Raw genomic sequence first — 135,243 nt, forward strand, 5'->3', positions numbered from 1 at the left:
CACATATTGGCAGATCCCAGACCTCAGACTATATACTGTGTAAGTTTATAAGCCCCTCCAGTGTCAGGAATAGATAGTATGTGACAATACAGTATAATTCTTGTGTTTTTCCCCTATAGGGACTGCCCTAGTTTGGTAATGTAACAGCTGTTAATTAGAAGTGCAGACAAATTGTCCTAGACTAAACTCAGTCTTCAGACGGCCCAATATGTACCACTCAGGGAAAACTTACCTGCTCCAAAGATCATTAGCAGCCTCTAACTAATGGCCATGCTGCGGTCTGTCAGGGAATGAGTGCAATATCGGTATAGAGACTAGGGATATGTGCAATCATAATGTCTGGGAGATCTGTGCCATTATTTAGTATGAATATGGAAATTATCTCTGAAAGGTAAGTGTTCCCTGAGCGGTATATTCGGTATTTTCACATACTATCTATTCCTGACACTGGAGGGGCTTATAAACTTACACAGTATATAGTTTAGATATATATATTGGGGGCGCTAGTACTACAAGAGGAATATCCGCTGCACGACAAACAACACACCACCAAGTTGTTGATTAAAGTGCAAATAAAATTAAAAATGTCTGCGCTGAATAATCCTCACAAATCCAGAAAATACCCTAATTTTAGGGCTATAGAACGACAAAATATAAGAATAGCTTGCAAATAAGTGAGAAAATAATCAATAAATGAGATAAGAAACACAAAAAAAAACAAAAAACCCCTTTTTTGTGTTTCTTATCTCATTTATTGATTATTTTCTCACTTATTTGCAAGCTATTCTTATATTTTGTCGTTCTATAGCCCTAAAATAAGGCCAGGGTCACACTACCCGACGCTAAATACGGTCCGTAGTTTACAGGCATAATACGGATGAATGACCCCTAAATAGTGCTCCGTATGTCATCCGTAAGCAAGGTGTGGTCGCGTATTTTGAGCATGTCAAAATCCGTATGGAATCTGTATGCTGAGATTTTCTCGCAGCCTTGCAAAATGGACATTTAACGGTTTTGAGGCCTGCTAACTATTTAAATCATTAGCCTGCACTCTATTTATTGGCTCAGGAACAGGTGGCAGCCTTCATTCTGTCCATTTGTCACCTTGCCTTCACTAGGTGTGTTGGTGTTGTATGTGCAACATGGCAGACAGTCTGACTTTCTACACAACTGAGCAGGTTCTCTTCAATTGGCTTTTGTCACGCTGCTTTGGTCAACCATACTCTGTGATAGTGGATCCGCGGAGGAGGAGACGCATGTGGGTACATCCCCTTTTGAGGCAACGACTCACAAGAGGTCATTTTCACCGCCTCTATTCTTCTCTGCGGGAGCATCCTATCAAATTCTACCAATACTGTCGCATGAGCCTTGCAACATTTGATCGACTCTTGGAGACAGTGCGCCCTGGGATAACCTTTCAGGACACAAGGATGCGCAAAGCTATATCTGCAGAGGAGCGACTTCTACTCACATTACGGTATGTACTACACAACCATATTCTCTAGGTTCATAATGTGTTGGGCAAAGTTTGAATTTTTGCCTTCTTGTAGTAAGTTTTAGGCCCTCATCTTAGTCCACATATGTTTCAACTTACAGACCTGAATGTTATGTGGAATATGTACTGAATATCACTTACTCATTGTGCAAAGCAAGATGTGTGTGTTATTTGCTCTGAAATCTTAACAAGTTTGGTATGTATGGACCTGTTTGTTTTGTAAATATGTGCATTCGACAATCATCCTTTTCTGTTGTTCTTCAGCTTCCTAGCCACTGGCCTATCTTATGCTGTCCTCCACCATGAGTTTATGATTGGAAGATCAACCATATCTGGCATAGTCAGGTCAACATGTAGTGAAATATGGACAAGACTATATCAAGTCGTCATGCCCAAGGCCAGGATGGAAGACTGGTTGAGGATATCAAGGGACTTTGAGGAGGAATGCCAGTTTCCAAATTGTATTGGGGCCCTTGATGGCAAACATATCCGGGTGCGTAAGCCGCCGAACTCTGGCTCCCAATTCTTCAATTCTAAACAATACTTTTCTGTTGTATTGTTGGCTGTGGCTGACCCTCAATACAAGTTTATAATTGTTGACATTGGGGCCTATGGAAGGACGGGAGACTCTAGAGTCTTCAATACTTCCATTATGGCTCGGCGGCTACGCAACAACCAGTTGGATCTGCCAGCTACCAGGCTCCACTCAAGAATGTGTCCCTTATGTCCTTGTGGCAGATGAGGCATTTCAGTTAACACGCAATGTCATGAGGCCATATCCTCGGCGCAACCTTCACCACAGGCGCAGGATATTTAACTTGCGCCTATCACGTGCTCGGCAACTGGTGGAGTGTTCCTTTGGCATTCTTTGTGCCAAATGGCGGGTACTCCAGTCTGCCATTCAGCTGAGAGAACAAAATGTTAATGAAGTAGTGAAAGCCTGTGTGGTTCTTCATAACTTCACCAGGATACATGATTGTTCCTCCTCTGCTGGTGTGCGTAGGCCGGACAATGTGTGTAGGGTGAGACCACCTATCAACCATCAACGTAGACCGATCTCTGGCCTCAAAGTGCGTGATATTTTCACTAATTACTTTATGGCACTTCAGGGGGAACCTTCTTGGCAAGAGCATGCTGTATCTATGTTGGCAATGTTGGTTTGATGTGTGTCAAAATATATATATTTCTACCCCTTCTGAATCTATGACTGTTGAATTGATTTGGTAAGAGTATTTTGATAGGGGTTTGGACAATTAAGACAGAGACGTAAAGTGTAGTTGCAAAATTTTTACTTTTGCCTTTTTTTTGTTTTTTTAGTTTGTAAGGCAAACATATTCTTGCCCTATGAAAAACTTGGGCAATGGCCCAAATTGGGCTTTTGGCATAATTCAACATTGTTGTTAAAACAAAATTACAAACATATCCAACAACATACATAGTGCAATAACAACATTGCAACATTACACATTTGTAATCCAAAGTAAAAAAGAGGAGTTATCCATCATCAAAATGAGCTACAAAAGATACTAACATTTATTATGAAGGTTTTCAAATCATATTAATAAGCCACCATGACAGGCAAGGCTACCTTACGCGTATCTGACACATATTACATGTCTGTAATAAACACAATATTTCACCGCACTATACTGGGAAAGTCAAAGGATCAAATTAGAAGACTGACTTGATAATACATAGATCGTGATGTTCTTGAGGCTGTTTGCCTTGATTTTGGAATATAGTTAGCTGGCCTAAATTTTACTAAGTGAATATGGACAGCACGCCTTTTCTAGGCATTATCAAGTGAGTAGTCTATTTTGATCCTTTGACTTTGCCAGTATAGCGCTGTGAAATATTGTCTTTTTTACAGACATGTAATATGTCTTAGAAACGCATAAGGTAGCCTTGCCTGTCATGGTGTCTTAATCATATGATTTGAAAACCGTCATAAGAAATGTTAGTATTATCTGTTTTAGCTCATTTTGATGATGTAGAGCACCTCTTTTTTACTTTGGATTGGGATTTTGAGCACCAGTTCAAACACACTGGACATCTCCTCCCATCAGACCGCTTAAGAACACTCATGTACAGTATGGGTTTACAATTTCCATGTTTTTAGCCACTTATATATTGTGGAATGTTGGGGAAGGAGAAGGCGGAGACGCAGCCTGTGGTTGCTGCTGACTACTTTGAGCAACATCGCCCTGTATGCGTGCATACGGTTGCCCATGGTGTTGGTACTGACCTTCCTCCTGTGCTTGTTGGGGGTAGTGGCCATAGTAATACTGCTGAGGGGCATCTTGTTGGGGCGGGTAGGCCCATGTCTCATACCCACCAATATAGCCATGTCATTCCCAACCAGGTTGGGACCAGCCTCCAACACTGGGTGGGAAAAAGTGGCCATATTGGTGGGGTTGGCTAGAGCCAGAAATCTGTTGCTGCTGTTGGGAAGGTTGGGTAGGGGGAGGAAGGGGGTGAGGTGTAGGCCCACGTATTTGAGGATGTTCAGACCCTGCTTGACCAAGCATCTGTGTGGGTGGTCTCATGCGCATTAGATTTCTGGGGGAAAGCTGCCACCTCTCCAGATATTCAAAAAGCTCATATGGGGTATTGGGGGGGGTGCTTGCATCAAGCAGGATCTGAAAACATCCCCGAATACGGAGCCTGACCTCACGGGAAAGGGCACGGAGATAAAGGGCCAGGCTACATGAGTAGGTCTCCTCCCCATCATCTGTAGTGACTCGAGATAAATAATTTAGGACCCCTGTGTCCACATTGGTCCTGCTCTCTTGAACAGCGACCTGGCGCCTTCTTCGGCCTCGCCGGGATGTAACAGCAGCCTGTGGGGAGCCCCGGATCAGGCCATTCTGGCTGCTGCTCAAGTTGCCCTGCTCCTCCAGGATGGGTGATGGGGCAGCAGCAGACGGTCCTGGTGGTGTGGTTTGTTGGGCAGCCAATGGGTTCTCCTGTGATGACTCATCTTCACCCATGCTTCTTGTAGGGGGAGAAGATGGGCCAGCCACCTCATCCCCTACAGGATCAATTATGGGCTATGTCTCTGAGCCCGTTCCTCAATCCGTAAGGTTGGATTGAGTTCTGTTAGGCTCCTTTCACACATCAGGTTTTCGGCGTCAGGCGCGTTCCGGCGTCGTGCCGGAGCGCCGGATCTGGCAAATGTTTAGTAAAACCGGATGTGACGGATCTGGTTTTCTGCCGGATCCGTGTTGCTCTTGACAGCCAAAACCGGATCCGTCTCATCCGGTTCATCCGGTTTTCGATCCGTTTTTCGACGGATTACGCCGAATCCGGTTTTTAATATCGCCCCTTGTGGCCTTCCGAAAGGGATTGGCTACTGAAAAACTATAAATAGCGTGTTCCTACAGCCCTTCTTTGACAGGTTGTAAAGGAGAAAGTGCAGGTTGGAGAGAAGAGCAAGTTACTGGCGAAGATGGATGTTGTGATTGGAAATATTTTGAAGAATTTGGCGGATTTTACAGCGGAGGCGAATCGTTTGAGGGTGATTGTTCTGGAGAAGGAGAGAGCGAGACAGCAGCGCATCAGGCATCGTAGACGACGTTTGTGGATCCACCCCATCACAGCCAAGAGAATGACGCGTGGGGTCTATTCTACACTCTGCATGGACCTTAGATGAAACCCGGATAAATTTTTTGGATATGTTCGGATGAAAATGGAGAATTTTGATAACTTGGTGGAGCGCATTGCACACCTCATAAGAAAATCGGACACCTATTGCCGCTTCTCTGTTTCACCCGCAGAGCGTCTGATGGTGACTTTAAGGTAAGCCACATTTATTGTATATGCCTCGCATCAGAGCACACTTTCACTGCAATCTTGTTGGTGGTAGTTTGTATCTCCAAATGTTATAGCTGACTTTTGGTATGTAATGCTGTGATTTTAAACTAATTGATTGTTTTTTAATTCCCCACAGATTTCTTGCAACTGGAGAATCCCTTTCGTCACTGCATTTCCAGTACAGACTCAGGATTTCCACCATATCTGGAATAGTGAAGTACACATGCCGTGCACTGTGGGACTCCTTAGCTGAAGAGTTTTTACCAGAGCCCACAACAGAGAGGTGGATAGAAATTTCAGAAAAGTTTCAACAGATATGTCAGTTTCCGAACTGCTTGGGCGCTGTGGACGGGAAACATATCCGCATTGTAAAGCCAGCCGGATCGGGATCGGAATATTTCAATTACAAGAAATATTTTTCAATTGTCCTCATGGCCATCGCTGACGCGGAATACAAATTTATTGCTTTTGATATTGGGGCCTATGGCCGCTCCAATGACTCTCAAGTTTTCAAACTGTCTGCCATGGGGCGTAAACTGTATGGAAACACCTTCCAGTTCCCACCACCTAGACCGCTGCCGCAAACATCTGGTCCACCTATGCCATTTGTCTGTGTAGGGGATGAAGCCTTCCAGCTGTCAGAACACCTTTTGAAACCATACGGTAGCAGAGGATTGTCAAGAACAAAATGCATTTTTAATTACCGCCTCACAAGAGCAAGAAGAATGGTTGAATGTACCTTTGGTATTCTGACAGCCAAATGGTGGGTCCTATTGACTGCGATCAACCTCAAGACAGAAACTGTGGACGAGGTGATCAAAGCTTGCGTGGTACTCCACAATTTTGTTATCTGCAAGGAACCCATTTCCATTGAGGACACCTCTGAAGAAACCACCTTGCAAGATTACCATGACATTACCACTAGAAGTTCTGTGATGGTTTCAGTAATGAGGGACAATTTTGCACTATACTTTATGTCACCTCAAGGCAGAGTACACTGGCAGGATGACAGAGTGTGAAAGATTTGTGCCCTTAACCAAACTTGTGTACCTTCTGTACCAACAGTATATACCTTTGCCAACCAAAGTTGGCTATCTTGTCCTGGTCTTACTATTTTTACCTTTAGGCCACAGGTGTGTACCTGGTTGTGTTTTATGCAAAGTATTTCACCTTTTAACAAAAGTTGTGTACATTGTTAGGAAATCACCAACAATAAACACAACTTTTTAGGTGAAATACTTTGCTTCAAACACAACCAGGAACACAACTGTGGCAAAAAGCTAAAATTTACCCACAGTTATATACCTGGTTTTGAATACCTTTTTACCTTTTAAATACCCTGTATTTAACCTTTTTTTAAACATATTTCACCGCCGAAAGAAATGACAGACAACCATTGTGAAACGATAATTTAACTTTTATTTAAAATATTTTTTTTTTGTAAAATGTTTTTAAAGTGCAAAAAACTTTTTTAATAAAGGTTTTAAACCAAATGACCATTTTTATTAAAAAACACATTATAAATCTGTGTAGTGTGGGATGGAAATACTGCTGGAGGGGCTGCGGGACACTTCGACACTGGGAGTGTGGAGAGAGGACTGGGATCGTGGTGGGGAAGGAACAGTTAGAGGTGAAGGTGTGGAAAAAGCTACAGAATGGGTGGACATGTGGGAGGCAGAAGAGGTGGTGGGCGGTGGAGTGGAGGGTTGGGCAGGGACTGTAGGAGCAGATGATGTTGATGGAAAGTTGTATGGGGAAGGAGTTTGGTACGGGGAAGGAGTTTGGTACGGGGCAGGTTGCTGGAAGTGGGGAGATGTCTGGTACTGGGGAGGTTGCTGGTACTGGGGAGGTTGCTGGTACTGGGGAGGTTGCTAGTACTGGGGAGGTGGCTGGTATGTAATAGGAGGGGGAGGATGGAAAGTGGCTGGAGGGGGTGCAGGTGGAGGAACTACTGGGGTGGGAGGAGGAGGTTGGGAGGTAACGTGCTGGAGAGCACCGTGGCATGAATGCATTACATGCATCTGCTGGGTAGGAGAGAGCGTTTCCATGCGCTCCACAACAGACCTGAAAAAGGTGTGGTTTGACGAAGATCTTGCTTCTGAATGCATGGTTTGCAGAAGTGTCTTCACCTCCAGAATGCTGGAGTTGATCTGCTGAAAGCCTGCGGAGATTTGCTCTGACAAGACTTTTAGACAGTTCTGGAAAGATGCATTCAGATGCAAGAACTCTGGCGCATAAGTCTTTTCCTGACCCCTCTGCCGCTGCCGCCCAGTACCCGCAGGTGTACTAGAGGTGGCAGGGGCAGAAGGGTGGGGTAAAGGGAAAGCGATCTCCTCACCAGCAGCTTCATGTAATGTAGGCGGCCACGATGCTCCTGTGCTGGTGGATGGGACAGATGGGTCGAATGTGTGGGAAGGCTGGGAAGGTGCAGATGTACCGGGGCGGTCGAAGTGTCCCTCGGTGCCGGTCTCCTCAGGGATCGCCTCAGAAGGGTCCAATCGTGCAGGCTCCCGAGTGCTGCTCACCGTGCTGTGGAATAAAGAGAAAAAAAAACAATTAATATAGTGACATGGTATGGCCCTGGCTGAAAAAAAATTGTTACATCTAAACATTTTTTTTTCACATGTGGTGTGTAATATTTACCTTCTGGTGACCATTGTATCCCGGAGGAACGACAGGGCTTGTGCGTACTTGTACTTGCTCCTGCGTCCTCCAGATCCACTCGGGGCCCGCATCTCTTTATTGAACTCCTTCTTGAAACGATCCCTCACAGACCGCCACCGCTTCACAATTCTGTCCCCTGAAACGAGAAAGGACAAAGTGGTTAGTATACAACATCAGTGTTTCCCAAACTCCAGTCCTCATGGTCCCCAGGGGTCATGTTTTCAGGATTTCCATAGTAAATAGAAATCCTGAACACATGATCCGTGGGGACCACGAGGACTGGAGTTCGGGAAACACTGGTTTACATCAAGCAACCGGTACTGTATATACTTCTGCTCTTTAATCTGGACCCGAGCATCGAGGTCCTCCCAGCGGGCCACAAGGAGCGAACAGATTTCCTCCCAGAGTCGTCGGGTAACGATCAGGTCAGCATGGCGGCGGTCAGCCATATTCCATAGCGGCTCCCTTTCTCTGACGAGATCGATGAGGTTGTCAACATCAATTCCTCCATCCTCACCGTCTGAGTCGGGAGCACGCTGTGAAGGCTGTTAAAGTAAAAGAGAAAAATAGCAAAATTAGTCACGACACTTAAGACATGAAATAAAAAGTGTACCAAAATTTCACTTAAATATTATACTTACACGCTGATGACCGCCGCGTTGCTGTCGCCGACGACCCTGGGAGGCACTGTGAGGACCTCTTGGCCGAGCACCAGATTGGGAAGACTAGAGAAGAAAAGAAAAAAATTTATGTGTTTGGATGTTGGCATTTGTTTGCTGTGTGTGGTCTGCAGAACATTGTTTTCTATGTGTTGTGTGTAGTGTGATGTTGTGTTTCTGCGTTTGATGCAAAAAACTTACCAATTGTGAGCCCACTACAGGTGTCTGTCCACCCCTTCCTTCTTCTTCTGAGAGCTCCTCTTCAGCTTGTGATTCCTGTTTTGAAATAAAAGGCAATGAATAGACATATATTACAGAGATGATTGATTTTGGAAATAAAAACTTACCGTCAAACGCTGACGATGCGAGGGAGGGCTCCCAGAAGAAGATGTGCTGTCCTCTTGTTGGCCAGACTCCATGGCTGTGGGTGGTGCTGTTGCTGCTGCCAGTGCTGCCACTGCTGCTGCTGCATCTCTTGGGCGGCTGTTGAATAAAGAAAAACAAAGGGCCAATGAATATCTTGATATTCCATGGCCCTAGTTTTGAGGAATGGGGAATTTGATAATTACCGTCTCTCATCTGCTGCTGGACTCCCCTCCCGCTGTTCAGCATGTTCCCTTTGCTGCTCCATTTGGGGTGGTGGTGGTGCTGATGGTGCTGCAGTGGTCTCCTGCCATCTCCTGCGCCTGGTTGCTGTCTTGGGTGGCATGTTGGGTGTGGCTGAGGGTCCCACTGTCATGCTTTTATATATGTGTCTTGTGGGCAGAGCTACTGAGCATGCTCAGACCCAAAAAACCGGATCCGGCGCATTGCGGCGCTCATAGGCTTTCATTGTGTGAAAAAGACAAGAAACGTTACAGTAGCCGTTTTTTACAGACGCCGGATTGCGACACATTGCCGGATCCAGCGAAAACCGGATGAAACGCATGGCCATCCGGCCCGATCCGGCGCTAATGCAAGTCAATGGGGGGAAAACCGGACCCGGCATTGCAGTCAGAAGTAAAATTCCACAGTGCACTTATAATATCTGAGTGCTTACTTTATGATTCATAGCTGTTCATCTGTTCCCCCAACAAATGATTTCAGTGATAAAAACTGACATCCTGCCAAGTTTGAACAAGGTCTACTACTTCCCGGATGCCTCTTCTGCACAGTACAAACATAAGAAAACTTTATAAATGCCTGCCATCACAAGAAAGATTTTGGAGTGGAAGCTGAATTGCCCTTTTTTGCCACAGGTCATGACAAATGTGTATGTGATGATTTAGGATGCCCCGTGAAACGTTTTGTAGCTCGGGCTAGCCACCAGAGGTCATATTCAGACCAAATCTTATCTCCCTTGCAGCTTATCAACTGGAGGGAGAAAATTATTCCTAACATCCAGATCATGTAGTGTACAAACCAGGACTATGAAGAAGAGGAGAGTTTGTTAAAAGATTGATTTCTGTAAGCAGAGCCCATCAGAGAGACCCAGCAATACTGGACTGTCATCCCAGGTAAGTGAAAAAGAAAAAATAACAATGAATTTATCATTCAACAGTGACGTCCATGAAGGGATTGAAGGTGGCTGTCACGGCCCCGGGTTCCACTTACCTTGTTGCACGCGCTTCCTGACATGTCCCCACGCCCGGCCTCCGGCTCCCTCGGCGTCGGGCGCCTGCGCACTGCCTCCCTCCTGGTGCGCAGCCCCCTGGGTAGTATGACACGCTGGCCCCGCCTCCAACATGGCGGCACCCAGTGCTACTTATGCCCGGCGTCTGGACAGGTAAGACGCCTGTTCTACTAATGCGGTGACGCTGTCTCATAGCAGCGTTCTCTGTGTTACAGGCCCCTTCTACCCTGCCTCTGTCTGTGCAGTGTCCCTGGTCTTAAGTACCTCTATTCTTGCCTCTGCCTTCGCTGTGTGCTGTATCTTCAGTTCCCTCTCCCTTTGCCTCCACCTGCGCTGCCTCCGACAGCTCTCCCTCTGCACTCTTGCTATACGGTACCCTCTGTTGGTCCTTACTCCTTCCCTGTCCTGCTCCTTCCATCCTCCCGTTTTGTGTTTTATCAGTACTTCTGCTTTTGCAGCCTCCAGCTATTGCCACCCGCTGCGCTCCGGTCCTGCGCTCTGCCTGTTCTCCACGGCCTCTGTGTTCCCCTGGGCTCCCTGTACGGATTTGCCTGTGCCTCCTCTCCTGTCTAAGCCCAGTCGTCCCTTTGGTTCCGGCTGTCGCGGTTCTATCCCCTGGGGGTCTACCCCTAACACTCCCTGTATAGGGGGTGGTTCTCACCTGGACGCTCGCCCTTAGGGGCTCTGTAGCCGTGACCCAGAGGGTCCACTTCCGGGTTGTCTCTGCATTCCTCTTGCTACAGCAACCGTAACAGGTTGCTGATCCCGCTGGAGCCACGGCTGCCCAAAAAGATTTGGTTTTCCTTCAGGAAAACCAGATGCGTTGATGTCCTTTATGAAAACTATGGACTCGCGTCTTTCCGCTCTCCAATCCTCTGACCATGGTAACGCTGCCCAGTTGGCTGGCTTACAGCAAGAATTGGCGCAGCAGCGTGATACCCAGTCACATATCCTCAGCTATATGGCTTCAGTAGATGGTCGGTTGCTTGCCTTGCAGTCGGCCGCCTCTGCTCCTCCTGCTGCGGGTTCCCATCCTCCTCCGCAGTTGGCCAAACCACCCCGGTATAGCGGTGACGCCAAATTATGCCGGGGTTTTCTAAATCAGTGCAGTCTTCATTTTGAATTACTGCCCCAGCAGTACCCCACAGACCGAGCCAAAGTGGCCTTCATCATCTCTCACCTAGAGGGGGACGCTCTGGCTTGGGTCAATCCCCTCTGGGAGCGTGATGACCCTGTGGTTTCCCAGTTATCTGTATTTATGGACACTTTCCGTCGGGTTTTTGACGAACTGGGTCGATTAGCCTCCACCACTGAGGCTTTGTTTAGCCTCTGCCAAGGTTCCCTAACCGTGGGCCAGTACGCCATACAGTTCAGGACCCTGTCCGCCGACTTAGGTTGGAATAGCGAGGCGTTGGTGGACGCTTTCTGGCGAGGTCTCTCGAGTCATATTAAAGATGAGCTCGCTGGTCGTGATACCCCTACAGCTCTGGAGGATTTGATTTCCCTGGCCACACGGATAGATCTCCAGTTTCAGGAACGGGCCAGGGAGAGAAGGGTTTCTTGTCCTTTATCTTCTCTTTGCAGACCACCCAGTTCCCGACCCAGGATCCTCTTCTCTGCCTCTGCTCCCTAACCTATGCAGGTGGACTGCCTGAAGCTCTCTGACCAGCGTTGTAGGGAGAGAACCCTCCAGGGTCTTTGTTTCTACTGCGGTAGCGGTTCCCATTTGCTCCAAACTTGTCCTGACCGTCCAGAAAACTCCTCCGCCTAGGCCAGGTGAGAGAGGCCTTCCTGGGTGTTTGTGATACCTCTCTACCCCTCACTTTGTCTGTCCTCTTGCATGTTGATGGGAAGCGGGCTTCTCTGGTGGCCTATGTGGACTCGGGTGCCGCCGGAAATTTTATTAGGCTTGAGGAGGTCAACAAATTTTCTGTTCCTGTGAGGCCCTTAAAGAACCCTCAAAGTCTCACTTCCGTAGATGGTCGACCCCTGCTAGAGACAGTTACCCATGTCACTCATGAGGTAGAGTTGCAGGTAGGAGCCCTGCACAAGGAGAAAATTATGTTTTATGTCTTGGCAGGTCTTTCCCATCCAATCCTACTCGGTCTCCCTTGGCTGGGCTCCACGAGCCCACCTTAGATTGGCATAGCGGCAACGTCTTGCGCTGGGGGGGTCTTTTCAGGCTCGGTGCCTGCTGCCGCTGCATCCCGTGGGTACCCCTCTTCCTTCTCCTGTTCTCTTCGGATTACCGTCGGCTTATAGTGCCTTTGTGGATGTTTTTGATAAGAAACATCTAGTCAGTATAGTCTAGATTATAGTCTAGAGATTATACAGTCTAGTGTGCATGGGGAGTGTGTCATCACAGACACTTGGATGAGTAAGCATGGCCAAGGGGGTTACATCTCGCTGACTGGGCACTGGGTGACTCTACTGGCTGTGGGGACAGGTACTGCTCCACAAGTCTTGGAATCCCCAAGGCTTGCAGGACAAACCTCTACATTTAACACTTCCTCCACTGCTTTTGCCTCCTCTATCACTTTTAGGGCCTCCACCTGTGCCCTCAACCTCTGCCTTAATGAGACACGCGTTCCAAGTGCGGAGCAGATCCCCACCACCTCCGTACTGCACAGCCAGGGCTCTCTGCAATCAGGCAGTCTTAAAATTGATATGTCTTGGGAGATTGCAGTCATACAGCTGAAGAGTTGTGGACAGTTCTCCAGGCTCAGTTTGATCAATGGCTGTCTCCGCTGAACCTGCATGCAGGGAAGGTGATAAGGGTGCAAACTTGGTGGCGGCCCTACGGCAAGGCAAGCCCACACACGTGCCTTGCATGGCTCATGTCCTCAACTTGGTGGTATAGCGTATTCTCCACCACTATTCTGGCCTGGGTGAACTGCTCAAGAAGGCACATAAGCTGTGTTCTCATTTCTGCCATTCACACCCCTCTCCTCATCGACTTGCAGTGGAATTCCACTCTGCACGATGGAGCGACTGTGGCAGCAGCAACAAGTCCTGACGCAGTATGTCATGTCATATAGCCTGGGCCAACGCCGTATGGACCTGGCGCATGTCACATTTACAGAGTGCGCACAGATTAATTACTTCTGCACCCTTCTGCACAGTTTAAAAATGGCTACTGAGATAGTTATCACTGATGCCTCCATCATCAGCATCACTATTCTGGTCATCTATATGCTGGAGAAGACATTGAATAGCCTGCGGGAAGAGATGGTGGTCCCAGAAGAAGAGGAGGAAGCAGAGGAGGATGCAGAAGGGATAATACTGTCTCTAAGTTCAAGACTGTCGCAACACAAGTGGGTGCCAAGGGAGGGTGGATTACTGTGATCGAGGGGGGGGTGATAACAGACAAGCTGTTATGGAAGGTGCAAGATCCGAGGAACAAATGGAGGAGAAAGAGGTGATGGGCGAGTAACTGTCAGATGAAGAGGATAATACTCCCCTCTCTGTTATTCGTGGTTGGTGGGATGGGACGGAGGAAACGAGCCTCATTGTTACCCAGTCACCAACACAGCATGGGCTTGGACCTCATGGTAGAGCCCTACATATGAGAGCCTTCTTGCTGCACTATATGCAACATGATGCCTGTATAGTTATGATTAGGAATAATGCTGACTACTGGGTTGCCACTTTATTAGATCCACGTTATAAAACCAAATTTTGCCACATGATCCCTGCCCTAGAAAGGGAACAGCGAATGCTGGAGTATTGAAACACGCTTTTACACAACCTTAAGAGAGCTTTTCCCTAAGACAGCAGTGAAGCACACAGTTCGAATCGCGGTTGTTGACTTCCAACCTCCGGACCATCAATTCTTCAACGCCAAAATATTAGCAGCAGCAGCAGTGGTGGAAGTAGAAGAAGCAATTTTTGTGAGTCCTTTGACACTTTTTTAGGCCAACGCATGACGTGGGTTACTTGCTTACATATTTTGGCCAAAATATTAACTAATACCTCTCATATTTTTTATATGTGTTTTTTGCACTTTATTTTTCAGGGTGCAGTTGGGCCCATTCAGTCTTGTAAACTGTGGTGTCTGTTCACATGGGATGCATTTGGATGGCGCTAGGCAGCCCGCCTGATCTAATAGTATGGGCGTAACTAATAGGCTGTTAGCCTGGATGATGTGCATTACCATTGTGTGAACAGCGCCGCATACAAGTCTTCATTGTGCATTAATATACCAAGCAACCGCCCCTCCACACATTGGTAGGTTGTGAGCGGTTGTCTCATCGGTATTCTTGCACCTGTGTTGCCGCCATCTTAACTATATGGGCCCACTCACCCTGATAGTGCATTTGTTTGGAGGTCTGGGCAGGTCGGCATCTCTGCTTTTTGCTGTTTTTGAACATTTGACATTTGCCTGAATTTTTATATCTACACATGATTTACACAAATTATATTTTCTTGTGGTAACTCTATACTATTTAACATTAGAATCTGTGTATTTCTGTAATTATTTGTATGTATACATGATTGATTACCACTTCTGTCTCTGTAAAAACAATCCCCTTTAACCCCTTTCTGACATCGGGTGTAACTGTATGCTGATGTCGGACTCCCTCCTTTTGATGCGGGATCTGGCGCTGAGCCCACATCTTTTCTCGCACATGATGGGCCAGAAATCCCGCACATCGGTGACCCTGTCACGTGATCACGAGTCACCGATAGGTTGGCATGACAACCAGAGGTCTCCAGCAGACCTCTATGGTTGTCACTGCCGGATCCTATGAGCTCTGCCCAGTGGTTGGCGCTCATAGCAAGTGAGCAACTCTGCTACATGCAGGTGATCTGATCATTGCCTGCATGTAGCAGAGCTGATCGGGTTATAGCAGCTTCTAGCCTCCCATTGAGACTATTGAAGCATGCCTGTGGAGACATGGGGTGGTCAGCGCGCACCCCGGTCCGCTGGCCGAAACAACATGGATCAGGGATCATCCCACCGAACGCAGGCTCTCCCTTTAACATGGGCATAACGCTACTCAGACAACACACACACAGTGAGGGTAATGCAGTGTGGCAATGCTTTATTGTACCACAAAACAGGCAGATAACACATAGAACAGTCCCAGCAAAATACCCAACAGAGTGCACATTGCAGAGTCTCATCCTTCCGCTGATTTGCTCCAGGGGTTGCTACCCCACCTGTGGCACGCACAAAGAGGAGGTAACAACAAGTGTAGGAAGATGACAATCCATTCAGTCCATACAAGCTAAAAAAAAGGCCAGTTGATCCGAGGATCACAACCTGGCTTCTCCAAACGTATCCATGGTTCAGCGATGGTCAGTGGAGCAGCTCTGTATTCTTCCAACCAAGGCTGAAAACCCCTAGGTTGTTTCCTGTAGAATGATAGATCCATGTCCCTCGTGATGTAAAAACTATACGAAGTATAAAGTTTGAAGTCTGGGATCTGCCGATATGTGGCTAGTTTTCTGTTTCAGATAACATGATTTTAATTTTTTTTTGTCCAGTCGCGCTTGAATATAGATCAATATTAAATAGTCACCTGATGACGCCTTTGGTGAGGACAATGAAACCCATAGAAATAAGAGGCTTGGAGAGTGAGTGTGTATACATCACCTCACCCTATATACTGAGATGTTGGGTATATGTTTTTTTCTATTAGTCACCTTCTGACTAACCTGCAGGGGGTGAATTATGGGTATAGTTTTACATTTGGAATTAATAAAGTTTAGTTTTATCCTATTTTCAGCATACAGGAGGAATGACAAGAGACAACCCATTTAAGAAAGTTCAATTTTGGTTAAAACTATTCCAACATTATGAACATAAAAAAGGCTTCTCCCCTATGTGACATCTCTGATGTTTATTAACAGCTGATTTCCAAGTAAAATATTGACTATATTAAGAAAATCAAAAAGGCTTCTCCCCTGTGTAACTGCTCTGATGTCTAACAAGAAGCGCTTTCCGGTTAAAATATTTCTCACATTCTGAACAGGATAAAGGCTTCTCCCCTGTGTAAGTTCTCTGTTGAGGTGGCTCAGTCGCTAGCACTGCAGCCTTGTAGTGCTGTAGTCCTGGGTTCAACTCCCATCTAGGACAACATCTGCAAGGAGTTTGTATGTTCTCCCCGTGTTTGCGTGGGTTTCCTCCCACATTCAAAAGACATACTGATAGGGAATTTACATTGTGAGCCCCATTGGGGCCAGTGATGATAATGTGTGCAAACTGTAAAAGGCTGCGGAATAGGTTAGTGCTATATAAAAAGAAAGATTATTATTAGTAGTAAGATTCCATTTCTGTTAAAACATTTCCCACATTATGAACAGGAAAAATGGCTTCTCTGATGTGATCAAGATTTATTTTCAATTAAACAAGAAAGAAGTTTCTCCCCTGTGTGAGTTATTTGGTGTGGAACAAGACTCCCTTTCTGGTTAAAAATTATTCCACATCCTGAACATGAAAAAGGCTTCTCCCCTGGTGAGTTCTCTGGTGCCTAACACAATCTGATTTATTGCAAAAACATTTCCCACATTCTGAACATGAAAAAGGCTTCTCCCCTGTGTGAGTTCTCTGGTGGGTAACAAAATTTGATTTGTACGGAAAATATTTCCCGCATTCTGAACATGAAAAAGGTTTCTCCCCTGTGTGTGTTCTCTGGTGATTAACAAAATGTGATTTATGTGCAAAATATTTCCCACATTCTGAACAGGAAAAAGGCTTCTCCCCTGTGTGAGTTTTATGGTGATTAACCAAATCTGATTTCTGGTTAAAACATTTCCCACATTCTGAACAGGAAAAAGGCTTCTCCCCTGTGTGAGTTCTCTGGTGAGTAACAAAATGTGACTTATGTGCAAAACATTTCCCACATTCTGAACAGGAAAAAGACTTCTCCCCTGTGTGAGTTTTATGGTGATTAACCAATTCTGATTTATGGTTAAAACATTTCCCACATTCTGAACAGGAAAAAGGATTCTCCCCTGTGTGAGTTCTATGGTGATAAACCAATTGTGATTTCCAGTTAAAACATTTCCCACATTCTGAACAGGAAAAAGGCTTCTCCCCTGTGTGAGTTCTTTGGTGTCTAACAAATTGTGATTTAAGTGCAAAACATTTCCCACATTCTGAACAGGAAAAAGGCTTTTCCCCTGTGTGAGTTCTATGGTGATTAACCAAATCTGATTTCTGGTTAAAACATTTCCCACATTCTGAACAGGAAAAAGGCTTCTCCCCTGTGTGAGCTCTACGGTGATTAACCAAATCTGATTTCTGGTTAAAACATTTCCCACATTCAGAACAGGAAAAAGGCTTCTCCTCTGTGTGAGTTCTATGGTGATTAACCAAATTTGATTTCCGGTTAAAACATTTCCCACATTCAGAACAGGAAAAAGGCTTCTCCCCTGTGTGAGTTCTCTGGTGAGTAACAAAATGTGATTTCTGTATAAAACATTTCCCACATTCTGAACAGGAAAAAGGCTTCTCCCCTGTGTGAGTTCTATGGTGATTAACAAAATTTGATTTCCGGTTAAAACATTTCCCACATTCTGAACAGGAAAAAGGCTTCTCTCCTGTGTGAGTTCTCTGGTGAGTAACAAAATGTGATCTCTGTATAAAACATTTCCCACATTCTGAACAGGAAAAAGGCTTCTCCCCTGTGTGAGTTCTATGGTGATTAACCAAATCTGATTTCTGTATAAAACATTTCCCACATTCTGAACAGGAAAAAGGCTTCTCCCCTGTGTGAGTTCTATGGTGATAAACCAAATCTGATTTCCATGTAAAACACTTCCCACATTCTGAACATGAGAATGACTTCTCTGCTTTAGTAGCAGTTTGTTTTTTATTGCCTTTTTTGTGACATTGCTTTCCCTTATTACTCAGTAATGAATCAGAAGATGGGACCTGTTTCATAAGATCAGATGACAAATCTTTGCTATGAATGGATGATGATATATCTGGAGTAATAGCAATCACTTCAGTTGTATCTTGTAGGATCTCAAGATCATCAGATTTAAAAATTGAAGATGTCAACTGTCCCTCTGATCTCCTGGTACAGTCATCTGCTAAGATAAAAAAACAATCATTATTTATTACTAAAATATCCTTTAGTTTTATATTTTTGAACATTTCTACTTAAATTGTCCATAAAAATGGCAAGCTATGTAAAAGCTTTAATTATTTACCAAGACAATGACAGTTCACAGTGTAATAGAAAACCTTGTTGGATGAGCCAGTAGTGTGCGGTGTTCAACTGTTTGTTCATTCTGCCTCCCAAATATCGAATACAAAGAAACCAATCAATGTTATGTAGGCGAAAATAATACCAATTCTCATCTCACAAAAAACAAGTCCCCACTCAGGTCCATCATCTGTCATTGGAAAAACAGAGGTTCCCACACTAATAGTGGCTCAAAGGCTGTTGAAAAGCAACAGAGTTTCTATAAACCAATCCAGCAAAATCCGCTCTCACTTCGGAGTCTTGCAGTGTGCGCAAACAACGTTTAGGATCCCTGTACTTAGCAATATTATAGTGAGAAGAATCCACTTAATTTGCGGTGTCTCCTGGAGCACAATCTGGGCACTATGTGCTGGGTAATAAAATGGCAAATGTGTAATTTTCACTCCAACATCCACTGGATGTTAATTTCCGGAAAGTTGCTGTGGAGTCAAATTATTCACTCCTCCTACACACATGGTCAAAATTGTTGGTACCCGTTGTTTAATGAAACCCACAATGGTCACAGAAATAACTTTAATCTTACAAAAGTAATAATAATTAAAAAATCTATGAAAATGAACAACTGAAAGTCAGACATTGCTTTTCAGCCATGCTTCCACAAAATTAAAAAAAAAATAAAACTCATGAAATAGGCCTGGACAGAAATGATTGTACCCTTAACTAAAATATTTTATTGCACAACCTTTGGAGGCAATTGTTGAAATAAAATGATTCCTGTAGCTGTCAATGAGACTTCTGCTCCTCTCGACAGGTATTTTGGCCCACTCTTCAAGAGCAACTACTTCAGTTGTCTCATGTTTGAAGGTTGCCTTTTCCAGACGGCATGTTTCAGCTCTTTCCAAAGATGCTCATTAGGATTTAGGTCAGGGCTCATAGAAGGCCACTTCAGAATAGTCCAATATTTTCCTCTCAGCCATTCTTGCCTGTTTTTAGCTGTGTATTGTGTGTCATTATCCTGTTGCAAGACCCATGACCTGCGACTGAGACCAAGCTTTCTGACATTGGGCAGCACATTTCTCTCTAGAATCCCTTGATAGTCTTGAGATTTCATTGTACGATGGAGATTCTAGACACCCTGTGCCAGATGCAGCAAAGCAGCCCCAGAACGTAACAGAGTCTTCTCCATGTTTCACAGTAGGGACAGTGTTCTTTTTGTGATATGCCTCATTTTTCCATCTGAGAACATAGAGCTGACGTGCCTTGCCAGAAAGTTCCATTTTTGTCTCATCTGTCCATAGGACATTCTCCCAGAGGCTTTGCAGCTTGTCAACATGTAGTTTAGCAAATTCCAGTCTGATTTTTTTTCAACAATGGTGTCCTCCTTGGTCGTCTCCCATGAAGTCCACTTTGGCTCATAGAACGACGGATGGTGTGATCTGACACTGATGTTCCTTGAGCTTCAAGTTCACCTTTAATCTGCTTACAAGTTTTTCTGGGCTCTTTTGTTACTATTCATATTATCCGTCTCTTTGATTTGTCATCAATTTTCCTCCTGCGGCCACGTCCAGGGAGGTTGGGTACAGTCCTATGGATATTAAATTTCTGAATAATATGTGCAACTTTAGTCACAAGAACATGAAGCTGCTTGGAGATGGTCTTATAACTTTTACCTGTAACATGTTTGTCTATAATTTTCTTTCTAATCTCCTGAGACAACTCTTTCCTTCGCTTCCTCTGGTCCATGTTGAGTGTGATACACACCATGTCACCACACAGCACAGTGAGTATCTGTAGCCTCTATACAGGCCACTCACTGATTCCAGGATTGTAGACACCTGTGATGCTAATTAGTGGACACACCGCGATTTACACATTCTGTGGAAGCCTGGTTGAAAAGCAATGTCTGACTTTCATTTGTTCATTTTCATAGATTTTTTATTTATTATTACTTTTGTGAGATTCAAGTTATTTCTGTGACCATTGTGGATTTTTCTGTCATTAAACGAGGGGTACCAACAATTTTGACCCCGTGTGTATAGATTACAACCCTCAGGGAATTAATTTATAAAATGGAATCACTTTATGGGGATTTCGACTATTCTGGTTTTCTGTCATTTAGTTATATTAGGGCTTCTGCATATGGTGTGTCCAATCTCATCTGGGATCTGTTCCTGCTGTCCAGCTGGAGTAATCTGCTTCCTACTTCAGCCAATTGGATAGTACCACACCCTACTAAAGCGCAAAGCACATGGCCGGAATCTGCCAGATACAGCGCTGTTCTCCTCTGGTTCAGTCCTCTGTGCTCAGCTTGCGGATTGTGTATTTATCCCCTGCTGTGACCGTGGCCCGTTTACTGACTACTCTTGTGTCTTCTGGTTCTGTATTCTGTCCTTCTGGTTCTGACCCAGCTACCTGACTATTCTTCTTGCCATCTAACACTACAGAATAGCAAGTCCAAGCCTAGGGGTCCCAGTGTAAGTCCAGATCCATGTAAGGGTGTTAAAGGGCGATGAGCAAGGCAATCCCTGGGATATGGAAAGCAGAGAAGATAGAGCCAAGAAAGCTCAAAAGATGTCCACCATGAACAGCCAGGTGACCATGAACAGTGCTCCCAATACATTGTGTCAGCAAACTATTCCAGCTAGATCTGCATTCAAATAGCTAAATGGCGCTCCTTCCCTTCTGAACATTGCCATGTGCCCAGACAGTAGAGTATAATCGTATATAGAGTATAGTGCGAAGCTGGAAAATAATTTGTAAGATCCATCTGTTTTCTATTATCCTTTGTGAAGAATTCCAAACTTACCACCACATAAAGTGACACACGTCAGATATTAATAATGGGGCCTGATTAAGAACACAAAACTGGCTGCGGGAAGAGGTTAAATCAGAGGATTTTGGACACTACTGTAATCAAACACTGTGACTATAGACAATAACATCTACTGAAATGATCAAACTCCTCAGTCTCCATCAGTAATAAATGAGTAGCTAGTGGTGAAACCTCTCTGGGGTAATTAGAGTATGGGGCTCGGTGACGTCACAATCTAAACCATTGTAAGCTCCAATATTTTCTGTCAGATGAGTTTCATGAAGAAATATTACACATTTAAAGAGAACTGTGTATAATAGTACAGAGCTGAGATGTCTTAAAGGGAACCTGTCAGCAGGATTGTGCTCAGTAACCTACAGACACTGTCAGGTCAGCGCCGTTATACTGATTACAATGATACCTGGTGATGAAATCCGTCTTGTGGTTGTTGTGTAATCTGTATTTGTAGTTTTCAGTTAATGATATTCTCGTGCTCGGGGGCGGGGCTGTGGGCGGGGCTTTGTTGTGCTCTGATTACATATTCATCTGTATTAGCTTATGACAGGTCGCTGACCCCTCACTGTGAAAATGAGGGGCAATACCCCGAAACAGCTGTCTGTGGATGGATACCATGTTTTGGCATAGGTGGTTTCCTTCATTGGAGACTGCCCTTCCCGTGGTTGTTCCTTCCCGGGGAAAGACCTGGCTAGTCATTGCTTGCGTTGAGAAACATGTGATGGTGTCTCCGCGGCTTCTGTTTTGCATGTTTTGCATATTTCCCATAAGGGATGGGGGCAGTGCTCTAGAATCACTGCGTTGAGAAACACGTGATGGTGTCTCCGCAGTGTTGGATGTTGATCTCCATGAGTTCATTCATCCTCATTTTCACAGTCTTTTACTAGGCATTGCTCCTACCAGCCAGTTTCCTACTCCACACTGATGAGGGGCAATACCCCGAAACAGCTTTCTGTGGATGGATACCATGTTTTGGCATAGGTGGTTTCCTTCATTGGAGACTGCCCTTCCCGTGGTTGTTCCTTCCGGGGAAAGACCTGGCTGGTCATTGCTGACCCCTCACTGACCTGCCCCGCATTATTACATAATGCATATAATAGCATTGATATTATTGTTGATAATGCCTATAATATTGTGGCTATTGTGAGGCTTAGAAAAATTACATCCAGCAAAATGACACCAGTGGCGCCTGCGCAGTAGCCTCTATCTCTTACGTATAGATACTACTGCGCAGGCGCCGACATCGCCAGTGACATTTTGCTAGATGTAATACAGATGAATATGTAATTAGAGCACCACATAAAGCACATATTTTTCTACAAGTGATTTTCTATCTTGTCAGCACATTCTATGTATGCTGTCAGTTGGCTTTATAGTTACAGATCTGGGCAGGTAACGGTTAGCGTCTCCTAATGTGAAGGAGAGAATGGCTACTGAAATCAATTATTAAACCTTATATAAGTCAGTTCGGATATGGTGTACCAAGATGGCGTCTGTGTCTTTCAGACAACACCCTGGAAGGAATCCTTGGAATGCAGAAGCTGAGATACTGGATACCATATATGGAAGTGAAGCTGAAATGGACCTATCATAGACTGACACTGGCTACTCAGAAGATTGTGTGACACCCATCGCCTGTCTCTTTGTCTTGAGAATAAACTTCAGTTGTGTGCAAGCCTTTGCTGAGAAAGGAGTAGACATCTAACTCTGCGTTCGGTATGACTCTTTAAGCGTGCACTCGGCCTATGTTGGGTCAGTACAAGCAATCATATTGATCATGCCTTAAGGGATCACCCTCACACTAATCCCAGGGGGGGTGGATCCTCCAGGTCGTAAGTTCTATAGAAAAGGGCTTTCAATGCCCAAAGTCATTTGAACAGTTTTGGGTGGATGATAATGTTGTGGTCTAGACGCAAAATGGTGATCATGGTAATACGGCCGGACTACACCACCGATAAAGCAGCCACAGCCGGTGACTGAGAGGAATCTGTGACTTCTCTGCATTCGGTGGTTACTACTCACCTGGGTAGTCATATGTGGGAATCTCCTCTTTACACCACTCATCATCTCTCACATATGTCTCTGTAGTATTAATATGGGTCAGATCTTCACCCTGAAACAAATATTGTAAAAGTCACCGACAGATGGAGAAGTCCCATCTATGACCAGCTCTAATCCTGCCATCTCCACCGTTCTCATTACACAAGTATAAAACATATAATACTGGTGGATAAAACAAGACTGAGCACAAGACCTTCACAGCCGTCTACACATCATAGGGGAGATCTCCTGACACCTTCTCTCCATCTACCTGATGATCCTGAGGAGCACTGGGATCTTCTTGGTTATAGTCCTGTGGAAGAAGAGGACGGGGACATCTCTCTGGTGTTGTCCTCTTACTGGATAGATCTGGAGGAAACACCTACAGGGACTGAATTCATTCTCTACATAGATAATTATAGGCCATGTGTATTTAGTCCTGTCTATTACCTGGAGATGTGAGGTGCTGGGGAACCTCCATTATGACGTCCTTGTACAGATCTCTGTGTCCTTCTAAATACTCCCACTCTTCCATGGAGAAATAGACAGCGACATCCTGACACCTTATAGGAACCTGACACATACAATGATACCGTCATCCCCCCGATCCCTTCATAGCGTTATTGTATAATGTCCCAGCATTCCCAGCAGTGTCACCTCTCCAGCCAGCAGCTCAATCATCTTGTAGAGGAGTTCTAGGATCTTCTGGTCATTGATGTCCTCATGGATCAGGGGGTGAGGTGGAGACCCCGTGATTGGGCTCAGGGGTCTTCCACATCCCTCAGACACAGGGTCCTGACAGCGATCACTAGAGGTCTTCTTCACCACTGTATAATCCTGGTAATGGAGAGACACATTAATAAATCTCACTACAGACATTTTCAGAGTCCTCACCTCTCCAGTTCTGTCCATCTGTTATTCCCATAGATAAGAATGATGTAATGTGACGTCATCAGACTCTCTCACCTCTCCAGTGAGATGGAAGAGGATCTCTAGGGTGAGGTGTAACATCCTCCCCGCCATCTTTTCTCTGTCCATATCCATCCTTGATGGGTAAATCAGGAAAATTCTCTTCTGTAGAAGATCTTCACTGAGAGGATCCGATATTGTAGAGACCTGAATGAGAAGAAGATGATCCGATGTAACATCATAAGAATCCTGTGTAATAATACACTTACTGGAGATAATAAGGGAAACATATGAGGAGATTTATTATCTTACAGGGTTTAGTTTTCTTCCCTGACATCTACTAATAAAACCTATATATTTAGGCCACAGACAACAAGCAGTTTCCTCCTCGGAGTCGGCAGCTGAACACGTTCCTCATAGACTCATCTTCCATAACGCTAATTCTCGTCTCATTACCGACACTGGAATCGGCATTAGCAATACTGCAGGAGATATTCATTACACGTGACATGAGAAATAACTCCTTCATGATGAGGACGACATCTTCATCTTCTACTGCGGCTCTAGAGACAGATGTGGCCAGAGTCGGTCACTGCCTCCATCCCCGCCGGCCGTCTATATGAATGTTTCCCGTCTTCCCCGCACTGGAATCTTCTCGTTAGATCTCAGCTCTGAGTCACACACAGAAGTTTGAGGCTTTTAGAAAAGATTTTTTGTTTCCAAAATCACAACGGACAGAAATGATCTGATCCCAAAGTCTCCATGTACAGTGATTTATGGGGATTATTTCTGGCCTTAGGCTTTCCTATATTACAAGAAAAACTCCAGAAAAAGCCGACATTAAAATGTTTCTAAAGAAAAAGTGGCTCCAACAATTCTTGTAAGAAGAAAAAAATATGCAAAAAGCAGAAGACACATTTTATAATTTTTAACATGTTAAACATTTATTAAAAAGAAATGAATCTTTTTGGTCCCCAGAACATAGATGTACACCGCAGGGACGGCACAGAGGAGGCTGCAACAAATCCCTGACAGTTTAACCACTTGCTGCTGTGAAAAGCAAACATGGCATCTAAGAAGGTGTGACAGAGTTTGGATGAATGCCCCCCGCCCCCAAGTACTCGATAGTATGGGGCGGCCTAGTTACTCCGATACTTACATGCCTAATAACGGGGTCTGGGCTGCAATGTATGAAGGTCTATTAGGCCGGGCCAGAGGCAGCGTCCAATAAGTTACCTTATAACGCCCCCATACACATTACACTAAAGTTCCATGAAAGCACTGATTTCGGGGGGTTTGGCCGACCATATAATGTATTTGGGGGCCTCCCGACAGATGATGTCAGGGCAGAGAAGGATCCGGCATCCTGAATTTCAGAGGATAATCCGTTTGTTCTTCCTGTAGATAATCCTCCGCTAGAGGAGTCTGGAGGCGACTCTCTCATACAGACCACAGGAAAGCTGGAATATTTGTGTATATGGGGGAGTCGGGAGAGATCGCCGTCTGCCAAATGACCGTTCAGCCAACTCTGATCTCATGTGTATGGGGCCGTTAGTATTAAACTGATGGGCAGTGATGATACACGGCACTACAGTAGTACAGGGCATCACCGGAGCCATCAGAGGCTTGTATGTTGTGTGATCGCACTGATCAGAGGTGTTTAAAAAAGGTTTAAAGTAGAAAAAAATATCACAGTTTCAGCAACAAGAAATATCCATCACTATATGGAAAGCAGAGTCACTGCACAATGTTAGTTACGTCACGTCCATAACTACTTTATTACACTCTATTATCCTGTACACAGTGGAGTAGATAGAAATCACAGATCACACAGCAATAGCTGGAATTGGACCATCCAACGTAAAGAAAAAAAAATCTATCTATATACACGGTTCAAAAAAATAAAGGGAACACTTAAACAACAGAATATAACTCCAAGTAAATCAAACTTCTGTGAAATCAAACTGTCCACTTAGGAAGCAACACTGACTGACAATCAATTTCACATGCTGTTGTGCAAATGCAATAGACAACAGATGGAAATTATTGGCAATTATCAAGACACCCTCAATAAAGGAGTGGTTCTGCAGGTGTGGACCACAGACCACATCTCAGTACCAATGCTTTCTGGCTGATGTTTTGGTCACTTTTGAATGTTGGTTGTGCTTTCACACTTGTAGTAACATGAGACGGACTCTACAACTGACACAAGTGGCTCAGGTAGTGCAGCTCATCCAGGATGGCACATCGATGCGAGCTGTGGCAAGAAGGTTTGCTGTGTCAGTCAGCGTAGTGTCCAGAGGCTGGAGGTGCTACCAGGAGACAGGCCAGTACACTAGGAGATGTGGAGGGGGCCGTATGAGGGCAACAACCCAGCAGCAGGACCGCTACCTCCACCTTTATGCAAGGAGGAACAGGAGGAGCACTGCCAGAGCCCTGCAAAATGATCTTCAGCAGGCCACAAATGTTCATGTGTCTGCACAAACGGTTACAAAACAACTCCATGAGGATGGTCTGAGGGCCCGACGTCCACAGATGGGGGTTGTGCTCACAGCCCAATACCGTACAGGATGCTTGGCATTTCCCACAGAACACCAGGATAGGCAAATTCGCCACTGGCGCCCTGTGTTCTTCACAGATGGAAGCAGGTTCACACTGAGCACATGTGACAGCCGTGACAGAGTCTGGAGACGCCGTGGAGAGCGATCTGCTGCCTGCAACATCCTTCAGCATGACCGGTTTGGCAGAGGTCAGTAATGGTGCGGGGTGGCATTTCTTTGGAGGCCACACGATGTTGGGCTGTGAGCACAACCCCCATGGAGACACAATTGTGCCTTTACCTGGAGATAAATTCCCAGTGGGGGCAATTTCCAAAATGCAATAATTTAAGTGGGGAATTCAGCTCTTTTCACACTTAAGGGATCTGTATATGGAGTCTACAAACTACAGTGGGGGAATAAGGATTTGTTACGCTGCCAATTTTGGGGCTAAAGTCACATTTTTGTGAGGAAAAAAAGTACAATTGTCATTTTTTCCTTCCACATTGCTTAAATGCCTGTCACACTGTCCGAATTCAGATATTGTCCTGTCAGAAAGGAGAATACAGGGAGCGAAAGGGTTAATAGGACTCACAGGAGGAACCTGCCCAGAAAGCAGAAGATCCAGGAGTGTCTGCCACATATATGACTGCTCTGTGCTCACAGGACCTGTGATGAGGTCACAGGAGGGGAGGAGTCAGGGGTCACATGATCAGGGGCCTCAGTGTGTGCAGGACTCAGTGTGCTGGAGCGCTCCCGATAATCAGCTGTGTGTGTCACGCTGTGTGATAGTCACAGCACCTGCATGGAGAGCGACACATGCAGCTGATTATCGGGAGCGCTCCAGGGATCCGGGCCTTCACTAGACCCCTGTACAGCTGTATAATGAGGCCCAGGCTTTATAGTGAAGGGATAGGAGTGAGGGCCTGTTCCCAGGAGCTACAGTCTGAGGAAAGGGCTAAAAAGCCTTCACTAGACCCCTGTACAGCTGTATAATGAGGCCCAGGCTTTATAGTGAAGGGAAAGGAGTGAGGATCTGTTCCCAGGAGCTACAGACTGAGGAAAGAGCTAAAAAACCTTCACTAGACCCCTGTACAGCTGTATAGTGAGGCCCAGGCTTTATAGTGAAGGGACAGGAGTGAGGGCCCGTTCCCAGGAGCTACAGACTGAGGAAAGAGCTAAAAAGCCTTCACTAGACCCCTGTACAGCTGTATAATGAGGCCCAGGCTTTATAGTGAAGGGACAGGAGTGAGGGCCTGTTCCCAGGAGCTACGGACTGAGGAAAGGGCTAAAAAGCCTTCACTAGACCCCTGTACAGCTGTATAATGAGGACCAGGCTTTATAGTGAAGGGACAGGAGTGAGGGCCTGTTCCCAGGAGCTACAGTCTGAGGAAAGGGCTAAAAAGCCTTCACTAGACCCCTGTACAGCTGTATAATCAGGACCAGGCTTTATAGTGAAGGGACAGGAGTGAGGGCCTGTGCCCAGAAGCTACAGTCTGAGGAAAGGGCTAAAAAGCCTTCACTAGACCCCTGTACAGCTGTATAATGAGGCCCAGGCTTTATAGTGAAGGGAAGGAGTGAGGACCTGTTCCCAGGAGCTACAGACTGAGGAAAGAGCTAAAAAAACCTTCACTAGACCTCTGTACAGCTGTATAGTGAGGCCCAGGCTTTATAGTGAAGGGACAGGAGTGAGGGCCTGATCCCAGGAGCTACAGATTGAGGAAAGAGCTAAAAAACCTTCACTAGACCCCTGTACAGCTGTATAATGAGGCCCAGGCTTTATAGTGAAGGGACAGGAGTGAGGACCTGTTCCCAGGAGCTACAGACTGAGGAAAGGGCTAAAAAGCCTTCACTAGACCCCTGTACAGCTGTATAACGAGGCCCAGGCTTTATAGTGAAGGGACAGGAGTGAGGACCTGTTCCCAGGAGCTACAGTCTGAGGAAAGGGCTAAAAAGCCTTCACTAGACCACTGTACAGCTGTATAATGAGGCCCAGGATTTATAGTGAAGGGACAGGAGTGAGGGCCTGTGCCCAGGAGCTACAGTCTGAGGAAAGAGCTAAAAAGCCTTCACTAGACCCCTGTACAGCTGTATAATGAGGCAAAGGTTTTATAGTGAAGGGACAGGAGTGAGGGCCTGTGCCCAGGAGCTACAGTCTGAGGAAAGGGCTAAAAAGCCTTCACTAGACCCCTGTACAGCTGTATAATGAGGCAAAGGCTTTATAGTGAAGGGACAGGAGTGAGGGCCTGTTCCCAGGAGCTACTGTCTGAGGAAAGGGCTAAAAAGCCTTCACTAGACTCCTGTACAGCTGCATAATGAGGCCCAGGCTTTATAGTGAAGGGACAGGAGTGAGGGCCTGTGCCCAGGAGCTACAGACCGAGGAAAGGGCTAAAAAGCCTTCACTAGACCCCTGTACAGCTGTAAAATGAGGCCCAGGCTTTATAGTGAAGGGACAGGAGTGAGGGCCTGTGCCCAGGAGCTACAGTCTGAGGAAAGGGCTAAAAAGCCTTCACTAGACCCCTGTACAACTGTATAATGAGGCCCAGGCTTTATAGTGAAGGGACAGGAGTGAGGGCCTGTGCCCAGGAGCTACAGTCTGAGGAAAGGGCTAAAAAGCCTTCACTAGACCCCTGTACAACTGTATAATGAGGCCCAGGCTTTATAGTGAAGGGACAGGAGTGAGGGCCTGTGCCCAGGAGCTACAGTCTGAGGAAAGAGCTAAAAAGCCTTCACTAGACCCCTGTACAGCTGTATAATGAGGCCCATGCCTTATAGTGAAGGGACAGGAGTGAGGGCCTGTTCCCAGGAGCTACGGACTGAGGAAAGGGCTAAAAAGCCTTCACTAGACCCCTGTACAGCTGTATAATGAGGACCAGGCTTTATAGTGAAGGGACAGGAGTGAGGATCTGTTCCCAGGAGCTACAGTCTGAGGAAAGGGCTAAAAAGCCTTCACTAGACCCCTGTACAGCTGTATAATGAGGACCAGGCTTTATAGTGAAGGGACAGGAGTGAGGGCCTGTGCCCAGGAGCTACAGTCTGAGGAAAGGGCTAAAAAGCCTTCACTAGACCCCTGTACAGCTGTATAATGAGGCCCAGGCTTTATAGTGAAGGGACAGGAGTGAGGACCTGTTCCCAGGAGCTACAGTCTGAGGAATGGGCTAAAAAGCCTTCACTAGACCCCTGTACAGCTGTATAACGAGGCCCAGGCTTTATAGTGAAGGGACAGGAGTGAGGGCCTGTTCCCAGGAGCTACAGACTGAGGAAAGAGCTAAAAAACCTTCACTAGACCCCTGTACAGCTGTATAATGAGGCTCAGGCTTTATAGTGAAGGGACAGGAGTGAGGACCTGTTCCCAGGAGCTACAGTCTGAGGAATGGGCTAAAAAGCCTTCACTAGACCCCTGTACAGCTGTATAACGAGGCCCAGGCTTTATAGTGAAGGGACAGGAGTGAAGACCTGTTCCCAGGAGCTACAGTCTGAGGAAAGGGCTAAAAAGCCTTCACTAGACCCCTGTACAGCTGTATAATGAGGCCCAGGATTTATAGTGAAGGGACAGGAGTGAGGGCCTGTGCCCAGGAGCTACAGTCTGAGGAAAGAGCTAAAAAGCCTTCACTAGACCCCTGTACAGCTGTATAATGAGGCAAAGGCTTTATAGTGAAGGGACAGGAGTGAGGGCCTGTGCCCAGGAGCTACAGTCTGAGGAAAGGGCTAAAATGCCTTCACTAGACCCCTGTACAGCTGTATAATGAGGCAAAGGCTTTATAGTAAAGGGACAGGAGTGAGGGCCTGTTCCCAGGAGCTACTGTCTGAGGAAAGGGCTAAAAAGCCTTCACTAGACCCCTGTACAGCTGTATAATGAGGCCCAGGCTTTATAGTGAAGGGACAGGAGTGAGGGCCTGTGCCCAGGAGCTACAGTCTGAGGAAAGGGCTAAAAAGCCTTAACTAGACCCCAGTACAGCTGTATAATGAGGCCCAGGCTCTATAGTGAGGGGACAGGAGTGAGGGCCTGTTCCCAGGAGCTACAGTCTGAGGAAAGGGCTAAAAAGCCTTCACTAGACCCCTGTACAGCTGTATAATGAGGCCCAAGCTTTATAGTGAAGGGACAAGAGTGAGGGCCTGTTCCCAGGAGCTACAGTCTGAGGAAAGGGCTAAAAAGCCTTCACTAGACCCCTGTACAGCTGTATAATGAGGCCCAGGCTTTATAGTGAAGGGACAGGAGTGAGGGCCTGTGCCCAGGAGCTCCAGTCTGAGGAAAGGGCTAAAAAGCCTTCAGTAGACCCCTGTACAGCTGTATAATGAGGCCCAAGCTTTATAGTGAAGGGACAGGAGTGAGGGCCTGTGCCCAGGAGCTACAGTCTGAGGAAAGGGCTAAAAAGCCTTCACTAGACCCCTGTACAGCTGTATAATGAGGCCCAGGCTTTATAGTGAAGGGATAGGAGTGAGGGCCTGATCCCAGAAGCTACAGTCTGAGGAAAGGGCTAAAAAGCTTTCACTAGACCCCTGTACAGCTGTATAATGAGGCCCAGGCTTTATAGTTAAGGGACAGGAGTGAGGGCCTGTGCCCAGGAGCTACAGTCTGAGGAAAGGGCTAAAAAGCCTTCACTAGACCCCTGTACAGCTGTATAACGAGGCCCAGGCTTTATAGTGAAGGGACAGGAGTGAGGACCTGTTCCCAGGAGCTACAGTCTGAGGAAAGGGCTAAAAAGCCTTCACTAGACCCCTGTACAGTTGTATAATGAGGCCCAGGATTTATAGTGAAGGGACAGGAGTGAGGGCCTGTGCCCAGGAGCTACAGTCTGAGGAAAGAGCTAAAAAGCCTTCACTAGACCCCTGCACAGCTGTATAATGAGGCAAAGGCTTTATAGTGAAGGGACAGGAGTGAGGGCCTGTTCCCAGGAGCTACAGTCTGAGGAAAGGGCTAAAAAGCCTTCACTAGACCCCTGTACAGCTGTATAATGAGGCAAAGGCTTTATAGTGAAGGGACAGGAGTGAGGGCCTGTTCCCAGGAGCTACTGTCTGAGGAAAGGGCTAAAAAGCCTTCACTAGACTCCTGTACAGCTGCATAATGAGGCCCAGGCTTTATAGTGAAGGGACAGGAGTGAGGGCCTGTGCCCAGGAGCTACAGACCGAGGAAAGAGCTAAAAAGCCTTCACTAGACCCCTGTACAGCTGTATAATGAGGCAAAGGCTTTATAGTGAAGGGACAGGAGTGAGGGCCTGTTCCCAGGAGCTACAGTCTGAGGAAAGGGCTAAAAAGCCTTCACTAGACCCCTGTACAGCTGTATAATGAGGCAAAGGCTTTATAGTGAAGGGACAGGAGTGAGGGCCTGTTCCCAGGAGCTACAGTCTGAGGAAAGGGCTAAAAAGCCTTCACTAGACTCCTGTACAGCTGCATAATGAGGCCCAGGCTTTATAGTGAAAGGACAGGAGTGAGGGCCTGTGCCCAGGAGCTACAGTCTGAGGAAAGGGCTAAAAAGCCTTCACTAGACCCCTGTACAGCTGTATAATGAGGCCCAGGCTTTATAGTGAAGGGACAGGAGTGAGGGCCTGTGCCCAGGAGCTACAGTCTGAGGAAAGGGCTAAAAAGCCTTCACTAGACCCCTGTACAGCTGTATAATGAGGCCCAGGCTTTATAGTGAAGGGACAGGAGGGAGGGCCTGTTCTCAGGAGCTACAGTCTGAGGAAAGGGCTAAAAAGCCTTCACTAGACCCCTGTACAGCTGTATAATGAGGCCCAGGCTCTATAGTGAGGGGACAGGAGTGAGGGCCTGTTCCCAGGAGCCACAGACTGAGGAAAGGGCTAAAAAGCCTTCACTAGACCCCTGTACAGCTGTATAATGAGGCCCAAGCTTTATAGTGAAGGGACAAGAGTGAGGGCCTGTTCCCAGGAGCTACAGTCTGAGGAAAGGGCTAAAAAGCCTTCACTACACCCCTGTACAGCTGTATAATGAGGCCCAAGCTTTATAGTGAAGGGACAAGAGTGAGGGCCTGTTCCCAGGAGCTACAGTCTGAGGAAAGGGCTAAAAAGTAGAGTTGAGCGAAACGGGTCGAAAAAATTCAAAAGTCGCCTACTTTTGGCAAAGTCGGGTTTCATGAAACGAAACCCGACCCTAGGATGAGGTCGGCCACGAGGTCTGCGACTTACGCGCCAAAGTCGCGTTTCAAAAGTTTGTTTTGCGCTCTTTTTCAGCCAATCAGGATCCACGGACACTGTGGGCAACGTGATGACATAGGCACGGGTCACCACCATCTTTCAGAAGGGCATGCAAGTGATCGGCTTGCTTTGGTGGGCGTCACAGGGGGTATAAAAGGGCGTGCACGCCGACCGCCATCTTACTTCTGCCGATCTCAGTATAGGGAGAGGTTGCTGCTGATTCTGTAGGGAGAGCGTTAGGCAGGTAAGAAGACCAAAAAGCTGCTTCTGCTGCTAGCGATTTGGCCTGCACAACACACCAGTCACTGTGTGTGCAGTGCAAGGGGAGGCTATATAGTGGTGTATCAGTGGTGTTGGTTGTTGGGCTGCCTTCTAAGGCTTCCTGACAGGCTGGCATTGCTGTTTACCCACTGCTCCGCAAACTGCTTTTTTAAAAGCAATCCAATCTCCCTTATCCTCTAGTCACTTTGGTCACAGCTGTGCCATCGAGCCTGTCACATAGCGCTCAGATATTCATTGGGCCTCAAACTGCTTTTTTAAAAGCAATCCCAATTTTTTTTTTTTGTCCTGCTGAGAAGAAAAAAAAACTGCTTCTGCTGCTGATAGCTATTTGGCCTGCACAACACACCAGTCACTGTGTGCAGTGCAAGGGGAGGCTATATAGTGGTGTATCAGTGGTGTTGGTTGTTGGGCTGCCTTTTAAGGCTTCCTGACAGGCTGGCATTGCTGTTTACCCACTGCTCCGCAAACTGCTTTTTTAAAAGCAATCCAATCTCCCTTATCCTCTAGTCACTTAGGTCACAGCTGTGCCATCGAGCTTGTCACATAGCGCTCAGATATTCATTGGGCCTCACACAATCCAAAAGTGTCCAGTGTCCAAAAGTGTGTGCAGAGATTCAAACTCTCACTTATCCTCTAGTCACTTAGGTCACAGCTGTGCCATCGAGCTTGTCACATAGCGCTCAGATATTCATTGGGCCTCACACAATCCAAAAGTGTCCAGTGTCCAAAAGTGTGTGCAGAGATTCAAAATCTCACTTATTCTCTAGTCACTTAGGTCACAGCTGTGCCATCGAGCTTGTCACATAGCGCTCAGATATTCATTGGGCCTCACACAATCCAAAAGTGTCCAGTGTCCAAAAGTGTGTGCAGAGATTCAAACTCTCACTTATCCTCTAGTCACTTAGGTCACAGCTGTGCCATCGAGCTTGTCACATAGCGCTCAGATATTCATTGGGCCTCACACAATCCAAAAGTGTCCAGTGTCCAAAAGTGTGTGCAGAGATTCAAACTCTCACTTATCCTCTAGTCACTTAGGTCACAGCTGTGCCATCGAGCTTGTCACATAGCGCTCAGATATTCATTGGGCCTCACACAATCCAAAAGTGTCCAGTGTCCAAAAGTGTGTGCAGAGATTCAAACTCTCACTTATCCTCTAGTCACTTAGGTCACAGCTGTGCCATCGAGCTTGTCACATAGCGCTCAGATATTCATTGGGCCTCACACAATCCAAAAGTGTCCAGTGTCCAAAAGTGTGTGCAGAGATTCAAACTCTCACTTATCCTCTAGTCACTTAGGTCACAGCTGTGCCATCGAGCTTGTCACATAGCGCTCAGATATTCATTGGGCCTCACACAATCCAAAAGTGTCCAGTGTCCAAAAGTGTGTGCAGAGATTCAAACTCTCACTTATCCTCTAGTCACTTAGGTCACAGCTGTGCCATCGAGCTTGTCACATAGCGCTCAGATATTCATTGGGCCTCACACAATCCAAAAGTGTCCAGTGTCCAAAAGTGTGTGCAGAGATTCAAACTCTCACTTATCCTCTAGTCACTTAGGTCACAGCTGTGCCATCGAGCTTGTCACATAGCGCTCAGATATTCATTGGGCCTCACACAATCCAAAAGTGTCCAGTGTCCAAAAGTGTGTGCAGAGATTCAAAATGTCACTTATTCTCTAGTCACTTAGGTCACAGCTGTGCCATCGAGCCTGTCACATAGCGCTCAGATATCAGTGGGCCTCACACAATCCAAAAGTGTCCAGTGTCCAAAAGTGTGTGCAGAGATTCAAAATCTCACTTATTCTCTAGTCACTTAGGTCACAGCTGTGCCATCGAGCCTGTCACATAGCGCTCAGATATCAGTGGGCCTCACACAATCCAAAAGTGTCCAGTGTCCAAAAGTGTGTGCAGAAATTCAAAATCTCCCCTGTCCTATAGACACCTTGTTTTACATACTATATAGTTTGCTGGATTTTGTCTACATTTCTACCAAAAATGAGGAAGGCTGGTGGAAGAGGCCGTGGAATTGGGCGGGGGTTGGCAGCTGGTAATGATGGTGTTGGTGGTGGATCTGATGGTAGTGGCAAGAGCAAAATAGGACCGAATGCAGGAGGTGTTGAGCCTGCGTCATCGTCTGGCTACATAAGGCCTCGAACGCTTAGTTTTCTAGGAGTTGGCAAACCGCTTTTAAAGCCAGAGCATCAGGAAAAAGTTTTGTCTTACATTGCTGACTCAGCCTCCAGCTCTATCGCCTCCTCTTCTTCAGTTGTAAAAAGTAAAAGCACTGAGTCGTCATTGGAGGCTCATGTTCATGAACCACACCTTTCCTTGTGTCCTTCACCCCAACCAAGATTGAAGGATGACTCAGGCCATACTACTGATTACTCCATGGAGCTGTTTTCACATACCATGCCTGGATTATCAAGTGAAATGGTGAATTACCCAGGCCAAGATGAATCTGACATGGAGTGCACTGATGCACAGCCGCTGATGGATGATTCTGCTGGTACATTCACTCAGAGCACTACATTGTCCTCGCAGTGTACAGAGCCAGATTCTGACCCTGATGAGACTCAGGTGTCCCTTCCCGCACACTATACCACCATACACGGTGACACAGAGGAAGGTGCACATGACATAGAAGAGGAGGTGATGGATGACCCAGTTGTTGACCCAGATTGGCATCCATTGGGGGAAGAGGGTGCTACTTCCAATAGCTCAGATGAGGAGCATCCACAGCAGACATCGACATCGCAACAGCTGTTATCTGGCAGGCCCGGAGCACTCCAAAGACAGGTTCCAAATATCAAAAGAGTTGCTGGACAGCTTGTCCAGAGGGTCAAAAGATCACAGCGTGCTAGGCCGCAAAATGTCTGCCAAAGTAGGAAGAGTGCAGTGTGGCACTTTTTTGAACAAAATCCTCATGATCAGGCCAAGGTTATCTGTAAGAAGTGCGCAAAGACCTTTAGCCGAGGGAAAAATCTGAAAAATTTGAATACCAGTTGCATGCTTAGACATTTAACCAGCATGCACTTGCAAGCGTGGACACAACACCAAACCTCAAGTGCCACATGTGCAACTGATCACAACGAAGGTAGTCAGCAACGCTACATTGTTTCCCCCACTGTAAGCCCACCGGTTAGCACAGCAGCAAATGTTGAGGTGTCGTTGCAAGGCCACAGCAGTCAGGGAATCCCACTGTTATATCAACAAAAGACTGATTCTAGGCCATCAGAAAGAACACCAACTCCATCACCATCATCAACCCTCTCTCAGTCCGCCCTGTCCACCGCTACTTCCACCATATGCAGCTCTCAAGTCCAGCTCACCCTCCCAGACACTATGAGTAGGTCAAGAAAGTACTCAGTCTCTCATCCGCGTACACTGGGTTTGAACGCCCACATTGCCAAACTAATCTCGTTTGAGATGATGCCCTTTCGGTTGGTGGAAAGCACAGCTTTCCGCGAACTCATGGCCTATGCAGTACCACGCTATGACCTACCCAGTCGCCACTTCTTCTCTCGCAAAGCCATCCCAGCCCTCCACCATCATGTGAAAGACCGCATTGTCCATGCACTCAAGCAGTCAGTGAGCGGAAAGGTGCACCTCACAACTGATGCATGGTCCAGTCGGCATGGCCAGGGCCGTTACATGTCCATCACTGCGCACTGGGTTAATGTGGTGGATGCAGGGTCCACAGGGGACAGCGGTGGTGGGACAGTGCTGCCTAGCCCACGGTATAGGAAACAGTTGGCTGTAGGCGATCGACCCTCCTCCTCCTCCACCTCCTCCAGAAGCGAAAGCTCGTCCACAGAGCGCAGTCGTACGAGCACTCCATCTGCAGCTGCCACTGTTGCACACGATGTGTCCCCCTATCGAGCAGCTAGTGGAAAGCGTCAGCAGGCTGTGTTGCAGATGATGTGTTTGGGCGACAGACACACCGCCGAGGTGCTGGCCGAGTACTTGAAGCGACAAACTGAGTCATGGCTGGGCAGTGTACATCTTGAGGCAGGCAAGGTAGTTAGTGATAACGGCCGTAATTTTGTGGCAGCCATAGCCCTTTCAAAACTCAGCCACATACCTTGCTTGGCTCACACCTTGAACCTGGTGGTGCAGTGCTTCCTCAAAAATTATCCGGAGTTAACAGCCCTGCTCCAGAAGGTGCGAAGACTGTGCGCGCACATCCGCCGGTCGCCTGTACACTCCGTTCGTATGCAGAAGCTGCAGCGATTGCTCCACCTTCCCAACCACCGCCTCATTATCGACATTGCAACAAGGTGGAACTCCACCCTGCACATGGTGGAGCGGCTGTGCGAGCAGAGGCAGGCCATAATGCATTTGTGGGAGGATACACGGCCAGGCACTTTGAGAGCAGACATGGAGTTGACAGGTGTGCAGTGGTCGAAGCTGAAAGACCTTTGTAAAGTCCTTCAGTGTTTTGAGGAATGCACACGGCTGGTAAGCGCAGACGACGCCATCCTAAGCATGAGCATCCCACTTATGCGTCTGCTCATGCAAACTTTGACGCACCTTAAAGAGCAGGCGTCTGCAGCCAATGTTGATGAGGAGGAAGAGGAGGAGGGAATCCTTGATGACATTCAGCCATTGTCTGCTCAGGGACCTCTCCTGGATGAGGTGGAGGAAGAAGAGGAGGAGGATGATGGGGATGATTACTTAGGGGAGGAGGATGCATCTCGTGGGGCAAGTGAAAATGTTGGCGTGGCAAGGTCTGGTACAGGGTTTGTGCGTGACTGGAGGGATGTGGATTTGCCAGAAAGTGCTCCTCCACCCAGCACTCGCAGTGCATCATTGACACCGGGAAAATTGGCCCACATGTCAGATTATGCCTTGCAGATCCTAAAAAGGGACCCCCGCATTGCCAAAATGATGAATGATGACGACTACTGGTTGGCCAGCATCCTGGATCCACGCTATAAAGGCAAATTACAAAACATCATGCCACAGGAGAACCTTGACCTAATATTGGCTAATAAACAAGCAACTCTGGTAAATCGGTTGCTTGAGGCATTCCCAGCACACAGCAGCGGTGATGGTTCTCACATGAGCCGTACGGGCCGGGGGCAGCTTGGCAGAGGTGTTCGTGGTGCACACAGCAGAAGTGGCGTTGGAGACAGGGGTTTCATGACAATGTTGTGGACTGATTTTTCAAATACCGCTCACACAACTGGTAATATTGCATCGATGGAAAGTGACAGGAGACAGCAGTTGTCAACTATGGTAACAAACTACTTTTCCTCCCATATCGATGTTCTCCCACACAGGTCATTCCCCTTTGACTATTGGGCCGCTAAACTGGACACCTGGCCTGAATTGGCCCAATATGCCTTACAGGAGCTCGCTTGCCCAGCTGCAAGTGTGCTATCGGAAAGAGTCTTCAGTGCAGCTGGATCAATCCTGACAGAAAAAAGGACCCGTCTGTCAACCCAAAATGTGGATGATCTAACCTTCATTAAAATGAACCACGCATGGGTTTCCAAGGATTTTGTCCCACCTTCCCCTGATGACACATAGGGTGACAGAAAAATGGCTTGCTTTGGTCCACCTCTTCCTGGTACTTCACCTATTTCGCCTTTTGCATCAGCTGAATGTCCAACATCAACATATGCCACTTTTTTGAATGTGTACGCTATCCATACATGTTATCCAGGGATACGGTACCCTTTCTAACCTTTGTGCAATCACGTGCAATCCATACTGGGCCTAACACCGTCTGAGCCTGCCTCCTGAGACATATATTTTGAATGTGTACGCTATCCATACATGTTATCCAGGGATACGGTACCCTTTCTAACCTTTGTGCAATCACGTGCTATCCATACTGGGCCTAACACCGTCTGAGCCTGCCTCCTGAGACATATATTTTGAATGTGTACGCTATCCATACATGTTATCCAGGGATACGGTACCCTTTCTAACCTTTGTGCAATCACGTGCAATCCATACTGGGCCTAACACCGTCTGAGCCTGCCTCATGCTGTATAGACATATATTTTGAATGTGTACGCTATCCATACATGTTATCCAGGGATACGGTACCCTTTCTAACCTTTGTGCAATCACGTGCAATCCATACTGGGCCTAACACCGTCTGAGCCTGCCTACTGAGACATATATTTTGAATGTGTACGCTATCCATACATGTTATCCAGGGATACGGTACCCTTTCTAACCTTTGTGCAATCACGTGCAATCCATACTGGGCCTAACACCGTCTGAGCCTGCCTCCTGAGACATATATTTTGAATGTGTACGCTATCCATACATGTTATCCAGGGATACGGTACCCTTTCTAACCTTTGTGCAATCACGTGCAATCCATACTGGGCCTAACACCGTCTGAGCCTGCCTCATGCTGTATAGACATATATTTTGAATGTGTACGCTATCCATACATGTTATCCAGGGATACGGTACCCTTTCTAACCTTTGTGCAATCACGTGCAATCCATACTGGGCCTAACACCGTCTGAGCCTGCCTACTGAGACATATATTTTGAATGTGTACGCTATCCATACATGTTATCCAGGGATACGGTACCCTTTCTAACCTTTGTGCAATCACGTGCAATCCATACTGGGCCTAACACCGTCTGAGCCTGCCTCCTGAGACATATATTTTGAATGTGTACGCTATCCATACATGTTATCCAGGGATACGGTACCATTTCTAACCTTTGTGCAATCACGTGCAATCCATACTGGGCCTAACACCGTCTGAGCCTGCCTCATGCTGTATAGACATATATTTTGAATGTGTACGCTATCCATACATGTTATCCAGGGATACGGTACCCTTTCTAACCTTTGTGCAATCACGTGCAATCCATACTGGGTCTAACACCGTCTGAGCCTGCCTTCTGAGACATATATTTTGAATGTGTACGCTATCCATACATGTTATCCAGGGATACGGTACCCTTTCTAACCTTTGTGCAATCACGTGCAATCCATACTGGGCCTAACACCATCTGAGCCTGCCTCCTGAGACATATATTTTGAATGTGTACGCTATCCATACTTGTTATCCAGGGATACGGTACCCTTTCTAACCTTTGTGCAATCACGTGCGATCCATACTGGGCCTAACACCGTCTGAGCCTGCCTCCTGAGACATATATTTTGAATGTGTACGCTATCCATACATGTTATCCAGGGATACGGTACCCTTTCTAACCTTTGTGCAATCACGTGCAATCCATACTGGGCCTAACACCGTCTGAGCCTGCCTCATGCTGTATAGACATATATTTTGAATGTGTACGCTATCCATACATGTTATTCAGGGATACGGTACCCTTTCTAACCTTTGTGCAATCACGTGCAATCCATACTGGGCCTAACACCGTCTGAGCCTGCCTCATGCTGTATAGACATATATTTTGAATGTGTACGCTATCCATACATGTTATCCGGGGATACGGTACCCTTTCTAACCTTTGTGCAATCACGTGCAATCCATACTGGGCCTAACACCGTCTGAGCCTGCCTCCTGAGACATATATTTTGAATGTGTACGCTATCCATACATGTTATCCAGGGATACGGTACCCTTTCTAACCTTTGTGCAATCACGTGCAATCCATACTGGGCCTAACACCGTCTGAGCCTGCCTCATGCTGTATAGACATATATTTTGAATGTGTACGCTATCCATACATGTTATCCGGGGATACGGTACCCTTTCTAACCTTTGTGCAATCACGTGCAATCCATACTGGGCCTAACACCGTCTGAGCCTGCCTCCTGAGACATATATTTTGAATGTGTACGCTATCCATACATGTTATCCAGTGATACGGTACCCTTTCTAACCTTTGTGCAATCACGTGCAATCCATACTGGGCCTAACACCGTCTGAGCCTGCCTCATGCTGTATAGACATATATTTTGAATGTGTACGCTATCCATACATGTTATCCGGGGATACGGTACCCTTTCTAACCTTTGTGCAATCACGTGCAATCCATACTGGGCCTAACACCGTCTGAGCCTGCCTCATGCTGTATAGACATATATTTTGAATGTGTACGCTATCCATACATGTTATCCGGGGATACGGTACCCTTTCTAACCTTTGTGCAATCACGTGCAATCCATACTGGGCCTAACACCGTCTGAGCCTGCCTCATGCTGTATAGACATATATTTTGAATGTGTACGCTATCCATACATGTTATCCGGGGATACGGTACCCTTTCTAACCTTTGTGCAATCACGTGCAATCCATACTGGGCCTAACACCGTCTGAGCCTGCCTCCTGAGACATATATTTTGAATGTGTACGCTATCCATACATGTTATCCAGTGATACGGTACCCTTTCTAACCTTTGTGCAATCACGTGCAATCCATACTGGGCCTAACACTGTCTGAGCCTGCCTCATGCTGTATAGACATATATTTTGAATGTGTACGCTATCCATACATGTTATCCAGGGATACGGTACCCTTTCTAACCTTTGTGCAATCACGTGCAATCCATACTGGGCCTAACACCGTCTGAGCCTGCCTCATGCTGTATAGACATATATTTTGAATGTGTACGCTATCCATACATGTTATCCGGGGATACGGTACCCTTTCTAACCTTTGTGCAATCACGTGCAATCCATACTGGGCCTAACACCGTCTGAGCCTGCCTCCTGAGACATATATTTTGAATGTGTACGCTATCCATACATGTTATCTGGGGATATGGTACCCTTTCTCACCTTTGTGCAATCACGTGTAATCCATACTGGGCGTGAGAACGGCTGGTGAGCTGTTAAGCAAGCTACAGCACCTGTCCAGACAAGTACAGGGATTCCCTAGCGAGGAGACTTATTTGATTGTTTTCAATGTTGGGACAGCAATTTTTGGGGAGCACTATACTCTGGAGAATGATAGATGGGGCCCACCATACACTGGAACATTCCAAAGGTGGACATCAGACACTGGAGCAGCATTTACAGGGCCCATTATACACTAGAGCATTAGAAATGGGGCCCATTATGTTTGGAGCATTATTTGGGCCCATAAGACAGTGGAGCTTCATCCATGGGGACCAACATATACTGTAGCATTATGTGGAGCTCATCATATACTGTTTCAAACATTATATGGGACCAATGATTCTATATGGAGAAATAGATGGGCCTCGTCATGAGATGTAAAAAGTGAGGTATTTTTCATTGTACTATACCGCTATTTCTCTGCCGTATCGGAGCATGATGAGTTGTGGTATGTGTTAAAGGGGCGCTCTTTCGCCCAGGGCACATGAAAACCTGGAGCCAGCCCTCCCCCCCCCCCCACAGTTTGTAGCCAAATAACCCCCATTTTTCAGTGCGTAACTTGTATTATGAAGTTAATTAAGGTTGACAAGCTTAAGTAAGAAGAATTGATGCTTTTGGCATTCAAATGGGCACTGTAGGTGTGTTTCCTGTCCTCCTCTCACTGCCGACTTTTATTCCCCATTGACTTACATTGGGTTTCGTGTTTCGGGACGACCCCGACTTTTCCCTATAATCGGACGATCTTGCTCGACCCGACTTTTGGAAAAGTCGGGTTTCACGAAACGAAACGCGACCCTAAAAAACCAAAAGTCGCTCAACTCTACTAAAAAGCCTTCACTAGACCCCTGTACAGCTGTATAATGAGGCCCAGGCTTTATAGTGAAGGGACAGGAGGGAGAAAAGTGGGGAAAGGAGCCGGACTGCCCATCACTAACCTGCAGAGCCGCACTCCACATATATGGCTGCTCAGTGCACAGGACCTGTGATGAGGTCACAGGAGGGGAGGAGTCAGGGGTCACATGATCAGGGGCCTCATAGTGTGTCGGATGAGGGGAAGTTTATGTGTGGGGTCAGGAGGGGTTTACAGGGTGGATGTAGCAGAGCCCTGTGTGTACGAGGTGTACGAGGTGTACGGAGCGGAGCCGTGTGTGTATACAAGGTGTACAGAGCGGAGCCGTGTGTACGAGGTAAATGGAGCGGAGCCATGTGTGTACGAGGTGTACGGAGCGGAGCCGCGTGTGTGCGAGGTGTATGGAGCGGAGACGTGTGTGTACGAGGTGTACGGAGCGGAGCCGTGTGTACGAGGTGTACGGAGGGGAGCCGCGTGTGTACGAGGTGTACGGAGCGGAGCCATGTGTGTGTACGAGGTGTACGGAGCGGAGCCGCGTGTGTACGAGGTGTACGGAGCGGAGCCGTGTGTGTACGAGGTGTATGGAGCGGAGCCGTGTGTGTACGATGTGTACGGAGCGGAGCCCTGTGTGTACGAGCTGTACGGAGCGGAGCCGCGTGTGTACGAGGTGTACAGAGCGGAGCCATGTGTACGAGGTGTACAGAGCAGAGCCGTGTGTGTACGAGGTGTACGGAGCGGAGCCGTGTGTGTACGAGGTGTACGGAGCGGAGCCGTGTGTGTACGAGGTGTACGGAGCGGAGACGTGTGTGTATGAGGTGTACGGAGCGGAGCCGTGTGTGTACGAGGTGTACGGAGCGGAGCCGTGTGTGTACGAGGTGTACGGAGGGGAGCCGTGTGTGTACGAGGTGTACGGAGCGGAGCCGTGTGTGTACGAGGTGTACGGAGCGGAGCCGTGTGTGTACGAGGTGTACGGAGCGGAGCCGTGTGTGTACGAGGTGTACGGAGCGGAGCCGCGTGTGTACGAGGTGTACGGAGCGGAGCCGCGTGTGTACGAGGTGTACGGAGCGGAGCCCTGTGTGTACGAGGTGTACGGAGCGGAGCCGCGTGTGTACGAGGTGTACGGAGCGGAGCCGCGTGTGTACGAGGTGTACGGAGCGGAGCCGCGTGTGTACGAGGTGTACGGAGCGGAGCCGCGTGTGTACGAGGTGTACGGAGCGGAGCCGTGTGTGTACGAGGTGTACGGAGCGGAGCCCTGTGTGTACGAGGTGTACGGAGCGGAGCCGTGTGTGTACGAGGTGTACGGAGCGGAGCCGCGTGTGTACGAGGTGTACGGAGCGGAGCCGCGTGTGTACGAGGTGTACGGAGCGGAGCCGCGTGTGTACGAGGTGTACGGAGCGGAGCCGCGTGTGTACGAGGTGTACGGAGCGGAGCCGTGTGTGTACGAGGTGTACAGAGCGGAGCCCTGTGTGTACGAGGTGTACGGAGCGGAGCCGTGTGTGTACGAGGTGTACGGAGCGGAGCCGCGTGTGTACGAGGTGTACGGAGCGGAGCCGTGTGTGTACGAGGTGTACGGAGCGGAGCCGTGTGTGTACGAGGTGAAATGTTTTAGACTCAAATTTTTCTATTTCACAGAGAGTAAAATGGAGCCACAATTTACACAGAAATTTCTCCCAAACCTGAGGTCAGGAATGACTGCACAAGGCCGGGCTCCAATGGGGAGAGTCACTGTTTTGCTTTTTGGAGCACTAATTTGGCAGTCCTCGCTTGTGGGGGCCAGTTGTAAAGCCCCCGATGTTCGTGGACAACGTACGACCCCCTAAAGTTACCCCATTTCAGACTCTGTACCCATCAGGGAAGTCATCTATGGGTGTAATGGGCATTTTTATCTTACAGGTGTCACTGATTTCTTTACTACTTGCTGTGAAGATAATATTACATGTGTTCCGAGGTGCAGCAAGTGGTTCAGCTCAAGGACATCTGAGTGGGCTCCTAACCAGATGTTATGATGGTGCCTCACATGCCTTGTCAGTGCCTCTCTTCTCACTATGGTCACTGCAGCTTCTCAGTGGGTCGACCTCCCAGGGCTGTGGGGTACTTGGTACCGGGCCCTATGAGCTTCAATGGGAGATGTCACGGCAGCTGAGACCCTTCCCGTGGCCGTGGGTGCCCATTGTAAAAGGAGTTGTTGCAGTGTGCTTAGAGTGATGAAAGTTTATGAGTGATTCGTGACGCCACCTGTGGTGTTCGGCAATAGAGATGTAAGCCGACGCTGCAGACAGATCCTCTGGGACAGATGGTGTGGTGCAGCAGTGATGTTATAGCCCTCCACAGGCAGGGCTGTAGTCCCAGGGCAGTGTAGAGACGCGTTGCAGGAATGGTGCAGTGTAGGCACAGGGATGCAGCGGTGCCAGGTGTGTGTGACGCGGGAATGAGTGGAGGACACCAGGGCATGTAGTTCCAAAGCTTTACTCACAGTCTGTTGTACAAACAGGTGCCTGCCTCCATGCCGTGTCCTCCGGGTCAGGGACTCAGTCAACCTCCAGGCCAGATGGAATACTCCTTTCCAACACTCCGCCCACCTGTACCTTTCTGAACGTCTCCTCTTATAGCGCCTTTAAATGAAGTACTCCTAGTACTGAGTTACACTGGAGTTCCTCCTGTCCGATGTTCTTATGAACTCTACTTGTACGGCAGACAGCTGTAGCCTGCTTCGGGGACTCCTTGCTACTAAGTCCTGGCTCACTATCCAGTTGCTGTTGTGCCCCCAAGTCTTGTGTGGGAATAAAGCAGTCACTCCTTCTATTCCTCCGGTGTCTGCTGCAGGACCATTAGTGTTGTGAGTTCATTCTCCCCTTCACCTTTGATGTCTGATGAACTCCCTCTGCTGGTGAAGAGAGGTAATGAAATTGATTGGGATGGGAAGAACCTGTCATCTGAACAGGCGGAGTGTGATTGGATATCTGGAATTTCTGAGTGGATATAAGGCAGCCGACGCCCTGCAGGGTTGCTGGTGATCCTTTCTGCTCTGAGCTCTTGCATCCAGTTTTAGTTCCTGTCTACTAAAAGCTAAGTTTTTGCCCTGCTTTTATTCCATGAGATTTTGTCTGGTTTCCTTAGTGTTTATATTCAGCCAGTCCTGGTTGGGACTGGCTGAATTATATTTTTGTCTCTGAACAGTTTATCTCTTTGATCTGTTTTCAGAATATACCTGAGTGCTGATATAGTGGTTTTGAAGTCTAGCGACTTCAGGGCCTTTTTCCCTGTCAGACGGTTGGGACATTTTTGGTAGGGTTTTTTGCGGATTGCAGCCAGCATCTTTTCTGTCCTGTCCTATCTAGTTAGTTGGGCCCCATCATTTGCTCAGCCTGTCTTTCTGTCTGTGTTTGTGTTTTCATCTGTATTTCACCGACAATACATGTTGGGGCCTGTCTATTGCTTTGGGGTCTGCTCTGGGGCAGTTTAGATTTCCCCTTTCCTTCTTTAGGCTTATGTAGTTCTCCGGCTGTGACGAGGGGTCTAGGGCACCGTAGGAACCCCCCACGGCTACTGTTAGTTGTGGTGTATAGGATCGGGGTCTGCAATCCGATAGCTATCAACCTCCCCGGTTTTCTGGACTTAGCTTGTATTTTTGTTTTCTCCTCCTCCGGTGACTCATTCATAATAGAATCACCAGCCATACCGCAGATTCTAGGGTACTCAATAGCAGGAAAGAATTGTAAAAAAAAAAAAAAAGTGTCAGAATTTTTTTTTGTGTATATTTTTTCCTCTATTTCTCTGAGGCCGTAGGGGGAATTTTTTCTCAATGGAGATTAAGCAATTGTCTGATCGTGTGGAGCAGCTTACTGCTGAAGTGCGGGGAATTTCCACCTATCTTGCTCATTCACATGCTGCTGAACCAAAGATCCCTACTCCTGATGTGTTTTTTGGGGATCGGTCTAAATTTCTGAATTGTAAGAATAATTGTAAATTATTTTTTGCCTTGAAGCCTAACTCATCGGGGAACTCTGCGCAGCAGGTTAAAATTGTCATCTCTTTGCTGCGCGGCGATCCCCAGGATTGGGCGTTTTCTTTGAAACCTGATCATCCTATTCTGACTGATGTGAACACATTTTTTCAGGCCTTGGGGTTGTTGTATGATGAACCTAATGCTATTGATCAGGCTGAAAAGGCCCTGTTGGCATTAAGCCAGGGTCAGGATTCTGCAGAGTTGTACTGTCAAAAATTCCGAAAGTGGGCGGTCCTCACTACCTGGAATGATGGTGCCTTGGCAGCTCTCTTTCGAAAGGGTTTGTCAGAAACCGTAAAAGATACTATGGTGGGATTTCCTGTTCCTTCTGGTCTTGACGATTCTATGTCATTAGCCATTCAGGTTGATCGGCGTTTGCGTGAACGCAAAACTGCACAAGAGGTGTTGCCACCTGTTGAACAAATGTCTGAACCTATGCAATGTGATAGAGTTTTGTCTAGGGCGCAATGTCAGGAGTTCAGAAGGCGTAATAAGCTGTGTTTTTTCTGTGGAGATGCCTCTCATATTATTTCTGTCTGCCCTAAATGAGAGAAACGTTTTGCACACACATTTGCTGTGGGTGGTGTTCAACCTAAGTTTCTTCTGGCAATTACTCTGATTTGCTCCCTGTCCACATTTTCCGCTAAGGCTTTTGTGGATTCGGGAGCAGCTCTGAACCTGATGGACTTGGATTTTGCTAAACATTGTGGGTTTCCTATGACACCTCTGTGGACGCCTATCCCTTTGAGGGGGATTGATGCTACTCCTTTGGCGAAGAATAAACCTCAGTTTTGGTCCCAGGTCGTAATGCGGGTCGCCCCAGACCATCAAGAAAATTGCAGATTTTTGGTGTTGCATAATTTGCATGATACCCTCATTCTGGGGTTTCCCTGGTTGCAAATCCATAATCCAGTTTTGGATTGGAAATCTTTATCTCTGGTGAGTTGGGGTTGTAGGTGTGCCCTTAGTGACACTCCTGTTTTCTCCACCTCTCCCCAGCCGCATAATGTTCCTGACTATTTGGCTGATTTTTATGATGTATTTAGTGAGAATGAGTCTGCGTCTTTGCCTCCTCATAGGAGTTATGACTGTGCAATTGAGCTGAGCCCTGGGTGTAAATTTCCCAAGGGTCGACTTTTCAATTTATCAGTACCCGAGCACGAGGCTATGCGATCCTATATTAAGGAGTCGTTGGAGAAGGGTCATATTAGACCATCCTCTTCACCCTTAGGTGCTGGGTTTTTTTTTGTGGCCAAGAAAGATGGTTCATTAAGGCCTTGTATTGACTATCGTTCCCTCAACAAAATTACTGTTAAATATCAGTATCCGTTACCCCTGATTTCTGATCTATTCGCCAGAGTTAAAGGTGCTTGCTGGTTTACCAAGCTTGACCTCAGGGGGGCGTATAATCTTATTCGCATTAAGCAGGGGGATGAATGGAAGATGGCATTTAATACTCCGGAGGGACATTTTGAGTACCTGGTGATGCCTTTTGGGCTCACTAATGCCCCTTCTGTCTTCCAGTGCTTCATGAATGATATTTTCCGAGACTTTGTGGATAAATTTTTGATCATCTATCTGGATGATATTTTGATCTTTTCCAAGGATTGGGACTCTCATGTGGAACATGTTCGGACTGTGTTCCGGATTTTGAGGGAGAATTCCCTTTATGTCAAGGGATCGAAATGCCTTTTTGGTGTACAGAGGATTTCATTTTTGGGATTTATTTTGTCTCCGTCAACTATTGAAATGGACCCGGCCAAGGTACAGGCCATTTATGATTGGGTTCAGCCCACTTCTTTGAAGGCCCTCCAGAAGTTTTTGGGTTTTGCTAATTTTTATCGTAAATTTATAGCTAATTTTTCTGGTATTGCCAAACCATTGACTGATTTGACTAAGAAGGGGGCTGATGTGCTGAATTGGTCTCCGGAGGCTGTTTCTTCTTTTCAGGAGCTGAAGCGAAGGTTCACTTCTGCTCCGGTTTTGCGGCAACCTGATGTCTCACTCCCGTTTCAGGTAGAGGTGGACGCTTCTGAGATTGGTGCAGGAGCTGTTTTGTCCCAAAAAGATCCTGTAACATCTAAAATGAATCCCTGTGCTTTCTTTTCCCAAAAGTTCTCCCCATCCGAACGTAACTATGATGTGGGGAATCGGGAACTGTTAGCCATGAAATGGGCATTTGGGGAGTGGAGACATTGGTTGGAGGGAGCTAAACATCAAGTCGTGGTCCTTACTGACCACAAGAATTTGATTTACCTGGAGTCGGCCAAACGCTTGAATCCTAGACAGGCTAGGTGGGCCTTGTTTTTCACACGTTTTGATTTTGTGGTCTCTTTTCTTCCGGGCACTAAGAATGTCAAGGCAGACGCTCTCTCTAGGAGTTTCTTTGCTGATTCTCCTATTGTGACCAAGCCTGCTACCATCTTAGGTGAGGGGGTAGTTCTTTCTGCCATCTCGCCCGATTTGAGACGTGTTCTGGAAGAGTTTCAGGAGGACAAACCTGAGCGTTGTCCCATTGGAAAATTGTATGTTTCTGACCAGTGGAGAAAGAGAGTGATGTCTGAGGTTCATTGCTCCGCATTGGCTGGTCATTCAGGTATTTTTGGTACTAGAAATTTGGTGAGTCGGTCTTTTTGGTGGCCCGCCTTGTCTCGTGATGTCAGGAATTTTGTGTAGTCCTGTGGGACTTGCTCCCGGTCTAAACCTTGTTCTCGCTCTAGTGGGTTGTTGATGCCTTTGCCGGTGCCCCGGAGGCCATGGACCCATATTTCAATGGATTTTATCTCTGATATGCCTGTTTCTCAGAGAATGACTGTTATTTGGGTGATTTGTGATAGATTCTCTAAGATGGTCCATCTTGTACCACTCCTTAAGTTGCCATCTTCTTCAGAGTTGGTGCCCTTGTTTTTGCAACAGGTGGTTCGCTTGCACGGGATTCCTGAGAACATTGTATCTGACAGAGGAGTTCAGTTTGTTTCTAGATTTTGGAGGACTTTCTGTTCCAAGCTGGGAATTCAGTTGTCCTTCTCCTCTGTGTTTCACCCTCAGACCAATGGGCAGACAGAGAGAACAAACCAGACTTTGGAGTCGTATTTGAGATGTTTTATTTCTGCTGATCAGGATGATTGGGTTTCATTTTTGACCTTGGCCGAATTTGCTTTAAATAATAGAGCTAGTTCTGCCACTTTGATGTCACCTTTTTTTTGTAACTTTGGGTTTCATCCTCGATTCTCTTCAGGGCAGGTGGAGTCTTCTGCCTACCCAGGTGTTGACACTGTGGTGGAGAGAATGCACCAGATCTGGGACCAAGTGGTGGATAAGTTGTCTCTCTCCCAGAAAAAGGCCCAGCGGTTTTCCAACCGGCATAGGACCATTGGTCCCCGGTTTAAGGTGGGTGATATGGTTTGGTTGTCATCAAAGAATATCTCTATGAAGGTGGCTTCTCCAAAATTTAAACCTAGATTTATTGGACCTTACAAGATTTTGGAGATTCTTAATCCGGTCTCTTTTCGATTGGCTCTTCCTGTTACATTTAAGATCCATAACGTGATTCATAAGTCTCTGTTAAAGAGGTTTGTTGAGCCAGTAGTTCCTGTGGTGGCACCTCCTGACCCTGTATTGGTTGAAGGTAATGTGGAATATGAGGCTGAGAAGATACTGGATTCTCGTCTGGCTAGACGGAGACTCCAGTATTTGGTTAAATGGAAGGGTTATGGCCAGGAGGATAATTCTTGGGTCCCTGCATCTGATATTCATCCTGGTTGGGACTGGCTGAATTCCATTTTTGTCTCTGATCAGTTTATCTCTTTGCTCTGTTTTCAGAATATACCTGAGTGCTGATATAGTGATTTTGAAGTCTAGCGACTTCAGGGCCTTTTTCCCTATCAGACGGTTGGGACATTTTTGGTAGGGTTTTTTGCGGATTGCAGCCAGCATCTTTTCTGTCCTGTCCTATCTAGTTAGTTGGGCCCCATCGTTTGCTCAGCCTGTCTTTCTGTCTGTGTTTGTGTTTTCATCTGTATTTCACCGACAATACATGTTGGGGGCTGTCTATTGCTTTGGGGTCTGCTCTGGGGCAGTTTAGATTTCCCCTTTAATTCTTTAGGCTTATGTAGTTCTCCGGCTGTGACGAGGGGTCTAGGGCACCGTAGGAACCCCCCACGGCTACTGTTAGTTGTGTGGATAGGATTAAGGGTCTGCAATCCGATAGCTACCAACCTCTCCGGTTTTCTGGACTTAGCTTGTATTTTTGTTTTCTCCTCCGGTGACTCATTCATAACACATTAGTATCCATACAACCTCGGGGATCGGGCTCCAGCCTTGCGCTTAGAACTTCTAGGAAGGGTTCTCTTCTAATCCACGTCCTCTGTTCTCGTTTACTGCTCACGTTCCGTACTCATCTTTCTTTCTATGGAAAATCAGGCTTTCAGTCTATGTTGCTCTCTCTCTCTTCCTTTCCTGTGCCAGCAGACCCAGGTCACTGGGATCTGCCGCAGCACTTCCATCCATCTATCCCTCTCTCCGGGGATCTTCTTCTCTCTCCTTACTCAACAACTGACTCCTCTCCCAAACTCTCCGCGCTCTCTTTAATGTAAACTAAACTCCACCCACCACCCAGCACATTTCGTGTTCCAAGCAGGGAGCCACCAATGGGTGCTTTGCTACACTCCAAGCAGGGAGCCGCCGAAGGTGCTTTTCTACACTACATTGTGGTGTGGGGTGCAGGTGTTGGAGTGTGGTCAGGAGCCTCCAAGTTACCTGAATGGTGGGGTACACACCTCAGTAGGAGGTGCAGTACCTCTGTGGCAGCTGAGCCTCAGGGGTGCCACATACCCCCCGTTAAACACAGCACGTCCGCGGGCTGCAAAGGAAACAAAGTTGACAATACAGGAACATACAAATTTTTATATTGCATAATGAACATGTCTTATACTAAACTTCCCAATGTGGGAGGCACTGTTTCTTGAACGTTACAGTTTAACTGTCTATCAATATTTAAAGTTATGCTACCTAATTTAAGGTGCCATGGAAGCAAATAGTAACACATTTTCTAGCAATACATTGCCTTTCTGTCATTCTTCACATTTTCTACTTTTCTTCTTCTTACCCTTAATTGACAACTGCTGGTGTCTGGTTCATCATCTGCATATTTTTGTTCAATTCTCCCACCATCTACTAACCTCCCTAAATCGGACATTTCCCTTTCCGTGGGTGGTACCACAATAACACCCCAGCAGCAGGCACGCTGTCTAGGCATTATGTTTGACACCAATCTCTCCTTCACATCCCATATACAATCTCTTGCCCACTCTTGCCGCTTACACCTAAAGAACATCTCTAGAATCCACCCTTTTCTCACCATGGAAACAACAATAACCCTCACTGTAGCATTGTTCCACTCCCGCTTGGATTACTGCAACGCTCAATTAATTGGCCTCCCTGTCACTCGACCATCCCCTCTCCAGTCCATACTTAATGCAGCAGCCAGGGTTGTCCATCTGGCTAATCGGTACTCGGACGTGTCCTCTCTTCATCAGTCATTACACTGGCTGCCCATTCATTATAGGATCCAATTCAAAGTACTTGTTCTCACCCACAAAGCTCTCCACGGTGCGTGCCCCCCCTACATCTTTTCCTTCATTTCTGTCTATCGGCCTAGCCAATCGCTGCGCTCTGCAAATGACTTTCGACTAACCTCTGCACTAATCCGTACCTCCCACTCCCGACTCCAAGACTTCTCCCGTGCTGCTCCTATCCTCTGGAATGCTCTACCCCAATAAATTAGGACTAACCTCAATTTGCATAGTTTTAGGCGCTCCCTCAAAACACATTTGTTCAGAGTGGCTTATCACGTTCACTAATCAAAGTCATTCTATGTGTAAGTGTGCGTGTGTAGCCCATTCACTATCTCCATCCATCCTTCACTCCCTCAAGATGGCTGGACCTTCATTGTAAATATACAATTGTAAATACACACCTGTACTTTGTATCTCCCTCACCTCATTGTAGATTGTAAGCTCTCACGAGCAGGGTCGTCTTATTTCGTCTTATTTTGCTTTAATTATTGCATTGTTAACGTTGTTACTTATGGCTTGTGCTTTGAAACTGTTAAACTGTAAAGCGCTGCGGAATATGTTGGCACTATATACATAAAGATTATTATTATTATTATTAATAATTCTCACATCTTTATTCAAACATTGTAAAACATTCACTATATTTCTTTCTCAATTAAACCCTATGAAATATGTCATTAATACTTTCACTACACACTATCACTTTCTAGTTTCTTGTTCAAAAATACTAAGCATTATTACTAAGTGCAAAGAGTAGACATTGGACCGGCCATCATGTCTGGAAATGTCCTTATAACGAGGTAGTCCTTGTTCCAAGGGAAGGTTCCTATGTAAAACCAAGAGAGAGCACCTAAAGAGGTGCAAACTATTTACATTAGCAGTTCTGGATCACTCAACGTCCATGATCTCCACAGTTCAAGTGTAACGGCTACCAATCAAACTGGGCAACAACTGGATCCAATGGGAAAAAACAAGAAAACAAAAACATGATAACCAAAACAGAAAAACAAGCACTAAGGTGGAAATACCCTCCTGGGTAACAAAAGTTAGTTTAAATCAACATTATGGCTGGTTATCCCCTCCTGGGGTTCTGAAAGCTGGTTGCTTGGGCTTCTTCCAGGGGAGATGCTCTGGGTATCCAGATTCTGGAGACAGCTGCTGCCTGAGGTACAGCAGGGGTAGGCATATCAGCTGTTGCTGGTGATGTCTCTGCCACCAGTAAGTCGATAGGAGTGGCAGCTGGTATCAATGGATAAGGTTCTTCATCCTCTGGGGGTACTGCTGCTCTGGTCCTTGGTCTAATATCTAGGGATGCTGTGGCCTGTTGACGTAGGTAGGAGGCTACACGGGGGTTTTGCAGCTGCGGCCAAGAGAGCCCATGATGCGTTTCAATGTCCCGAAGCGGCCTAGACTCGTCCAAGCCCTGAAGGTGTCGTATGGTGCGGCCTATTCCAACCGCACCCTCCTCAGCAGGGATTTCTTCCACCTTCCCATCTCCGTCAGCCTAATGCCCCTGGACGACTCATCCAATACCCCCATTTCAAGCTCCAGCAGGCCAGCCTCCGACAATGAGAATTCGGGGGGTAGCCCGTTAGGAGGGCCAGCATCTATACCTAGTGCCTCCCGAAGGTGCAGTCTCGGCTCCGGTGCAGGCACGGTGCGGGTCCTGGTGGCAACAGTGGTAGTCAGGGCTGCCCGGGTAGATATGAGTGACGGCGGTGGAACAGATGGCGGCTCCTGGTCCGCGGGGGCCTCCGGTGGGACCTGCGCGGCCGCGTCAGGTCCAGACGGGAGCTCCTCTTCCTCCGCTTCAACTCCCAAAGCCTCACACAGTGGCGATGGTAATGGAGAGATTGCAAAGGATGCTGCAGGTGGTGTTGCAGCGGTCGCAGGCTCTACAGGATTTGCCTGGGGGAGATCCGGTGCAGCGATGGCGGGTACCGGTGACTGGGGTACCGCGGGTGTAGGCCCCTCCTGGACACGCTGCAGATTCAAGGTCCATAAGGCTTCGTGTCTCAGTTGTAAACGGTGCGCCAGCTGGGCAATCTCGTCTTCCAGCTGCTGGCGGTTCATCCTGGAAGCCGGGTCAGAGCCTTCAGCCATTGCGCCGGGGAGATTCAGCTCAACCTCCTCGTGCTCCACAGGCCTCCTACCTTCTCCTTCCAATATGGTGTTCTTGCATTCTTCCTGCCTGGGCTCTTTTCCCGCCACTGGCTCTCGCCCCTCCTTCTGAGGGCGGCGTCTTCTTCCTACTTCTCCATACCAAGCCAGTATACGAACCCCTCGGGGGGGGCCATGTTGCTGTCGCATAGAAGTTCAGACAGGGGAGGCCCGGGACTGTCCGCGCTCTTTTCTTAGGATCACCCATATTGTCACGCCCTTCTTCACCACACCGGCGGCCATTTTTAGGCTGTGTTCACACACAGCATTTTTTTAGCGGTTTTCACTATAAAACCGCTATAAAACTGCTGAAAATAAGGTGCACAGTCATTTCTATGCATTTTGCACTTTTTGTGCACATTGATGCGTTTTTTACCGCGAAAAAACCACATCGCGGTAAAAACCGCAGCATGCACATTAATTTTGCGTTTTTTTCCGCGGTTTAGGCTTCTCCCATGCTTTTAGAAACCGCTGCGGTAAAAAACGCATCAAAAACGCATCAAAACCGCGCAAAAAACGCGCAAAAACCGCCGCGGAAAAATAGGTGCGGTTTCTGGGAAGGGATTCAGGTTTTTGTGCAGAAATTTTCTGCAACGTGTGCACTTAGCCTTAGCGTTCATTTTACAGTCTATTAAATTGGGTCTTCTGCACATTTCAAAAGATTTGAGTCTTAGGCACACAGAACCCGATGGCATCGGATTTCATCATCCTGTTCGTGACACCAAAGTTGGGTCGCCCTCTCAGGGCTGTGGGGTACTCGGTACCGGGCCCGATGAGCTTCAATGGGAGATGTCACGGCAGCTGGGACCCAGCCCATGGCCCTGGGCGCCCATTGTAAAAGGAGTTGTTGCAGTGTGCTTAGAGTGATGAAAGTTTATGAGTGATTCGTGACGCCACCTGTGGCGTTCGGCAATAGAGATGTAAGCCGACACTGCAGACAGATCCTCTGGGACAGATGGTGTGGTGCAGCAGTGATGTTATAGCCCTCCACAGGCAGGGCTGTAGTCCCAGGGCAGTGTAGAGACGCGTTGCAGGAATGGTGCAGTGTAGGCACAGGGATGCAGCGGTGCCAGGTGTGTGTGATGCGGGAATGAGTAGAGGACACCAGGGCATGTAGTTCCAAAGCTTTACTCACAGTCTGTGGTACAAACAGGTGCCTGCCTCTGTGCCGTGTCCTCCAGGCCAGATGGAATACTCCTTTCCAACACTCCGCCAACATGTGCCTTTCTAAACGTCTCCTCTTATAGCGCCTTTAAATGAAGTACTCCTAGTACTGAGTTACACTGGAGTTCCTCCTGTCCGATGTTCTTATGAACTCTACTGGTACAGCAGGCAGCTGTAGCCTGCTTCGGGGACTCCTTGCTACTAAGTCCCGGCTCACTATCCAGTTGCTGTTGTGCCCCCAAGTCTTGTGTGGGAATAAAGCAGTCACTCCTTCTATTCCTCCGGTGTCTGCTGCAGGACCATTAGTATCCATGCAACCTCGGGGACCGGGCCCCGGCCTTGCGCTTAGAACTTCTAGGAAGGGTTCTCTTCTAACCCACGTCCTCTGTTCTCTTTTACTCCTCACGTTCCGTACTAATCTTTCTTTCTATGGAAAATCAGGCTTTCAGTCTATGTTGCTCTCTGTCTCTTCCTTTCCCGTGCCAGCAGACCCAGGTCACTGGGATATGCTGCAGCACTTCCATCCATCTATCCCTCTCTCCGGGGATCTTCTTCTCTTTCCTTACTCAACAACTGACTCCTCTCCCAAACTCTCCCCGCTCTCTCTAATGTAAACTAAACTCCACCCAGCACGTTTCGTGTTCCAAGCAGGGAGCCACCAATGGGTGCTTTGCTACACTCCAAGCAGGGAGCCGCCGAAGGTGCTTTGCTAAACTACTTTGTGGTGTGGGGTGCAGGTGTTGGAGTGTGGTCAGGAGTTTCCACCTTACCTGAATGGTGGGGTACCACACCTCAGGAGGAGGTGCAGTACCTCTGTGGCGGCTGAGCCTCAGGAGTGCCACATCAGCATGTTCTTTCCTTTTAGCCTTAGGGAGATTGGCCAGTCTGTACAGGAATTTAACCCTGCTGTGTCCTTCACAGATTAGGTTCCCCAGCCTATCCCATGCTGGCAGGTCCTATATTAGGCAGCTCCACCATCCGCCCTCTGCTTGATGTTGATTCCTAGGCAGTTCACTTTGCCTGTTGTACCTCACACTCGAGTCTCTGACCCACCAATCAGCTGAGGTAGTCTTGGGGACTACCCTGGAGTAGTTCCTGGTGTCTACCGGCTGTCCAGCCTATCCTCTGCACCAGTAGCTCTAGTGAAGTCCTGGTGGACACCTAGTTAGACCTCTTTAGAGTAAGCCTGGCCGATGGTGCAGTGGGTCCACATCCACCAATGTTACACCAAGTAACTGTGCACACCTCACAACTTTTGAAGCACAGAAAGAGGCACAGATCATGCGACGCGCATAGCAGCAAATTTTGGCATCACCCTAATCCACGGCCATTTACCACTGCTTTCTCCCCCGGCAGGAGGAGTTATCAGAGGGACACTGGTAGTGAGGAAAATTCAGCAGACGCCTGAGACTGCAGGGTGTAGACCCAAATCCGGGACTGACCGCTGTATCCGGGACAGTTGGGACTAGAGATGAGCAGATGGATTCATGGCTCTCTGGTCCAGCGTGCGTGGGACCTGGGGATTATTTTTTGTGCCGTCATTCACAGTCGGAGCCTCCAGAACGTTCTCCTCTTTATGTAGCGTCACTATACGACACCCGGCTTATTTGTGTCTGTAAGGCCGTGTTCACACATTGCAGAAATACGGTGTTTTTTGTTTTCTGCAGGATCCGCACCATCTACAATAACAATCTTCTCCCCCTTATTTGATGCGTTCTTGGTGCAGAGGTGAAGCCGCGGTTTTAATGCGCTTTTTAGAGGACAGAAAAGCTTTGATTCTGCACTTAATAAAGTTTCTGCAGTTTTTTACCTGCGATTTTAGACACATAGAAGAGAAGAAAAAGGCCCAAATCGGCACAGATCAGCCGCGTCCTTGGGCGCACAGCGGGCGCCTTTTATGGTAAAGTAGTTTTTATTAAGGATTTATTTACATAAATGGGGTAAAGAAAAAGGGGGCGACAGATTATAAATACCCAGTAATACAGACAAGAACCAAACAACAGCAAAAAGAGAAATGTAAAGTCATGAAAGAGAGAGGCAGAATAAAGGGGAGAAAGGGTTAAGGAGGAGATTGGGGAAGGAAAAATAGGGTTTGTTAACCCCTTAGAGACCTTGCCCTTTTTCGTTTTTGCGTTTCTGTTTTTCGCCCCCCTTCTTCCCACAGCCATAACTTTTTTATGTTTCCGTCAGTATGGCCATGTGAGGGCTTGTTTGTTGCTAGACAAGTTGTGCTTTGGAACAACATCATTGGTTTTACCATATCGTGTACTCAAAAATGGGAAAAAAATTCCAAGGGCGGTGAAATTGCAAACAAAGTGTAATGCCACAACTTTTTTTGGATTTTCTTTTTACCATATTCACCAAATGCTAAGACTGCCCTGCCATTAGATTCTCCAAGTCATTACAAGGTCATAGACACCAAACAGGTCTCAGTTCTTTTGTATTTAAGTGGTAAAAAAATCCATAAATTGTTGGAAAAAAATTGCTCCATTTTCATGATCTTGGGTTGGGTGAGGGCTTATTGCTTGCGCGCCCAGCTGATGTTTTTATTGATCCCATTTTGGTGCAGATACGATCTTTTCATCATCCATTATTGCATTTTAATTCAATGTCGCGGTGACCAAAAAACCTTAATTCTGGCATTCTGACTTTTTTTTCTCACTACGCCGTCTAGTGATCGGGTTGTTCCTTTCTTTATGGATAGATCGGGCGATTCTGAACGTGGCGATACCAAACTTGTGTATGTTTTATTTTTCTTTTGTTTTATTTTGAATGGTGCGAAAGGGGGGGGGGATTTGAACTGTTATATTTTTTTATTTTTTTAATATTTTTAAAAACATTTTTTTACTTTTGGCCTGCTTCAATAGTTTCCATAACTCTGCAAAGGAATACATGGATTTCATCCGCGCTGCCCAAATGATGAACTTCCAGAATGTTAATAACGTTTGAGAGTTGTTTATTCTACGCGTTTCAAGGTTTTTTGAACCTCTTCTTCAGGAAATACCACATGACGCATACACAGGTGGTGCATTAAGTACACACAGATTTAAAAAAATGAGCTCCAGTCAGATGACAGATGTCAAAGTTCATAGTTAGCAGAAAGTATAAATATTCATAGTAAGAGTTAGAAGCTGTTCTTATATTCACATGTCTATTATAATTTCACAGGTTGTTGAACAAAAGGAAAAAAATAAGGAAAAATAAAAAACACATATATACTGAGCAAGAAAAGCAAATCTCGGACACGAACTCCTAGAGATCTGCCTCAGCTTCCTCCAGCTCTGCCGCCCGACAATCAGACCACTCGGCTATACTAACAAGCTCCTGCAAGCGGATCCGATGTGGAAGAGACATAGGATGAAATAAACCATTAGATAAACATTAAATTAGAATCATAGAATCGTAGAGTTGGAAGGGACCTCCTGGGCCATCTGGTCCAACCCCCTGCTCAAAGCAGGATTCGCTAAATCATCCCAGTCAGATGTCTGTCCAGCCTCTGTTTGAAGACTTCCATTGAAGGAGAACTCACCACTTCTCGTGGCAGCCTGTTCCACTCATTGATCACTCTAACTGTCAAAAAGTTTTTTCTAATATCTAATCTGTGTCTCCTCCCATTCAGCTTCATCCCATTGCTTCTAGTCTTTCCTTGTGCAAATGAGAATAAAGTTGATCCTTCTACAATGTGACAGCCCTTTAGATATTTGTAGACAGCTATTAAGTCTCCTCTCAGTCTTCTCTTTTGCAAACTAAACATTCCCAAATCCTGCAACCTTTCCTCATAAGACAGGGTTTGCAGACCGGTCACCATTCTGGTCGCTCTTTTCTGAACTTGCTCCAGTTTGTTGATGTCTTTTTTAAAATGTGGTGCCCAAAATTGGACACAATATTCCAGATGAGGTCTGACCAAAGAGGAGTAGAGGGAAATAATTACTTCACGTGATCTAGACTGTATGCTTCTGTTAATACATCCTAGAATTGCATTTGCCTTTTTTGCTGCTGCATCACACTGTTGACTCATATTCAGTCTGTGATCTATTAGTATACCCAAGTCTTTTTCACATGTGCTGTCACTTAGCCCTATTCCTCCCATTCTATATATGCTTTTTTCATTTTTATTGCCCAGATGTAGTACTTTGCATTTCTCCCTGTTAAAAACCATTCTGTTAGTTGCTGCCCACTTCTCCAGTTTATTTAAATCTTTTTGAATCCTCTCTCTCTCTTCTCTAGTATTAGCTATCCCTCCTAGCTTTGTGTCATCAGCAAATTTAATCAGTTTACCCTCAATTCCTTCATCTAAATCGTTGATAAAGATGTTGAACAATACAGGGCCCAGGACAGAGCCCTGTGGTACCCCACTTGAGACATTCTTCCAACTGGATGTGCAGCCATTTACGACCACTCTTTGGGTCCGATCACTAAGCCAGTTATGAATCCACCTAACAGTTGCCTTGTCCATTCCATACTTAGTCATTTTTTCAATAAGGATTGTATGAGAGACTTTGTCAAATGCTTTGCTGAAGTCAAGATATACTATATCTACAGCATTTCCTTGATCCACCCAATCAGTAATACCATCATAGAAGGAAATTAAATTAGTCTGACATGACTTATTAGTTACAAACCCATGCTGACTCTGTTTAATCACTTCATTCTTATCCAGGTATTGACATACATGTTGTTTAATAATTTGTTCAAAGATCTTTCCTGGTATAGAAGTCAGACTCACCGGCCTATAGTTGCCTGGGTCCACCTTCTTCCCCTTTTTGAAGATAGGAACAACATTTGCTCTTCTCCAGTCTTCTGGCACTTCTCCTGTTCGCCAAGAATTTTCAAAGATTATGGAGAGGGGTTCAAAAATTTCTTCTGCTATCTCCTTCAGTACTCTGGGGTGTAATTCATCTGGACCTGGAGACTTGAATACATTTAGGTTAGCTAAGTGTTTCCTCACTATCTTTCTGTTTATAGATATCCTGGATTCTTCTATTCCCTTAATAGGACAGTGAATAACAGTTGATGTTACATTTCCTTTCTGAGAGAAAACAGATGCAAAATAGGAATTTAAAAGTTCAGCCTTCTCAACATCCTGTCTTACCATTTCATCATTTTCATCCTGTAAAAATCCTATAGCATCTTTGACTTTTCTTTTACTTTTGACATATCCCCAAAATCCTTTATTATTGCTTTTGACATCTCTTGCAAGCCTCAATTCATTTTCAGCTTTAGATAATCTGATTTGTGCCTTGCAGGTTCTGCAGACAGCATTATATTCTTCTTTAGATATGCCTCCTTCTTTCCATTTTATAAACATTTTTTGCTTCCTTTTTAGCATGTGCTTAAGTTCTGTGTTCATCCATCCTGGTTTCCTTAAATGCTTCCTATTCTTCCCTCTTTTCGGAATTGTTAACAACTGTGCTTTGAGAATTTCATTTTTCAAGATTTCCCATCCTTCCTGGACATTTTTGTCTTTAAGGATATCCAGCCATTGGATCCCTCCAATTCTCTTTCTGAATCCCTTAAAATCTGCCTTTCTGAAATCTAACCTTGACGTCTGAGTCTTCACAGGTCTTCCGCCTCTAGTTATCCAAAATTCTAAAATAGCATGGTCGCTACCTCCTAGGGTCCCAGCCACTTTTACCTCCTCAACCATTTCCTCCCTGTTTATAAGGATTAGATCCAAGGTAGCAGTTCCCCTTGTTTTCTCCTTTACCTTTTGGAAGATAAAGTTGTCAGCAAGAGAGGATAAGAATTTCCTTGACCTGTTAGTTTTGCCTGAGAGAGATTCCCAACAAATGTCTGGATAGTTGAAATCTCCCATGACAACTATGTCATATTTTTTGGAGAACTTGGCCATTTGATGCATAAAGAGTTCATCCATATCTTCAGCTTGCACAGGCGGCCTGTAGTAAATGCCTACAATGGTGTCCTTTCCATTGTTCTGTCCTTGTATTCTTACCCAAACAGTTTCCACAGAACTCCCAGTCTCTGAAGCTTCAATCTCTGTGCAGATATACGCATTTCTAACATACAATGCGACACCCCCTCCTCGTTTATCAAGTCTGTTTCTTGCAAATAAGTTGTATCCTTCTAGTCTTGTATTCCAATCATGTGTATCGTCCCACCAAGTTTCAGTGATTCCAATGACATCATATTTCTTTTCCTGTGTTAGTAGTTCCAATTCTCCTTGTTTGTTGCCCATGCTTTGTGCATTAGTATAGAAACATTTTAGTTTGTGATTGGTTTCTCTTTCTCCAAATTGTAAGGATCTAAATTTTAATCAATTAAAAAAAAAATGTTTTATTAATAAAAAAATAATATACATTTTTTTTAAATCTCAGGTTCGGCTTATTATAAAAAAAAAAGGAATCGCTCATCTGTAAAAGCTCAGTGGCAAAGTGGGAAGGACGATGTGCTCCACACCCGCAATATTGTGCACACGCTCAGGATCGCACCGCAGGAGGAGCACACGGCGCTTCTCCCAATACCACACGGCTGTTACATCTCCCGCACAGAGTCAGATTATACAGCGACCGGTGTCAGTGTAAGTCACATCCCAAAGTTTAAAAACTCACTCCTTCAGCAGTGATATTAACACCTCCTGAGGATAGCAAATCATGTCAGGGGATGATTTCTTTAGGACAAAGGAATGATTGGTTCTATATAAATATTTCTGAGAGGAATATTAACAAACTTAGAAAAATATATATATATACCAGTAATCATTTATATAATTGTACTGGGGTCCACAGACAGTCTGGAAAGAGGAGAGGGTTAATGCTCTGTAGAACTACTATTTCTCTGAGTGGAGATAGAGTACGAAAAATTGATAAAACAGTGTTTCGGGCTTTCCCTTACCCGCTCTGCGGGAAAAAGAGAGAGTGAAGCTCTATATGTAATTATGGTGTAAAATGTATCAGGAAGGACCAATAACACCTAACAAGGGGGACAAATACTTGGCGTTACTCATCCCATTTTCTTTTTCAAACCAATTTTATTAAGGGGTTTTACAATAGTGAGGAAAAAGGGGTCTCAGGGAGGGGATGGGAGGGTGAGGAGGGAAGGGAAAAAAGGGGGGGAAGGACCAAATGGTCCGAACAAGTTTTTATTTTCAAGACATTAGCGGTGTAGTATAATTAACTGGGTTATTTTATAACCAGAACAATACTATAACTATATGTTTAACAGTCGCCAGATTATCTCTGGAACAGAGAAAAGAACAAACAACAAAGTATCAGTGCAGCAATTGCTGTAGAGTTAGCTTGAGGGAAATAATGCAATCCATCTGAACCATTTGCGGGAGAAATGGCCAATATTATTGTTAATAGTGGCTAGTTTTAGTTCAAAAGATTTATGTAGGGAGATTTTGTCTCTTATATCTTCAATGGTTGGAATGTCCGGTCGTTTCCAATGAAAAGCTAAGGGACTTTTGGTAATAAGAAGGATATGAAATATTAAAGGGGGAAGAGTTTGATTTAGTTCTTGTGGGGTGATAGATAGCAAGGCCAGTTGAGGTGAGAGGGTGATGGGTTTTTGGAGAAGGGAGTTTATTAGGAGAGAGATAGCTCTCCAAAGAGATTTGATCACCGGACAAAACCACAATATATGAAGAAGGTTCCCGTGTTGTCCGCATCCTCTCCAGCATAATGGGGAGATCTCTGGATATATCCTGGCTAGTCTGGCTGGGGTATAGTACCAACGGGAGATGATTTTCTGATGGGTTTCCAGAAGAGACATAGATAACGTGGCGGACATAGAGGAGGAACAAGCCTGCTCCCAGTCTGCTGCCCCTGGGCTTATCCCAAGTTCCGTCTCCCACTTAATTATATTATTTGTTTTGATGAATTCATGGCTCTTATTGAACCACATATAAATGTACGAAACCCTCCAGAAAAGGCAATGGTTTATGTTGTTAGTGAGATTAAAGAAAGGTTCAGAGGGTTTAGCGTCTTTCTTCCTAAGTGTAGTTGCTAATTCTTTTAGTTGAATATAGTCATAAAATGCTGATGATGGGATACTGAACTTGTGTTTCATATCGCTAAAGGAAGAGATGTGATTGTGTCCACAAAGATCCTTTAATTTTTTGACACCATGGTCGGACCAGATGGAGGGCAGTTCTAGCTGAAAAAGAGACGCAATTACGTTAAGGGATAGAGGTCCTAACGGGTCAGTATTAGTGAGGCCTTTTTGTTGTTTAGCTAAGAGACCCCAAGCTTCTAGTGTTGCGCGGAAGATTGGATGCGTGATGGAATGTACCTTTTTGAGAAGGATAGACTCCAAGACGAGAAGGGAAGGAGACCTATTGTTGTTTAACGCCTTTTCAATGTTGACCCATGCCGGAGGGTCCTCGGTTGACCACCAAGGGAGGCTGTTTTTGACAAGGAGTGAGGAATAGTAAGCTGAGATATTCGGAAGGCCAGCTCCACCAAATCTCCTGTTGCCATATAAAATATTTTTTGCAACTCTGGCTTTTTTCCCGTTCCAAACAAAGTTGTTTGTCATGGATTGAAGGTTGGTAAGGGCGGGGGTGGAAATGGGTAAAGGGAGTGATCTAAAAAGATATACTATTTTGGGGAGGATATAGGCTTTAAATGTTATAATTTTACCCCACCAAGAGAGGTTTTTCTCCCCATATATTTTTAGGTCTTTTGAGATGGTCTCTGTAAGGGATTTTAGGTTCAGAGGCATGAGGGAAGGGATATTATTGGTAAATTTAAGTCCCAAATATGTAATGTAGTCTGAAGTCCAGCTCCAAGGACAAGAGCGGCTGATGGAGTTAATTTGGTCGCTGTCTAAATGAAGGGATAGCATCTTGGATTTTGAAACGTTGACTTTGAAACAGGAAATGTCCGAAAACTTCAGCAGAAGTTCTTGGACTTTAACAATTGATTTGATTGGATCTGACAGGGTGAGAATGTCGTCTGCGAAGAGGCATATTTTATATTCTTTATCACCTGCTTTAATGCCATGAATATCCGGGTTATCTCTGATAGACTGAGCTAGGGGTTCAATTGCCAGGGCAAACAGTAGAGGGGAAAGCGGGCAACCCTGCCTTGTACCATTGGATATTTGGAGGACTTTTGAAAGGTGATTGTTAACGTAAACTTTGGCCGATGGTGCAGTGTATAATGCTCTAATGCTAGTGATTAGTTCATGATGAAAGCCAAATTTGGCTAGAGTGGCGAACAAGTAGTCCCAATTTAATCTGTCGAAGGCCTTTTCGGTGTCAAGAGAAACTATAATGGATTTGGTTTTATGTGTATTAATGAGTTTCATAAGGTTGATCAATCTTCTGGTGCCGTCTGTAGATTGTCTATTGATTATAAACCCGATTTGATCTTTGTTGATTAGCTTAGGGAGTATGGAGTTCAGTCTGTTTGATAATAATTTAGCATATAGTTTGATGTCTGTATTTATTAACGAAATTGGCCGAAAGTTTTTCATGAGGGTTGTGTCCGAATTGGGTTTGGGGATAAGAATAAGGGTGGCCTCGAGCATTTCCTTGGGGAAATAGCCCAAAGTAGAAGCTGTGTTAAAAATTTTCGTCAAGTGGGGTGCAAGGATTTCGGCAAAAGTTTTATAGTAATTATTCGTAAACCCGTCAGGGCCGGGAGCTTTGAAGGTTTTAAGGTGCTTTATTGCATCTAGAGTTTCTTTTTCAGTGAAAGGAGATGATAGGGTAGATTTGTCAACTTCATCTAGTTTCGGGAAATTAATTTTGGTTAGAAAAGAAGTGATATCTGAATGACTTGGAGAGGGGAGGGAGGAATTTTGATTGATGTTGTAGAGATTCTCATAGAATGTAGCGAAGGAGTTAGCTATGTCCTGTGGGTGGGACAAGGGGGTATTTTTGGTGGAGAGAATGGTGTCAATCCTGTTTTTCCATCTAGAATTTTTCAAGATGTTAGTCATATAGCGGGATGGCCAATTTAGATTCTGGTATTGTTTAAAGCGGTGGTTTTTAACTGCTGAGTCATGAAACGAGAAAATCAAGGCCCTAAGCTCCTGTCTTAACCTGGAGAGTTCTGAGCGTACGTCAATATCTGAATTGGGATTGTCGGTTATCATGGTTTCTTTGATTTTGATTTGATTCTGCAGATCTGTTATTTTTTCCCTGTTTGCCCTTTTATGTCTCGAGGATATCCTGATTAGGATTCCTCGCAGAACGGCCTTATGAGCATTCCAATAGGTGAAAGGGCTGGAAAGTTCAGTATCATTTTCTTTGAAGTAATTTCGTAAGGCTGTAGTAATCTCTGTATTATAGTGTGGAATATTGAGTAATGAGGAGTTGCATTTCCATAGGAACTGTTGGTTGGTGGCCGGGCCAACAGTGAATGTAGCTACTACTGGAGCGTGGTCAGAGACCGTTTTAGGGTGGATAGAGATGGAAGTAAATTTGGGAAGTGAGAAAATATCTGTTAAAATTAGGTCAATACGAGAAGCAGTGTGATGGACATCTGAATAATGACTATACTCGATTGAGGTCGTGTTTAGACAACGAAAAGTGTCAAAGAATTCGTTGTAATAAATCCAGTTGTTTAACGTTTCTGTTTTATGTCTATTGGGGGCGGAGGAATCCAATTTTCCATTTGGGACCATGTTAAAATCTCCTGCGAATATTAAGGAACCCTTCTTTATTAGGTTGATTTTCTTTAGAAGCTTATTTAAGAATCTAATTTGACCCGTGTTGGGGACGTAGACGTTTCCAATAGTAAAAATTGAGTTATTGATGCTACAAACTAGGATGTGATAATGGCCTTTCTCATCTCTTAGTTCTTCAATGAATTTAAAGTTGATGGAGTTTTTTATCATAGTAAGGACTCCTGCCTTTTTCTTTAATCCCGATGATTCATATATGTGGGGGAAGTTTTTGTGGGAAAAGTTAGGGTGAGCGCCTCTTTTAAATTTCGTTTCCTGAAGACACACAACATCAGAACCCAGCCTGTTGGTCTCATGATATATTACATGACGCTTTCTAGGGCTGTTCAGGCCCCTGACATTGTACGTGGCCAGGTTTATTTTCATTGTCAGTGTGGTGTTTTGTGGCTGAGAAGATACCTGTGATGCTGCTGTTCTTGGTGAGGTTGTGGCTGATGGAGAAGTTTAGGTTCAGATGGATAAGGTCAAGGGTGTATTGGCTGCAACTGAAACACACAATAAAGGAAAAAACAAGATAAATTAGCAACAAGTTTAGTCAGAATAAACTTATAGGGACCAACAGGAGCAGAATTCTAAGGCGAACTCTGCTCAGTTCGGGGGAAAGTTCGTGTGAGGATTTCCCGGCGACATCTTCTGAAGGGAGAAATACGCTCATCCAAGAATAGTCGAGGGAAGTAAAAGGTGGACGAACCTAGAGTCCAACTGATAACTAAACAATATATAAGGTAAACATTTTCGATGTGTTACTAAAGTATAGGCCTGTTGAAAGATAGTATTCCAAAGGATCGAGCCTGGAGGAAGAGTTATCATAACTATAATTATAATAATAATATATAAAGTGTTATTGTGTTGAATTTCCTTGGGCCTAAACAAGACCCATGAGTCCCTGAAGATCAAGTAGAAGATTTGGAGTCCGGAGACGCCGCAGGCTTGCTTCTAGGTTTAATGTTCATAGATTTGAGAAACTTGTGGCCTTCTTCTGCAGATAGTATAGCAGTAGTTTTACTACTGTGGTGGACCAACAATTTAAGGGGAAATCCCCACTTGTATGGTATGTTATTATCCCTCAAGGGAATGGTAATATCTTGGAAGGATTTCCTACCTTCGATTGTAGCTTTGGATAAATCTGTAAATATCTTGAGATGGGAAAATGGTTCTGGGAAGCCGCCATTGTCCCTGATGGTATTTTGAATCCTCTCTTTTATATGAAAGAAGTGGATCCTAAGAATGGTATCCCTCGGGGTATCCTTGGGTAGGTGGGCCGGCTTTGGTAATCTGTGGATTCTATCGATAATTGTCTCTTGGGGAATAAGTGACGGATCAATTTTCTTGAAGACTTTTTGAACATATTCCTCAAGCTTGGCAGGGGTGACAGATTCCGGGATGCCCCTGATTTTCACGTTATTCCTTCTACTTCTGTCTTCTAAATCTGCTAGTTTTCTTTCCAGCCTTATGAGTTCAGACTTCAGTTGCTGATTTTCGTCTGTAGACATCTCTGTTTGTTTTTCTAACGACACCATTCTGGATTCATGATTTTCCAGTTTTTGATTAAACGTTTCAAACGTAGACTTAAAGATTTTCATTTGTGACTCTAATGTGGATTCTAGAGTGAGCTTCAGGTTATTATTAATTTTGTCGGCCAGTGAGGCCATATAAGCCTCGATGGTGTCATGGCTCGTTTCAACATGAGAGTCCAGTTTTGGTCTGGATTTGTCTGGGCTGGTATTTGGTGTTGAAGCCCAAGAATCATTGTCCATGTCGTTTTTGGGGTCATTTAGAAAAGAAAGTTTCTCACTCCAAGCCCCCGGATTCCGTCTTTTTGAGGAAGCTGATGTATCCATGGAGTCAGTAATTTTGTGGGGCGTCCTGGATCTAGTAGGACTGATGGTATTCCCCAAATCGGAGGAAGGGTGAGATGATTGTCTCTTGTCTCTATCCAATTTGGCGGACATAGTAGTTGTGGAGGGAGTTTTTGGTTGTTTGAGGCTGTTTGATCTGTTTTGACTCATTTTATCGGTATGAATAGAACTAGGCTGCAGAGACAATGAGGGAGAGTTGGGAAGTGGTGGCAGCGACTTTCGTCACCCCTTTTTTTTTTATTATTATTATTTTGTTTATTTATTTGTTTGTTTATTTGTTTATTATTTTAATTCTCTTTTGTTTTAGTTTGATTTCATGTATGGCAAAAACCGTCTGGGCAGTCCACCAGTGATTTACGTTATGTGGGGAGTTGAAGCCAGCAGCACTATGGAGCTGGATTAGAAGGCTGCTCCTTTGACGTAAGATATGCCGGATTTTACGCAAATCGCGTATGTGGAGTGCGCAGCTGTGAATCAGGAAGCCGCTCTGAGAGAGGAGAGAGCGGCTCCCGATAAGCCCTGAGGGGGCTAAGAACGCAATTGAAGGAGGATATCCTGGTGGTGGTGGGGGTGGTGAGGACCCCAGGAGCTATTTGCAGTGGGTACGGTGAGTGGCAATGCCTTCCCGTGCCGCTGTAGCTACGGCAGTCGGGTTTATCAGCCGGGGGGAGGTGCTCCTGCGCGAGGCGCTTGAAAATATGGCTCTAAACCGCTGCCACAGATTCGCTCCTCAGGATTTTCCAGGCAAGTCCCGGACAATTGTTCTGACCGCGGGAGGTTAGGTAGCGGAAGCAGGAGGGAAGGAAAGGCGTACCGTAATGAAGATGCAGCCGCGGGCGGCCGAAGTCTGAATTTCAGGCGCGCGCTATTGCCTCAAGCCGCTCGGCGGTGTCAGCCGCGGCCAGGGAATGTCGCGCCTGCGCAGTGGGTTTTTTTTTTTTCTCTTTCTTCTATAAAAGCACCTGAGTGCCCGTCAGCAAAAATTAATAGTCAATTGAAGAAATAAATCTTTCTGTGAACTATTATATGAGCGTCTTTGTCTCCGGTTACCTCAGAAATAGGCGGTAATCTTCTTTAGGAGCTCCTATGAGAGCCATGGCCCAGATGGGGGGTCGAATCAGGGCTGAGGGAGGGAGCCTGAGGTCCGGGATCCTCTATCCCTAGAGGGGGCTATAATAAGCCTGATATAAGCTTCTTTACGTGCCGAAGATGGTTCGGATGATTGCTGAGGGGGATTCTACCCCAATTCTTCAGGTGGGATCTGAGCCCAAGTAATACAGTCCGGGTATGGCCAGTAGGCCTCAACAGGCCCCGCAGTAAGTGTTAGGCCTCGCACGTACCAGACCTCAAAAGTCCGTAGGAACTGGCAAATAGGGCTCCAAAGGCCTGGGGTGTCACTCCTGAGTGACTCTGAGAAGATTTCTGAGAGGATTTAGCCTGGATGGGCTATGATTTCAGTTGATTTAGGGTGGATGTGCCGGGAGATCTTAGACTGCACGTCCTACTCCATGACAGTCTAGGCCACGCCCCCACTCATCCCATTTTCTAACCGCAGCACCATCGGTTTAATCCTATTACTGTGGAGCGCTTATACTTAAAAAGTCTCTAAATTTAAAGGGCCTACTAGACATAAAGGAGTATGATGGAAATAATTATATTAAAAACACATTAAAAATACTTCCCTTATAAAACATGAATAAGATCTTTTATAACAATTAAATAATCATCAGGTATTTCATGGTGAAATTCCGTATAAACTCCCATAGGAAAATAAATATTAAAGGACCTCCATAAATATCAAAAAAATATAAATAAATACATATAACAACCTCTATTAATAAATTAAATAAAAACCTCTGTGATCTCATGAAGACCCTGTGGTTTGAGGCTTCTTAATTTATAGATCCAATACACCTGTTTCCTGTTTAATTTCAGAATCCTATTTGGAATATGAGTAGGGATATGATCAATAGGAATAATTTGTAACTTATTAAAATCTTTATTATTAACTAAGGTATAATGTCTCGTAAGACCATGGGTAAGAAGTAGAGATGAGCGACTTTGCCTTTTTTCGGGTCGAGTCGGGTTTCACGAAACCCGACTTTCGCAAAAGTCGGGTCGAACGAAATCGGCCGATTATTGTGAAAAATCGAAGGCCGACTGAAACACGAAACCCAATGTAAGTCAATGGGGAAGAAAAGTCGGCAGGGAGTGGAGGACAGGAAACACACCTACAGTGCCCATTTTAATGCCAAAAACATCAATTCTTATTTCTTAAGCTTGTCAACCTTAATTTACTTTATAATAATAGTTAGGCATTGAAAACTGGGGGTTATTTGGCTAAAGTTGTGGGGGTGTAGGGCTGGCTCCAGATTTTCATGGGCCCAGGGCCAAAGAGTGTCACTGGGCTCCTTTAACACATGACACAATTCATGATCCTTTGACACGGCAGAGAAATAGCGGTATAGTACAATGAAAAATACTTCACTTCTTACATCACATGACTGATATCCATTTTAAATTCTCCAATAGCTCCAAAAACGGACAGTATATTCCTCCATACAGTATTATGGCCACCGCATAGTCCCTCATACAGAGTAATGAGGCCCATATATTTCTCCATACAGAACCATTGGTCCCATATAATGTTAGATACAGTATATGATGAGCTCCACATAATGCTACAGTATATGTTGTTCACCATGGATGAAGATCCAGTGTCTTATGGGCCCAAATAATGCTCCATATATAAGGGGCCCCATTTCTAATGCTTCAGTGTATAATGGGCCCTGTAAATGCTGCTCCAGTGACTGATGTCCACCTTTGGAATGCTCCAGTGTATGGTGGGCCCCAGATATCATTCTCCAGAGTATCGTGCTCTCCAAAAATTGCTCCCAACCTTTAACCCCTTCATGACCAAGCCTATTTTGACCTTAATGACCTGGCCATTTTTTGCAATTCTGACCAGTGTCCCTTTATGAGGTAATAACTCAGGAACGCTTCAACGCATCCTAGCGATTCTGAGATTGTTTTTTCGTGACATATTGAGCTTCATGTTAGTGGTAAATTTAGGTTGATAATTTTTGCGTTTATTTGTCAAAAAATCAGAAATTTGGTGAAAATTTAGAAAATTTTGCAATTTTCAAATTTTGAATTTTTATTCTGTTAAACCAGAGAGTTATGTGACACAAAATAGTTAATAAATAACATTTCCCATATGTCTACTTTACATCAGCACAATTTTGGAAACAAAATATTTTTTTGTTAGGAAGTTATAAGGGTTAAAAGTTGACCAGCGATTTCTCATTTTTACAATAAAATTTACAAAACCATTTTTTTTAGGGACCACCTCACATTTGAAGTCACTTTGAGGGGTCTATATGGCAGAAAATACCCAAAAGTGACACCATTCTAAAAACTGCACCCCTCAAGCTACTCAAAACTACATTCAAGAAGATTATTAACCCTTCAGGTGTTTCACAGGAACTAAAGCAATGTGGAAAGAAAAAATGGACATTTTAATTTTTCCAACAAAAATTTTCTTTTAGCATCAATTTTTTCATTTTCACATGGGAAACAGGATAAAATGGATCCTAAAATTTGTTGGGCAATTTCTCCTAAGTACAACGATACCCCATATGTGGTCATAAACCACTGTTTGGGCGCACGGCACGGCTCAGAAGGGAAGGAGCGCCATTTGACTTTTTGAATGGAAAATATGCTGGAATATTTAGCGGTTGCCATGTCGTGTTTGGAGAGCCCCTGTGTGCATAAACATTGGAGCTCCTCCACAAGTGACCCCATTTTGAAAACTAGACCCCCCAAGGAACTTATCTAGATGCATAGTGATCACTTTGAACCCCCAGGTACTTCACAAATTGATCTGTAAAAAAAAAAAATACTTTTTTTTCACAAAAATTTTCTTTTAGCCTCAGTTTTTTCATTTTCACATGGGCAACAGGATAAAATGGATCCTAAAATTTGTTGAGCAATTTCTCCTGAGTACACCGATACCTCATATGTGGTCATAAACCACTGTTTGGGTGCACGGCATGGCCCGGAAGGCAAGGAGCACCATTTGACTTTTTGAATGGAAAATTAGCTCCAATCGTTATCGGACACCATGTCGCATTTGGAGAGCCCCTGTGCACCTAAACATTGGAGCTCCCCCACAAGTGACCCCATTTTGGAAACTAGACCCCCTAAGGAACTTATCTAGACGTGTAGGGAGCACTTTGAACCCCCAAGTGCTTCACAAAAGTTTATAACACAGAGCAGTGAAAATAAAAAATATTTTTTTTTCCTCAAAAATGATTTTTAGCACACTATTTTTAATTTTCACAAGGCTAACAGGAGAAATTGGACCAAAAAAGTTGTTGTCCAGTTTGTCCTGAGTAGGCTGGTACCCCATATGTGGGGGGGAACCACTGTTTGGGCACACGGCAGGGCTCAGAAGGGAAGGAGCGCCATTTGACTTTTTGAAATACAAATTACTTCCAATCGTTAGCGGACACCATGTTGTGTTTGGAGAGCCCCTGTGTGCCTAAACATTGGAGCTCCCCCTCAAATGACCCCATTTTGGAAACTAGACCCCCTAAGGGGGTTTTTTTCCACAAAAAAAAAAAGATTTTTAGCCAGCAATTTTTTTTTCACAGGGGTAGCAGGATAAATTGGCCCCAAAAGTTGTTGTCCAGTTTGTCCTGAGTACGCTGATACCTCATATGTGGGTGGGGACCACTGTTTGGGTACACGTCGGGGCTCGGAAGGGAAGTAGTGACATTATGAAATGCTGACTTTGATGGAATGGTCTGCGGGCATCATGTTACATTTGCAGAACCCCTGATGTACCTAAACTGTGGAACCCCCCCACAAGTGACCCCATTTTGGAAACTAGACCCCCCCAAGGAACTTATCTAGATGTGTGGTGAGCACCTTGAACCCCCAAGTGCTTCACAGAAGTTTATAACGCAGAGCCGTGAAAATAAAAAATATTTTTTTTTCCTCAAAAAAAATGATTTTTAGCTAGCAATTTTTTTTTTCACAAGGGTAGCAGGATAAATTGGACCCCAAAAGTTGTTGTCCAGTTTGTCCTGAGTACGCTGATACCCCATATGTGGGGGATGACCACTGTTTGGGTACACGTCGGGGCTCGGAAGGGAAGTAGTGACATTATGAAATGCTGACTTTGATGGAATGGTCTGCGGGCATCATGTTACATTTGCAGAACCCCTGATGTACCTAAACTGTGGAACCCCCCCACAAGTGACCCCATTTTGGAAACTAGACCCCCTAAGGAACTTATCTAGATGTGTGGTGAGCACCTTGAACCCCCAAGTGCTTCACAGAAGTTTATAACGCAGAGACGTGAAAATAAAAAATATTTTTTTTTCCTCAAAAAAAATGATTTTTAGCCCGCAATTTTTTTTTTCACAAGGGTAGCAGGATAAATTGGACCCCAAAAGTTGTTGTACAGTTTGTCCTGAGTACGCTGGTGCCCCATATATGGGGGGAACTATTGTTTGGGCACACGTAAGGGCTTGGAATGGAAGTAGTGGCGTTTTGAAATGCAGACTTTGATGGAATGGTCTACGGTCGTCATTACGTTTGCAGAGCCCCTGATGTGCCTAAACAATAGAAACCCCCCACAAGTGACCCCATTTTGGAAACTAGACCTCCCAAGTAACTTATCTAGATGCCTGGTGAGCACTTTGGACCCCCAAGTGCTTCACAGAAGTTTATAACGCAGAGACGTGAAAATTAAAAAAAAAAAATTTTCCACAAAAATATTTTTTTAGCCCCCAATTTTTTATTTTCCCAAGGGTACCAGGAGAAATTAGACCCCCAAAGTTGTTGTGCAATTTTTCCTGAGTACGCTGATACCCCATATGTTGGGGTAAACCACTGTTTGGGCACACGTCGGGGCTTGGAAGGGAGGAAGCACCGTTTAACTTTTTGAACGCAAAATTGGCTGGAATCAATGGTTGCACCATGTCGCGTTTGGTGACCCCCTGATGTGCCTAAACAGTGGAAACCCCTCAATTCTAACTCCAGCCCTAACCCCAACACACCCCTAACCACAGCCCTAACCCCAACACATCCCTAACCCTAATTCCAACCCTAACCATAACCCTAACCCCAACAGACCCCGAACCCTAGTCCCAACCCTAACCATAACCTTAACCACAAGCCTAACCCTAATTCCAACCCTAACCCTAATTCCAACCCTAACCCTAATTCCAACCCTAACCCTCTTTCCAACCCTAACCCTTTCCAACCCTAACCCTCTTTCCAACCCTAACCCTCTTTCCAATCCTAACCCTAACCTCTTTCCAACTCTAACCCTCTTTTCAACCCTAACCCTCTTTTCAACCCTAACCCTAACCCTCTTTTTAACCCTAACCCTCTTTTCAACCCTAACCCTAACCCTAACCCTCTTTTCAACCCTAACCCTAACCCTAATGGAAAAATAAAAATAAAAATATTTTCTTTATTTTATTAGTTCTGCCTACCTATGGGGGTGATAATCGGGGGGTTTATTTACTTTTTCTTTCATTTTGATCACTGTGAGAGTGATCAAAATGAAAGAATGGAATCTGCAGCCGGCAGATTCGGGCGGGCGCACTGCGCATGCGCCCGCCATTTTCAAAGATGGCGGCGCCCATCATCTGGACCCGAGGGACACCGGGAGGGACGGGGGGACTCAGGAGGTACCGGGGGGGTGAGGGGGGGATCGGAGGCTGTCGGGGAGCAGAGGGAATGGGAGGGGGGCAGATGATGACAGCGGCGGCAGATCGCCGCTGTCATTCAGTTGCGGGGGGGCCATCGCCGGTGGGGGGGGTGGAATCGGTGTCTCCAGCCATGTCCGATGCTACAGCAGCGTCGGACATGGCTGGATTGTAATATTTCATCAATTTTCATTGGCTGTTTCACTTTTAACAGCCAATCAGAGCGATCGTAGCCACGTGGGGGCGAAGCCACGCCCCCTGTGGTGAATTACAAAGCCCCCTGTATCTGCGGGTCGGGTGACCTTTCAGTGACCCCGGTCACCCGACCCGCAGGGGGGCTTTGAAGTCATGACGCCACATAGGCGTCACTGGTCAGATTTGAACCAGGTTTTATGACGCCTATGTGGCGTCATTGGTCGTGAAGGGGTTAAAACAAAAATTCTTAATAAATATAATTCTGGATTAATTATTCAACGGCTCATATACAAAAAAATCAATCCTTAAAAGATACTTTATTAACCAATCATTAAAAAGTTTTCAAAACTTCAAAAAACAGGCAAACAAAAATAGGCTTATTGCTGATTTTCAAAATCCAGCCACAAACTATGACTATACTTTCAGGGATCATTTCTATAGTGTATGACTTGAGTTTTGTCCCCGGCCATCTGTTGTACTCCAAGCTGATGTCATTTAGATAGGAGTCAACAGGGTGATTAGGGAGAGCCGCCGAGGAGTGGGGGCGCCATTTGCGTATCAAGAGGGTGCCAACCTCCGCTGTCAGGTAGGAGAGAGATATAGGGCCCTATAGGGACAAATAGGTTTGTGACCCTCTACCTGACATTGGAACGACTCTCTAGTGTTTGTGGCTGGATTTTGAAAATCAGCAATAAGCCTATTTTTGTTTGCCTGTTTTTTGAAGTTTTGAAAACTTTTTAATGATTGGTTAATAAAGTATCTTTTAAGGATTGATTTTTTTGTATATCAACCTTTAAAACAATTAAATAAGTCTCCTCGCTAGGGAATCCCTGTACTCTGGACTCCTCGTCGTCCCCTTCATCCATCTTTCTGCACTTGCACTGTTTAGGCAGAGGGCGTACAGACGTGATGTCATCGCGCTCTTTGACCAGAATGTCACTGTCAGGAATAGTGTTTGGTTTCCGGGGGCAATATGGTTGCAAAGCTGAGCCTTAAAGGAATGTCCAGAAGGGCACCACCAGGAGTGGAGCCTGCGGCTTAATTGGACTCAACATGGGCAACTTCAACCATGCCATCCACAAAAAAGCTGCACAGATTGCAAGCTTAATTCCGTTAACGAACGAGACTCAGGCATGCCCCCCGCGGTCCGCGTCCAGCTTACTAGAGGGACACGCAAGGCTCTGGCACGCGAGATCGGCCAATAACAGGTCTGTCATGCCCTTACATGTCCGGGGCTGCACGCGTGCTACAATGAAAGGACCAGCGTGTATCGCTTACAGGTGCGGATAACACGCTGAACCCCGTTAGTGATGTGGATCTGGGATTACAATTCTTCCCCACGAACAAGCATTTCCCAGTAAGTGCAGGTCAACCGTAATTCCGGAATTAGGCCTAAACGGCATTCCAGAAAGAATGTGAAAAAATTAAGTGCCCAAACCACAGGTGCTGTAGCTTGCTTAACAGCTGGGCTCCTCTGCTGAGTAGCACACAGTTCTTACATAAACAGGCGGCATAGCTTGGTTCACGGGTGGCCAACTCTGCTGAGTAGCATACACAGTTACTAGGCCCTAAGTATTAAGTGGTGTAAATGCAGTCAAAAACTGGTTCTTTCATAAACAGGCGGCATAGCTCGGTTCACGGGTGGGCTCCTCTTCTGAGTAGCAGACACAGTTACTAGGCCCAAAGGGATTTTCAGGACAATATTAAAAAATTATTAGAAACACACACAGTGTAGCTCCTTCACAGGTGTAGTACACCGCTGACTACCAGACACCGCTACTATGCCCTAAAACTGTCTATTATCATTGAAAACCATTATTAATATGAAAAAAAGATACGCTTTTGTTTAACGAAACGTTCTCGAATGGAAACTCGAACAGCCGAATTTTAATCAAAGTGTTGTAGTTCGATGAACGGATCTAACACCGCCCAAAACAGCTAGAATTTGAACTTGGCCAACAGTTCCACTCAAACACCACTCATCTGTAATCAGGAGGCAGACTCAGACGGTCTCAGGCACAGTATGGATTCGACAAGATTGCAGAAAGTTGAGAAAGGGTACAGTATCTCCGGATAACAGGTATATATAGCAGAGTTTAAACATTTAAAATCTCCGTGTTTATTTCCGGAGTACGACAAAGACACTCACAGCCTCAGTATGGATTAGACAACAATCTAAAAAGTAGAAAAAAGGAAATGTTTTTGAAGCGTACACCAGTATACACTGTTGGGGTATTTTTAAATCTTCATATATATTTCTGTCTCAGTAAGACAGTCCAGACTCTCCGCAAGAGGAAACAAGATGGATAAAAGTACAGACATAAAGTCGAGTGATTGCAGAAATTTAGGAATTACTAATCACGGGAAAAACTCCCAGGAGAATTCTCAGAGGTGATGCTGACCCTCAATTACTTTGTGTGTGGAGACAGCGAAAACAGTTCTTTGTGAAGAAAGTGTTGCTGTATCGCAGTACCATTGATCCCATCACCGTTACTCATCGCCATCAAATTTTGATCACAAGAAGAGATGTAGACATGGTCCTCACTGCCTATCATGATCTGTCAGGTGACTTTGGAGTGCAAAAGACACAAGCCACAGGCTGTAGGCGATTCTATTGGATTGGCATGAGAGGGCACATTTAAAAATGTGGGCAGGAATGTCACACGTCTGTGAGTAGGAAAACTGTGAAAGCTGATGAAAAACCGGCACTGCATCTCATTGTGAGTCGACGTCCACAACAAATGGAAGCCATTGATCATCTGAAGATAGAGCCCAGCAGGACAGGGCATAGCTATGTCTTAACCATCATCTATCAGTTCACCAAATTTGTAGTGGCAGTCCCAGTGAAGGATTTAACAGCCTAGACTACACAGCGGTTGAGCAGGGAGAGGTAAGTATTGCAAGTGCTGGGGCCCTGAGCCAGCAGGGGGGGCCCACTCGTGGGCGGCGGTACTGGCACAGGGCCCCTCATAGTATGCCGGTGTGTCTGACGGCGGGTGTGCACCCCCACCATCAGAAACACTTGATTGTACTATGAGGGACCCTGTGCCAGTGCCATCGCCCAAGAGTGTGCCCACCCACCTGTCCAGGGCAACGGCACTCGCACGGGTGCGTGCGCCAGGTGGTGACTCCGGCCCTGTGGGGGGAGGCAGCCCAGTTAGGGAGGTGGAAAAAATGGCATATGTTGATGTTAGACATTCAGCAGCTGCAAATGGAGGAATTGGAGAAGTCCGAGGAAGAGGAAGACAAAAGCGAGCCATTTTTCTGGCAAACTATGGGTCAGCAGGGGAAAGTGGGACAAAATCCTTTGAAACCCATGCATGGTTCATTTTAATGAAGGTTAGATCATCAACATTTTGGGTCGACAGACGGGTCCTTTTTTCTGTCAGGATTGATCCAGCAGCACTGAAGACTCTTTCGGATAGCACACTAGCAGCAGGGCAAGCGAGCCCTCCTCCTCTTCTTCCTCCACCTCGTCCAGGAGAGGTCCCTGAGCAGACAATGGCTGAATGTCATCAAGGATTCCCTCCTCCTCTTCCTCCTCATCAACATTGGCTGCAGACGCCTGCTCCTTAAGGTGCGTCAAAGTTTGCATGAGCAAACGCATAAGTGGGATGCTCATGCTTAGGATGGCGTCGTCTGCGCTTACCAGCCGTGTGCATTCCTCAAAACACTGAAGGACTTTACAGAGGTCTTTCAGCTTCGACCACTGCACACCTGTCAACTCCATGTCTGCTCTCAAAGTGCCTGGCCGTGTATCCTCCCACAAATGCATTATGGCCTGCCTCTGCTCGCACAGCCGTTCCACCATGTGCAGGGTGGAGTTCCACCTTGTTGCAATGTCGATAATGAGGCGGTGGTTGGGAAGGTGGAGCAATCGCTGCAGCTTCTGCATACGAACGGAGTGTACAGGCAACCGGCGGATGTGCGCGCACAGTCTTCGCACCTTCTGGAGCAGGGCTGTTAACTCCGGATAATTTTTGAGGAAGCACTGCACCACCAGGTTCAAGGTGTGAGCCAAGCAAGGTATGTGGCTGAGTTTTGAAAGGGCTATGGCTGCCACAAAATTACGGCCGTTATCACTAACTACCTTGCCTGCCTCAAGATGTACACTGCCCAGCCATGACTCAGTTTGTCGCTTCAAGTACTCGGCCAGCACCTCGGCGGTGTGTCTGTTGCCCAAACACATCATCTGCAACACAGCCTGCTGACGCTTTCCACTAGCTGCTCGATGGGGGGACACATCGTGTGCAACAGTGGCAGCTGCAGATGGAGTGCTCGTACGACAGCGCTCTGTGGACGAGCTTTCGCTTCTCGAGGAGGTGGAGGAGGAGGGTGGAACGCCTACAGCCAACTGTTTCCTATACCGTGGGCTAGGCAGCACTGTCTCACCACCGCTGTCCCCTGTGGACCCTGCATCCACCACATTAACCCAGTGCGCAGTGATGGACACGTAACGGCCCTGGCCATGCCGACTGGACCATGCATCAGTAGTGAGTTTCACCTTTCCGCTCACTGACTGCTTGAGTGCATGGACAATGCGGTCTTTCACATGATGGTGGAGGGCTGGGATGGCTTTGCGAGAGAAGAAGTGGCGACTGCGTAGGTCATAGCGGGGTACTGCATAGGCCATGAGTTCGCGGAAAGCTGTGCTTTCCACCAACCGAAACGGCATCAACTCAAACGAGATTAGTTTGGCAATGTGGGCATTCAAACCCAGTGTACGCGGATGAGAGACTGAGTACTTTCTTGACCTACTCATAGTGTCTGGGAGGGTGAGCTGGACTTGAGAGCTGCATATGGTGGAAGTAGCGGTGGACAGGGCGGACTGAGAGAGGGTTGATGATGGTGATGGAGTTGGTGTTCTTTCTGATGGCCTAGAATCAGTCTTTCGTTGATATAACAGTGGGATTCCCTGACTGCTGTGGCCTTGCAACGACACCTCAACATTTGCTGCTGTGCTAACTGGTGGGCTTACAGTGGGGGAAACAATGTAGCGTTGCTGACTACCTTCGTTGTGATCAGTTGCACATGTGGCACTTGAGGTTTGGTGTTGTGTCCACGCTTGCAAGTGCATGCTGGTTAAATGTCTAAGCATGCAACTGGTATTCAAATTTTTCAGATTTTTCCCTCGGCTAAAGGTCTTTGCGCACTTCTTACAGATAACCTTGGCCTGATCATGAGGATTTTGTTCAAAAAAGTGCCACACTGCACTCTTCCTACTTTGGCAGACATTTTGCGGCCTAGCACGCTGTGATCTTTTGACCCTCTGGACAAGCTGTCCAGCAACTCTTTTGATGTTTGGAACCTGTCTTTGGAGTGCTCCGGGCCTGCCAGATAACAGCTGTTGCGATGTCGATGTCTGCTGTGGATGCTCCTCATCTGAGCTATTGGAAGCAGCACCCTCTTCCCCCAATGGATGCCAATCTGGGTCAACAACTGGGTCATCCATCACCTCCTCTTCTATGTCATGTGCACCTTCCTCTGTGTCACCGTGTATGGTGGTATAGTGTGCGGGAAGGGGCACCTGAGTCTCATCAGGGTCAGAATCTGGCTCTGTACACTGCGAGGACAATGTAGTGCTCTGAGTGAATGTACCAGCAGAATCATCCATCAGCGGCTGTGCATCAGTGCACTCCATGTCAGATTCATCTTGGCCTGGGTAATTCACCATTTCACTTGATAATCCAGGCATGGTATGTGAAAACAGCTCCATGGAGTAATCAGTAGTATGGCCTGCGTCATCCTTCAATCTTGGTTGGGGTGAAGGACACAAGGAAAGGTGTGGTTCATGAACATGAGCCTCCAATGACGACTCAGTGCTTTTACTTTTTACAACTGAAGAAGAGGAGGCGATAGAGCTGGAGGCTGAGTCAGCAATGTAAGACAAAACCTTTTCCTGATGCTCTGGCTTTAAAAGCGGTTTGCCAACTCCTAGAAAACTAAGCGTTCGAGGCCTTATGTAGCCAGACGATGACGCAGGCTCAACACCTCCTGCATTCGGTCCTATTTTGCTCTTGCCACTACCATCAGATCCACCACCAATACCATCATTACCAGCTGCCAACCCCCGCCCAATTCCACGGCCTCTTCCACCAGCCTTCCTCATTTTTGGTAGAAATGTAGACAAAATCCAACAAACTATATAGTATGTAAAACAAGGTACAAGGTGTCTATAGGACAGGGGAGATTTTGAATTTCTGCACACACTTTTGGACACTGGACACTTTTGGATTGTGTGAGGCCCAATGAATATCTGAGCGCTATGTGACAGGCTCGATGGCACAGCTGTGACCTAAGTGACTAGAGGATAAGGGAGATTTTGAATCTCTGCACACACTTTTGGACACTGGACACTTTTGGATTGTGTGAGGCCCAATGAATATCTGAGCACTATGAGACAGGCTCGATGGCACAGCTGTGACCTAAGTGACTAGAGGATAAGTGAGATTTTGAATCTCTGCACACACTTTTGGACACTGGACACTTTTGGATTGTGTGAGGCCCAATGAATATCTGAGCGCTATGTGACAGGCTCGATGGCACAGCTGTGACCTAAGTGACTAGAGGATAAGTGAGATTTTGAATCTCTGCACACACTTTTGGACACTGGACACTTTTGGATTGTGTGAGGCCCACTGATATCTGAGCGCTATGTGACAGGCTCGATGGCACAGCTGTGACCTAAGTGACTAGAGGTTAAGTGAGATTTTGAATCTCTGCACACACTTTTGGAACACTGGACACTTTTGGATTGTGTGAGGCCCACTGATATCTGAGCGCTATGTGACAGGCTCGATGGCACAGCTGTGACCTAAGTGACTAGAGGATAAGTGAGATTTTGAATCTCTGCACACACTTTTGGACACTGGACACTTTTGGATTGTGTGAGGCCCACTGATATCTGAGCGCTATGTGACAGGCTCGATGGCACAGCTGTGACCTAAGTGACTAGAGGATAAGTGAGATTTTGAATCTCTGCACACACTTTTGGACACTGGACACTTTTAGATTGTGTGAGGCCCACTGATATCTGAGCGCTATGTGACAGGCTCGATGGCACAGCTGTGACCTAAGTGACTAGAGGATAAGTGAGATTTTGAATCTCTGCACACACTTTTGGACACTGGACACTTTTGGATTGTGTGAGGCCCACTGATATCTGAGCACTATGTGACAGGCTCGATGGCACAGCTGTGACCTAAGTGACTAGAGGATAAGTGAGATTTTGAATCTCTGCACACACTTTTGGACACTGGACACTTTTGGATTGTGTGAGGCCCACTGATATCTGAGCGCTATGTGACAGGCTCGATGGCACAGCTGTGACCTAAGTAACTAGAGGATAAGTGAGATTTTGAATCTCTGCACACACTTTTGGACACTGGACACTTTTGGATTGTGTGAGGCCCAATGAATATCTGAGCGCCATGTGACAGGCTCGATGGCACAGCTGTGACCTAAGTGACTAGAGGATAAGTGAGATTTTGAATCTCTGCACACACTTTTGGACACTGGACACTTTTGGATTGTGTGAGGCCCAATGAATATCTGAACGCTATGTGACAGGCTCGATGGCACAGCTGTGACCTAAGTGACTAGAGGATAAGGGAGATTTTGAATCTCTGCACACACATTTGGACACTGGACACTTTTGGATTGTGTGAGGCCCAATGAATATCTGAGCACTATGAGACAGGCTCGATGGCACAGCTGTGACCTAAGTGACTAGAGGATAAGTGAGATTTTGAATCTCTGCACACACTTTTGGACACTGGACACTTTTGGATTGTGTGAGGCCCAATGAATATCTGAGCGCTATGTGACAGGCTCGATGGCACAGCTGTGACCTAAGTGACTAGAGGATAAGGGAGATTTTGAATCTCTGCACACACTTTTGGACACTGGACACTTTTGGATTGTGTGAGGCCCAATGAATATCTGAGCGCTATGTGACAGGCTCGATGGCACAGCTGTGACCAAAGTGACTAGAGGATAAGGGAGATTGGATTGCTTTTAAAAAAGCAGTTTGCGGAGCAGTGGGTAAACAGCAATGCCAGCCTGTCAGGAAGCCTTAAAAGGCAGCCCAACAACCAACACCACTGATACACCACAATATAGCCTCCCCTTGCACTGCACACACAGTGACTGGTGTGTTGTGCAGGCCAAATTGCTATCAGCAGCAGAAGCAGTTTTTTTTTCTTCTCAGCAGGACAAAAAAAAAAATTGGGATTGCTTTTAAAAAAGCAGTTTGAGGCCCAATGAATATCTGAGCGCTATGTGACAGGCTCGATGGCACAGCTGTGACCAAAGTGACTAGAGGATAAGGGAGATTGGATTGCTTTTAAAAAAGCAGTTTGCGGAGCAGTGGGTAAACAGCAATGCCAGCCTGTCAGGAAGCCTTAGAAGGCAGCCCAACAACCAACACCACTGATACACCACTATATAGCCTCCCCTTGCACTGCACACACAGTGACTGGTGTGTTGTTCAGGCCAAATCGCTAGCAGCAGAAGCAGTTTTTCTGTCTTCTTCCCTGCCTAACGCTCTCCCTACAGAATCAGCAGCAACCTCTCCCTATGCTAAGATCGGCAGAAGTAAGATGGCGGTTGGCGTGCACGCCCTTTTATACCCCCTGTGACGCCCACCAAAGCAAGCCAATCACTTGCATGCCCTTCTGAAAGATGGTGGTGACCCGTGCCTATGTCATCACGTTGCCCACAGTGTCCGTGGATCCTGATTGGCTGAAAAAGAGCGCAAAACAAACTTTTGAAACGCGACTTTGGCGCGTAAGTCGCTGACCTCGTGGCCGACCTCATCCTAGGGTCGGGTTTCGTTTCATGAAACCCGACTTTGTCAAAAGTCGGCGACTTTTGAATTTTTTCGACCCGTTTCGCTCAACTCTAGTCAGGAGATCTCCCCTATGATGTGTAGACGGCTGTGAAGGTCTTGTGCTCAGTCTTGTTTTATCTCACCATCCTGGTAGCTCTTCTCTGAACTTGCTCTCGCTTGTCAATGTTTTTTTTTAACTTTGATGCCCAGAACTGGACATAGTGTTCCAGAAGAGATCTGATCAAGAAGGAGAAGATGAGAATAATTATTTGACGTGATGTAGACTCTATACTTCTCTTAATACATCACAGAACTTGTGTTGGCAGCGGATTACTCACGATTCTCTCCAAGCGTGTGACAACAGAACTTGCTTATTCAGGAACAATCAGGAAAAATATATGATAAGCTTAATAGATCAGGAATAAATCATTTGTTTGTCTCTATCTGTACAGCATCTACAGCAGGCTGCTTCTCTCATTCACAGACTCAACAGGAAATACAGTCACATGCTCTCCCTGTGTGAGCCTCTGAGAGTTTTTTTTAAAACTTTATAAACAGCATACAAAACTAGCAACTAAACACTCATACACCCCCACTCAACAACTACTTATCCTGTTTTTCCCATTGCGGTTCTGAATTCCACAAACTTGGCTCTTGATAATGGCTTTGTCATGCCATCAGCTATCATCTTGTCAGACTCGCAATAAACAAACTGGAGTACACCACGTTCTACTAAGTCACGTAAGTGGTGATGTTTTACATCAAATTGCTTAGTCCTTGCACTAATCTTCTTACTGCTGGCAAGGTAGCTGTTGGTTGAGCTAATGGCTTGCCGAAATCTTCCAAAAGTTGTTTCAACCAAATTACATAAGCAGCAGACATATATTCTGCTTCTGTAGAAGATAATGCAACTGACACTTGTTTTCTGCTGGACTAAGAAATTGAATTTTCTCCTAACTTGAACAAGTAACCACTTGTTGATTTTCGATCACTTGAATCTCCAATTTGCATCCACATAACCTTTGAGTGTGAGATCTCCTGATGCAGATATCTTAACATTAACCTTTGAGTTTCTTTAAGATATTGAAGCATTCTCTTAATTGCATTCCAGTCACTCTGGCGTGGCTTGCTTACACGTCGACAGAGAATTCCGACTGTGGCCGTGATATCCAGACAAGTTGTGGTTGCTAAGTACAGAAGCTCCTCCACTGCTTGTCTGTAACTCTCAGCCTTTAGCTTCTAATATTCCAAACTGGTTTAGGATTGTGGAAATTTTAGAGCTTTGGTTGAGAAGAAAACTCCCATCTTCCTATCTATGGATTTGGATTCCCAAATAATATGTCATATTTCCAAGGTTCTTAGTCTCAAAGTGCTGGTTGGGAATTTCTCCTAGCTTTGCAATTTATTTTTCATCTTAATAAGACATGATTACATCGTCTACATATAGGAGAACATACATCCACTCCTTTGCTACATTTTTCATATACAAACATGGATCAGCTTGAGATCTTTTAGATCTTTCATCCATCAAGACTTTGTTCATTTTTGAGTTCCAAGCTCTTGCCGACTGCTTAAGTCCATAGAAAGACTTTTGCATTTTACAAACAAGGTGCTCTTAAACAAAGTAACATAGTTAGCAAGGCCGAAAAAAGCCATGTGTCCATCCAGTTCAGCCTATATTCCATCAGAATAAATCTCCAGATCTACGTCCTTCTAAAGAACCTAATAACTGTAAGACACAATATTGTTACGCTCCAGGAAGACATCCAGGCCTCTCTTGAACCCCTCGACTGAGATCGCCATCACCACCTCCTCAGGCAAGGAATTCATCACCCTTTTTAATATACCCCTTGGGTTGGCTCATGTACAACTCTTCTTCAATGTCACCATGTATTTTTTAGGGAAAAAATGGTATGTGGTCAGTTTGAGGAGCACTATGGCAATAGAGCACACTGCAATAAGTAGATAGTGAACAGCCTTTTATTAGACCTCTATGCGTTTCGGCAGCGGATCGCTGCCTTCCTCAGGTGGATTTATCATTGTCACCATGTAGGAAGGCTGTTTTGATGTCAAAATGTCTCACTGTCATCTGTTGAACTGCAGCTACTGACATTAAAGTTCTGAATGTGGCTTGCTTCACAACTGGAGAAAATGTAGCATCATAATCTTCACCATACTTTTGCGAGTACCCTTTTGCGACCAATCTTGCCTTAAACCGGTGAACGCTACCTTCTGAGTCATATTTCTTTTTGAAGACCCACTTACATCCGATAGCTCTTTTTCCTTGTGGTAGCTCAGTAAGCTCCCATGTCTGGAGTTAGTGAAGGGACTCCATCATTAGCAGCATTTATCCACTTCTGCTTCTTGTGGACTGGCAGTTTTTGCATCTCTTGCCATGACTGTGGCTCTGGTTCAGGAAGAGTTCTGACCATATAAGAAAGTCATCTAGCTGGGATACCTTTGTTTGGCCTTTCTGATCTCCTGACTGGAGCTTGACTTGGTTTTTCTGTGTCTTCCTTGGTGGCTTCAGAGCTTATCTACACTTCAGTGTTTTCCATTACGGCATGTGGGTTTGGTGATTAAGATTCTTGTTCTTGCTTCTTAGGTTCAACAACTGGTGTAACATCATGGAATTTGAGCGATAGAGTTTTCATCAATCACTACATCTCTGCTGATTGTTGCTGTGTTGGTCTCTGGGTGTAGGATTCTGTATCCCTTTTGAGTTTCCCTATAGCCCACCAGGACTCCTTGCTTTGCGTGTGTTTCCCACTTGGAACGTTTTTCTTTGGAAACATACACAAATGTTTTGCTTCCAAATATCCTGAGGTGCTTCAGGTTAGGCTTCTCACAGTTCCACAGCTCATATGGAGTTTTATTTGTGGCTTTACCTGGCACTCTGTTTTAAAGATAGCAAGCTGTCATGATGGCTTTTACACAATACATTGTAGGTAGACTCGCATCAAACAACATACTTCTTCCACTTTCACAGAGAGTATGGTTCTTTCTCTCTGCAATTATTATTATTATTATTATTATTATTATTATTATACATTTTTATAGCGCCATTTATTCCATGGCACTTTACATGTGAAAAGGGGTAAATATAGACAAGTACAATAAACATGAGCAAAACAAGGTGCACACAAGTACAGAAGGAGAGAGGATCCTGCCCGCAAGGATCCTGCTTACATGCTGCGTTTTTATCTTGAATTCATCCAAAAGTGTGCCTTTAACATACTCTAGTGTCAGCTCATCATCTGGCCGTGCATCTAGTGCAGTCACAAGTCTGTCATAACTCTCTGGAAGACCACTTAATAGAAATGCAGCAGCATGAAAATCTTTAATTTCTTCTCCAAAACTCCTGAGACGCTCCACAATCTATAGGGTTTTTCTTATATAGTCCTGCATATTACGTCCATCACTTAGCTTAAACTGATATAGCTTTCTCATGAGATAAAACTTATTGCTGAGATTTAATCTTTCATGCACTTTATGTAACTCATCCCACATCTCTTTTGCAGTTGCACATTTGCGTATATGCACAATCTGATTATCATCTACACTGAGGGAGATCGTGCTTTGTGCTCTCTGATCCTTCTCTAGCCAATCATCTGATAATGGATGAGGCACTTGATCCTTAAGGTACTGTCACACTAAGCGATGTACCAGCGATCCCGACCAGCGATATGACGCGGTCAGGATCGCTGGTACATCGCTAAGTGGTCGCTAGTGAGCTGCCACACAGGCAGATCTCACCAGCGACATTGCTGGGGACGGGGATCGCTACTTACCTGTCACACCAGGCGATCCTGCGTCCTCCCGCCCGGCTCCACGCGTCGCTGGTCTCTCCACAGGAAGCACCGCAGGAAGCTGACGACGAGAAACAGTCCTGGACGTTCTCGCGCGACCAGCGATAACCAGCGGGGGAGCCGGTCGTAGGTAAGTATCAGACACAGCGATATCGCTAGCAATATCGCTATAACGTCACAAGTTATAGCGATATTGCTAGCGATATCGCTTAGTGTAACATGCCCTTTAGTGTATTTCTACCTATCTTCTCTTATTAACAGCATCTTTCCCTTGAATTTCCAGGACTGGTATATCTGGTTTTTGAGGCTTGGCACTGAGAACTTGACAGGATTGCTGCTAGTGGACATCTTCTCTATTGCTCTGTGCTGCTTTTGCTTTGGGCTATAGTTGCTGTGTTACTCTGGGCCCATAACCTGTTGGCGGATTACTCACGATTCTCTCCAAGCATGTGACAACAGAACTTGTTTTTTCAGGAACAATCAAGAGCAATATACAGTTAGGTCCATATATATTTGGACAGAGACAATATTTTTCTAATTTTGGTTCTAGACATTACCACAATGAATTTTAAACAAAACAATTCAGATGCAGTTGAAGTTCAGACTTTCAGCTTTCATTTGAGGGTATCCACATTAACATTGGATGAAGGGTTTAGGAGTTTCAGCTCCTTAACATGGGCCACCCTGTTTTTAAAGGGACCAAAAGTAATTGGACAATTGACTCCAAGGCTATTTCATGGACAGGTGTGGGCAATCCCTTCATTATGTCATTCTCAAATAAGCAGATAAAGAGTTGATTTGAGGTGTGGTGCTTGCATTTGGAAGCTGAAACTCCTAAACCCTTCATCCAGTTTTAATGTGGATACACTCAAATGAAAGCTGAAAGTCTGAACTTCTACTGCATCTGAATTGTTTTGTTTAAAATTCATTGTGGTAATGTCTAGAACCAAAATTAGAAAAATGTTGTCTCTGTCCAAATATGTATGGACCTAACTGTATGATAAGCTTAATAGATCATATATATTATACAAAGAATGGTTGCACTCTATCATGTTAAGGCATGTCAATGTGGAATATATGTAATTAGAATAGCAATACAGCTTTAGAATTATAGAAAAAATATATGAGACTCTTAGCATAAAATTTGGCCAAATATTATCTGCCCACCAGCCAACGTCAAGGCGGCCTCAAATCTGATGGCTGGTGGGCAGATATTTGGCCAAATTTTATGCTAAGAGTCTCATATATTTTTTCTATAATTCTAAAGCTGTATTGCAATTCTAATTACATATATTCCACATTGACATGCCTTAGCATGATAGAGTGCAACCATTCTTTGTATATTGTATATGGGGGTAGCTCCTCTTGGTATGCACCTATTCACATTAGTCTGGATGTGCCAGTCAGTTTTTTTGTCTCTTGTAAGCTTAATAGATCAGGAATAAATCATTTGTGTGTCTCTATCTGTGCAGTATCTACAGCAGGCTGCTTCTCTCATACACAGACACAGCAGGAAAACAGGAAATACAGTCACACGCTCTTCCTGTTTGAGCCTCTGGGAGTTTTTTTTAAGCTTTATAAATAGTTTACAAATTTAGCAACTAAACGCTCATAGACAGGAATGAGTTTTTGTACCAAACATATTTCAACAACTTGTTTAATGAGAACGGTGGAGATGGCAGGATTAGAGCTGATCATAGATGGGACTTCTCCATCTGTCGGTGACTTTTACAATATTTGTTTCAGGGTGAAGATCTGACCCATATTAATACTACAGAGACATATGTGAGGGGTGATGAGTGGTGTAAAGAGGAGATTCCCACATATGACTACCCAGGTGAGTAGTAACCACTGAATGCAGAGAAGTCACAGATTCCTCTCAGTCACCGGCTGTGGCTGCTTTATCGGTGGTGTAGTCCGGCCGTATTACCATGATCACCATTTTGCCTCTAGACCACAACATTCTCCTCCACCCAAAACTGTTCAAATGACTTTGGGCATTGAAAGCCCTTTTCTATAGAACTTACAACCTGGAGGATCCATCTACTTTAAAATGCTGATGTTACCTGCCCAGATCTGTAAACTATAAAGCCAAATGACAGCGTACGTAGAATGTGCTGGCAAGTTAGAAGATCACTTGAAGAAAAATATTATGATGGGCCTGTAAGAGAAAGCGGAGGGTAATGATGCTAATGGCTTCCTAGAGTCCTGAGATCTAATTTCAGGGCTGAAATTTCATATCCTGAGATCTTGATACCGAAATCGCCATCAGCGCATGCGCCGCCCCCCGGCAGCCATGTTTACAGAGTCCACCGCACAGGACATGCGGGGGCTCTGGCATTTCACAAAATGTTGACAGAGTCCCCCCACAGCGGCGGACACCCCAGGCAGCAGCAACGGTGGCAACCCCGGGCAGCGGCAGCAGCAGCACCCCACTACTGCCTCCTCCAGCAGCGACACTATGACCCCACTTCACCACAGCAATAAGACGCATGGATTAAAAGAAGCGCCACCATGTTATTAAAAAAAAAATTCCTATTTTTCTCCTCAAAATTTGGGGTGCGTCTTATAATCAGGAAAGTCTTATAGTCCAAAAAACGGTAACATGTTTTTTATTCTAGTTCTTTTTGTACAGGTTCATTTTGTATGGTAGAGTGATGATTGTGGGATCGGCCTGCCTCACTTATGTGAGTCTGCCACTACCTGGTAGCCTTTAAAATTATATCTCCAGTACCTCTGCCAAATGCCTGAGATCTAAATTTAAGACACCTCAGCTCTGCACTATTATAAAAATGCTCTCTGAATGTCTAATATTTCTTCTTGAAACTCATCTGATGGAAAATATTGGCACTTACGATAGTTTAGATTGCCAAGAGCCACTGAGCCTCATACTCTAATTACCCAGAGAGTGTTCACCAGGATAATAGGAAACAAATGGACCTTACAAATTATTTCCCAATGTCTCTTGAATCCAACAATCCCCTATATATGGTTGTACACTACTTTCTGGGCACATGGTAGGGTAAGAAAGGAAGGAGCGCCATTTAGCTATTCGTACACAGACCTTGATGGAATAGTTTGCAGACACGATGTATTGGGAGCACTGTTAGTGATCACCTGGCAGATCAAAAGATGGCCACCACAAGAAGGCTTGGCTCTATCTACTCTATTTTCCAGATCCCAGTGACTGCCATGCTCATCTAACACCATTACATGGATCTGGGCCATTGTGTTACCTGCTATTCTGTGGAGTGAGATGGCAAGAAGAATAGTCAGGTAGTTGGCCATAACCAGGAGAGCAGAGAAAGTAGAAAATCAGAAGACACAAGTGTAATAATAATAATAATAATTTTTATTTATATAGCGCCAACATATTCCGCAGCACTTTACAATTAAGCGGGGACATGTACAGACAATAAATTCAATACAAGTTAAGACAATTCAAACAGTGACATTAGGAGTGAGGTCCCTGCTCGCAAGCTTACAATCTACAAGGAAATGGGGGGACACAGCAGGTGGAAAGTGCTTGTTAATTCAGGTCTGGCAATTATAATAGGGATTTTCATATAAAGCTGCATGATCCGGTCATCAGCCCGTGTGTTTAAGTGCAATAGACAAGTATCAAGTGCAGTTATCATGTGCATGAAGGGTGTGGAGACAGATGAATAGTAGGGTGCAGATTCAGAATAATATTTGGAAGGAGGGAACAGGGCAAAGTTAGCTTGCTGGGTAGTTGATGTGGTAGGCTTGTTTGAAGAGATGGGTTTTCAAAGCGCGCTTGAATAGGTCAGGGCTAGGTATCAGTCTGATCGCCTGGGGAAGTGCATTCCAGAGAGCTGGAGCAGCACGAGAGAAGTCTTGGAGGCGGAGGTGCGAGGTTCGGATTACGGGGGATGTTAGTCTTAGGTCATTTGTAGAACGGAGGGCACGTGTAGGGCGATAGACAGAGATGAGAGAGGAGATATAAGGCGGTGCAGAACAGTGGAGAGCTTTGTGGGTGAGAGAGATGAGTTTATACTGGACCCTGTAGCGAATAGGTAGCCAGTGTAATGACTGGCACAAGATGGAGGCATCGGTGAAGCGGCTGGACAGAAATATGACCCTGGCTGCCGCATTCAAGATGGATTGGAAAGGAGAAAGTTTGGTAAGAGGGAGACTGATCAGAAGAGAGTTGCAGTAGTCCAGGCGAGAATGAATAAGAGCGACAGTAAGAGTCTTAGCAGTTTCAAAGGTGAGAAAAGGTCGGATTCTGGAGATGTTTTTAAGATGCAGGTGACAAGAGCGACTGAGTGATCGGATGTACGGAGTAAAGGAAAGTTCAGTGTCGAATATGACCCCAAGACAGCGGGCATGCTGCTTGGGAGTTATGGTTGAACCCTCCAGGGTTATTTCGATGTTAGGTAGAGTGAGGTTAGTAGAGGGGAGAAACACAAGAAGTTCAGTTTTAGAGAGATTTAGTTTCAGATAGAGGGAGGACATGATGCTAGAGACAGCAGACAGACAATCCTTGGTATTTTGAATTAGGGTAGGGGTGATGTCAGGGGAAGAAGTGTATAATTGGGTGTCATCAGCATAGAGATGATACTGGAACCCAAATCTGCTGATTGTTTGTCCAATAGGGGCAGTGTATAAAGAGAAGAGGAGGGGGCCTAGGACTGAGCCCTGCGGGACCCCGATAGTAAGGGGACGAGAAGAGGAAGAGGAGCCGGAAAAAGATACAGTGAAGGAGCGGTCAGAGAGGTAGGAGGAGAACCAGGAGAGGGCCGTGTCCTTGAGGCCTATAGAGCGGAGCATAGTGAGGAGGAGCTGGTGATCCACAGTGTCAAATGCGGCAGAGAGATCCAGGAGAATCAGCAGGGAGCAATGACCTTTCGATTTAGCTGTTATTAAATCATTAGAGACTTTAGTGAGGGCAGTTTCAGTAGAGTGTAAAGAGCGGAAACCAGATTGTAAGGGGTCGAGAAGAGAGTTATCCGAGAGATAGCGGATTAGACGGGAGTGGACCAGGCGTTCCAGGAGTTTAGAGATGAAGGGAAGGTTAGAGACAGGTCTGTAGTTAGCAGTGCAGTTCTGGTCCAGGGATGGCTTTTTAAGTAAAGGGGTTATGATGGCATGTTTAAATGAGGAGGGAAATATACCTGAAGAAAGAGAGAGGTTAAATATTTTAGTCAGGTGAGTGGTGACCACTGGTGAGAGAGACTGCAGGAGCTGTGAAGGAATAGGGTCACTGTTGCAGGTTGTAGGCCGAGCAGAAGCGAGGAGCTTGGAAACTTCTTCTTCTGAAACAGGCTCAAAGATGTCTAGTGAGCTTGAGGTGCGGCAGGGAAGGGGATCCAGGCACTGAGGAGATAGGGCTGAGATATCCTGATGGATGTGGTTGATTTTTTCTAGGAAATAAGTGGCCAGATCCTCACCGCTGAGGTTGGTGATGGGGGCCTGTACTTTAGGTTTCAGGAGGGAGTTTAAGGTTTCAAAAAGTCGTCTTGGGTTGTTGGATAGTGAGGTGATGAGGGTGGTGAAGTAGGATTGTTTGGCCAGATGAAGGGCAGAGTTATAGGTTTTGAGCATGAACTTATAGTGGATGAAGTCTTCTGCTAAGAGAGATTTTCTCCACTGCCGCTCTGCACACCTCGAGCAGCGCTGAAGAAAGCGTGTTTGCGTTGTGTGCAGTCAGTGTGTAAGTGTGTAAGTGTAAGTAAGTGTAGTCAGTAAGCGGGCTGGGATTATACCAGGAAACAAATACACCAGCTGAGCACAGAGGACTGAACCAGAGGAGAACAAGGCTGTATCTGGCAGATTCCGGGAATAGGCTTCAAGCTTTAGTAGGGTTTGGTGCTTTCTAATTGGCTTAAGCAGGTAGCAGATTGCTACCAGATTGCTGGACAGCACACAAACCCATACTGCCAGGCTGGATGAAACTACTGGTCTCAGGCACCCTAATCTTAGTGGCTGGACAGAGCCAGCGCCACCCAGAGCTTCTGGTTTCAACGTCTCTTCTATTACCAGCAACGCCTGCACAATAAATAAGGCGCTGCTTGGTGATAGAATCAAACATCGCAGGAGCAGATTCCAGTGGAGAGGGGACACACCATCTGCAGATGCCCTAATATAACACAATTACAGGGAACTGAAGCAGTAGAAATCCCCATAAAGTGACTCCATTATGGAAATTATAACCCTCAGTGAATTATCCTATGGGAGTAGTGACACTTTACGGAAATTAGCTCGCACTGGATGTTGCAACATGAAAATTGCACATTTGCCATTTTATTATCCAACACATAATGCCCAGATTGTGCTCCAGGAAACACACACCGTAAATTAAGTGGGTTCTTCTCACTATAGTAATGCCACATATATGGATGCTAAATATGGTTTGGGCGCACTACAAGGCTCAGAAGAGAGTGGATATTTGACTTTGGGAGAGCAGATGTTGCTGGATTGGTTTATGGAAGCCATGTTGCTTTTCAAGAGCTTTTGAGCCACAAATATTGTGGAAACCTTTTGGTTTTCCTCTGACAGATGATGGATCTTAGTGGTTTCTTGTGTTTCCGTGAGATGAGTAGAAGTTTTATTGGTATAATTTTCACCTATATAACATTGTTTGTTGGCTTTTTGTTCCATGTTTGGGAGGCAGAATGAACAAACCATTGAACACCATGATGCACTGGTTCATGCTATGAGGCTTTCGATTAGACTGTGAACTGTCATTGTCTTGGTGAATACTTCAATATTTCTTAAAAAGCTTGTATTTTTTATGGACAGCTTAAGTAGAAATGTTCAAAAGTATAAAATTTGAGGATATTTTATTCAAAATTATTAATTGGTTTTATTTTTAGCAGATGATTGCACCAGGAGATCAGAGGGAACGCTGACATCTTCAATTTTTAAATCTGATGATCTTGAGCTCTCACAGGATACAACTGAAGTTAATGCTGTTACTCCAGATATACCATCATCCCTTCATAGCAAAGATCTGTCATCTGATCCTATGAAACCGGTCCCATCTTTTGGTTCATTACCAACTACTAAGGAAAATCAAAGTCACGATATAAGCATTAAAAAAATAATTGATTCTAAAGGAAAGGAGCCATTTTCATATTCAGAATATGGAAATAATTTTCTTGAAAAGACTTTTCTTAAACATGAAAAAATTGACATAACAGAGAATAGATTTTCCTGTTCAGAATGTGGGAAATGTTTTACTCAGAATTCACATCTTGTTACACATGAGAGAATTCACACAGCAATGAAGCCATATTCATGTTCAGAATGTCAGAAATGTTTTACTCAGAATTCACATCTTGTTGCACATGAGAGAATTCACACAGGAGAGAAGCCATATTCATGTTCAGAATGTGGGAAATGTTTTAGCCAGAAATCAGATTTGGTTAAGCACCATAGAACTCACACAGGGGAGAAGCCTTTTTCCTGCACAGAATGTGGGAAATGTTTTAGCAATAAATCAGATTGTGTTAAGCACCATAGAACTCACACAGGGGAGAAGCTTTTTTCCTGTTCAGAATGTGGGAAATGTTTTACAAAGAAATCAGATTTGGTTAAGCACCAAACAACTCACACAGGGGAGAAGCCTTTTTCCTGTTCAGAATGTGGGAAATGTTTTACCCAGAAATCAAATTTGATTAAGCACCAAAGAACTCACACAGGGGAGAAGCCTTTTTCCTGTTCAGAATGTGGGAAATGTTTTGTGAAGAAATCATCTTTCTTAGTCACCAAAAAATTCACACAGGGGATAAACCTTTTTCATGTTCTTAATGTGAGAAATGTTTTCTACCTAAAACACCACGAGAAAACTGAAAGTGAGAATTTCAGAGCATATAACCGATATAATCTCTCTTGGCAGTTCTAAATCGGACATGTCCTTTTCCTCTAAACATTTTATTTCTCAACATCAAAGGAATATTTCTTCACTTCAAGCGGTCGGATTTGAGAAAGTATGTGTTCCATCAAGAGATGGGGATTTTAAAAGACGTCTAGTGACCAGAGAAGCTTTCTGGATGTTCCAGCTGAAAACCTGTGTTCCAAATGGACTGAATGCACGAAAGGAAATTATGTTCCATAATTGATGTGCATATTTTTTACATTGGAATCCTCTATATATCTATATTCGTTTATATTTAATTGGTATATTTTATACTGATTTGTTTTTAATATTTTTCTGTTTTTGTATGACTGATTTTATTGCTATTATGCACCATGTGTGTTTAAACTGTGATTGGTGGGAGGTGGTATATATTCAGCATGGTGTTCACTTGAAAGTAGCTTGGAAAAAGAACTTATTGTTCGAAACGCGTTGCTATTGCTACTCCGCTATGATGGGGCTTGTCCGTGTATCTCTGTTCTTATGCCTTCAATAAATTTTTTGCATGTTTCGAAGCTGGATATTTTTTTCTTTTGGACCGTTTTCACGTGTGTTTACACGGAATCCGAGCCTCCTTGCATCGCCATTAGCCAGGACAGGTGAGCTGGTCTTTTTCACTCGCTGTGTATAATGGCAGACAGTTCCAAGGAGAGGGAATGAACGTCTGAAGTGTGAAGCAGCTAAAAGGTAACCCAGACAGGGAAGATTAACTGAGAGACTGTATAGCCTGATGGCTAGATAAAGCATAGCCTGTGTGACCACAGGGCTAAAGGTGCAGAGCTCCACTATGAAGATTCATTGTTGTCTGCTGTAAGAATGTTCTGTTTTCCTCATGCTGCCACGGTTTATGCTGATTAAACAACAGAATATAACTCCAAGTAAATCAAACTTCTGTGACATCAACCTGTCCACTTAGAAAGCAACACTGATGACAATCAATTTCACATGCTCTTGTGCAAATGGAATAGACAACAGATGGAAATTATTGGCAATTATCAAGACACCCTCAATAAAGGAGTGGTTCTGCAGGTGGGGACCACAGATCACATCTCAGTACCAATGCTTTCTGGCTGATGTTTTGGTCACTTTTGAATGTTGGTTGCGCTTTCACACTCATGGTAGCATGAGATGGACTCTACAACCCGCACAAGTTACTCAGGTAGTGCAGCTCATCCAGGATGGCACATCAATGCGAGCTGTGGCAAGAAGGTTTGCTGTGTCTGTCAGCGTAGTATCCAGAGGATGGAGGCGCTATCAGGAGACAGGCCAGTATACCAGGAGACATGGAGGGGGCCGTAGCAGGGCAACAACCCAGCTGCAGGACCGCTACCTCTGCCTTTGTGCAAGGAGGAACAGGAGGAGCACTGCCAGAGCCCTGCAAAATGACCTCCAGCAGGCCACAAATGTGCATGTGTCTGCACAAATGGTTAGAAATCGACTCCATGAGGATGGTCTGAGTGCCCAACGTCCACAGATGGGGTTGTGCTCACAGTCCAACAACATGCAGGATGCTTGGCATTTGCCACAGAACACCAGGATTGGCAAATTCGCCTCTGGCACCCTGTGCTCTTCACAGATGAAAGCAGGTTCACACTGAGCACATGTGACAGACGTGACAGAGACTGGAGACGCCATGGAGAGCGATCTGCTGCCTGCAACATCCTTCAGCATGACCGGTTTGGCAGTGGGTCAGAAATGGTTTGAAGTGGCTTTTCTTTGGAGAGCTGCACAGCCCTCCATGTGCTCACCAGAGGTAGCCTGACTGCCATTAGGTACCGAGATGAGACCTCAGACCCCTTATGAGACCATATGCTGGTGCGGTTGGCCCTGGGTTCCTAATGTGGCACAATGCCAGACCTCATGTGGCTGGAGTGTGTCAGCAGTTCCTGCAAGATAAAGGCATTGAAGCTAGGTACTGGCCTGCACGTTCCTCAGACCTGAATCCAATTGAGCGCATCTGGGACATCATGTCTCGCTCCATCCACCATCACGTTGCACCACAGACTGTCCAGGAGTTGGAGGATGCTTTAGTCCAAGCCTGGGAGGAGATCCCTCAGGAGACCATCTGCCGCCTCATCAGGAGCATGCCCAGGCATTGTATGGAGGTCATACAGGCACGTGGAGGCCACACACACTACTGAACATCTTTTCCTTATCATGATACATTTCCACTAAAGTTGGATCAGCCTGTAATTTTATTTTCCACTTTGATTTTGAGTATCATTCCAAATCCAGACATCCATGGGATATTCATTTTGATTTACATTGATAATTGATATGTTTTATTGTTCTGAACACATTCCACTATGCAATGAATAAAAATTTGCAACTGGAATATTTCATTCAGAGATATCTAGGATGTGGTATTTTAGTGTTCCATTTATTTTTTTGAGCAGTGTATAAGCCCATATATATCGGGAACTAGAGTATATCAGGTTCTGGGATTTAATTATATTTTTAATAACAACTTCATTCACGATTATTTACTTCATTCATTGTTCATTACATTTTCTTAATAAATTATCATATCTCTTTGTTACACATCCTAATACTGATTTACTTACCGTATTTATATTTCTATATTTTAATGAAAACCTTTTTTATGAGTGTATACACTTCACAACAAACACTTTTCCATATATTTTATTATCCATCACTGTTTTTTAAGCTGCTTTTATCTTTATATTTATGACGAAGTCAGCTTACTCTGAGTCGTTTTCTTTAGAGTGGACCCTCTGGGTCGTGGCACCTAGGGCGAGCTGACCTTGTGAGGAACCACCCCCTATACAGGGAGTGTCAGGGGCAAGACCAAGGGGGTGAGCCACCATGACTGCTGGAACCAGACGGCCGGCTCAGGTAGACACTAAGTGAGAGTGTCTGATGACAAAGGATGTGCAGGAAACAAGGCAAGACATGAATTCAAGGTATCTTAAGGCGAACTCAGGGTAACATCAGGTGCAAAACGTGATAACAGGATAAACACAGCAAGGTGCGTGCATGGGCACGCCAAGGTCCATGGCATGGTACGTGCCAGGTGGCACGCCTGGGTACAGGCAAGGGCTCGATGGCATCGGACTCCAGACAGCTGGCAACGATCAACAGGATCAGGGCATCAGGCTGCGGACATCATCTCTGGACATCAGGCCGCTGTCGTCAGGCTTACGCTCTCTGGCAGGTACCGGGCATCCGGCAGGCAAAGCAGGGTTCAGGCAAGGAGGCACGACAGAGGTCGAGACAGGGTGCGTGTTAGGGAACACACCAAGGTCCAAGGCAAGGTTCCAGGCAGGGTGTGTGCTAGGGGCACACCAGGGGCAAGGTGCAAGTGTAGGGGACACGCCAAGGTACAAAGTTCAAAGTACAAGACACGGTGCGTGTGTAGGGAACACGCCAGGGTTCAAAGTCTGAGATCCTGCATGTGCAGAAGGGCACGCCAGGGTTCAGGCTAAGGCAAGGGCCTGCAAGTGCTAGGAGGCACGCCAGGGTTCAGGCTAAGGCAAGGGACTGCGCGTGCTAGGAGACATGCCAGGGTTCGGGCTAGGGCCTGTGCGTGCAAGAGGGCATGACAGGGTTCACGCTAGGGCCTATACCTGCAAGAGGGCACGACATGGTTCAGGCTAGAGCCTGTACGTGCAAGAGGGCACGATAGGGTACATGTCAAGACCTGTGCGTACTTTTAGAGTAGCACGGGGAGGTATGCCAAGGAGCAGGCTATGGCCTGCGCGTGCTAAGAAGGCACGCAATGCCCAGTGCAGACAGCGTGGGTGCAAGGAAGCACAGAGAGCATAGCTGAGGCACTGGCTAGCTGATCGGACTGAGGCACAGACAGCTGGGCAAGACTGAGGCGAACCAGGCAGAGGCATAACAGGCGACACAGCTGTCACTGGCTGACGAGCACGGCTGATGCACAAGCAGGCGGGCACGGCTGAGGCACAGACAGGAGGCTAGAAAGGCCAGGCGTGTGCAAAGGGCACTCGAAGAAACAAAGCAAAGCAAGAAGCAAGGCAAGGCACAGAACAAGGAGCGGAACATAGGCAGAAGCACAGAGCCGGTCAGAGAGAGTATAGGACTAGCAGCGGAGCGTAGGCCGAAGCCCAGAGCGGGTCAAGGCAGAGCCTTGAGACTAGCCTGGAAATGTGCAAGAGAGCACCATAGGGCAGAGTAAGGAAAACCAGGCAGAGACAGAGAACGTGGAGGTACTACAAGGCTCAGAATAGCAAAGGCCAGACATGGCGAAACAGGCAAAGGCAGAGAACATACGAAGTACTACATGTCCAAGAATAGCAAGGACAAGACATGGCAAAAAACAGGCAAAAGCAGAGAACATAGGAAGGACTATAAGGCAAAGCATAGCAAGAACAAAACATGACGCAAAAGACAACACTAGACAAGGCATGGGACAAGAGGCAGAGAACAAGCACAGAGCGTGTGCAGAGACACACAACAGGGCAGAGTGCAGGGGCACAGAATACAGGGAGCGACCGAGCAGACCATGCAGCCATGTAGGGAAGCAACATGATACTCAGGCCCCGACCATAGGAAGGGGCGGTCTGATATAGCACTTCCGGGTCAGGACCGGGGAGGACTTCCGGTTCAGATCCTCCAGGATCATAAAGAGGATCACATGGTCGAGTCCTCCAAGACCATAGAGAGGACCACATGGTAGAGTCCTCCAGGACCATAGAGAGGATAGCTGGGTCAGACTGTGCTGGACCATAGAGAAGGTCACATGGTCAGAGTCTCCAGGAACAGAGAGGATTGCTGGATCAGACTGTGCTGGACCATAGGAAAGGTCACATGGTCAGGGTCTCCAGGATCACAGAGGACAGCTGCAGGCAGAGCAGAGACGGATGGCCACACAGCAACGACGTGCAGCCACGAGGTAAAGCACACATGCGCACTGGCAATGGCAGGCAGCCATGAGATGAGGCGCGCGTGCACACTGCTCCAGGAATCTTGCAGCACAACAGTCATGAGGTGCGTGTGCACGCTGCTCCAGGGATCTTGCAGCATAAGACATAACGGGCATGATAGTTTGGTGCACGTGCACACTGCTCCAGGAGTCATGCGGCATACCAGACATGGCGGGCATGACAGTTCGGTGCGCGTGCACAACAGTTCGGTGCGCGTGCACACTGCTCCAGGGGTCATGCGGCATAACAGCCATGGCGGGCATGACAATATCTTTACCATATCTCTTTTTATTCTCTTTTCTTATCCGTTGCACAGTTGCACTTTCACTGGTCACTTGGTGATGTCACATTTGGCACTTTTCACATGCATTGTTTTGTTTCCGGACTCACCTCACTATCACTTTACCTGATTGATCGCTACCAGATGGCTCTATGCAGCATTATTCATCTTGGACTTACCAACAGGCATTCATCCTGAACCTCCTGCTTCACTGGGGATGCTAAATGCTCTCCATGGCAACGAGTCCATCCAGCATCATTCCGGTCACTCTCCCTTGGTGACTCCATCCAATCGGAGGTGCCTGGAGGCGGAGTTACCCGGGATAGCGTGTAACGCTGTTTCCTGGATCCTGCACATGACACACCACCCGGGGGCGTCACAGATACAATTACCCACGTGGGGTATACTCGCTCCCTGTGACCTCTGATTGGCATTTGCCCCAGGTCGTTCGGTTTACACCAATAAGCCATCAGGGGTATGTCCCCACCACTATTAGGTGTCACGCCAATAACATGAACCTGGACAGGAAATGGCTGGTATAAGCAATAACCACCGATGTGATTGGCTTACACTCACGCCAACGCTCACATGCTGACACACGCTCACACTCACAAGCTGACACTCACTCTCACATACTATCTATTCCTAACACTGGAGTGGCTTATAAACTTATGAAGTATATAGTTTGAGGTCTGGGATCTGCCAATATGTGGCTAGTTTTCTGTTTCGGATAACATGACACATAATTTTAGTTTTTTTTTGTCTAGTTTCTCTTGAATGTAGATCAATATTAACGTCTCCTGATGAGTCGCCTTTGGTGAGGACAATGAAACCCTTAAAAATGAGAGGCTTGAAGAGTGGGTGTGTATACATCACCTCACCCTATATACTGAACTGTGGGGTTCATGTTTTTTCTATTAGTCACCTACTGACTAACCTTCAGGGGGAGAATTATAGGTATAGTTTTACATTTGGAATTAATAGTTTAGTTTTATCCTTTTGTCAGCAAATGATAAGAGACAACCCATTTAAGAAAATTCAAATTTGGTTAAAACTATTCCAACATTATGAACATAAAAAAGGCTTCTCCACTATGTGACGTCTCTGATGTTTATTAACAGCTGATTTCCAAGTAAAATATTTCCCATATTAAGAAAATGAAAAAGGCTTCTCCTCTTTGTGACTGCTCTGATGTTTAACAAGAAGCGCTTTCTGGTTAAAACATTTCCCACATTCTGAACATGAAAAAGGCTTCTCCCCTGTGTGAGTTCTTTGGTGTTCATCAAGATTCCATTTCTGGCTGAAACATTTCGCACATTCTGAACAGGAAAATGGCTTCTCCCGTGTGGGTTCTTTGATGGCTATCAAGATCTATTTTCCGTTTAAAACATTTCCCACATTCTGAACATGAATGAATGCAGGGATTGAAGCTTGAGGAAGATAATTTGCATATTCCAGGTGCCTTCTAGGAAAAGCAAAGTCTCCATAAGCAAGAAGATCGATGGGTACAGTCGGGACCAGCTGCTTGGAAAGCATCGCCAAACCAGGGATTGAAGCTTGAGGAAGATAATTTGCATATTCCAGGTGCCTTCTGGGAAAAGCGAAGAGTCTCCCTAAGCAAGAAGATCGTTGGGTACAGTCGGGACCAGCTGCTTGGACAGCATCGCCAAACCAAGGATGGAAGCTTGAGGAAGATAATTTGCATATTCCAGGTGCCTTCTGGGAAAAGCGAAGAGTCTTCCTAAGCAAGAAGATTGTTGGGTACAGTCGGGACCAGCTGCTTGGAAAGCATCGCCAAACCAGGGATTGAAGCTTGAGGAAGATAATTTGCATATTCCAGGTGCCTTCTGGGAAAAGCGAAGAGTCTCCCTAAGCAAGAAGATCGTTGGGTACAGTCGGGACCAGTTGCTTGGAAAGAATCGCCAATTTTTGCCTCTAGGACATTATTGCAAGACAGCTTGGCTGATTGAGTAGATTACACAAGAAGGTTACACACAATAGATTGCACAAGAAGGAAGGCACACAGCAAGTCAGCAGGATCTAGGAGCAACATGGCAGATGTGAAAACCTACATGGTGAACTGCAACATGTGCTACATGTTCACAGATCAACCAGAAGAAGAATCCAACTTCACCTGCCAGAAGTGTAGACTAGTGGCCCTTTTAGAAGAAAAGGTGCGCAGTCTGGAAAAAAGAATTGCAACTTTGAAACTCAAAGAAAATGAAGACTTCCTAGACAGAACAGAAGCATCTCTACTGGTCACAGAAGGTGAAGAAAGTGTCAGAGAACCTCCAAAAGCAGACGAATGGGAGGATGTGACGAAAAGAAGCAAGAAGACCATAGAGACATCACCAACCACTCAACTGACAATCCGATACCAAGGCCTTGTGGAGGACGAAGATGGCACACCTAAGGATGAGGCACCACCAGCAAGCAAAGAAAAGGGCACACAGCAACACCCAGAAGTGACAACAAAAAGTACAGCGAAGAAGAGTGGTAGTGGTGGGAGACTCATTACTGAGAGGCACAGAGGCAGCCATCTGCAGACCGAACATAACTGCAAGAGAAGTATGCTGGCTCCCAGGTGCGAAGATCAAGGATGTGACTGATAGGATACCAAAGCTCATCAGTTCCAGGGGCGTCCACCCATTTCTTCTGATACATGTTGGCACCAATAAATTCATGGACTTCTGTGCGCTGCCAGATAAATTCACCAATCCAGTTTGTGAGAAAGATTAACCGTTTATTTCCCAACGCGTTTCAAAGTGTATACCACTTCTTCTTCAGGGGATGACATATATGATCAGATAGAACTGTCACAGATTATATACAACCAGGATTCAAAAATTGGCGCCAATGATCACGTCATCTAGTACAAATGTCAAAGATGACATGTGATCATTGGCGCCAATTTTTGAATCCTGGTTGTATATAATCTGTGACAGTTCTATCTGATCATGTATGTCATCCCCTGAAGAAGTGGTATACACTTTGAAACGCATTGGGAAATAAACGGTTAATCTTTCTCACAAACTGGATTAGTGAATTTATCTGGCAGCGCACAGAAGTCCATGAATTTATTCCATAATCTGAAGCTTTAAGCAGTCGCAGAGCTGACCTTTGGACGTGCAGCAAGCAGACTACTGATCCTACATGCCTGAACCTCTCCTGAAAAGGGTGAGTAAATTCTAATTTTTTCTTCTGGATATAACTCGGATAAGACCCTATTGCGCTATTTTGTTCCTTTAGTTTGATCACAATGTTGGCACCAATGACACGGCAAGGAAGGACCTACCGACAATCTGCAGGGACTTTGAAAAGTTGGGGAAGTAAGTAAAGGAACTGGATGCACAGGTAGTTTTTTCTTCTATCCTTCCAGTAGACTGGCATGGCACCAGATGGAACAGGATCCTTGATGCGAACTGGCTAAGACGATGGTGAAGACAACAAGGATTCGGATTCCTGGACCACGGAGTGAATTACCTGTACGACGGACTCCTCACCAGAGACGGACTACACCTCAACAAACTTGGGAAACACACATTCGCCAGAAGACTCACTACACTCACGTTAAACTAGAAGAAGAGGGGACGGGAAGAAAAACGTTAGACACAAACATGAAGCCAGAAATGATACTGATGAATGATGTGAGGTGCGGCAAAGATCCAAGACAACATACTTGGAAGGAAGGTAAGAAAATTTCTAAAACAATCCACAGGGAGGAGATGGAAGAACTAGAAGTAGAAATATCTACAAGTAACTATGACATAGTGGGAATAACCGAGACATGGTTAGATGAAAGCTATGACCGGGCAGGTACCTTACAGGGTTACAGTCTGTTTAGAAAGGTTCATAAAAATCGGAGAGGAGGAGGAAGGGTTTGTCTTTATGTAAAGTCTAAATTCGACTTTGAGGGAGGATATTCGCGAAGGGAATGAGGATGTCGAGTCCATATGGGTCGAAATACATGGAGGGAAAAATAGTAACAAAATTCTCATTGGGGTCTGTTACAAACCCCCAAATATAACAGAAATCATGGAAAGTTTACTACTAAGGCAGATAGATGAAGCTGCAACCCATAAAGAGGTCCTTGTTATGGGGGACTTTACCCGGATATTAACTGGGAAACTGAGACCTGCGAAACCCATAAAGGCGACAGGTTTCTGCTAATAGCCAAGAATAATAATCTTTCACAATTGGTTCAGAATCCAACCAGAGGAGAAGCACTTTACACCTAATACTATCTAACAGACCTGACAGAATAACAAATCTGCAGGTTGTTGGGCATCTAGGAAATAGCGACCACAATATTGTACAGTGTCACTTGTCTTTCGCTAGGGGGACATGTCAGGGAGTCACAAAAACACTGAACTTTAGGAAGGCAAAGTCTGACCAGCTTAGAGATGCCCTTAATCTGGTGACTGGGACAATGTCCTCAGAAATAAGAATACACAAAATAAATGGGAAATGTTTAAGAATATCCTAAATAGGCACTGTAAGGCCTTTCACACTTCAGTTATTTGCATCAGTTACAATCCGCCAAAAAGGCGGAAAAGCGGATCCGTTCTCAACTGATGTGAACGGATGGCACAGGATCCGTTTTGAGACGGATCCTGAAAAACGCTGGCTGGGGAGAGAGAGAGAGAGAGAGAGAGAGAGAATTTTTTTTTTTGTCCGGCACCTAGACAGAATTTCGGGTTAAATAAGTGTCTGGAGGATCCGCTGGGAAAAAAAACGTTACAAGCTCCGTTTCGAAATCTTTGAGAATGGAAACGGACAGCAACATTATAATGATATTCAATGGGGAAAAAAACGGATCCTCAAAAGAAAATTGCGGATCCGTTTTTTTCAAAACCTGGCGGATTGTGACTGATTGTAAAAAACTGAAGTGTGAAAGAGGCCTAAGCGGTTTATACCTTGTGGGAATAAAAGGACAAGAAATAGGAAAAACCCAATGTGGCTAAACAAAGAAGAGGGGCAATTACCAGTAAAAAGAAAGCATTTAAACTACTAAAGCAGGATGGCACAGTTGAAGCTCTAAAACACTATAGGGAGAAAAATACTTTATCTAAAAAACTAATTAAAGCTGCCAAAAAGGAAACAGAGAAGCACATTGCTAAGGAGAGTAAAACTAATCCCAATCTGTATCAACTACATCAATAGTAAAAAAATCAAAAGTGAAAGTGTAGGCCCATTAAAAAATTGTGAGGAAAGAATGGTTGTAGATGACGAGGAAAAAGGTAATATATTAAACACCTTCTTCTCCACGGTATTCAAGGTGGAAAATGAAATGCTAGGTAAAATGCCAAGAGACAAAGAAAACCCTATATTAAGGGTCACTAATCTAACCCAAGAAGAGGTGCGAAACCGGCTAAATAAGATTAAAATAGGGTCCGGATGGCATACACCCACGAGTACTAAGAGAACTAAGTAATGTAATAGATAAACCATTATTTCTTATATTTAAGGACTCTATAGCGACGGGGTTTTTCCACAGGACTGGCGGATAGCAAATGTGGTACCAATATTCAAAAAGGGCTCTAAAAGTAAACCTGGAAATTAAAGGCCAGTGAGTCTAACCTCTATTGTTGGTAAAATATTTGAAGGGTTTCTGAGGGATGTTATTCTGGATTATCTCAATGAGAATAACTGTTTAACTCCATATCAACATGGGTTTATGAGGAATCGCTAATGTCAAACCAATCAGTTTTTATGAAGAGGTAAGCTATAGGCTGGACGTGGTATATCTTGATTTTCCAAAGCATTTGATACCGTGCCACACAAGAGGTTGGTACACAGAATGAGAATGCCTTAGTGATAGAAAGCAGAGGGGGGTTATAAATGGTATATTCTCTAACTGGGTTGCTGTGACCAGTGGGGTACCGCAGGGGTCGGTGTTGGGACCTATTCCAATCAACATATTTAGCAACGATCTGGTAGGTTTACACAGTAAAATATCGATATTTGCAGATGATACAAAACTATGTAAAGCCGTCAATACAAGAGAAGATAGTATTCTGCTACAGATGGATCTGGATAAGTTGGAAACTTGGGCTGAAAGGTGGCAGATGCGGTTTAACAATGATAAATGTAAGGTTATACACATGGGAAGAAGGAATCAATATCACCATTACACACTGAACGGTAAACCACTGGGTAAATCTGACATGGAGAAGGACTTGGGGATCCTAGTTAACGATAAACTTACCTGGAGCAGCCAGTGCCAGGCAGCGGCTGCCAAGGCAAACAGGATCATGGGGTGCATTAAAAGAGGTCTGGATACACATGATGAGAGCATTATACTGCCTCTGTACAAATCCCTGGTTAGACCGCACATGGAGTACTGTGTACAGTTTTGGGCACCGGTGCTCAGGAAGGATATAATGGAACTAGAGCGAGTACAAAGGAGGGCAACAAAATTAATAAATGGGATGGGGGAACTACAATACCCAGAGAGATTAGCAAAATTAGGATTATTTAGTCTAGAAAAAAGACGACTGAGGGGTGATCTAATAACAATGTATAAATATATAAGGGGACAATACAAATATCTCGCCAAGGATCTGTTTATACCAAGGAAGGTGACAGTCACAAGGGGGCATTCTCTGCGTCTGGAGGAGAGAAGGTTTTTCCACCAACATAGAAGAGGATTCTTTACTGTTAGGGCAGTGAGAATCTGGAATTCCCTGCCTGAGGAGGTAGTGATGGCGAACTCAGTCGAGGGGTTCAAGAGAGGCTTGGATGTCTTCCTGGAGCGTAACAATATTGTATCTTACAGTTATTAGGTTCTTTAGAAGGACGTAGATCTGGGGATTTATTATGACAGAATTCTATAGACTGAACTGGATGGACTAATGTCTTTTTTCGGCCTTACTAACTATGTTACTACGTAATATGGTTTCTCTCCTATGTGAGTTCGCTGGTGGCCAACAAAATGTGATTTACGTGCAAAACATTTCCCACATTCTGAACATGAAAAAGGTTTCTCCCCTGTGTGAGTTCTCTGGTGACTAATAAGATTCCCTTTGTGGTTAAAACATTTCCCACATTCTGAACAGGAAAACGGCTTCTCCCCTGTGTGAGTTCTCTGGTGGTTAACAAAATGTGATTTATATGCAAAATATCTCCCACATTCTGAACAGGAAAATGGCTTCTTTGATTCAGGAGCAGCTTGTTTTTCATTGCCTCTTTTGTGACTTTGATTTTTCTTAGTAGTCGGTAATGAATCAGAAGATGGGACCTGTTTCATAGGATCAGATGAGAGATCTTTGCTGTGAATGGATGATGATATATCTGGAGTAACAGCAATCACTTCAGTTTTATCTTGTAGGATCTTAATATCATCAGATTTAAAAGTTGAAGATGTCAGCTGTCCCTCTGATCTCCTGGTACAGTCATCTGTTAAGATAAAAAAACAATTATTTTTTAATAAAATATCCTTGAGTTTTATATTTTTGAACATTTCTACTTAAACTGTCCATAAAAATGGCAAGCTATGTAAAAAAGTCTTTATTTATTTACCAAGACAATGACAGTTCACAGTCTAATAGAAAACCTTGTTGGATGAGCCAGTAGTGTGCGGTGTTCAACTGTTTGTACATTCTGCCTCCCAAATATCAAATAAAAAGAAACCAATCAATGTTATGTAGGCGAAAATAATACCAATTCTCATCTCACAAAAAACAAGTCCCCACTCAGGTCCATCATCTGTCAATGGAAAAACAGAGGTTCCCACACTATTAGTGGCTCAAAGGCTGCTGAAAAGCAACAAGGTTTCTATAAACCAATCCAGCAAAATCCGCTCTCACTTCGGAGTCTTGCAGTGTGCGCAAACAACATTTAGGATCCCTGTATTTACCAATATTATAGTGAGAAGAACCCACTTAATTTGCGGTGTCTCCTGGAGCACAATCTGGGCACTATGTGCTGGGTAAGAAAATGGCAAATGTGTAATTTTCACTCTCCAACATCCACTGCGTGTTAATTTCCGGAAAATGGCTGTGGAGTCAAAATATTCACTCCTCCTACACACATGGTCAATGTTGTTGGTACCCTTCATTTGATGACAGAAAAACCCACAATGGTCACAGAAATAACTTGAATCAGACAAAGTAACAATAAATAAAAAATCTATGAAAATTAACAAATGAAAGTCAGACATTGCTTTTCAGCCAGGCTTCCACAGAATTAAAAAAAATAAATAAAACTCATGAAATTGCCTTTACAGAAATTATGGTGCCCTTAACTTAACCACTTCATGACTGCCAACGATAGATAAATGTTGGCGCTTGCGCCGTTTGTCTACTGTTGGCAGTTTTATGCTCATCAGGACCCCCACGTATCTTATAACGATTCCGGCTCACATCGCTTCCTGTGACCCCCGCCCTCATCGACATCTGATTGGTTCAGGTCCTTATGACGTCAGCGTCACACCAGCCAATGAGACAAATCACTAGGAAAGTTTGTTGTAGCAGTGAACTTTCCCGGGTGATCTGTCTCATAAAAACGCTGTTTCTCCTCAGATCTCTGGTCAGTGAGAGATTAGAGGAGAAGCAGTGTTACAAGAGCTGCTGGGAACAGCTGTGTCAGTCAGCGATTGTGCTATAAAGTAAAAAACAGATAAGGCAGGTTAGGGTTAGTGCTATAGTTAGGGTTAGTGTTAGGCTAAAGTTAGGGGTAGAGTAAAGAATTAGGCTTTTCTCAATTGTCTCCCCAATAATTTGGTCACATCAGTCATGTCAGAGTTTTCTATTTCCGGGAAAAAAAATGAAAATGAATAAAATGGCCGGTCACTATTATAGTGCAGAGGAGGCTTATGCACTTTCCTGTTCTGACAGTGAAGAAAGTGCAGTGTCAGATGGCGATGTGGATTTCGAGGGATTTAGCAGCAGCGACAGTGATAGCTCAGAAATGAGCAGTGATTCTGGTCCATCCTCACACACAAGGACCAGTACAACAAGAAGGACAAATAGCGCTTCTGGAGAAATGTCTCCAACTCAGGGAACAATGCCCAGTACTAGCGCTGTCCCTAGTGCTCGTGAATTGGCGCACACCAATGTCCAAGGGGCTTTGCCTCTTGATGTAGCATTTCCCAGATGGGAGGCTTCGGATTCGGCTACTCCATTCATCCCTAATTTTAATGCCATTCCTGATATAAATGTGGAGGTGGAAAATTTTGGACTAATTATATTTATTAGTTGTGACAGATACAGTTGTGGCCAAAAGTATTGACACCCCTGCAATTCTGTCAGATAATACTCAGTTTCTTCCTGAAAATGATTGCAAACACAAATTCTTTGGTATTATTATCATCTTCATTTAATTTGTCTTAAATGAAAAAACACAAAAAGAATTGTCCTAAAGCCAAATTGGATATACTTCCACACCTAACATAAAAAAGAGGGTGGACAAAAGTATTGGCACTGTTCAAAAAATCATGTGATGCTTCTCTAATTTGTGTAATTAACAGCACCTGTAACTTACCTGTGGCACCTAACAGGTGTTGGCAATAACTAAATCACACTTGCAGCCAGTTGACATGGATTAAAGTTGACTCAACCTCTGTCCTGTGTCCTTGTGTGCACCACATTGAGCATGGAGAAAAGAAAGAAGACCAAAGAACTGAGGACTTGAGAAACCAAATTGTGAGGAAGCATGAGCAATCTCACGGCTACAAGTCCATCTCCAAAGACCTGAATGTTCCTGTGTCTACCGTGCGCAGTGTCATCAAGAAGTTTAAAGCCCATGGCACTGTGGCTAACCTCCCTAGATGTGGACGGAAAAGAAAAATTGACAAGAGATTTCAACGCAAGATTGTGCGGATGTTGGATAAAGAACCTCGACTAACATCCAAACAAGTTCAAGCTGCCCTGCAGTCCAAGGGTACAACAGTGTCAACCTGTACTATCCGTCGGCGTCTGAATGAAAAGGGACTGTGTTGTGAGTTCATTTTCCCCTTCACTACTGAGGCCCGATGAACTCCCTCTTCTGGTAAGGAAAGGTAGTGAGCCTGATTATCAGCCACCTGAGCCTAATGATGATGACTGGCTGAGTGGAGTTACGGACTGGATATAAGGCTGCCGACGCCCTTCTGCCCTGCGGGTGATTTCTCTGTGGGATCCTTGGAGACCAGTCTGAATTCCTGCTCTTCTAAAGCTAAGTTTTTCTGCTCTGCTTTTTGCATTTGTGCTTTGACTTTGTTTGCTTTGTTTTTCTGGACTTCTGCCATTCCCTGCTGGGGTGAGCTGAATTCCTTTAGCTCTGTCTTCTGAAAATACCCGAGTGCTCATATAGTTTTTGAAGCCTAGCTGCTTCAGGGTCTTTTTCCATATCAGCTGTTGGCTTATGTCTTTGATAGGATTTTGGCAGATTGCAGACAGCAACCTTCCTTTCCTGTCCTGTTTACTTCAGCTTGGGCCCCATCGTTTGCTCAGCCTATCTTTCTATCTGTGTGAGTGTTTTTTCATCTTGCTTCACCATCATTATATGTTGGGGGCTGCCTTTTACTTTGGGGTCTGCTCTGGGGCAGTTTAGATTTCCTTTTCTGTCTTTAGGCTATTTAGCTCTCCGGCTGTGATAGAGGGGTCTAGGGCACTGTAGGAACCCCCCACGGCTACTGCTAGTTGTGTTGATAGGTTCAGGGGTCTGCAATCTGATAGTTGCCAACTTCTCTGGTTTTCTGGACGTAGCTTCTATTTTTGTGTCTGCTTCCTACGGTGACTCATTCATAACAGGACTGTATGGTAGGAGACCCAGGAAGACCCCACTTCTTACCCCGAGACATAAAAAAGCCAGGCTGGAGTTTGCCAAAACTTACCTGAAAAAGGCTAAAACATTTTGGAAGAATGTTCTCTGGTCAGATGAGACAAAAGTAGAGCTTTTTGGGCAAAGGTATCAACATAGAGTTTACAGGAGAAAAAAGAGGCATTCAAAGAAAAAACACGGTCCCTACAGTCAAACATGACGGAGGTTCCCTGATGTTTTGGGGTTGCTTTGCTGCCTCTGGCACTGGGCTGCTTGACTGTGTGCATGGCATTATGAAGTCTGAAGACTACCAACAAATTTTGCAGCATAATGTAGGGCCCAGTGTGAGAAAGCTGGGTCTCCCTCAGAGGTCATGGGTCTGCCAGCAGGACAATGACCCAAAACACACTTCAAAAAGCACTAGAAAATGGTTTGAGAGAAAGCACTGGAGACTTCTAAGGTGGCCAGCAATGAGTCCAGACCTGAATCCCATAGAACACCTGTGGAGAGATCTAAACATGGCAGTTTGGAGAAGGCACCCTTCAAATATCAGGGACCTGGAGCAGTTTGCCAAAGAAGAATGGTCTAAAATTCCAGCAGAGCATTGTAAGAAACTCATTGATGGTTACCGGAAGCGGTTGGTCGCAGTTATTTGGCTAAAGGTTGTGCAACCAAGTATAATGCTGAGGGTGCCAATACTTTTGTCTGGCCCATTTTTGGAATTGTGTGTGAAATGATCAAAGTTTTGCTTTTTGCTTCATTCTCTTTTGTGTTTTTTCATTTAAGACAAATTAAATGAAGATAATAAAACCAAAGAATTTGTGTTTGCAATCATTTTCAGGAAGAAACTGAGTATTATCTGGCAGAATTGCAGGGGTGTCAATACTTTTGGCCACAACTGTAGCTTGCTAGAGCATATTGTCCTACAAACAATTTTATATGCGTCCCAATTCATCAGCCAGAATCCACGATCCTATTATGCTAGGTCAAATTTATGGACACAAACTAATGTCCTAGAAAAGAAACAGCTTTTCACATTTATGAGGGGAAACACAGCCAACTAAACCCACCAGGATGCCCTACTTATCTGGGGACATCTGGAAAAATGGTTTTGAGCCTTTTTTTTTTTTTTTTTTATAAAAAGGCTACAATCTATATGTTGACAACTACTACACCAGCATACCTCTATTTAAAAGTCTGGTTGAACATAACATAGGGGCTTGTGGGACCATTCGCAAAAACCGTCAGGGGTTTCCACAATCATTGGTCAGCAAAAAGTTCCGAAAGGGGCAGTCAGGGGCTTTACACAATGGAGAGCTGCTTGCCCTTAATATTAAGGATAAATAAAATATTTTTATCCTGAGCTCGATCCACACAGATGCCACAAGGGCCACTGCAGACCAACAGGGATCCACTACTCCAAAACCTGTGTCTGTCATTGACTACAACAAATATATGGGGGTGTGGACCTTGCAGATCAGGTTCTACAGTCATACCAGGTGTCAAGAAAATCATATATCTGGTATAAAAAGTTAGTCATGTATTTGTTTCAGGTGGCTACATATAATTCTTTTGTGTTATACAAAAAAGCCAGAAATGCAGATACTTTCCTTGATTATCAGGAAAAGGTCACTGAAAATCTTGTTTTTGACAATGTTGTCTGCCTCCTACGGTGACTCATTCATAACAGAATCACCCGCCACACCGCTGATCCTAGGGTACTCAATAGCAGGAAAGAATTGCAGAAAAAAAAAAAAAAAAAAAAAAGTGTGTATATTTTTTCCTCTATATCTCTGAGGCCGTAGGGGGAATTTTCTTTTTCTCTCAATGGAGATAAAGCAATTGTCTGATCGTGTGGAGCAGCTCGCTGCGGAAGTGCGGGGAATTTCCGCCTACCTTGCTCATTCACATGCTGCTGAACCAAAGATTCCTACACCTGATGTATTTTTTGGGGATCGGTCTAAATTTTTGAATTTCAAAAATAATTGTAAATTATTTTTTGCCTTGAAGCCTAACTCGTCAGGGAGCTCCGCGCAGCAGGTTAAAATTGTCATCTCTTTGCTGCGTGGCGATCCCCAGGATTGGGCGTTTTCTTTGAAACCAGATGATCCTATTCTGACTAATGTGAATGCATTTTTTCAAGCCTTGGGGTTGTCGGTGTGCCTTTAGTGAGGCTCCGGTGTTTTCCACCTCTCCTCAGTCGCATGATGTTCCTGATTATTTGGCTGATTTTTATGATGTATTTAGTGAGAATGAGTCTGCGTCTCTGCCTCCTCATAGGAGTTATGACTGTGCAATTGAACTGAGCCCGGGGGTGTAAATTTCCCAAGGGTCGGCTCTTCAATTTATCTGTACCCGAGCACGAGGCTATGCGATCCTATATTAAGGAGGCATTGGAGAAGGGTCATATTAGACCATCCTCGTCACCCTTAGGTGCCGGGTTTTTTTTTGTAGCCAAAAAGGATGGATCATTAAGACCTTGTATTAATTATCGTGCCCTCAACAAAATTACTGTTAAATATCAGTATCCGTTACCCCTGATTTCGGATCTATTCTCTAGAGTTAAAGGTGATGGTGGTTTACCAAGCTTGACCTCAGGGGGGCGTATAATCTTATTCGCATTAAGCATGGGGATGAATGGAAGACGGCGTTTAATACTCCGGAGGGACATTTTGAGTACCTGGTGATGCCTTTTGGGCTCACTAATGCCCCTTCTGTCTTCCAGTGCTTCATGAACGATATTTTCCGAGATTTTGTCGATAAATTTTTGATTATCTATCTGGATGATATTTTGATCTTCTCCAAGGATTGGGATTCTCATGTGGAACATATTCGGACTGTGTTCCGGATCTTGAGGGAGAATTCCCTGTATGTCAAAGGATCTAAATGCCTTTTTGGAGTACAGAGGATTTCTTTTTTGGGATTTATTTTGTCCCCGTCAACTATTGAAATGGACCCGGCCAAGGTACAGGCCATTTACAATTGGGTTCAGCCCACTTCTTTGAAGGCCCTCCAGAAGTTTTTGGGTTTTGCTAATTTTTATCGGAAATTTATAGCAAAATTTTCTAGTATTGCCAAGCCATTGACTGATTTGACTAAGAAGGGTGCTGATGTGTTAAATTGGTCTCCGGAGGCTGTTTCTTCCTTTCAGGAGCTTAAGCGAATATTCACCTCCGCCCCGGTTTTGCGGCAACCTGATGTCTCACTTCCGTTCCAGGTAGAGGTGGATGCTTCTGAGATTGGTGCAGGAGCTGTTTTGTCCCAAAAGGATCCTGTAACATCTAAAATGAATCCCTGTGCTTTCTTTTCCCGAAAGTTCTCTCCATCTGAACGTAACTATGATGTGGAGAATCGGGAACTGTTGGCCATGAAATGGGCATTTGAGGAGTGGAGACATTGGTTGGAGGGAGCTAAGCATCAAGTCGTGGTCCTCACTGACCACAAGAATTTAATTTACCTAGAGTCGGCTAAGCGCTTGAACCCTAGACAGGCTAGGTGGGCCTTGTTTTTTACACGTTTTGATTTTGTGGTTTCTTTTCTTCCTGGAACTAAGAATGTCAAGGCTGACGCCCTCTCTAGGAGCTTCTTTGCTGATTCTCCTGTGGTGACCAAGCCTGCTACCATCTTAGGCGAAGGGGTAGTTCTTTCTGCCATCTCACCCGATTTGAGACATGCTCTGGAAGAGTTCCAGGAGGACAAACCTGAGCATTGTCCCAGTGGAAAGTTGTATGTTCCTGACCAGTGGAAGAAGAGAGTGATGTCTGAAGTTCATTGCTCTGCTTTGGCTGGTCATCCAGGTATTTTTGGTACTAGAGATCTGGTGAGTCGGTCCTTTTGGTGGCCCTCCTTGTCTCGTGATGTCAGGAATTTTGTGCAGTCCTGTGGGACGTGCTCCCGGTCTAAATCGTGTTCTCGCTCTAGTGGGTTGTTGATGCCTTTGCCTGTCCCCAAGAGGCCATGGACCCATATTTCAGTGGATTTCATCTCTGATATGCCTGTCTCTCAAAGGATGACTGTTATTTGGGTGATTTGTGATAGGTTCTCTAAGATGGTTCATCTTGTACCACTCCCTAAGTTGCCGTCTTCCTCTGAGTTGGTGCCCCTGTTTTTTCAACAGGTGGTTCGCTTGCACGGGATTCCTGAGAACATTGTATCTGACAGAGGAGTTCAGTTTGTGTCTAGATTTTGGAGAACTTTCTGTTCCAAGCTGGGAATTCAGTTGTCCTTCTCCTCTGCTTTTCACCCTCAGACCAATGGGCAGACAGAGAGAACAAACCAGACCTTGGAGTCATATTTGAGATGCTTTATTTCCGCTGATCAGGATGATTGGGTTTCATTTTTGCCCTTGGCCGAATTTGCTTTAAATAATAGAGCTAGTTCTGCCACTTTGATGTCACCTTTTTTTTGTAACTTTGGGTTTCATCCTCGATTCTCTTCAGGGCAGGTGGAGCCCTCTGCCTGCCCAGGTGTTGACACTGTGGTGGAGAGAATGCACCAGATCTGGGACCAAGTGGTAGATAAGTTATCTCTCTCCCAGGAAAAGGCCCAGCGGTTTTCCAACCGACATAGGACCATTGGTCCCCAGTTTAAGGTTGGTGATATGGTGTGGTTATCATCAAAAAATATTGCTATGAAGGTGGCTTCTCCTAAGTTTAAGCCTAGATTTATTGGACCTTACAAGATTTTGGAGATTATTAATCCGGTCTCTTTTCGTTTGGCTCTTCCTGTCACATTTAAAATCCATAATGTGTTTCATAAGTCCTTGTTGAAGAGGTTTGTTCAACCTGTTGTTCCGGGGGTGGCACCTCCAGACCCTGTATTGGTTGAAGGTAACATGGAATATGAGGTAGAGAAAGTACTGGATTCCCGTCTGGCTAGACGGAGACTCCAGTATTTGGTTAAGTGGAAGGGTTATGGTCAGGAGGATAATTCCTGGGTCTCTGCCTCTGATATTCATGCCAAAAGATTGGTGCGTGCCTTTCATCGGGCTCACCCTGATCGCCCTGGTGGCGTGGTTGAGGGTTCGGTGACCCCTCCTCAAGGGGGAGGTACTGTTGTGAGTTCATTTTCCCCTTCACTACTGAGGCCCGATGAACTCCCTCTTCTGGTAAGGAAAGGTAGTGAGCCTGATTATCAGCCACCTGAGCCTAATGATGATGACTGGCTGAGTGGAGTTACGGACTGGATATAAGGCTGCCGACGCCCTTCTGCCCTGCGGGTGATTTCTCTGTGGGATCCTTGGAGACCAGTCTGAATTCCTGCTCTTCTAAAGCTAAGTTTTTCTGCTCTGCTTTTTGCATTTGTGCTTTGACTTTGTTTGCTTTGTTTTTCTGGACTTCTGCCATTCCCTGCTGGGGTGAGCTGAATTCCTTTAGCTCTGTCTTCTGAAAATACCTGAGTGCTCATATAGTTTTTGAAGCCTAGCTGCTTCAGGGTCTTTTTCCATATCAGCTGTTGGCTTATGTCTTTGATAGGGTTTTGGCAGATTGCAGACAGCAACCTTCCTTTCCTGTCCTGTTTAGTTTAGCTTGGGCCCCATCGTTTGCTCAGCCTATCTTTCTATCTGTGTGAGTGTTTTTTCATCTTGCTTCACCGTAATTATATGTTGGGGGCTGCCTTTTACTTTGGGGTCTGCTCTGGGGCAGTTTAGATTTCCTTTTCTGTCTTTAGGCTATTTAGCTCTCCGGCTGTGATCAAGGAGTCTAGGGCACCGTAGGAACCCCCCACGGCTACTGCTAGTTGTGTTGATAGGTTCAGAGGTCTGCAATCTGATAGTTGCCAACTTCTCTGGTTTTCTGGACGTAGCTTCTATTTTTGTGTCTGCCTCCTACGGTGACTCATTCATAACAGGACTGTATGGTAGGAGACCAAGGAAGACCCCACTTCTTACCCCGAGACATAAAAAAGCCAGGCTGGAGTTTGCCAAAACTTACCCGAAAAAGGCTAAAACATTTTGGAAGAATGTTCTCTGGTCAGATGAGACAAAAGTAGAGCTTTTTGGGCAAAGGTATCAACATAGAGTTTACAGGAGAAAAAAGAGGCATTCAAAGAAAAAAAACACGGTCCCTACAGTCAAACATGGCAGAGGTTCCCTGATGTTTTGGGGTTGCTTTGCTGCCTCTGGCACTGGGCTGCTTGACTGTGTGCATGGCATTATGAAGTCTGAAGACTACCAACAAATTTTGCAGCATAATGTAGGGCCCAGTGTGAGAAAGCTGGGTCTCCCTCAGAGGTCATGGGTCTGCCAGCAGGACAATGACCCAAAACACACTTCAAAAAGCACTAGAAAATGGTTTGAGAGAAAGCACTGGAGACTTCTAAGGTGGCCAGCAATGAGTCCAGACCTGAATCCCATAGAACACCTGTGGAGAGATCTAAAAATGGCAGTTTGGAGAAGGCACCCTTCAAATATCAGGGACCTGGAGCAGTTTGCCAAAGAAGAATGGTCTAAAATTCCAGCAGAGTATTGTAAGAAACTCATTGATGGTTACCGGAAGTGGTTGGTCGCAGTTATTTTGGCTAAAGGTTGTGCAACCAAGTATAATGCTGAGGGTGCCAATACTTTTGTCTGGCCCATTTTTGGAGTTGTGTGTGAAATGATCAAAGTTTTGCTTTTTGCTTCATTCTCTTTTGTGTTTTTTCATTTAAGACAAATTAAATGAAGATAATACCAAAGAATTTGTGTTTGCAATCATTTTCAGGAAGAAACTGAGTATTATCTGACAGAATTGCAGGGGTGTCAATACTTTTGGCCACAACTGTAGCTTGCTAGAGCATATTGTCCTACAAACAATTTTATATGCGTCCCAATTTATCAGCCAGAATCCACGATCCTATTATGCTAGGTCAAATTTATGGACACAAACTAATGTCCTAGAAAAGAAACAGCTTTTCACATTTATGAGGGGAAACACAGCCAACTAAACCCACCAGGAGGCCCTACTTATCTGGGGACATCTGGAAAAATGGTTTTGAGCCTTTTTTTTTTTTTTACAAAAAGGCAACAATCTGTATGTTGACAACTACTACACCAGCATACCTCTATTTAAAAGTCTGGTTGAACATAACATAGGGGCTTGTGGGACCATTCGCAAAAACCGTCAGGGGTTTCCACAATCATTGGTCAAAGAACATTTCCGAATGGGGCAGTCAGAGGCTTTACACAATGGAGAGCTGCTTGCCCTTAATATTAAGGATAAATAAAATATTTTTATCCTGAGCTCGATCCACACAGAAGCCACAAGGGCCACTGCAGACCAACAGGGATCCACTACTCCAAAACCTGTGTCTGTCATTGACTACAACAAATATATGGGGGTGTGGACCTTGCAGATCAGGTTCTACAGTCATACCAGGTGTCAAGAAAATCATATACCTGGTATAAAAAGTTAGTCATGTATTTGTTTCAGGTGGCCACATATAATTCTTTTGTGTTATACAAAAAAGCCGGAAATGCAGATACTTTCCTTGATTATCAGGAAAAGGTCACTGAAAATCTTGTTTTTGATAATTTTGTCCCCGCCAATCCTTTAGAATGTGAAGATGTCAGAAGACTCACTGAGCGACATTTTATTGCACTCATCCCAGTAGCTGAAACAAGAAAGAACCCCCAGAGAAGATGTCGTGTATGTTCCTAGAGAGGAATGAGGCATGATCCCCGCTATTATTACCCACAATGCCCATCACTGCCAGCCTTATGCCTCCATGACGGCTTTACAATCTTCCACACAGAACCACGTTTTTGAACTGTTTTGACATTCAAGCATTTGGATTATTTAGTGACAGACACATTTGAGTAGAGCTGACGTAACAATTTCCGGGGGTAGGTGGGGGGAGGTCTCCAGAGACACAAGCTGGGCACAATATATTGGGCACTACAATGACATTTTTGCAATTTTTGCTCTGAAACTACAAGTTTCTGGAAATCATCCATGTAGTGAAACTGGTCACTATATCCATAGATGAATTCCCAGAGGGGTGTCACTTCCAAAATGGGGTCACTTCAGGGGGGATTCTGTTGTTCTGGCACTTAGCAGCTCTCCAAAGTGCCACAACAGCAGAATTCCCCCTGAAGTGACCCATTTTGGAAATGACACCCCTCTGCGAATTCATCTATGGGTGTAGTGACCATTTACCTATCTACCTACTTTCCAATGTAAAATCTGGGGTTAAAACAACATTTTAGTCGTAAAAATAAACCATATTTTTCGGACTATAAGACGCACTTTTTCCCAAGAAATTTTGGGGGGAAATGGGGGTGCGTCTTATAGTCGGAATATACTTACAAATGCTGCTGCGGCGGTGGTGCTATGTGGAGGGCTCCGCCAGCATTTTGTCAAAGCCCGGAGACCCCCGCAGTTCCATTGCTGTGATGCAGTGGTCTCCACAAAAATGGCCGCTGTGGGCGGCGCATGCTCAGATTCAGATCTTGGCCACGTGGTGGTGTATAGGAATGCAATATAGCGAATTATAGGGAGAGAATAGCTAATTTCTGGATATAAAGTACTGTACCATTAAATGGCCTTGGCACCCCGAAGTGCGTTTCATGTTTAGCTTTTTCCAAGGGGCTCTCCAAATGTGACAGGGCAACCGCTAATTATTCCAGTATATTTTACATTCAAAAAGTCAAATGGCACGCCTTCCTTCCGAACCCTGCCGTGTGCCTAAACAGTATATTTCCCCGACATACGGGGTATCGGCATGCTCAGGAGAAATTGGAAAACAAAATGTATCATCCATTTTCTCCTGTTACGCTTGCAAAAGTAAAAAAAAAAATAGGTGTAAAGGAAAATTTTTATTATAGAAAAGAAAATGTTTATTTTTTCCTTCCACATTCCATTCATTCCTGTGAAGCAACTGAAGGGTTAATAAACTTCTTGAATGTGGTTTTGAGCTCCTTGAGGGGTGCAGTTTTTACAATGGTGTCACTTTTGGGTATTTTCGGTCATATTGACCCCCAAACTCACTTCAAATGTGAGGTGGTCCCTAAAAAAATGGTTTTGTAAATTTCGTTGTAAAAATGAGAAATCGCTGTTTAACTTTTAACCCTTATAACTTCCTAACAAAAAAAATTGATACAGATGCTACTGTGCAGGCGCCGCCATCGCCGATGATATTTTGCTGGATGTAATTTCTTTCTAAGCCTCACAATAGCCACAATATTATAGGCATTATCACCAATAATATCAATGCTATTATATGCATTATGTAATAATGGGGGCAGGTCAGTGAGGGGTCAGCGACCTGTCATAAGCCAATACAGATGAATATGTAATCAGAGCACCACATAAAGCCCCGCCCACAACCCCACCCACAGCCCCACCCCAGAGCACGAGAATCTCATTAACTGAAAACTACTAATACAGATTACACAACAGTAAACCAGAGTTGCCCTCATTTATGGTGGACCATTGGAGCTACTATGGATCCTGAGCAGAAGATTAGAGAAAATAATATTGCTCCCCATTTCAGGAGAGATTGTGCAGTAATCTGAATTCCTTAGGATCGAAAACAATGTAATTGGTTGTAAGTTCTATAGAAAAGGGCTTTCACTGCCCAAAGTCATTTGAACAGTTTTGGGTGGAGGAGAATGTTGTGGTCTAGAGGCAAAATGGTGATCATGGTAATACGGCCGGACTACACCACCGATAAAGCAGCCACAGCCGGTGACTGAGAGGAATCTGTGACTTCTCTGCATTCAGTGGTTACTACTCACCTGGGTAGTCATATGTGGGAATCTCCTCTTTACACCACTCATCACCCCTCACATATGTCTCTGTAGTATTAATATGGGTCAGATCTTCACCCTGAAACAAATATTGTAAAAGTCACCGACAGATGGAGAAGTCCCATCTATGATCAGCTCTAATCCTGCCATCTCCACCGTTCTCATTACACAAGTATAAAACATATAATACTGGTGGATAAAACAAGACTGAGCACAAGACCTTCACAGCCGTCTACACATCATAGGGGAGATCTCCTGACACCTTCTCTCCATCTACCTGATGATCCTGAGGAGCACTGGGATCTTCTTGGTTACAGTCCTGTGGAAGAAGAGGACGGGGACATCTCTCTGGTGTTGTCCTCTTACTGGATAGATCTGGAGGAAACACATACAGGGACTGAATTCATTCTCTACATACAGATAATTATAGGCCGTGTGTATTTAGTCCTGTCTATTACCTGGTGATGTGAGGGGCTGGGGAACCTCCATTATGACGTTCTTGTACAGATCTCTGTGTCCTGCTAAATACTCCCACTCCTCCATGGAGAAATAGACGGCGACATCCTGACACCTTATAGGAACCTGACACATACAATGATACCGTCATCCCCCGATCCCTTCATAGTGTTACTGTATAATATCCCAGCATTCCCAGCAGTGTCACCTCTCCAGCCAGCAGCTCAATCATCTTGTAGATGAGTTCTAGGATCTTCTGGTCATTGATGTCCTCATGGATCAGGGGGTGAGGTGGAGGCCCTGTGATTGGGCTCAGGGGTCTTCCCCATCCCTCAGACACAGGGTCCTGACAGCGATCACTAGAGGTCTTCTTCACCACTGTGTAATCCTGGTTATGGAGAGACACATTAATAAATCTCACTACAGACATTTCCAGAGTCCTCACCTCTCCAGTTCTGTCCATCTGTTATTCCCATAGATAAGAATGATGTAATGTGACGTCATCAGAATCTCTCACCTCTCCAGTGAGACGGAAGAGGATCTCTAGGGTGAGGTGTAACATCCTCTCCGCCATCTTGTCTCTGTCCATATCCATCCTTGATGGGTAAATCAGGAAAATTCTCTTCTGTAGAAGATCTTCACTGAGAGGATCCGATATTGTAGAGACCTGAATGAGAAGAAGATGATCCGATGTAACATCATAAGAATCCTGTGTAATAATACAATTACTGGAGACAATAAGGGAAACATAGGAGGAGATTTATTATTTTACATATATGTCTCTGTAGTATTAATATGGGTCAGATCTTCACCCTGAAACAAATATTGTAAAAGTCACAGACAGATGGAGAAGTCCCATCTATGATCAGCTCTAATCCTGCCATCTCCACCGTTCTCATTACACAAGTATAAAACACTAGCTGAAGAGCCCGGCGCTGCCCGGACATAGTAACTAAGTACAGTTAGTTATAACAAATTATAACGACTATATCTATCTCTACATATAAAGCTGAGTGTATAGCCCCGCCCACTCCGCATAGCCACATTCACGTTAATATCCCACATCATCCCATAATCCAGAGCCACCGGACTACTATCCCACATCATCCCATCAGCCAGAGCCACCGGACTACTATCCCTAATATCCCACATCATCCCATCAGCCAGAGCCACCGGACTACTACCCCTAATATCCCACATCATCCTGTCAGCCAGAGCCACCGGACTACTACCCCTAATATCCCACATCATCCCGTCAGCCAGAGCCACCGGACTACTACCCCTAATATCCCACATCATCCCGTCAGCCAGAGCCACCGGACTACTACCCCTAATATCCCACATCGTCCCATCAGCCAGAGCCACCGGACTACTACCCCTAATATCCCACATCGTCCCATCAGCCAGAGCCACCGGACTACTACCCCTAATATCCCACATCATCCCGTCAGCCAGAGCCACCGGACTACTACCCCTAATATCCCACATCATCTCGTCAGCCAGAGCCACCGGACTACTACCCCTAATATCCCACATCATCCCGTCAGCCAGAGCCACCGGACTACTACCCCTAATATCCCACATCATCCCATCAGCCAGAGCCACCGGACTACTACCCCTAATATCCCACATCATCTCGTCAGCCAGAGCCACCGGACTACTACCCCTAATATCCCACATCATCCCGTCAGCCAGAGCCACCGGACTACTACCCCTAATATCCCACATCATCCCGTCAGCCAGAGCCACCGGACTACTACCCCTAATATCCCACATCGTCCCATCAGCCAGAGCCACCGGACTACTACCCCTAATATCCCACATCGTCCCATCAGCCAGAGCCACCGGACTACTACCCCTAATATCCCACATCATCCCGTCAGCCAGAGCCACCGGACTACTACCCCTAATATCCCACATCGTCCCATCAGCCAGAGCCACCGGACTACTACCCCTAATATCCCACATCATCCCGTCAGCCAGAGCCACCGGACTACTACTCCTAATATCCCACATCATCCCGTCAGCCATAGCCACTGGACTACTACCCCTAATATCCCACATCATCCCGTCAGCCAGAGCCACCGGACTACTACCCCTAATATCCCACATCATCCCGTCAGCCATAGCCACTGGACTACTACCCCTAATATCCCACATCATCCCGTCAGCCAGAGCCACCGGACTACTACCCCTAATATCCCACATCGTCTCATCAGCCAGAGCCACCGGACTACTACCACTAATATCCCACATCATCGCATCACCCAGAGCCACCGGACTACTACCCCTAATATCCCACATCATCCCGTCAGCCAGAGCCACCGGACTACTACCCCTAATATCCCACATCGTCTCATCAGCCAGAGCCACCGGACTACTACCCCTAATATCCCACATCATCCCGTCAGCCAGAGCCACCGGACTACTACCCCAATATCCCACATCATCCCGTCAGCCAGAGCCACCGGACTACTACCCCTAATATCCCACATCGTCTCATCAGCCAGAGCCACCGGACTACTACCCCTAATATCCCACATCGTCCCATCAGCCAGAGCCACCGGACTACTACCACTAATATCCCACATCATCCCGTCAGCCAGAGCCACCGGACTACTACCCCTAATATCCCACATCATCCCGTCAGCCAGAGCCACCGGACTACTACCCCTAATATCCCACATCATCCCATCAGCCAGAGCCACCGGACTACCACCCCTAATATCCCACATCATCCCGTCAGCCAGAGCCACCGGACTACTACCCCTAATATCCCACATCATCCAGTCAGCCAGAGCCACCGGACTACTACCCTAATATCCCACATCATCCCATCAGCCAGAGCCACCGGACTACTACCCCTAATATCCCACATCATCTCGTCAGCCAGAGCCACTGGACTACTCCCCCTAATATCCCACATCATCCCATCAGCCAGAGCCACCGGACTACTACCACTAATATCCCACATCATCCCGTCAGCCAGAGCCACCGGACTACTACCCCTAATATCCCACATCATCCCGTCAGCCAGAGCCACCGGACTACTACCCCTAATATCCCACATCATCTTGTCAGCCAGAGCCACTGGACTACTCCCCCTAATATCCCACATCATCCCATCAGCCAGAGCCATCGGACTACTACCCCTAATATCCCACATCATCCAGTCAGCCAGAGCCACCGGACTACTACCCCTAATATCCCACATCATCCCGTCAGCCAGAGCCACCGGACTACTACCCCTAATATCCCACATCATCCAGTCAGCCAGAGCCACCGGACTACTACCCTAATATCCCACATCATCCCATCATCCTGGCGTCAGAACCAAAGCGCAGAGTGGATTTTCCCTGACTTCCATACCAATGATCCCTTTAATAGAACCCTGTGTCAGAATGAGAGCGCTGAGGGATTTGCCCTAACTCCCATACAGGAGATCCCTTTAAGAGAAGACTGGGGTCAGAACCAAAGCGCTGCATGGATTTGCCATGACTTCCATACCGGGGATCCCTTTAAGAGAGGCCTGGGGTCAGTATCAAAGCGCAGAGTGGATTTTCCCTGACTTCCATACCGGGGATCCCTTTAATAGAACCCTGAGGTCAGAATCAGAGTGCTGAGGGATTTGCCCTGACTTCCATACAGGAGATCTCTTTAAGAGAGCCTGGGGTCAGTACCAGAGCATTTGAAGGCAATTGCCCTGACGTCCATACCGGAGATCCCTTTAAGAGAGGCCTGGGTTCAAAACTGAAGCGCTGGATGGATTTGCCCTAACTTCCATACCAATGATCCCTTTAAGAGGCAAGATGTGCCTATGGGACGGAGGATGTGTGATGGGTATATGGGCAGGGAGGGGGGGATTCATTTCTGTCATGCTCTCTGCTCCTTTCTGGGGGGGGCAGACAATGGCTGGGAGCTTATGTTCCCGGGGATGCTAGATTTCTCCCACCATGTCAGTGTCTGCTGAGGTGTTGTCAAGTGGGAAAACTTGCTCATAGCAACCAATCACAGCTCAGCTGCTTTTAACCAGCTCTGGTGAAATGAGAGATGCTTAGTGATTGGTTGCAAGGAAAACTGCTGCTGCTCATAGCAGCCAATCACAGCTCAAATTCTTTTGAACAGCTCTGGTGAAATGAGAGATGCTTAGTGATTGGTTGGTGACACACACACACACATTCAGTTTTATATATAGAGATATAATACTGGTGGATAAAACAAGACTGAGCACAAGACCTTCACAGCCGTCTACACATCATAGGGGAGATCTCCTGACACCTTCTCTCCATCTACCTGATGATCCTGAGGAGCACTGGGATCTTCTTGGTTACAGTCCTGTGGAAGAAGAGGACGGGGACATCTCTCTGGTGTTGTCCTCTTACTGGATAGATCTGGAGGAAACACATACAGGGACGGAATTCATTCTCTACATACAGATAATTATAGGCCGTGTGTATTTAGTCCTGTCTATTACCTGGTGATGTGAGGGGCTGGGGAACCTCCATTATGACGTTCTTGTACAGATCTCTGTGTCCTTCTAAATTCTCCCACTCCTCCATGGAGAAATAGACAGCGACATCCTGACACCTTATAGGAACCTGACACATACAATGATACCGTCATCCCCCGATCTATTCATAGTGTTACTATATAATGTCCCAGCATTCCCAGCAGTGTCACCTCTCCAGTCAGCAGCTCAATCATCTTGTAGATGAGTTCTAGGATCTTCTGGTCATTGATGTCCTCATGGATCAGGGGGTGAGGTGGAGGCCCCGTGATTGGGCTCAGGGGTATTCCCCATCCCTCAGACACAGGGTCCTGACAGCGATCACTAGAGGTCTTCTTCACCACTGTGTAATCCTGGTTATGGAGAGACACATTAATAAATCTCACTACAGACATTTCCAGAGTCCTCACCTCTCCAGTTCTGTCCATCTGTTATTCCCATAGATAAGAATGATGTAATGTGACGTCATCAGAATCTCTCACCTCTCCAGTGAGACGGAAGAGGATCTCTAGGGTGAGGTGTAACATCCTCTCCGCCATCTTGTCTCTGTCCATATCCATCCTTGATGGGTAAATCAGGAAAATTCTCTTCTGTAGAAGATCTTCACTGAGAGGATCCGATATTGTAGAGACCTGAATGAGAAGAAGATGATCCGATGTAACATCATAAGAATCCTGTGTAATAATACAATTACTGGAGATAATAAGGGAAACATATGAGGAGATTTATTATCTTACAGTGTTTAGTTTTCTTCCCTGACATCTACTAATAAAACCTATATATTTAGGCCACAGACAACAAGCAGTTTCCTCCTCGGAGTCGGCAGCTGAACACGTTCCTCATAGACTCATCTTCCATAACGCTAATTCTCGTCTCATTACCGACACTGGAATCGGCATTAGCAATACTGCAGGAGATATTCATTACACGCGACATGAGAAATAACTCCTTCATGATGAGGACGACATCTTCATCTTCTACTGCGGCTCTAGAGACAGATGTGGCCAGAGTCGGTCACTGCCTCCATCCCCACCGGCCGTCTATATGAAGGTTTCCCGTCTTCCCCGCACTGGAATCTTCTCTCACGTTAGATCTCAGCTCTGAGTCACACACAGAAGTTTGAGGCTTTTCTGGAAGAACAGGACAGGAGAGATCTGAGGCCGATGTCTCCATGTACAGGGTTTCCCCTCGGGATAAGAGGCTTCTCTATCCCTTTCCCCCAATTAGAGGGGACACCTGTGGATATCGGGGTCTTTACCGGCTGCAGTCCTGGGGGGATTTACTCGGTAACGTGGACGTTGGACAAACGTCACCATCAATTCCCATCAGAGTGAAGGAACATCGCTCCTCTATTCAGCTCTATGGATCCAGGATGAAATCCACTGCGGCCCCTGCAAGAAAAGAGCAAAGTCTGGTGAGACCCCCGAGGCCGGAGATTTCTACAGCTGCTCTGTGTAAAGTATGAAAAACCAGAGAGTTTTTTTAATCCTATTACAAGAAAAAAGTCCAAATGACTCTAATCCAAGACAATTTACAGGTGGACATCCATTGTCTTTATTACAGACGGACATAGATGTGAATACACATAGAAGATTAGAGCTTATAATAATAGATATCCACAGGAGCAGGCGGCAGCGGATCACCTGGAGAGCACCGGAGGGGATCAAACATGAGACAAACGAGATCATCTCAATCACTACATAGTAAAGTGCAGATGCTAAAAATGAGGAAAAAGGAGGGGCAGAATGATGGGTTAAATACCCATATTATATGGAATAAATAGCACTAAAAGGGCCACACATCAAGTATAAAATCATGTGACCAGCAAAAATAATAATGGCAGCAATCATGAGCCAAGAGGCCCTGTACTCAAATGACACTTCATAACCTACCCATATCCAGAGCACAGAAGCCCCGAACCTGCAGAGCCACACTCCACATATATGGCTGCTCTGTCCGCACAGGACCTGTGATGAGGTCACAGGAGGGGAGGAGTCAGGGGTCACATGATCAGAGGCCTCAGTGTGTGCAGGACTCAGCTGTGCAGGTTCAAATAAGGATGAGGAACAGCATCTGGTCTGGGTGAAAAATTGTATCAAAAATGTATTCTGCCAGTACAAAATACAACGTTTCGGCCATATTGTGGCCTTTTTCAAGTATAACATAACAGCACAAATGGTGGCCTTTTATAGTGTGGCACAGCCAATCACCATTTAGGTAACACCCATCATGCGCGGTGCTATGCAAGGGATCAGCCACACGAACCGCCCACCGGGGAGGACCGCGCACGCGCAGAGGCCTAGAGCACGCGATCACATACCGCACTCCCTCACAAACCCGCGCATGCGCTGATTAACAAAAACAAGTGTAATACCACACTTGAATAAATGAGTCCACACAGATAGTCCAAAATGCTCCCAAACAACGCAGCATATAAGAGACATGTGGCTGATCCCTTGCATAGCACCGCGCATGCGCGGTGCTCTGTGACGGAGACGTCACGTGACCGGACCTGCGGGGATGGGCGGCGCGCACCGTGACCTGGTGGTGCGCGTCATTAGACTGCGCTCCTGATACAACCTGGCTCTGGCTGATGTTGTCATATGGGGAGAGGGAACTCTGCCGATATAGGGATTTGTGAGTCCTCATATGATTGGTCCATTGGGGTTGGCGCCACTATTATGTGATTAGGGATTGGCGGTTTATATATGGATATGTATTACTGCAAGTGATTGGTGCATTATTTCTATGGATACCTTTGATGCATCACGATCATTGGTGGCTGATTTGGGGATCGTTGTTTATATATGAAATGCTTTTGCAATATTTCTAATATGAATATGACCATTATTGTTAACGACTAGATAAACTGTGCTATTGTATATGTATCTGATGGATGTATTTATATGTATTTTATGTATGGATTTTCTGTGATGGGTGTTACCTAAATGGTGATTGGCTGTGCCACACTATAAAAGGCCACCATTTGTGCTGTTATGTTATACTTGAAAAAGGCCACAATATGGCCGAAACGTTGTATTTTGTACTGGCAGAATACATTTTTGATACAATTTTTCACCCAGACCGGATGCTGTTCCTCTTCCTTATTTGGACTATTGTTCATTTGGGTCCATGAACCTTTGAACTGGCATCCAATCCTCCGCTGTGCTGTCAGCTGCTCTTTGCTGTCCGCTGTGCTGGTTGTCATGGTGGTGGATGAGGGGAAGTTTATGTGTGGGGTCAGGAGGGGTTTACAGGGTGGATGTAGCAGAGCCGCGTGTGTACGAGGTGTACGGAGCGGAGCCCTGTGTGTACGAGGTGTACAGAGCGGAGCCGTGTGTGTACGTGGTGTACGGAGCGGAGCCGCGTGTGTACAAGGTGTACGGAGCGGAGCCGTGTGTGTACGAGGTGTACGGAGCGGAGCCGTGTGTGTACGAGGTGTACGGAGCGGAGCAGTGTGTGTACGAGGTGTACGGAGCGGAGCCGTGTGTATAAGGTGTACAGAGCGGAGCCGTGTGTGTACGAGGTGTACGGAGCGGAGGTGTGTGTACAAGGTGTACAGAGTGGAGCTGTGTGTGTACGAGGCGTGCGGAGCCGTGTGTGTACGAGGTGTACGGAGCAGAGCCATGTGTGTACGAGGTGTACGGAGCGGAGGTGTGTGTACGAGGCGTACGGAGCGGAGCAGTGTGTACGCGGTGTACTGAGCGGAGTCGCATGTGTACAAGGTGTACGGAGCGGAGCCATGTGTGTACGAGGTGTACGGAGCGGAGCAGCGTGTGTACGAGGTGTACAGAGTGGAGCCATGTGTGTGCGAGGTGTACGGAGCGGAGCCGAGTGTGTACGATGTGTATGGTGCGGAGCCGCGTGTGAACAAGGTGTACGGAGCGGAGCCACATTTCTGCCGACCTATCTGTGTACTCTGTATACCCCATCTTCAGTCACAGACCCCTCTGTGTACGCTGTATACACCCGTATACCCCCAGCTTCAGTTGGAGACCCCTCTGGGTATGCTGTATACATCTGTATTACCCCAGCTTCAGTTGTAGACCCCTCTGTGTACTCTGTATACACCCGTATACCCCCAGGTTCAGTTGCAGACCCCTCTGTGTATGCTGTATACACCTGTATACCCCCAGGTTCGGTTGCAGACCCCCCTGTGTATGCTGTATACACCCGTATACCCCCAGCTTCGGTCGCAGACCCCTGTGTATGCTGTATACACCTGTATACCCCCAGGTTCGGTTGCAGACCCCTGTGTGTATGCTGTATACCCCCGTACAACCCCAGCTTCAGTCGCAGACCCCTGTGTAGACTGTATACACCCGTATACCCCCAGCTTCGGTTGCAGACCCCTGTGTGTAGGCTATAAACACCCGTATATCCCTAGCTTCAGTCTCAGACTCCTGTGTACACTGTATACACATGTATACCCCCAGCTTTGGTCGCAGAACCCTGTTTACACTCTATACACCCATAACTCCCCAGCTTCGGTCACAGACCCCTCTGTGTACACTGTATACACCTGTATACCCCCAGCTTCGGTCGCAGACCCCTGTTCACACTGTATACACCCGTATACCCCCAACTTCAGTCGCAGACCCTGTGTACGCTATATACACCTGTATACCCCCAGGTTCGGTGTTATAATAATTGTAATAAAGTCCTTTTTTTATGTGCGTGTATATATATATCCATACGTGAATGTGTGCGAGTATATATATATATATATACACACACATGATTGTATAAGCCATTTATTTTGCCTAGACTTTGAAACTCTTTTTAGTTTACGTATTGTGAAACATATGGGTGTTACCTTTGGGTGTTACTTTTTGTGAACGTTAGCTGGCTTTCCTTATCTTGCGTGACTTCTCTGGTAATGTAGATAAGGATTGTTAACAGCTACGCTTATTCTAATTGCATGTACTATTTTTCTTGCAAATTTAGTGTTTTCAACGCCTTCTTTTCCTGCTATTTAAACTCTAAGAATATGTATTGAAGTTAGACAGAGGACTGCCCACACCTGGTGTGGCCGTCATTCTCTCTCCATGCCCGCATGTCCAAATAAAGAAGCATCTTACTTATTCAGGTCTGGACGATTTCTAATTGGAACATAAAAAAATCCCTGACATTTGGTGCGTTGGCCGGGAATCCAACACCTTTCCCTCACCGGTGAGTACTGTAAACCGTGCACGGGGGAGTCTGGAACTCCTTAAGTAAGTCCTCCGCCTTGCCATTAGGCGTCAACAGGGGCATTATCAGTTATCCCGGACTGAGGGAAAGTGATGGATTTCGTATAATCTAAGGATCTCTGGGAATCGTCTGTATCTGAATACAGGTAAGAACATTTAATAATTTTCATTATATTCGGTAACCTTGTTAATCCAGTATGAATGTTATTCTAGGAATTGAATGGGAACTGTGATTGTAGACTTTTCCAATTGGGGTTTGCGAGAGGCTCCTGTAAGTTGGTAGTTTGCATGCAATTGGAGTTATAATAACTCCTGTTGCTAAGCTCCATAGGAATGGGGTTTGTTTGTTCTTGTAAAATATTCCGAAGAATAATAATAATCTTTTTTTTATTTTTGAATGGGATGAATGTTATTTTAGGAATTGAATAGGGAACTTGTGGACTTTTCCAATTGGGGTTTGTGAGAGGCTCCTGTAAGTTGGAGGTTTACATGCAATTGGAGTTATTAAACCTCCTGTAAGTTGCGAAGCTCCATAGTGATTGGGGTTTGTTTGTTCTTTTAAAATATTCCACTGAATAGCAATAATCTTTTTTTTTTATTATTTATTTTTATTTTTGAATGGGTACAAAGCCAGTGTGAGAAGGCTACTGTGCAATAAAAAACTCCCTGTGCACGTTAAATTGATCTAGATGGGAGAATCGAGGGAGATTCTTGTTAGATTAACCCCTTAATGACAGCCAATATGTCTTTTTACTGACCTGAGATTTAAGAGAATATCATCCCCGTGCAGGTGATGATCCAGCAGCTGTCGGCTATCCACTATAGCTGACAACTTGCTGTATCCGGCTATACCACTTTGCAATAATTCCTGAAAATCACCTGAAGGGTTAATAAACTACCTGACAGAAGTTTTCAATATGTCAGGGGGTGCTGTTTTTTAAAAAATGGGCTACTAAGGGGTTAAGGAACCCGGTATAAGATGAATTTTTGCCGGTATTCTGTTTTGTCTTCTGTACTTTGTTGAATGTTGTTTTCTGGTAAGTGTGCTGTTTTGTCTGTCTTTTAAAATTATAGAACTAAAACGCCATAAATATATGTTTTATGTTACTCATGAGACTCCTTGAATGTTATCTTGAGTGAATGTATGAGGATTTAAATATAAAATCCTGAGTGTATAAGGGAGTCCAGTAGGCGTGGTTAACAGTCATCTGTGGACTGGAGACAAATCATAGGTTATTATAGTGATATAAATCACCTAGGTACACGCGACCTGATCCCCATAGAGAATATTCTATGTTGTTATGTTATATGTTTTTCTTTTAATAAGACAGAGTGACTGAACCCTCCTCGTTTAAAAAGTGGACACAAAGTCAGATTAAGATCTTATAATGATCACTGAGGAGAGTCCGCGCCTGTGGTGCTTTGAATACCTGATATTAAGAACGGGAACGTCTCTGGATAAAAAGAGACAGTGTCATTAGACTTTATCTCAGCACTTCAGGAATAGGAGTACGAGGGAACTTTACTCTCTTGTCTTATATGTCTCTGTGTATGTGTGTATGTCCAGTCCCTAACTGTGGAAGCTGTTGTACCTTGTGTGTTTGCACTGTGACGTTAGTTAAAAGTCCATGAGAGTGACCATAGCCCTTGGGGACCTTTCTTGTTTGTTACACTGTGTTGTCACACTCACCCCTTACAGGCTTTCCTTGGACGGAGGTGGCAAGATATAGAGATACAAGCTGGTAAATACCTAGGACATAGTGTAATCAGTGAGGATTATTTAGATCCTGGATATTAGTAACAGTAATTGTATTGTTGCTATTTTATCTTCTTGTTGACTTATGAATTTCACTGATATTTGTCAATCTTCTTGCAAGTGGGTAGAAATCCATTGTGCTCCAAGGTTTATATTGTGTATTGTCCTTATTTTGTTTTTTGTCTTTTTGTGTTTAAGAATTTTACGTAACATCCTTATGGGGCTTTATCCCATAGACATATAGATATATATTTTAAGACCTTGTCCTCATTGTAGGGCAGGATTGTTATTGACCATTTCATCTGATGGCTGGAAAGTTATTAAGATTGTACCAAGAAGGTATCCCTGGAATGAAGCAGGATATGGTCCTTTTTCATCGAGTACCCAGAGAGAACAGCCTTCAGATCAAATGTGCAATGTGTCCTTATTGGTAACTTATAGGCCGAACTCTTATATATTATAACAAATAGAGAGTAAAAATTCTATATCGCTGACATTGTCTTTTTAGTCTTGACAATCTAGGAGTAGGCACCACCCAGAGCAAACAGTCCTGAAGTGGGGAGATAAGCTGTTAGCATGAGAATTGTTGTGGAATGTGGTTGTGGTTTTGAGATAAGAAGGGGCCACTAGGAGATCCTGAATGTGTCCCCGGATGGATGGGTTGTATTTTATGATAAACTTAGTTTCATAAAATGTGAAAATTTGGTACAGGAAATGGAAAAGTGTAATGAGAGGAAATATTTAATTTGGCTAAAGTAGAAATACATTTATAAAACACTGTATTTCCAGAAGTAACTGTCCTTGTGGGAAGCCATGAGGTCACTTTTCTTGTTGATTTCTTGTTGATTCAGGAGCACTAGAACCTTAGTACTTCCAGAAGAGATACCGACTATTGGACTGTCTGCTGTCTGCACAGTGGTAAAAGGAGCAAGTGGTAAGACACAGAGAACCATTGTCTACGCCTGTGGAAACACCGGGCCCTCAGCACAGGTAAAAGTGCAATTACACAAATTATAATATCAACTCTGTGGGAGGGATATGATGCAAGCCCTGAGCCTGGGAATAATTCCTACTGCTGCCGGACTATAGGTGAAATCCATGGCTGAGACAATGGTGCTCCAGGGGTATGGGGAATCTAGATACTATTACAGTCTAGATCTAATAACTGAAGGACCATCCTCAGTTACTGAGTCCTTAATCAAGGAAGCAATAGATAAAGGTACACAAATGTAGATGTTCACACACCTGAAGAACTACACAGCACCATGTACTACAGGTATTTCAGGGGTCCTGATGTAAAATATGAGAATTTCCATGCTCTAGATTGTTTATTGCACACCATATACTGGAATTATAAAGGGAACTGTGCCGTCAGTTGTAAACTGTCAGAACAAATTAAATTGTTGTTTTTGCTTTTTAGAGGCACCGAGCCACATGTTTCCCTCTCCAGATGTAAAGGTAGATCATGGAAATTCCTTGGTGATTTTGTTGAAGAGTGTAAGGAAAGTAACAATGGGAGGATTTGGGTGATGGCTTATTTTGCAGTGCCAGACTGCAGGCATGTTCACAAGTACAAAAAGTGGAACACCATTTCTAAACCCAGTGTCCACCTGCAGCGAGGCAGGGGAACGAGTGAGAAATGCTGATCCTTTCCTAGAATTAGAAGAATTGACCACATACCCAGGATCTTTGTGGTCCTCATGACCTGCAGATGTGGGATTGATAAAAGGGGTGATTATACCCTGTCCAGCTCACCTTGTAACACAACCTTGTTTCCAGTAGGGAGGGCGCCCCCATCTGTAAACGAGGCTGTGATTCCAAGAGCCCCCACAGGGCCAGACCTCCATACTCTGCTGAATGACTGGAGGCCGGAACATAAGGTCTTTACAGTGATGTCTTCAGCATCCTGGTACATCCAGATAGCCAGGTTTGGTTTGTACTCACATATAAGGGGAGCAGGTATACAGTCACCAGAATCCCACAAGGGTACTGTGAATCACCTACTATTGTTTTCCAGGTAAAATCG

General features: G+C 45.3%; 2 protein-coding genes and 1 pseudogene across 2 annotated transcripts in view; 1 reads left to right on the plus strand and 2 right to left on the minus strand.

Annotated features, from left to right (window-relative positions):
* Positions 1-15,273: 15,273 nt before the first annotated feature.
* Positions 15,274-109,226, minus strand: LOC141077550 (uncharacterized). The gene is given in 6 exon segments (XM_073564552.1): positions 15,274-18,040; positions 23,745-23,759; positions 102,024-102,175; positions 102,177-102,249; positions 107,731-108,234; positions 109,142-109,226. Coding segments are annotated over 6 exon segments (2,205 nt in total). The 3' UTR covers positions 15,274-16,664.
* Positions 75,536-75,630, plus strand: LOC141077570 (small nucleolar RNA U3; annotated as a pseudogene).
* Positions 109,227-126,219: 16,993 nt separating the features above from the next.
* LOC141077551 (gastrula zinc finger protein XlCGF53.1-like) overlaps positions 126,220-135,243 on the minus strand; it is a 19,559-nt gene continuing 10,535 nt past the window's right edge. Inside the window, exons 3-6 of the mRNA XM_073564553.1 lie at positions 127,528-127,660; positions 126,752-126,901; positions 126,443-126,622; positions 126,220-126,360 (exon numbers count right to left, since the gene is read on the minus strand). Coding sequence (XP_073420654.1) covers positions 126,220-126,360; positions 126,443-126,622; positions 126,752-126,829 — 399 coding nt within the window. The 5' untranslated portion in view covers positions 126,830-126,901; positions 127,528-127,660. The remainder of the gene's footprint in view (positions 126,361-126,442; positions 126,623-126,751; positions 126,902-127,527; positions 127,661-135,243) is intronic.

This window comes from Dendrobates tinctorius, unplaced genomic scaffold (assembly GCF_039654945.1).
Source record: "Dendrobates tinctorius isolate UK_male_01 unplaced genomic scaffold, ASM3965494v1 ptg000456l, whole genome shotgun sequence".
Lineage (NCBI taxonomy): Eukaryota > Metazoa > Chordata > Amphibia > Anura > Dendrobatidae > Dendrobates > Dendrobates tinctorius.